Here is a 143,372-nt window from a genome sequence, read left to right on the forward strand (position 1 = left end):
TTTCAAAAACAAAAAAAGAATTGATTATCGAGTCGTAGTTGTTTTTAAACTTCCTAGCACAAGGGTCATGGTTTATGTTGTCTTCTGTGACTAGGTTTTTTCTTTTTAACTCTCCACAGACGAGTCTCGATTTTACCTGAATCAAGATTGACTCCGGGCACTTTGGCAGTGTCTGGAGACATTTTTGGCTGTCATAACTGGTGGAGAGGGTGCTGCGGCTCCAGATATGCTGCAAAACATCCCACAGTGCACAGACGGGCCCCATCACGAGGAGTGCTCTGGCCTCCAATGTCCATAGTCCCAAGAGATACGAAGACGCACGTCCACGTAAGAACTTATACACAAATGTGCATAGCAGCGTTATTCGCAATCGCCAAGAAGTGAAAACAGCCCGAATGTCAACCCACTGACGACTCCATAAACCACACAAGGTCTGTCCATGCAATGGAATATGACCAGCCACAAAACGGATTCAGCACTGACACACGCTGCAAAGTGGACGAACCTCGAAACATGATGCAGAGTGAAAGAAGCTAGACACAGAAGGCCACACAGTGTCCGGTCCCATTTCTATGGAAAGTCCAGACCAGGCAGACCCATAGAGCTGGACGGTAGATTGGTGTCTGCCAGGGGCCACGGAAGAAAGGAACAGAGGGTGATGGAACAGGGTTTCCTTTGTGCTTTATTTATTTATTTATTTATTTTGAGATGGTGTTTCACTCTTGTTGCCCAGGTTGGGGTACAGTGGCACAATATCGGCTCACTGCAACCTCCGCCTCCCGGATTCAAGCAATTCTCCTGCCTCAGCCCCCCAAGTAGTTGGGATTACAGGCACGCACCATCACACTCAGCTAATTATTTTTTTTTTTTTAGTAGAGACGGGGTTTCACCATGTTAGTCAGGTGGGTCTCGAACTCCTGACCTCAGGTGATCCACCCACCTTAGCCTCTTCAAACTGCTGGGATTACAGGAGTGCACCACTGCACCCAGCCCTTTTTTTTTTTTTTTTTTTTTTTGGATAGGGTTTCACTCCCACCACCCACCCTGGAGTGCAGTGGTGTGATCTCAGCTCACTGCAGCCTCCACCTCCTGGGCTCAGGTGATCCTCCTGCCTCAGCCTCCCGAGTGGCTGGGAGCACAGGCACACACCACCATGCCCAGCTAACTTTTGTATTTTTTGTATAGATGGGGTCTCGACATGTTGCCCCGGGCGGTCTTGAACTCCTAAGCTCAAGTGATCCTCCCGCCTAGGCCTCCCAAAATGCTGGGATTACAGGCTTGAGCCACCGTGCCTGCCTGGGTTTCCTGTTGAGGCTTGAAGATGCTGCCGCTGCACACATTCTTAGTCATGTCGCCTGGGGCACACGTTCGAGAGTTCTGCCTTGGCGCATATCGAAGAGAAAAATTACTGAGTCTTAAAGAACAGGAAAGCTCCACTTTACTGGAAAATGTTAGCATCATGTTGAGTACTTGCTACTTGCAGCAGGCACTGGGCTAAACAGCTGCCTATTTTCTCATGGAATTGTCCCCGCACTAGTATTCTTGGGTCCATTTTAGAGATGAGGAAACTGAGACTCAGAGAGGGGGATTAACTGGCCTGGCCCAGAAGTGGCAGAACAGCCTTAAGCTCTTGGCCACTCATCCTACAGCTCAGTCCCGTCACTCCCCTTGGAGCCTGAGAGACAGTTCCCCAAGCAGGCACAGTGCAGGCAGCGGGGCGGGAGGGGGCTTGGCAGAAGCCACGGACTTCCCCCCACCTCTATGGCCTTTGAATAATTCACCAGCCGCTTCCAGCCCAGCCCAGTGGTAAACACTTGTTTAGAAAATAACCAAGAGCCTCCAACAGGTTTCCCAGTGTGGCCTGCTGAACTTTCTGGAACCCCTGGCAAGCCTACATCACACATCCCAGCCACCTATGCCCTCAGGTACACAGAACCGTACAGCACCCCAATGCCTCCTGCCTGCCCTGTGTCCAAACTCCAAAAAATACCTGCACACCCAAGCAGAGAGGAATAGCACAGCCACAGCGCATGAGGGGTCTGCAAACCGAGCACAGCCACAGCGCATGCGGGTCTGCAAACCGCCAACCTGGTTCCCAATGCCAGTGTTACCGTGAACTTGCTGTGTCACTACAGGGCAGTGACCTGACCTCTCTGAGCTCCAGTCTCCTCACTTAATATAAGAGGGATATCAAGGCAACGGACATATGTGTCAGGCCGCAAATCTCAATCTACAAGATACGGCTGATTTTTATTTCTTTCCAATTGACTGGGGGCTGATTCCAAACCCCATCCTCGCAGGATGAAGGAAGATTCCGTCTCAGGATTGAGGCTCCTCCATGCTGGATCGGATCAAAGACCGAACGTCCATGAGGCCCCTCCAGTCACTGGTTCCCCTGGGCACCCTGGAGAGACCTGGGATGGGGAATGGGGACTGTGAAGTGGTCTTTCCTGGGGTGAAGGGGGCAGGCCTTGTCTGCCCTGGAACTCTTGGCTTAGGGTGCCCTCTTCCTGGTGCAGGACACAGCTCCCAGACCCCTCACCTCCAGAGCATTGCGGCGGAACCAGGTCACCAGGCCTGCCTCGCTACCCGCTCCCAGCATGCGAACATCTCGCTCTCTCTCTCTCCATCTCCCTCCAGAACCAGCAACAGCTTTCCTAGCAAGCTCAGGTGTGACCAACGTTCTGCAGGAATGAAACTGGTCAGGCACGCGGCCACAGAGTCTGAGACCTGGAGACCTCGCTCCTGCCTCCCTTGCCTTTGCTGGAATGTGAGTGGAAGTGTCCATATCTGCTTCACGGGCTTCTCCCTCTCCCCGGTTCTGAGAGCTGGAATGTGGGTCTGGTTTTAACACTGCTTCAACCACGCCATGAGGACCACATCCAAGGGGGATGGACAACAGGATGGAAGGGGCTGGGCCCCAGTTACTGTAAGGCAGAGCTCCTGGCCGTCCTGGCAGCCCGCCTCCATCAGCCCTCTTACAGTAGAGAGAAACAAGCTTCTCTCTTGCTTTAGCCAATGTTGCGTTGGGGTTTCTCTTCTCTCTCTCTCTTTCTCTCTCTCTCTCTCTCTCTCGTTTTGTTTTGTTTTGTTTGTTTTTGAGACAAGGTCTTGCTCTGTCACCCAGGCTGGAGGTCAATGGCTCTATCATAGCTCACTGCCACCTTGACCTCCTGCCTCAGCCTCCCAAGTAGCTGGGACTGCTGGTGTGTGCCACCATGCCCATGTCCAGCTAATTTTTTTGTATTTTTTGTAGAGACAGAGTCTCGCTATGGTGCCCAGACTGGTTTCAAATTCCTGGCCTCAAGTGATCCTCCTACCTCAACCTCCCAAAGCACTGAGATTACAGACATGAGCCACTGTGCCTGGCCTGGAGTTTCTTTGTTACAGCAACTGAATCTATACCCTGACTAATACATCGAGTTTTCACAAAAGGTCAATATAGATGGATGGTCTTCCAGAAGCTTCTCATCTCTGCCCAGAAAAACAAATATCAAGGAAAGGGCTGGATGTTGCCTTGGAACTGGGGGAGGGAAAGTCACAGGGTGAATAAACACAGATGAATACCTCAGTAAAGAACCTGCTCAGCACAGTACCTTCCTTGGGGAGTGGTTTGAAGGACCCCCGGGGACTGATGCACACAAGACAGCCGGCTCCTGAGGCCTGGGGCACAGCGAGTGCCAAGTGCCAGGAAACACCGTGGCTGTGGGGTGGCTGCCCTGAGCCTTGTCAATAGCGAGCACTTTGCTGTGAGCCCCGTCTGGCTTACAATCTGGCATGTGAGCTTGGGCAAGTCATTTCATAGTTGCAACAAATAATTACTGAGCACCTACTGTATGCCAGGCACCAAATAATTACTGAGCATCTACTGTATGCCAGGTACCAAATAATTACTGAGCATCTACTATATGCCAGTTCTGGAAGCTGGAGACAAAGTGGGGAGTGAGAAATACCCAGTCCCTGGCCTCTCTGACTCAGATTTGACTCTCTTGAGATTTGCCAGCCCAGGGGTTCTTTGAGTGCCAGGCTGACCAGCTCCAATGCCCTGCAGCAGGCACTCAAGTTCACAGCAGATGGAGTGACGTGGCGGAGGCACGAGGAGAATGATTAATTTGGCAGCGAAAAACAGAATGGATTCGGCTCAGATGATTACCAGCCCCAGGAGGGACAAGAAAAAAAAAAAACCCTGACTCTACAATGGCTCAGCAGAACTGCTCTCTCTAATAAATAATCATTCTCCAGCTTTCCTGCTAACAGTCACAGGCAGGATTTCTCATCTCTATGCCTGTCCCCCACCAGAAGTCAGGCATGGCCGTGTGGCTTGCCTGGGCCAATGAGATGTCAGCAGAAGTGATGTAAGTTGCATCTAAGAAGAAGCTCTAAGAAGCAGTGCACAACCTGCCTCAAGCCCGATGATGCTCCACATTGCAGAGGCCCCCTCTGCATCCCAGAGTGACAAGACATGGCACAGAGCCCCTCGCCAACACACAGCAGACGCATAGCACGGGTGAGAGACAAACATTGATTGTTAGAAAACCATGAGATTTTGGAGTTGTTCGTTACTGCAACACAACTGAGATGATACTGACTGATACATCTCCCTTTCCCAGGTGGGGAAACAAAGTCTGGAAGAGATCATATAGGTTACCCAAAGTCAAACCCAGAGTAGAGGCACAGACAAGACTCAAAGACAGGTCTGCCCTTTGCTGCAACCCTCCATTCTGAACAAACCCAGCCAAGCCCCTCACTGCTAACCACTTCAATTAGAGCCAGTGTCAAGGCCTCCTGGTTTCTAAATGAACAGCCCTGATCATGTTCGTTAAAGGCCCTGTCTGCTCAGACTGCTCATTTTATCAGAAACCGCCAACAAGATAAATGGCCCTGTAACTTATTGTTCTGCTGCAAAGCACCTCGCGGCAAGTGGCAGCACAGATGCCAGGAATAAATCACATCTGATCTTCCAAGAGCCAGGCAGCGCACTCATGAGGAGCGTCGGAGTCAGGGGAGGCTGGAGCAGCCCTGGACCTTGGGGAGCTTCACTAAGGATCAGAGAGCTGCAGGGGTCTTTATTAGGGCCCTGGAGCTCCAGAGTATGCATTGTTCTTTTTTATCAGCCCAGCACCTATTTCCCCTTCTTGGGGTTTAATAGCACCCCTTTTTCTTTGGAGAAACCATCTCTTCTCCACTCTCAGTCCGTCTGGTTCCGATGGGGTCATCCCTTCTCCCAGTTACAGGGAGGAGCATGAACACGTGACCTACCCTGGCCAATCAGAGCTTCACATCCTTTAGTAGCCATGACTAGCTCAGAGCGGGCAGGTGACCTACACCAGGCTGATGCGACCCAAACCTCAGACTTCTGCTTAAACTCTAGGAAAAGAGGAGTTCTCTCTTCTAACAGGTTGCTGACAGAAGGAACTTTTCCATTGAATTACCTCAGTTTCTAGCACAATTACAGGCACATGGTAGGTGCTTGGTAAAAATGGGCTGGATGAATGAACAATCCACCTGGAGTTAGCACAGCTGGCTTCTTGTGTGGGCGCAGCCACCTGTAACTTCAAGACAGCTTCTTCACCTCTGCAGGTCTCAGTTTTCTTGCCTATAAAAAGGCATTAATGACAGCACTCAGCAGTAGCTGATTGTATCAGTTAGCTCTTGCTGCCTATATGCTGCATAACAAAGGATTCCCACATGCAATCATTCATTATCATTTCCACGTCTGCGAGTTGGCTAGGGGTCACCTGATCCAGGCTGGGCTGGGCTACCCCACCTGTCTTTCTTCCTCCTTGGATCAGTGAGTTAACCCAGGACCTGTTTGTCTCACCCAGCGACAGAGGCACAGCATACATAGTACAAGGTCCCTGAAGGGATAGGGCCAGTACTGGCACAGCCTCATTTCCACTGCCTTCTTTTTTTTTTTTTTTTTTTTGAGACGGAGTTTTGCTCTTGTTGCCCAGGCTGGAGTGCAATAGCATGATCTCGGCTCACCGCAACCTCCACCTCCCAGGTTGAAGCGAATCTCCTGCCTCAGCCTCCCTAGTAGCTGGGATTACAGGCATGTGCCACCATGCCCAGCTAATTTTGTATTTTTAGTAGAGACAGGGTTTCTCCATGTTGGTCAGGCTGGTCTTGAACTCCCGACCTCAGGTGATCCGCCCGCCTTGGCCTCCCAAAGTGCTGGGGTTACAGGTGTGAGCTACCATGCCCGGCTCCACTGCCTTCTTACGGCCAGAGCAAGTCACATGGCCAGACCTAAAGTCAAGAGGTGGGGAAATGCACTACACTTCTTTGCCATCTGGTAAAGGGGCAGATGTGGGGGGTGGTGAGGCATTGAGGCTGGCTGTGCATCCCCACAATGCCATTGTCTGTGCCTTGATGTTGACTTGATCCGTGTCCACCTCCTTCTCCACTAGAATAAACCTCCGAGCACCTGGATCTCTGTCTGCTCTGTTCACGGCTGTGTCCCAGCATCTAGAACAGGGCCCAGGACAGAGTCGATGCACAGCAAATCCTTGTGGAAAGCCTGGCCAGCTGCCCCTGGCCTCCCTCTGCTGTGAGGATTGAGCCAGGTCAGGGACCCAGACACGGCATTGGAAGTTATGGAAGCCCCCCAAAGACTCATGGTGCAGACCCCTGCTCTGGCTTTTAAACATCCAGTGGGAATGAATGTCCCATCTCTGACCCTGATAATCAGCAGTGCCAGGGGTGTGGGTGAGTGTTGTCACATCTGGGGAGCGTCCTGCTGGCGCTGGCCATGTTTGCACTCCCTTCTCTCTTTCCTCTGGCCCAGCGGTCCTGGAGGGGCCCCTCACAGCTCACACCCATCCCGTTGGATCAGGTTTAACTCCATGCTGAGGCCACAGACCTCTCTGGGGTGTGCAGGAAGTGGCCTGAAAGGCCGTGGGGAGAGGAACAGCCTGCTGGGGCCCTGTGCATGGCCCAGGGCGCCCGAGGCCCAGCCCTGGCCGGGCCTCCCATCCCTGCTCTATGCGGTTTTCCTCTTGCCCTGCTTCCCAGCTCTGAGAAACAGCAAAGTCACCCTCCCCATCTGCCCTGCCCTGGGGGAGCGGCCCCCACCCCCACATCCATCTGGACCTCAGCGCGGCCATCCCTCCCCTGCACAAAGCTCCTCCCAGCCCCAGCACACAGGAAACCTCTCGAGCCTTCCCCCGTGGTGCACACTTCAGCACAAAAGCCTTCCCCCTTTCCAGGCCCAGCCTGAAAGAACCAAATGTTCCTCTATTATGCAAGCTCATTCCTCTCTTCCTGCCGCGGCCGAAATTGCAATCTGTGCGGAGGGGTGGAGGGGGAAGAGCAGGCCTCGGAAAGAGAGAGCTGAACAGCAGCAGAAGGAGCCTCCCTCCCACCCTGCTAAACGCCAACTTAGCACCAGCCCCAACCCCTCAGAGGCCCCAGCGGACACACCAGCAGACGGGATGTAGTGTCAGCACCTGTCACCAAACATGAACCCAGCCGTCCCTGTGGTTTGCCCAGAGGAGAGAAACTCTGGGTGTATCCCCACAGTGAAGAAGAACACTGCTGCCAGTCAGCCATCAACGACAGGGCTTTCATTCCAGGGGGCTAGGGCAGTGTCAAAGGCACTGATCACTGGAAAACAACACGTGGGTATTGTGTGTTGAGAGCTGGCTATGCATCAGGCACTGTTGTAAGCACCTTACCCATTTAATCCTCACACTCTACGGACAGGTCTTAGTATCATGCCCATTGCACAGAGGAGGAAACTGAGGCTCACAGTGTGTGGCTTCATGGAGGAAGCATAATCAGGAAGCAGAGGATCTGGGGTCCAAACCAGGCAACCCAACCCCAGATCTGCCACGTAAATAGCTGTTCTGTTAACACTCGGATCGGCATTTGTGTTCCATAGGCCTTTCCTGCAAGCCAAAAAGCCATACTATCTAAGATCTAGCAAACCCACTTCTGGTTTTTATTTATTTATTTGTTTGAGACAGGGTCACACTCTGTTGCCCAGGCTGGAGTGCAGCAGCACGATCATGGCTCACTGCAGCCTTGACCTCCTGGGCTCAAGTGATTCTCCCACCTCTGCGTCCCAAGTAGCTGGGACTGCAGGCATGTGCCACCACACCCAGCTAATTTTTAAGTTTTTATTGGAGACAAGGTCTCAAGATGTTGCCCAGGCGGGTCTCGAACTGCTGGGCTCAAGCGTTCCTTCCACATCTGCCTCCCAAAGTGCTGAGATTACAGGTGTGAGTCACCATGCCCAGCGTCCACCTCTGGGTTTATATCCGAAAGAACAGAAAGGAGGGTCTCAAAGAAATATATGCACACTGAAGTTTATAGCAGCCTGATGTGTTGATTCACAAGAGCTCAAAGGTGGAGGCAACCTAAGGGTTTGTGGGTAGGTGGATGGATGGAAGGATGGATGGATGGATGGATGAACAATCTATGGTCCATTCATACTATGGAATATTATTTAGCCAAGAAAAGGAAGGAAACTCTGTCATGTGCTAACCCAATAGATGAACCTTGAGGACATTATGCTAAGTGAAATAAGCCAGTCACAAAACGACAAATACACTTAGAGGAGGTAGCTAGAGTCATCAAATTCATAGAGACAGAAAGTAGAATGGCAATTGCCAGGGGCTAGGGAGAGAGGAATGGGGAGTTCTTGTTGAATGGGCACAGAGGGACAGAGTTTCAGTTCTGCAAGATGAGAAAGTTCTGGAGATCTGTTGCACAACAATGTGAACATACTCAATGCCCCTGAACTGTACACTTGAAAATGGTTAAGACGGTAAATGTTATGTTAGATGTATTTTGCCACAGTTTTAAAAAGCAGAACACCGTAATTGTTGTCACCATCAGAAGAGTTGCTATGCTTGGACGGGACCTTTTGGATGCCCACTGCACTGTTGTAAGGACTTGACTTAACCTCCCTGATAGATTGTGTTGATGGCCCCAAGTTTATACCTCACCCTATATGCATGCCCTTTGCTGTGTGGGTTTGCAATTCCTCTCACCAAAGAGGTAAAGTTACTCCCCCACCCCTTGAATCTGAAATGGCCTTGTGACTGGTGTCAGCTGATAAAAGTAACAATGTGCTAGTGCCAAGGTGGGCCTTGAGAAGCCTGGAGCAACTTCTTGTACTCTTCCACCTCTGCCATCATCTCAGATCCTGCCAAGGCTAGCCAGTTGGAGGAGAGATATGCAGAGCAAAGCAGAGCTGTCCCAGCAATCCCAGCTGAGGTCACCCTGGAGCAACCAACAGCCAGCCACCCCCAGACATGTGAGCCAGCCCAGCTGAGACGGAAGAACCACCCAGCCAAGACAGAGGAACCGCCCAGCCAAGCCCAGCCTCAATCACTGACCTGCAGATGCATGAGCCTAATAAATGCTTATTGTTTGAGGTCACTGATATTTGAGGTGATTTATTATGCAGCATTATTTTGTCAATAGATAACTGATACAAACTCATATAAAAGGCCTCATCTGTTTACTCGCGTATTCAGCCGTTCCAACACAAGCTCGTGAAACACCCACTCTGTATCCAGGGATAGAGCTTCAGGCAAAGCCTTCGTGGAGTCCACAGCTCAGAAGAGAGAGAAAGACTAAGACCCAAGTGCTCACTACAGCGTGATTAAGTGAAGAGCCCAGGCACAGCCTATGGCAAGAGCACACAGCCAAGGCTTGAGAGATCAAGGAAGTCTTCCTGGAGGAGGAGTGATCAAAATAGAGGCCTGAGGAAGAAGTGGGAGAAGACAGATTGGGGGTTGCATCCAGGCAGGAAAAGAAGAAGTCCCAGGTGGAAAAACAAGGATAAATGCTGTGGCTGGCTGGCGGGGAGCCAGTGGATGTCACAGCCTGGCTGCTTGGAAGCATTGCAAGGCCTTGGGGAAATTTGTGCTGGAGCCAGATCATGCAGGGCTCTGTGGCCCCCATTTCAGAGCTGGGACCTTATTCTGAGGGCCTGGGGGATTTTAGCCGGGAGCTACATGAGCAGATTTGCACTTGAGAAAGATCACTGAGGCAGCGGTGCGGAAGAGCTGTCAGCCGAGCATGCAATTAAACCGGGCGGTGAGAGGCGAGGTCCCTCCTCCACGCTGCAGTGCGGGTGCCCCCATCACCAGGAGTCGCCAGCAGGCGACTGGCTGTCTCCGCTGCCCTTTCCGAGGTTGGCTCCCTCTTGGGCAGCGATGCAGAAACGGAGGTTGACCAAGGGTACGCCGCTCCATCATTAGCCCGGCTCCCCAGGGACCCACACAGTGGCAGGAAGGAGGACTTCTGCCAACTGTCAGCCCTCTCCCTACCCAATCAGAGGGACCGCCAGCTGCAGAAGATGCCCTGCCCAACTGGAGCCACGACGCCCCTGGGGCCACCTTCAACGCATCAGTGGAAAACAAATTTGCTGATCCCAGCCCTGGCCGAGGGCGGCCAGAATCCTCCTGCCAACCCCATCAGCATGTCGCCACCTGGTCAGGCAGCCGGCACCCCTGCCCCAGCTGGCCTCCCTGCACCGGCGAGACCCCTCATCCGTCAAGCAGGATCATCCCTTGGCATCCATCACTCTGGAGAAGAGAAATAAAGACATTGCCATATCGTTGTCCCAGGATTGATGTCCCCGCTGTGAAAACAAACGTCGCGTCTTCCCGCCAACATTTATTTTTGATAAATGCTGTGACTTTGCCTTGACATTTCAGAAGCAGCAGGAGACCATTACCCGGTGACAATGTTCTATTCCACTGACATTATCTCTTAATTATAATATGCAAGTAATGCTGAAAAAAATGGCCCATAAATAGCTCATTTGGAGTTGCCGCATTCTGCCCTGTTGGGGGACGCTGAACGATTTCATTCAGCACTTGCAAATGAGGGGAGACAAATGGATATCTGGGGACCTTGTGTGTCCTGCCTCCTCAATGACAAAACTTGCAGGGTGGCAGAGAGGTGGCAGGGAGGTGAGGATTCAGGGCATCTGCTGGGCTTCCACCAGTCCCCAGGTTGCCCCTCCCCATCCCCAAAATCAGAGGGCGCTTCACTCCTACCACGAATCAGCAGCCTGCCAACTCCAGTCCTGCAAAAACAGTTTAATATTTAGTGCAGAGGGACAGGTATTGATTTTTTTTTAATCAGGAAATTAATTGCGTTAAGAGACACAGAGGTTGAGGGAAGGGCCACCTGGAGGAAATCCCATTTTGCAACTCATTTGGGTTCTTGAGGGCAGATGAAACAGTCCCCCAAGTTCAGAGAGAACAGGCTTCTAGAAGAGGGTCTGCAGGGACAAGGCAAACAGAGGCTTTGGGATGGCTCAAGAAAGGAACAAGGACATCCTGTGTGGAACAGCGGACGTGGCTTTTAGAGACTCAGCAGAGGACAGGCGCGGTGGCTCACGTCTATAATCCCAACACTTTGGAAGGCCAAGGTGGGAGGATCTCTTGAGGCCAGGAGTTCGAGACCAGCCTGGGCAACACAGTAAGGTTCTATCATCTCTATTTAAAGACAGAGAGAAAGAGAGAGAGCAAGAGGGAGACCCACAGTACAAACGAAAGTCAGCACTAACACTTATGGGAACCAACACTTCTAGGGACAACAAGGGGCAAGTGAATTTGTGCTTTAAAAATCATCATGGCTCCAAACACAGACCAATAAAAACAAAACCTCCAGGCCAGGGCTTCTCAACCCTGGGCAATTCTGGGGCACAGCTGGCAATGTCTGTAGACACTCTGAGTTGTCACAACTGGGAGTTGGGGTGACCTTGGCACCTTGTGGGCCAGGGATGCTGGTAAACACCCTAGAGCACACAAGGCAGCCCCACAGCCCTGGCGCCAGCAGAGCAGAGGCTAAGTAACCCTGGTCCAAACAGCCACACAGGGAAGTGGTTGATGGGTATTTGGAGAATGTAAGGTGCCTTGGCGTGGTTGAGAAAAGTCTAGAAACACCAGATAGCTGTCAGCTTTGGAAGAAGATGTTTAAATATGAGGCTTTAACATCTGAGGATAGCTGCTAAGGGGATGGAAGACAATCTATGCTTTCCAGACGGGCAGGGGAGGGGAGGAAGGGAGGAGGCCGGCCCCAGCTCCATTGGTTTCACACCAGCCGAAAGGCCAAGAGGAGGAAACGTCTTCCTATGAGCGCTTTGAAGAGGTTCTCCTTCTTCTTCGTTTCACAGATGAGGAAACTAAGGCTCCGGGAAGACCATGTGCCCAGTCGCCTTGGTGGTGAGGGCAACCGAGGGGTTCAGCCTTGGAGTCAGACGGCAGCCTGGGCTCACAGGCTGGTCACCTTGGGTGAACAGCCTGACTTCTCTGGGCCTTTGCTTCCTCACCTGTAAGTGAAGCTGATAAGCCCACCCTGGAGGCTGCTGCTGGGATGCGCTGGGCTCACAGCATGGAGAGAACACAAGTCAGATGGTTCGAGGCTATCATGAGGAGAACTACCGACCACACAGGCAGGAAGGTCAGGGAGGTGCTGGGACTCAGGGGCCGGAATGGTGGGGAGCTGCTGCCCCTACAGCCAGGAAGAGGTGGGGAAAGGAATTTCACCTGCAGGCAGGGGAGAGAGGGAGCCATGGAAGGGCCTCCCAGCAGGGGCTGAGATGTGGGAAGGGGACAGAGCTGGCCCCATGGCCACGGTCACTGCGCACCAGCCACAGCCAGACCCCCGGAAGCAGGGAGGGCTCTAGGGGCTGAATACTCCAGCCTCTCTGCTTCCCACCCAGCCCGATGCCAGAGGCGTATGGAATCCACAGGGTCCCCTTCCCCCTAGAGAGTGTGGAGCAGGCACCGCAGGGGCCTCTGGGAGAATAACCAGCAGCAGGACAATTACCGCACAGGCGCCAGGAAGGGGAAGGGCGCCAGCCTATGGCTGCAAGAAGCAGCAGGAGCAACGGAGCACAGACCAAAGTCCAGCTCCCCAGGTTCAAGTCCACATCGAGCCCTCCTGGCTCTGTGACCCATGCAAGTGGCTGACCCTCTCTGTGCGTCGGCTGCCTCGTCCGTATAATGGGGTAAGGCTGGCAATCACCTGTGTGGGCCACTGCGAGCGTGAAACGAGGGAACGCAGGTAGAATGCATAGCAGGGCCCAGCACACAGTAGGTCCTCAACCAGGCAAAAATCATCCAAACCTTCACTTGAGATCAGGAGTTCAAGACCATTCTGGCCAATATGGTGAAACTCTGTCTCTACTAACAATACAAAAATTAGCTGGGCATGATGGCACATGCCTATAATCCCGGTTCTTGGGAGGCTGAGGCAGGATAATCACTTGAACCTGGGAGGCAGAGGTTGCAGTAAGCCAAGATTGCACCACTGCACTCCAGGCTGGGTGACATAGCAAGACTCCATCTCAAAAAAATTAAAAAAAAAAACAAAACAAAACAAAAAAAAAACCTTCAAACCAGAAAGAAGAATAAAAGATGGCTCCAGTGGGGGTTGGGGGTGGTCTCTGGAAGGGAAGGGGGCTCAGGACGCCTCCAGTATTTTCTGTGTATTTTCCTCTCGTTCTCAAGAATGCGCCATGAGAGCTCAGCCAAGGAGACACTCACAGGCTGTGGGGGAGAGCTGGGTTGGGATCCAAGCAGCCTCATGACCTCACTGTGCAGCTTTCAACAACGCATTCAGCCTCTCTGAGGCTTGGTGTCCTCATCTGTGACACAGGGAGAACGCCTCCTTGAAGAATTTGTGTATAGAGGGAAAGACGCGACAGAAGGCAAGCGCCAAGCACATAAAAGGCACTTGGAAAATGTGAGCGCCCTTTTAGAAATTCCCAATGTTTTTTTTAACCACAGCCCTGGCTGTTGCATCAAAGAGTGGAGAGCTTGGCTGGAAAATGTTACACCTTTAGGTGTTCAGAGATGTGTGGCGACTTCCTCCCCCAGCTTCGTGCGTGTGCGTCTTGTACCAACTCTTTTCAACCCGCTCTGCAGGCAGTCCATGCTGGCCCGGTGCCGTCACTGACATCACTGTGGGCAGCCTGGGTTGACCTGGCCTGAAACCCCATAGTCCTCACAGTCTGTCTGCTGCCTTGTCCAAAGGGAGGGGCTCCCCACACCCTGGTTTGTCCGCCCCCAGTGGTATCTGCAGATCTGCCTTTCAAGGCACTGTGGCCCCAGAGCAAAGGGAACGGTTCCTTCTTCCTTGGGCATGCAGCTGAGGGCAGAGGATAGCTACTCTGTTGCTGGAAGGGATTTCTATGGCAGCAGAGATTTGGGTCTGTTTTGTTCAATCCTCTATCCCCAGTGCCTAGAACCAAGCCTGGCCAGGAACATGTGTTCCATAAATATCTGCTGAATGAATGAAGAGGAAGCTGCCATTTACCGAGTACTTAGTATGAGGCAGGCACCGTGCTAAGCCCATTCAATGCATTGTTTCTTTGACTCCTCCCTGCGCATGCAGAAGGTGTGTCAGTCAGGGAGGTCTAGGTCATGCTGCAGTAACAAATAGCCCCCTGGAGCTCCATAGCTTGAAGTTAAAAACGTCTGTCTCTTGCTCATGCTGCAGAAGCCGGCTTGGGCTCTGCTCCATGTAGCCCCCATTCTGGGACTCCAGGCGATACATCCACCAATGTCTCAGACATTGCCTGTCACCATGGTGGAAGGAAAGAACTCTGAAGGTTCTTGCACCAGCAACTAAATGCTGCAGCCCAAGAAGTGAGCTGAGTGATTCTTCACTGTCAGCTCATCAGCCAAAATGAGTCACACACCCCGCCCTCCCATCCACAGGCAGGCCAGGAAGTGCCATCCCCCCGTGTGCCCAGAAGGTAAAAGTTAGAACTCCTGGCCACCACAATGTTGTTTTTATTATCCTCATCTTTACTGATGAGGTAGTTGAGGCTCAGAGAAGTTACGTGACTTGCTCAAGGTCACACAGCTAGTGAATCATAGACGCAGGATTCCAACCCAGTTCTCTCTGACTCTAGAAGCTAGTGTCTTAGCTGTTATCATTTGAAGCCCCTCAGTAGGATCTGTTTAGCTCCGCTCATGCAAAAAAACACCACATTCAGTGGCTCAGGCTGATGAGGTATAGCCACCCACACACCTCCAGAAAGAGATGGATAGCCACAGACGTTTAGACTCAAGTTACACACCTAGAAGGCAGAGGCAAATACCACCCCACAACTGACAGACTGAGTCCTGGCCAAGACATGTTTCATTTGGCCCATACAATATATTTTTTCTTCTTGAGACATGGTCTAGCTTTGTTGCCCAGGCTGGAGTGCACTGGTGCAATCTCAGCTCACTGCAGCCTCGACCTCCTGGACTCAAGCCATCCTCCCACCTCAGCCTCCCAAGTAGCTGGGACCACAGGTGTGTACCACCATGCCCTGCTAATTTTTGTATTTTTTATAGAGACAGGGTTTTGCCATGTTGCCCAGGCTAGTCTCGAACTCCTGGGCTCAAGAAATTCACCTGCCTTAGCCTTCCCAAAGTGTTGGGATTACAAGCATGAGCCACTGCATTCGGCTGGTCCATACAGTATTATAATTGGAATTTGTTGCCAATAATTAAAACTCAGAAGATTTCACATTTTAAAAAACCACATTCTTTTGTAAAAAAAAAAAAAAAAAAAAAAAAAAAAAAATTGACGATCTGGCAACATTGGCCTGCATTCCATTGAGGCAGTAATCAGTTCTGCAATCACAGGAAGGCAGCCTGGGCTGGAGTGCAGAGGGAGAGGGTATCATTACCCCAGAACCCAACACACAAAATGCCACTCTCTTTAACCACAGGTCTAACAGCCTCACTTTCACACTTTAACATGTTTAACTTTTCATCATGGTCTTAACAATAATGGCGTTGGCCGGGTGCTGTGGCTCACACCTGTAATCCCAACACTTTGGGAGGCCAAAGTGGGTGGATTACTTGAGGCCAGGAGTTCAAGACCAGCCTGGCCAACATGGTGAAACCTCATCTCTACTAAAAATACAAAAAATTAGCCACGTGTGGTGGTGCACGCCATTAATCCTAGCTACTCGGGAGGCTGAGGCACAAGAAGAATAACTTGAACCTGGGAGGCAGAGGTTGCAGTAAGCCGAGATCACACCACTGCACTCCAGCCTGGGTGACAGAATGAGACTCTTTCTCAAAATAATAATAATAATAGTGGTGCCAACAGTGTACCTTTAAAAGTGATGAACAGGTGCCACTTTGGGGAGATAAGGCATTAGCTGTTCCCACACCCACCCCCTTGATCTCTAGCCACGCTTGTGGGCAGGGCATGCCTTTACCCTCTAGCCAGCCATACAAACTACCCTACCACTCAATGAACAAGCACCTGGTCTGTTGGGCCTATTTACACTGCCTGCCTGGTTCTGTAAGCATTTGAACTTGCCTCCACTGATCCACATGCATCCCTCCATTTACAAAAACTAGTTTTTTACAATGTACGATAACCACACTACTCCCACGTGCAAGAACGCTCATGATGTGTTTGACAGTGGCACCTGCTGGTGATGTGTGGTATTACAGCTCAGCTCCACTAAACCTTGTAAATACTTAGCTAAACTGGGTCATGGATGTTACGGTTTGTTCGAAGAGTACTTTATGACACATTTGAAAACCTTCCCAAACTATTTTCAACTGAAAGTGCATAAAATGTTTTTCTTAATGATCCTCATGAGAATCTGAAATTGATGGGGCAGGAATTAGAATTCCTGTTGGACAGAAGTGGACACAGGCACAGAGGGGTCAAAGTGACTTCCCTGAGGGACACAGTGAATCCAATCTTCTTCAGAACACAGCTCTAGCTTCCAAACCCTGCCATCTGCCTAATCTCCAAGGCTGACATCATGAAGGAAACTATGTCCTTCCCTCGAACAGCTGTTACTGCCACAGACTGAGAGACCACAAGGCCAAGCACACCACAGTGCATGACCAGAGATGCCAGTGTTTAATCTCAGAGTCCCTGTTCCCCGAAATGGAAGAAATTCCTGTGGCCCAGAAAAGAACAGATGAGGCTGGTCATAGAAGCAGAGGGAAAATCCCAGAGACCAGAAGGGTGTTGCACAGTTCTGAGAAACCACTGCAAACCTGACCACAAGCCTCAGGCTTAATGCCTTCCATGCCAAGTTGTTCCAATCCATCTGCAGAGATGTTTTCCCAAGGGAGTGGAAGTCCCATTTTGCAATGGAAGCTGAGGAGGTAAGTGAGATCTGGTTTGCAGAAACATGTGCATCATGGCCAGTGTTGCTTAAACATCTGTTCCTGAAAGAGGAGAAGAAAAAAAAAAAAAAAGCTCCCTCTTAAAAGCCTCCCTCTGCCTCAGTCGAGGACTTCTAAATGCTATCAAGTTTGCTAGGGCTAAGGCTTCATGCAAACGTGTTGTGAAATCTGGAAATATTCATGACTCCAGAGATATTTGGCCTTCACCCTCAGATCTCCAGCCAGCCTGGCTCCTAAGACTTCAGAGAGGAAAATCAGAGAAACAACCGCCACCAGGGCAGTGCACCTTATTCTTCCCTCAGCCAAACCTCCAGGCTTCTCCCTCCCAGTTCTCCTGCCCTCTCTTTCCTGTTTTGTTGTGGGTTTCAGAGATCCAAGCACTATTTTTAGACATGTTTATTCTTACTCCTCTTCTTTCCCTTCCATTCTCGACCTCTCTGGAATGAGCCTGGATGCTCCCCTGCCAGGGGCTTTTCTGGAGTGATTGGACATATGCTTGGTATGTGGGACCTTTTTCTAGATGGAGCTGGGATTGGATTTGGGGGAAATGGGCCTTGCAACCTCCTTTCCTCTCCCAGGCTCCTCAGAAGCTCCAGAGCCAGGACCTGTGTGCATTAATTGCCATTGCTTGGAGATGATGTTTCTTGAAGCTGGGTTCCCAAGTTCAGTTTCACTTGGGATAAGGAGTAAGATAAAGTGGGATACCTCAGCCAGCACCCACAGCAAGCTCTGGTTCCCCGTCAATGAGGAGGTATGCAAAGTAGCTGATAAGCATGCATGCCCCCCAACCAGCGGCCAATATTCATATCCAGACTCTGACCCTTTCCAGCCATAAGACCTTGGACAATGACCTCGCCTCTCTGTGCCTCAGTTTCCTCATCTGTAAAATGAAGATGATGATGATAACAGCACTCACCTGGGTTATGATGAAAACTAAGTGAGCATATGCCAAGGGTTTAAAATAGTGCATGGCACTTAGAAAGGTTCGATGAATGCTAGCAACAGTCTGTTCCAGGAGAGCAAGCCAGGATGCCAGAGCTGAGCTTGCCTGACTGGGCTGGGAGTGGCCAGCATTGAGATTTTTTTTTTCCCCTTTTTTTTTTTTTTTGAGACAGAGTCTCACTCTGTTGCCCAGGCTGGAGTATAGTGGCACAGTCTCAGCTCACTGCAACCTCCACCTCCCAGGTTCCAGTGATTCTCCTGCCTCAGCCTCCCCTGTATCTGGGATTACAGGTGCTCACCACCATGCCCAGCTAATTTTTGTATTTTTGGTAGAGACGAAGTTTCACCATGTTGGCCAGGCTGGTCTTGAACTCCTGGCCTCAGGTGATCCGCCCACCTCGGCCTCCCAAAGTGCCGGGATTAGGGGTGCGAGCCACCACGCCTGGCCCCGTGTTGAGATTTTATATCTTCTGGGCATCTGAGGTTTGGATCAGGATTGCCCATCCCTGGGAGACCACAATCAGCCATTTGGTCCGGACTGTGCGTTCACAAGAACACCACAAATCAGATTTTGGAGAAGATCTTGAATGTACTGTCCTAAGGCCCCACACCGCCAAGATTAAAAGAACTGTGATAATTTCTCCTTTTTAAATCTTGCCCTCTCTGGACAGGGTTCATTAAGAATTTTGCAAGCCCTGTAACTTAACAAAAATATATTGCAGGACTATTTCATGTACGGAAGCTGTTAAATTTTTACATGTAAACATACAAGAGAACATAGTTCTTGCAGCCCTAGTTCATTAGTTTGTCATTTTTTATCTTTGCTACGTACAGACCCTGAAACAACAGACGTTTCCCACCCCTGGGACCGCCAGAGAGACCCGGATTGCTGGGGCCTCTGCACCTGGATCGGGGCCGCCCTGCGAGGCTGGACCCACAGCGCCCCCTGGCGGCCATAGTCAGCACGTGCGGCCTCTGGCTGGCCCTGGGCAGGTCTGCAGGACTCCCCTCCCGCAACCACCTCCCCAATCTCGCTACACCCCAGATAATTTATTCTTTAACTCAGCAAAGACTGATTTGCATGCATGCCCCATGAACCACGAAGCCCACATAACTCCGGTGGCTGCCTTCAGCAGCGTAAAGTCTAAAGTGGGAGACAGCGCGACCAAATGCTCCCACACAAATAAAGATCCACCTTGCAAATATAGCCCCACCCCTCAGCCTCCGTCTTCCCATCTGTGAAATGGTCCCCTCAAGACTCCCTGCTGCACAGGCCATTGGAAGCTCCATGAAACATGTGCTCCCCTGAGCATCAAAGGGGCCTGCTGTTATTGGTGCTGTAGCTATGTTGGGATTCCTGGTGGTGCTTTCTCTCTCTGGCCTTTCACATTCCAGACGCCCTGGGGGTGGGTGGATTGGGATAGAGGACAAATCCGGTGTGGGTGACACAAGAAACTCAAGGTGCTGACTCCTCCCTCTGCAGCCCCCACAGGGAGTTCACAGTCATTCAATCCATGCTGAGCTAAGCCTGGGTCTGCACTGGGGGATGGCGACCCTACTAGCTCCCAGCCCCACCTTCTTGCCTCCTTCCTCAGTTAGTGGCACCTCCCTCTGGCTCACACCTGTAATCTCAGCACTTTGGGAGGCTAAGGTGGGCCGATCTCTTGAGGCCAGGAGTTTGAGACCAGCCTGGGCAACACAGTGGGACCCTCTTTCTAAAAATAATAATAATAATAATTAATTTTAAAATTAGCCAGGTGTCCTGGCATGTGCCTGTAGACCCAGCTACTCCGAAGGCTGAGGCAGGAGGATCACTTGAGCCCAGGAGTTCGAGGCTACAGTGAACTATGATCACACCGCTGCATTCCAGCCTGGGTGACAGAGACCCTGTCTCAAAAACAAATGAAAATGGCCAGGCGTGGTGGCTCACGCCTATAATCCCAAAACTTTGAGAGGCCGAGGCAGGCAGATCACAAGGTCAGGAGTTTGAGACCAGCCTGGCCAACAAGGCAAAACCCCATCTCAACTAAAACTACAAAAATTAGCTGGGCGTGGGTGGTAGGCACCTGTGATTCCAGCTACTTGGGAGGCTGAGGCAGGAGAATCGCTTGAACCCGGGAGGCGGAGGTTGCAGTGAACCGAGATCGCGCCACTGCACTCCAGCCTAGGCGACAGAGCAAGACTCTGTCTCAAAAAATAAAACAAACAACAAACAAACAAAAACAAATGAAAACTAACAAACAAAAAGCGGCCCCAGGCCGGGCGCGGTGGCTCAAGCCTGTAATCCCAGCACTTTGGGAGGCCGAGACGGGCGGATCACGAGGTCAGGAGATTGAGACCATCCTGGCTAACACGGTGAAACCCCGTCTCTACTAAAAAATACAAAAAAAAAACTAGCCGGGTGAGGTGGCGGGCGCCTGTAGTCCCAGCTACTCAGGAGGCTGAGGCAGGAGAATGGCGTGAACCCGGGAGGCGGAGCTTGCAGTGAGCTGAGATCCGGCCACTGCACTCCAGCCTGGGCGACAGAGCGAGACTCCGTCTCAAAAAAAAAAAAAAAAACAAAACAAAAAAAACAAAAAGCGGCCCCTCCCTCCCCTTGGCTGTCAGGCTCAGACACTGGAGAGTCTCACTGGGCGCCTCCTCGCCCCTCACTTCCCACATCCAGTTTAGCACCATGTTCTATGAGCTCCAGCCCCTAAAAATACACCCCGCATCTGTCCCCTCTTCATCCACTGCCCCACCCTGGCCCAGGCCACCACCACCACCTGTCACCAGGAGGAGGGCCACTGCCTCCAGCCGGACCTCCAGCGTCCACGCCTGCCCCCACAGCCTCTCCCACAGCAGAAACAGCAGCCCTCCCCGACTGAAAAATCTCCAGTGGTTTCCCACTGTACTTAAAATCCTAACTGCAGGACTCCCCGGCCCCCCACCTCCATCTCCCTCCAACCCCTCCCACTGTGACAGTGGAAAATATTTATTTGGTCTTCTGCCCCTAAAATCCTTGGAATCTCCAAAGTGATGTCCTTTTGTTTGCCAGTGACTCACTGGTGGCTGGCAACCCCTAGGCAGCTTCAGGATGGGGACTGGCCTCAGAAAAAACCAAGTCAGTGCTAGAGGGCTGGGACTTTCAGCCCCACCCCAACCTCCAGTGAGGGAAGAGAGGCTGAAGGTCAAACTGATCACCAAGGGCCTGTGGTTTAATCCATCACACCCACGTATACAAAAAACATACACAGAGAGAAAGAATGAATAAGACCTACTATTTGATCACACAACAGGGTGACTATAGTCAAGAAAAACTTGATTGCATATTTTTAAGTAACTGAAGGAGTGTAATTGGATTGTTTGTAACACAAAGGCTAAATCCTTGAAGGGGTGGATATGCCCTTCCCATAATGTGATTATGTCACATTGCATGCCAGTGTCAACACATCTCATGCACCCCACAAATGTATAACACTTACTATGAACCCACAAAAATTAAAAATTTAAAATAATTTTAAAAATTATGCCCACCTAATGAAACCTCCATAAAAACTGAAGAGGATAGAGTTTTTGAGCATGGGAAGGCTCCTGGAGGGTGGTGCCCTGGAGAGCATAGCAGCTCCACGCCCCTCCCCGTGCCCCTCCCCTGTGCCCCTCCCCCGTGCCGCTCCCTAGCATCTCTTCATCTGTCTCCTTGTGACATCCTTTATAATAAATAAGCTCAGTGCTTCCCTGAGCCCTGTGAGCTGCTCTAGCAAATTAATTGAACTCAAAGACAGGGTCATGGGAGCCTCCATTTACAGCTGGTCTGTCAGAAGCACAGGTGACGCAACCCAGGGCTTGAGACGGGCATTGGGAGTGAGGGGTCGCCCTGGGGTCTGAACCCTCGACCTGTTGGGTCTGACACTGCCTCCAGGTAGACAGCGGCAGAATTGAGTTGAATCAGAGGGCCCCTGGCTGGCGTCCACTGCAGAATTAGTTGTTCATTTCATCTGTGGTGGGGGAGGCCCCCATATTTGGTCACAGAAGTCTTCTGTGTTGATTGTTTCGGGGCAAACAGAGGAGGAAAAGCAGTTTGCGTTTCTCTCACCCAGGCCCACCCTCTGGGCTGCAGTCACAGCGCACTGTTTCTGTTCTGCATGTCACTACCCCAGGCCCTTTGCACATATACTTCCCGGTTCCTGGAGTGCTCTTCTCCAGATTCCCATGAAGCCTTCAGGAGTCGGCACTTCTCAGAGGAAACTTCTGGAAATGCGCTCTCATCTAAGTAGGCCCCCTGCACAGCACCTCTTCTCCAGCGCACCCCCTGCTTTTCTTTCTGTCCTGGCATTGTTGCTTCCCAGAGTGACCTTACTCATATGTGACCTTACTCATGAGTGACCTTACTCATGCATGACCTCACTCATGCGTTTACTTGCCAGCTGTCTCCCACTAGAAGGCAAGTTTGTGAGGGCAAGGAGCTTTCTGTCTTTGTCCAACTTTTTTGTTGTTGTTTTTCTTTCATTTTCTTTTTTTTTTTTTTTTTTTTTTTGAGATGGAGTCTCGCTCTGTCGCCCAGGCTGGAGTGCAGTGGTGAGATCTCGGCTCACTGCAACCTCCGCCTCCCAGGTTCAAGCGATTCTTGTGGCTCAGATTACATAGCTGGGATTACAGGCACACACCACCACACCTGGCTAATTTTTGTATTTTCAGTAGAGACGGGGTTTTGCTATGTTGCCCAGGCTGGTCTCAAACTCCTGACCTCAAGCAATCCACCCACCTTGGCCTCCCAAAGTGCTGGGATTACAGGGGTGAGCCACCGCACCCTGTCACCTCTGTAATTCTGAAGCGGATACCCTTGGTGTTTTAAGCAGATTCAAATGAATACTCTTTTAACTGTATTTGCACACCCCTGACTTTGGAGCATTTTTGCATCCAAAACCCAAGACCTGTTGGTCTGCCTTTGAGAGCTGTCCATGACCGTGGGCTGCTAGAGTCCCCTTTGCCCTCCTGGGACACTCCCTGGCCAGGAATCTTGGTCTCAGCGTCTGCTTCTGGGGAACGTAACTGAAGCTGATTCGCAATACATATGAGGGTGTGTGGCGCACAGTGAGCACCCAAACAACGTTTGCTGAATGAAGGAATGAATGAATTGACACAGACTTCTCAGAGTTTGACTCTCTCTCAGAGCCCTTGAGCAAGTGCTCTGCACACAGTAGGTGTCTAATAAATACTTGCTGGAGGTTCAGCATTTGAGAGCTTTCATAATCGTCCCAAACTCTGTACAGAATGCTCACACACCCATTTCTTTTCTTTTTTTTTTTTTTCTTCGAGATGGAGTCTCACTCTGTCACTCAGGCTGGAGTACAGTGGGATGATCTTGGCTCTCCGCAACCTCCACCTCCTGGGTTCAAGCGATTCTCGTGCCTCACCCTCCCGCGTAGCTAGGATTACATATGCCTGCCACTACATCCAGCTAATTTGTGTATTTTTAGTAGAGACGGTGTTTCACCATGCTGCCCAGGCTGGTCTCGAACTCCTGGCCTCCCACAGTACTGGGATTATAGGCGAGAGCCACCGCACCCAGCCTTCACACGTCCATTTCGAGTCCACCCTCACAGGGGTTCTCAGAGATTTGTGTAGCAGCAATCTTCACTCCCATCTCATGGGAGGCTCAGTGAGGTTATGAATTGCTTCAAGGCACCCAGCAACTTGAGCAGAGCAGGCAGTAGCACGCAGGTGCTGGGAGCAGGGAGTAGCATGCTAAGGAGAAGCAGATATCGTGTGACCCTGGTCACTCTGTTATAGAGGTGTCACTCTTGTTCCCAAGATCCCAGAGAGAAAGGGTTAAGATCCCTTTGAAAATCTGAAGACTATTGAGGAAATGCTTCCCAGAATAAAACGCCCAGACACACACGTAAAATACAATATCTGGGGGTCACGGGTTCCCGACGCCAGACTGTGGACCACAGCCTTCCCAGTCTAAAATCAATCCACTCCGTTCTAGGAACCGTCTCCTAGGCAGCAGCCTCTGGACCACCTGTGTGCACAGCTCGCCCCCCAGTGGCCGAGCTCGGAATCGTCCTGAAGTCTCGCGTCGGCAGCCAGATTGTGGGGGATCGCAGATGGAGAGACAAGTGGGGAGACTTTACCGCCAGGATGGGGAAAAGTCACCCACGATTCAAGCAAAGGTGACCTTTGTGACAGATTAACATTTCAGGGTCGCCGCCTGGAGAATGGACGGCTCAGGACACGCGTGGGAGCCGGGAGGCCAGTGGACCAGACTGGCAGAGCCTCAGTGGCTCAGACACAGGGTCCCTGGCCCTGGACCCACCCACGGTGCCGCCACCTCGAACCCCACGCTGACCCCAAGAGGCATTGTTTTCAGCTGAGGACCCCTGCCCCGGCCCACTCCATTCACACTATCCACTTCACCCATCTCTCCTGGCACATCCCTGCAAAGCAGGTCTGAGTCACCTGCTTTAAAGGGGAGAACACTGGGTCTCCAGACAGGCTGTGTGACTTGTCCAGGGTCCCACAGCTAGTGAGTGGCAGAATTGTCAAGTTGTTTGAGAGGAAGGGCCGCCTCTGCCTGGTCTACAGTTGCACCCCCCGCGCCTAGCACGTAGTGGGCAGTGGCTAAATATGTTGAAAGAATGGGTGTCTGCGTGAGCCAAGGAGTGCTAATGAATGTGAGTAACTACCCTGGGTAAGAATATTCGTTTCCAGCACAGGGGCAGGTACCGGGATTATGTCGCAGGTCCTTGGGGTTTGGGGTTACAGCAACTGGAATTAGGACTTCTTGTATTCTAGAACATTCTAGTATCAACTGAGATACAAAGTGCCCCAGGAGTCCTGAGACAGGGAAAAAGAGCAAGCAGGAGTGATGGGGGAGGGGTGCCTCCTGGAGGAGGGGGTACGGCTGGAATTGCACCTTCGATGATGGCGAAGACTAAGCGAGGCAGAGAAGTGGGGAAAGGCCATGCAGGGGCGACATAGGCCGAGCAGGACGAAGGGCGCATGGGAGACAATCATGGGATGGTACCGAGATCGCAGGTAGCAGGCCGCTTTGCGGTACAGGGAGGAACATCCTTAGTAGTTAGGTATTTATTTTAATGGAGACGGGAAAAATATTACTTGCCCAAAGGACCCATAATTTCACAGATATAACTGCCTTCCTTTTAAAATAAAATTCTTTAAGAAAAAAAGTAAGCCAAATTCAAGCAACATAGTAAGTAGTAGAGTCCCGTCACTGGCGGGGGCTGGGGCCTACAGTGAGAGCATGAAAAGAAAGTCTCGCAGAGTCAAAGATGCTCAGAGTCAGAGACACTGAAGCTGGACCGGGTGTCCCGAAGCACAGCCCTCCAGCTGTGGGGCAGGCGGTGCTTCCCTTCCCTGAGCCCTGGCTAAGGTCGTTGGCTGGGCTTAAGACCAAGGATGTGTCCAAACATACACCCTACAAAAAAAATCAAACCTCACTCAGAAGCAAGGTGTTCACCCAGTGAGACACACAGGAGGCTAAGTCCCTCAGGAACACACACACACACACACACACACACACACACACCCCACACACACAAGAATGACTTAAGGGCCAGGGCAGTGGCTCATGCCTGTTATCCCAGCACTTTGGGAGGCCGAGGTGGATGGATCGCTTGAGCCTGGGAGTTGGAGATCAGCCTGGGCAACATGGCAAAACCCCATCTCTACAAAAAAAATACAAAACATTAGCTGGGTGTAGTGGCACAGGCCTATAATCGCAGCTACTTGGGAGGCTGAGGTGAGAGGATCGCCTGAGGCTGGGAGGTCGAGGCTGTAGTGAGCAGTGATTGCGCCAGCCTAGGTGACCAAGTGAGACCCTGTCTCAAAAGAAAAAAAAAAGAATGCCTTCTGGGGACTGTCTTTTTTTCTGTTTTATGAGCTTATGAGCAGGTAGACCTGAATGCAAGGGTTAAAAGTGTCTGTGATGTGTCGCATGTGCAGGTTAAGTCAAAATCCTCATCGTGGCTATCAAATAACCAAAGCTGGGCTCAGCTTCCCAGAGGATCAGACACAGGGAATTTGAAGGGACCGTTCTCGGGGCCTGGACTCTCTCCTGAGCTTGTCACTTGCTTGCTAGTCCCCCAGGCAGGTCACAAGACCCCCGACCCCTCCACTCTACAGCCAACGGGCAAAGCCTGCCTGACCTCCAGCCCCAGTCAGAGGGAACTTCCCGGACACGGGTTTTCGAGAACCCGTCTAAAGATTGGGTAAGAAACGCTTTTGCAAGCCGGTGGTTTCCACTTTGCTGCTTTCTACAAATCTGAAGAAAGGTCAAACGGACCTGTCAGCTGGGAGATCAGTGAAAATCGCTTCCAATGACAGATGGCTGCGTGACATTCGCATACTAACCAGGAGTATAAGAATTCCACTCCCGGCGACTTCCTTATGAAAACAAGGCTTCTCTGCACTTGCAGCGACGAAGAATTGATGGTAAAAATTGGTTTCATTCTAGCAATACGTGACAGTCATTCACAGATACATGAATTAATCGGGGGTGGAGAGGAAGTCCCACTCATCTCAGGACAAGAAGTATTTCTAAGCAAATAAAAGCCACAGTGAGAAACCACTATGAAGGGCTGAAGGTTTTTAAAATTGAAAATACGAAGATGCTGGTGAGGATGCAGAGCTGCTGGGAAAGCAGGCTGGTACAGCGACTGTGAAACTGGCAGTCCCCCTTAAGTGAAATGCAGAGCTCCGGTTTGACTCGGCAGCCCCACTCCGAGGTGTACACCCGAGGGACATGAATGTATGCCTTCACACACAGATCTGTACATGAACGTTCACAGCAGCTTTGTTCATAGTGGCTGATACGGTCTGGCTGTGTCCCCGCCCAAATCTCATCTCGAATTGTAGTTCCCATAATTCCCATGTTGTGGGAGGGATCCAGTGGGAGATAATTGAATCCTAGGGGCGGTTTCCCCCATACTGTTCTCCTGGTAGTGAGTAAGTCTCACAAGATCTAATGGTCTGATCGGGGGTTTCCCCTTTCACTTGGCTGTCACTCTCTCTTGTCTGGTCCCATGTAAGACATGACTTTGCTTCTCCTTTGCCTTCCACCATGATTGTGAGGCCTCCCCAGCCATGTGAACTGTGAGTTCATTAAACCTTTTTTCTTTAAAAGTTACCCAGTCTTGGGTATGACTTTATCAGCGGCGTGAAAACCGACTACTACAATTGCCAAAGGCTGGAACCACTCTACATGTCCCTCAATAAGTGAACGGCTGAAAATCATTGGTGTGTGCACCCCATGGAGTTCTGCTCAGCAGCGAAAAGAAATGAACTATTGCTACACACGACAACACGCATGCATCTAGAGACGGTGCTGAGTGAAAGAAGCCAGGCTCAGAGGGTTACAGGTTGTAGATGTAATTTAGAACATTCTGGAAAGGTAAAAATAGCTAGTGGCCAAGGGCTAAGCATGGGGGCAAGGGACTTCCCTACAAAGTGGGAGGAAGGCAGCACAGGACACAGGCTGGGTGCAGTGGCTCACGCCTGTAATCCCAGCACTTTGGTAGGTTGAGGTGGGAGTAATGCTTGAAGCCAAAAGTTCAAGACCAGCCTGGGCGACACAGCCAGACCCCCATCTCTACAAAAAAAAATTAGCCAGGTGTGGTGGCACACATCTGTGGTCCCAGCTACTTGGGAGGCTAAGTCAGGAGGCTCTCTTGAGCCTGGGAGGTGCAATGAGTAGGCTGCAGTGAGTCAAGATTGAACCATTGCACTCCAGCCTGGGCAACAGAGCGAAACCCTGTTTCAAAAAAAAAAAAAAAAAATTATGGGAGCCCACTGTAAAACAAATAAACAAACAAAAAAGAGAAGGCACGAGGAAATCTTGGGGAATAATGAAATTGTTCTGTGTCTTGATTGTAGGGGTAATGACTCAACTCTATCCACGTGTCAAAATTCATGGAACTGTACACACACACAACTCTAATCTGTAAATGAAAAATATATATAAAATGCATACCAAAAGGACATGCATTCCTATAAAATTTTGCTTCGTTGATATGTAACATAAAACATAGTGATATAGTTTTGACCAATCGTGTCCTGAGAGTTGAAAGGCAATCCAGATGGTATAGGCTAAATGTTGTGTTGATCCAGAATTCCTATGTTGAAGCCCTGACCCCCAGTGTGGCTGTGTCTGGAGATGGGGCCTATAAGAAAATAATTAAATGAGGCCCTGATCCGATAGCATCAGTGTCCTTATAAAAGATACCACAGAGCTCTTGCTGTCCCTCTCTCTTCCCTGCTCCACACCGAGGAAAGGCCGTGTGAGGACACAGAAGGCGGCCGTCTGCAAGCCAGGAAGAGACGCCTCACCAGAACCCAACCCTGCTGGTACCCTGGTCTCAGCCTTCCAGCCTCCAGAGCTGTGAGAAATATAAATGGTTTAAGTGACCTACTGATGGTATTTTTTCTTTTGGAGACAGTGTCTTGCTCTGTCTCACAGGCTGGAGTGCAGTAGCATACTCACAGCTCACTGCAGCCTCAACCTCTTGGCTTCTAGCAGTCCTCCTACCTCAGCCTCCTGAGTAGTTGGGACCACAGGCGCCCACCACCATGCCTGGCTAATTTTTGTATGTTTTTGTAGAGATGAAGGTCTCACCATTTCACCCAGACTAGTCTTGAACTCCTGGCCTCAAGCAATCCTCCAGTCTTGGCCTCCCACAGGGCTGGGATTACAGGTGTGTGCCACCATGCCCGGCCTTGACGGTATTTTGTTATGGCAGTCCCAGACCTAAAAGAATTTACCCTTGATGGTCACAAGAAAAAAAAAAGCATCAAATATACATATCATTTAGATAACACTTTAGGAGGGAAGAAGAAAGGAAATACAAGTTTAAGGGGAAAAGGGGCATAACATTTCTGATCATAAAAGAGCTTGTTCGTGTATTCCTTGAAATGTTTGGCAGTGAATATCCTCTCCTGTCCTAGTTCGATCCAGAGTACACTTAAATACTGATGAACTGGTCTCATATTCAAACATCAATGATGATGACAATCCGAGAAAATTCCATCCTTTGCAATGATCTACACTTAAAATGAAAACTTTTAGATGCCTCCAAGCTGTTCTCTTACCCACTTCTCTTCTTCACCATTTATGTAACAAGCAAAAAGCAAAGGCCTAGAACAACACGGGGCATGTCCCACGGGCACCAGAATTTGTAGATAAAGGCACAGAAACACATCCAGGGGCCCCACGCAAAAGTGGCAAAGGCGTCTGCACTGGGGGCTGTGGGCATGGCCGGGGGAGGGGGGAAGACGGAACTCAGCCCTGCTGCTTCTAAACAAGGGCGTACTCATGCAGTATTTCTACGAAACTCAACATTGCACAAGGTTGACATTTAAAAACAACAGGAAGGTAAGCCAGCGGCCTAGCCCTGGGAGAGACGCTCTTGGCAGCCACCAGACAGGAGCTATTGACCAAGAGAAGAAGAGCCCAGGACTTCCCAGCGGCCCCCACTGCTCCCCCAACCCCAGCAAACAAGGCTGTCACAGAGGCCAGCATCAAATTTTTTTAAAGGTTTATTACTTCAATAGTGAATTATTTTTCAAAGATGATAAAACTCATTTCCAGTAGAAAAGGGTCACAGGCTGGCCCCAGGGTCCAGGAGCGCCCGGGAGGCAGGGCCCCAAGGCCTCTTCACCTCAGCCTGGGCACCTAAAATCTGAGGGGCCCTGTGAGGGGGTGGGGGCAGCTCGGGGGCACAGCCTGCTGCCACTTCGGCCAGGGAGTGGCCGGCTCAGTCCGTAGGATGATGTCAGTTTAGGCTGGAGGAAACGGGCAGCAGACACCCTGATGCAGTGCCTATGAAGACTTCGGGGAGATCAAGGTCCGGCCAGGGTGGGCGGGGAGCCTCGGGCAGCTGCACGGGGCATCTCGTGCTCACCCCGTTGTTTTCTGAGGCCTGTGTAAAGGCGCTTTGCCTGGCCTGGCAGCTATTTGGCACAGGAAGCCAGCACTCCCAGCCTGGCCAGTCCTGCCTGGGGAGTCACTATGCCGGGACTGCAGTGTTTCACCCTGAAGGGGAGGAAGCCTGGGCCCAATGGCTGAATGGGACAGGCCAGGCTCACCCAAGGAAGGGGACACAGTACCCACAGCCCCTGTGGTCAGGCCTGTGGGCCACGTGGAGAGAAGGTTCCAGAACAGTGCTTGTCGACGAGCCTCTCCCTGCAAGTCCCTTCAGCAGCAGCTCCGTCCCTGAGTGTCTGCACAGGCCTGCATGCATGTATGCAACAGGCACATGGCAGCTGGGAGGTTCAGGCTGTGGGGCTAGGGGGCTGTCCGCTGGGAGAGTCCGGGAGAAGTGGGGTGTAGGGGCTGGGGGGCCGGTCAGGCCCAGCGGCCAGGCCTGGCTGGCTCATGGTGTCCTCAGGACCCTGTGGAGAAAGGCAAAGCTGGGTGACCACCCACGCCCTGTCACCAAACCCCACCCTCATCCCCGCCCACCCAGGCCCTGTACCCACATCCCCAGCACAGACACCACCCCCGCCACCAGGCTGTCAGAGGTGAGAAGAGGCTGGAGTCGCCTACAGACTCCTGGAACGTCTCCCAGAGGGCCTCTTCATCTCACTCAACACCTGCCTGGCCTCCCCGACCTCCTTTAGGGATGGAGAAACTGAGGCCCAAAGAGGCTTAATACAGTGAGGGGCAGAGCAAGCTGGGGGGGGGCCTGTGTGCAGCACAGTCAACACGGAACAACCGGGGCAAGCTCCGTCCCTCAGGAAGAGAACATATGTTCACGTGTTGATTTATTTTTTATTTTTTAGAGACAGCGTCTCTCTCTGTCGCCCAGGCTGGAGTACGGTGGTGCCATCATGGCTCACCACAGCCTTCAATTCCTGGGCTCAAGTGATCCTCCCACCTTGGCCTGCCGAGTGGCTGGGACAATGACACGTGCCACCACCATGCCCGGCTCATTTTTTTATTTTTTGTAGAGACCAGGTCTCCCTATGTTGCCCAGGCTGGTCTCAAACTCCTGGGCTCAGGCGATCCTCTCACCTCAGCCTCCCAAAGTGCTGGGATTCCAGGCGTGAGCCACCGCGCCTGGCCTGCATTTTTAAACCAACGTCACAGGACGTATTCAGCTTGAACAGCACTCATGAACAGAAGACAGGGAGGAAAGCCGGCCACACAGCGACACACGCAGCAGGATGCAGCTTCGGCCACATTCAAAAAGTGACCTGTTGCTCATGGCTGGGCACATGCAGATTCAGAGTAAACAAACCCACAGGCCAAGTTCCTGGCAATGGCTACTCAGGGCGCGCAGGACATGGGGAGAGGGACGAGGGCCACACAGGGAACGAGTGAAACCAAGGGCACGAGATGCTGACCATCTTCAACACTGACAGCTGTTAGCAATGGCTGAGTCTGGGTGAGGAGAACTGGCTGCTGTCATTTGTCTAGTTTGACAGTTGTAGAAAATTTCTCAACTTAAAAATTAAAAATACAGATAATGCTAATGATAAGAGTGTGGGGTGAGCCTTTGTCCCGCTAAGTCCCCACCTCCCATGCCTTGAGCAACAGAGGTCTCCCTACCCCGGCAGCTGGGGCTGGAAACCCCTGCCCACCTCCGCACACCTGTGCTTGCTTCACCAAAGGGTAGGAAAATAAAACTCCTGCTCAGGGCAGAGAGCGGGCACAAGGGCCAGGGTGTGCTGTACTGAACCAGGCATGGGGGAGGTCAGCCCCGCCCCCCACGCCACCCACTGAGGCAGCATGAGACACCCACAGGTGGCTAGACCTTAGCCATGTGGGCCCAAAGAGCCGTGACTTGAGAGAGTCTCACTCAAAAGTAGAAAGGTGAAACCGCCCCCAGGCTGTATAGAACCCTGGTCTTTCCCAAGGAAGACACGTGGAACAACGCCCCCAGGTGCGGAGGGTGAAGCAGGTTCCTCCTCCTCCCTCTCCTCTTCCTCCTCCCTGACACTTGTTTGACTGAGGAACACAGACTTGGAGTGGGAGAAAGGTCAGTGAGAAGCTAAGAAAGGTCCAGGAACATATCCCTGGAGGGCCACCCGGACAGTTGTCCAGGCCGTTCACTGCACAAAAGGATCCAGCTGAAGGGTTGCAGACCCGTGGACACAGTTTGCCAAGCCCCCTGGCCTACAGCAGGCCTCATCTGCCCAGAGGGGCTGTCTTTTCCTTATTTATATAAAAATATCCTTTTTCCCCCTTCTCCCAAGCAAGGCTGCCCCTCAGGGCCATCCCCATACCCAGGTACAGGGCAAGGTGTGGGGCCTTCCCCAGGGACTCAGGCCTGAGACTCAGAACAGGACCCAAGAGGGGGCAGCAGTGGCCTGCAGGGGAACCACTGGCCACCACCCAGGTGCCCACTCCAAGCTGAAGCTGGCCACTGGAGGACACTGCATTCCCCGTTTCACATGCCGAGGGCATCCAGGGCGCTGGGCTGGGCTCCAGGACCTTCCAGAAGGCTGGGCAGGAGGGTCTTTTTAAGTCAAACACTTGTCTCATCACCTAAAAATTGGATTCTGTTGGCAAAATAAAGGGGAGACCCCAGTTTTGTTTGGGGGGCGGATGACAGGACATCCTGGTTATGTCCAGGGAGGTGCAGCCATGGGGCCCTGGCCACTCTATCTGTGCTAAAAGTGAAAAGCTCCCTGCTCTACACTGACCAGGCCCTGACCAGCCCCCACCCCTGTACCCTGGGAATCCCAGGCAAGTTTCTGCAGAAGGGAGCAGTGGCTGGAAGGAGCAGGGACACCGAGGGGGCCAAACAGTGCACAGCACAATAGTGTCCTGGGGGAATCCTGGGAGACAGGAAGGGAAGAGGGGCCCGGCCAGAAGGCCTTGTCTGCAAAGCCTGGGGACCCTGTCCCGGGGAGGTTCCTCTCCAAATATTAACACTCTACCCGAACACAGTCAGACTCTACCCCCTACTCCCAGATGGACAGGAAATCCCGTTAGGCAGATGAATAAAAGCTTAATATGTATATAATTGGAATTCAGTGGACCCTTTCAAACAGTGCTGAGATATTATCACAGTAATTTGAGTCACTAGCAATTTAATATATTTATCTAGTTGGTGTTCTGGGGGAATATGTGTCTCTATTTCATTGGTAGTTCAGTGGTTATGCAGTCCGTCCTTCCTTCCTTCTTTCCTTCCTTCCTTCCTTCCTTCCTTCCTTCCTTCCTTCCTTCCTTCCTCCCTCCCTCCCTCCCTCCCTCCCTTCTCTTTGTTTCTTTTTTTGAGATGGAGTCTTACTCTGTTGCCCAGCATGGAGTGCACCCCAGAGCTTGAGTGGGACATGGGGCTGGCAGCGCCTGCCAATGCCAACAGGCTCCTGCCCACCCCTTGGCATTTTCTTTTTCATTTCCTTGTCCAGCCCTGGCAAGTGAGATGAGCTAGAGACAGCCAAGTAGCCCCAAAGAGTGGGGCTGCTGCTTCACGTCCCCACAGTGTGGCTGCCTGAAAACCTATTTTCACCCAAGTAGGCCCAGCCTCAGAAGCTCTTGAGGGCAGCACATTTTTCAGAAACTAAAATAACAGCTATCGTCAGAGGCACCACTTTAGAGCGATTCATCCCTGCCCAACCCCAAGCTGTAGGGCCTGCAGCTCTGCCTGTCTCCTCCCCTGGCAAGGACACCATCCCTGGCCACGGCTCCCCCACGACCTCAGCCCTACAGAAACCTGGCCAAGGAAATGGAGAACCCCCAGGGGCATCAGCCTACTTCCCCGGCAGATAGGGTGGCCACATAAAATCAGGACGCCTAGTTAAATGTGAATTTCAGGTGAACAACAGATAGGTTTTCAGGATACGTGCGTCCTATCATTGCACGGACACAATAAAAATTACTTATTGCGTACCAAAAATTCATATTTACCAGGCACCCTTCTGTTTCTTGTGTTCCGTTTGTTCGTTTGTGCTCAATCTGGCAATCCTACCCTCAGATCCAGTCCTAGGTATCCAGCTGGTGTTCAATTGATGTCTACATTATTTGTTCTTGGTCAGTCATCCCAGATTTATTTATTTATTTATTTTAGTTTTATTTTTTTAAGACGGAGTCTTGCTCTGTCACCCAGGTTGGAGTGCAGTGGCATGATCTTGGCTCACCGCAACCTCCATCTCCCAGGTTCAAGCGATTCTCCTGCCTCAGCCTCCCGAGTAGCTGGGATTACAGGCATGCGCCACCATGCCCAGCTAATTTTTTTGTATTTTTAGTAGAGACAGGGTTTCACCATGTTGGCCAGGCTGGTCTCGAACTCCTGACCTCAAATGATCCACCCACTTCGGCCTCCCAAACTGCTGGATTACAGGTGTGAGCCACTGCACCTGGCCAGTCATCCCAGATTTAGATCAATGTTTCTCAAACATGTTTCTACATCAGAATCTCATTAGGGTCCATTAAAATACAGATTCCTGGGTCCCAACAAGATTCTATTTCAGAAGGCTAGAAGGCTGCCCAGGGATCTGCATTTCTAGCAGACTTCCCCAGGGGAGTCTATTGCACAAGAGATTCCAGAAGCAGCAGGCCTAAGCCTTGCTCCTGCCTTTCTAAAGTAACTTGCAAATAGGCACCAGCCCACAGAACACAATTTGCCCTCTGGGATCAAAAAAACTGCTATTCACTCAGAACATAGGAAGGGCAGTTTCTCTAAAAGCAAAATACACAAATATGCATCTTCAGACTGTAGACACTCCAGGTGAAGTTGAGGCTGAAGGAATGAGCCGGACCCCAAATGTTTTAAGCCGCCAGCATTCTGCTTGATATGGGAGGGGGCAGGGAGGCGCACGGTGTTACCTGGTACCCACCTACAGTTTTGCTTCCTGCAGCACAGAGCCCTTGGGAGCTGATGTCATCAGGGATTCAGAATAGGCCTGAATGGCCTCCTTATCCTTTGAGCCCTTTTTACTACTACTCCAAAATAAATAGCATTTCTCCTAGAAGATAACCAAGCTAATTTATAGTTGACGTTGAAGCCACATAAAAATGGTTTTACACGGTTCTTTGATTTGCAAAAGGCAAAGAGGAAACAGGAAAGCTACAGAAGTTTAGAGTCCAACAACCCTCAACAATTGCAGGTGGCTGAGACGTGGGGAGCTGCTGCTCTTAGACGGAAGTACAAGCATCTTCGGGAAACACACCTGGGAGGTGGACAAGTCAAGCTGAAAAGGGCTCGTCCACTTGAAAATTTAAACCAGCGAGGAAACAAAGTGGGGAGATGGGCCATGGAGACTGATGACCAGTATACTAGCTGGGGGGCTGTTGAAAATCAACCAGGAACAGACTGTTCTGTTAAAATACTTTTGATTTTTTTTTTTTTAAAGAATGACTTGAGAAGAAAAAAGCATTGCTTTTTAAAATTTTTGAGACAGGATCTCACTCTGTTGTCCAGGCTGGAGTGCAATGGCGCAATCATGGCTCACTGCAGCCTCCAACTCCTGGGCTCAAGTGATCCTCCCACCTCAGCCTCCCAAGTATCTCAGATTACAGGCAAGAGCCACCACACCTGGCTCAAGAAGAAAAATTTCTCTAAAGAGAAATTAAAATATGTTGAGTTTACCCACATGTGATTTTTTTTTTTTAATCAGGACAAATTACATAAAAACTGATAAGGCCAGTCAGGCACAGTGGCTCACACCTGTAATCCCAGAACTTTGGGAGGCCGAGGCGGGCAGATCACAAGGTCAGGAGTTCAAGACCAGCCTGGCCAACATGGTAAAACCCTGCATCTATTAAATATACAAAAATTAGCCAGCCAGGGTGGTGGGCTTTTGTAATCCCAGCTACTCGGGAGGCTGAGGCTGAGGCTCCCGCTTGAACCCAGGAAGCGAAGGTTGCAGTGAGCCAAGATTGCACCACTGCACTCCAGCCTGGGCAACAGAGCGAGACTCCATCTCAAAAAAAAAAAAAAAACCCAAAAAAACAAAAACAAACAAACAAAAATCTGGTAAGGCTCTGCTAAATCAGATAAATGGGATAGATTTCACTTATGTGGCCTCTAGTGAAACCTGCAGGGAGGGGAGCCACACTGCCAATCATAGCATTCTTACTGGATTTGAGGGTGGGATGCTGATTTGGGGGCTACAGCAGGGAAGGGGACCCTAGCCAGAGCCTAGACATTCTGTGCTTCCTGACCCTCCTTCCCTGTTCCCATTCTGATGGACAGAGAGACAGAAGGAGACAGAGGGTTAAGGCTGTCACGGCCTCCTCTGGCCCAGCCCCTCAGCCAGTCCTCAGGGACCCCCTCACATGGCTGTGCGTCCTCGCCTGTGGACACCCACAGTGATGCTCTGCCACAGGGAGGTATTCATGGTCTGGGAGTGTGGGTTCTGATTCCTTCTCTCCTCTCTACATAATTCAGTCTAATAACTAGAGGGAGTTCCCTTTTGCTTGCTGGAGTCACAGCCCTGCTGGGTCCTGGCTGCCCCGGGGCAGTAACAGAGAAGGGGGCTCCCAAAAGGGCTGGTTGGACCCAATGATCATTGATCATCGGGAGCTCAAACGCTACAGCAGCAACATGATGACAGCTGGTGTCCAGGCTACCACCTCACATTGTGGAAACCTTTTCCCCCGAGGACAGGAATTTTGAAAGGAAGTCGGGTTTCAGGTCTGAAAGCCAAGGTGAAGAACCAAGAAGCTTTATTCTCACCCAGCAGGCAAGCAAGGAAGCAGTCAAGCGTTCCCTGAGAGAGGGGAAGAGGAAGAAGCATTCACCAGTGCTAAAGGAAGCAGGTACTGCAGAGGAGTCAGGACCAGCAGAGCAGTGGGGCGGCCCCAAGGCCCCCAGAAGGCCTCGGCCTGTGGCCCTAGGAAGATGCAGGTGGGGGCCACCTCAGAGAGTGGCTTTCTGCTCCATGCATCCAAAAACAGCCTTTCCTGATGCCTGCCAGTGGGCAGCATCCCCTCCCCTGCCATGGCAGCTGCTCGCCCATCTCCACTGCCCCTTGAGCTCTGTGATCACAGCTCTCCTGTCCTTCGTGTGACTGTAGTAACTTGCCTAAAGGTCTGCCTTGCCCATCTCTGCTGCCGATCTCATGTTCTGGTCATTTCTGCATCCCCTGACCTGTGCAAAGGACCTTGCAGTGAATGCCATGAATGAATAAATAAATGACCCCGAAGCAAGGAGGTCTCCCCTCTTCTTGCTGCTTCTGGAGGTCTGAAGCCCAGGGCTGGAGCTCTTCCCCCCATTTCCATTCCCTCCTGATAGCAGCTGCCCCATCCTGTTCGAGCCACTGACTTCCTCACCTACTGGGGCCTCCCCGCTGGTCCCAGGCTTCCATCCCTCCCAGCCCAGGGCCCACTTGCCAGCCAACAGCTGACCTAGTGATTCCCCTCTTTAAAAGCCTCCAATGGCTCTGTCACTCCCAGAGTCAGTTCCAGACTGCTCACTCTGCGCCACAAGGCCCTGGGTGGCCTGCCCTGTCCACTCTCAGACACCACACCCTACCTATGTCCCTGCCCTCTCTCCCCTCCAGCCACCCTGGCCCTGCCTGACCCTCCGATGTGCCTTGCCTGTCCCTGCCGCAGGGCCTTTACAGTGGCCGCTCCAGGCAGCATTCCTCCTGTGGCTGTGTGCTGAACGCCTCCCTGGCCTCCACTTCAAAGCTCACTATCTACCTCTTCAGAGAGGCCTTTCTGGAGCTCCATCTGTCCTTGTCCCCACTTGCCCCAGACGTGCACTGTCCAGTCTGGGAGCTGCATTTGGCTGGTGAGCCCTTGAAACGGAGCCAGTCCAAATTGAGACCTGCTGCACATGTACCATACACACAGGATTTCAAAGACTTCATGCAAAAAAACTGCAAAAATATTGACATCCTTTATACTGATTACATGTTGAAGTGATAATATTTTGCATATATTTGGGTTAAATAAAATTAAAATTAATTCCACCTGTTCCCTTGGACTGTTAAACGGCTATTAGAAAATTTAATCTGAAAACTTCACACGTGGCTCACGCTGTATTTCTATTTGACACCATGGCTCTAGCCCCTCACATTTCCTATCATGGGTGTAATTATCTTTTTTGCTGATTTATTGGTTTTCATCTGTCTCCCTGGCTGGAATGCCAGCCCCCCTTAATCCCCCTGAGCAGGCTCCTCAGCTGTCTCCTCCACTGCTGTGCGTCCCCTTGCCCCTAACAGAACCTGGCATCCTGGGTGCTGACTTGATGAATGAACGATGCAAATACCAGGTCTCATTACTCAAAGCCCACCTGCACCCCCTCCAAGGGAGGGTCCCAGGCCTTCCAGAACAGGCAGAGTAGTGGCAACGCGGCATGCAAAAGACGCAAGCCTGCAGCGCAGCCCCCAGCGGTGACCGCTCCCACTCCAGCACAGAAGCAGGACTGCTGCTGGAGGTGGGCTCCAGGCTGCGGTTGGCCAGAGGGTCTGATCTGAGGCCCCCTTCCCCCAGCAGGCAAGCGAATAGCTGTCAGCCCGGGCCACACTCTGGCCAGCACCTACTTTGCTCCGGATTTGGCAGATGACAGGGACCAGCAGCAGGACGCAGCCCAGCGCCAGGAGGACGTACTGGGCATAGTGCATCACCTTGGGCATCAACACCAGCTGGGTGTAGAATGTGTGAAGCGTCTCCCCCTCCATGGCCCCGCTCTGAGGAGGCAGAATGACAAACACATGAGCTGGAGCCACAGGCTGTGGGCTACAGCGCAGATGCCACCCAACACCCTCCTCTGTGCCCGCCTCAGCGTTTCCCCATCTCAAGCTCCATAGCTAAAGCATGTGTCGGAGCCTGCCAGGGACCGCCTCCCTCCAGGACACAAGGTGAGACTACAATTTCCAGAATCCCTTGCAGTTGGGCAGGGCCATTTGATCGTGTTCTGACCAATGGGAGGTGGGCCTGTCCTCACGTGACTCCCCATCGCTTTGCCTGCCACTGAAAGGAGGATCTACAGGAGGGCGGGGCCCCCGGGGACCTGGAACCCTAAATTACTGGAGGGAGCAGAGCTCTGCTTCCCCATCAACCCACTTCAGACTGGGCTGTGAGCAGGAAGTGAACTTGACATTCGGAGGCTTGTTTGTCCTGGCCATTAGCTAGCCCTGATTTAAAACGAGGTAGGCAAGAAATAATAAAGTTTAAAAAAAGATAAAATAAAAAAATAAAATAAAATAGGCCAGAATGAATTCTAAAAAGATGCGAGAGAAGTAAGTTTAAGTAAAAAGCTGACACCTTGGAAACCAACTTCCCCACTTTCAGGAGAAGAGGTTATATGCCTCAACAAAATCATTTTACACCCAGGGCCAGGGACTTGACCGCTTCATGCAGCTTCTGTCTTCCCCATCTCAAGGGATCCCTTTCAACTTGGTGGGATAACTGACATAGGGTGCTTGGACAGTGTGAAATTTCTGATACACTGGTCCATGTCACAGTCCGGTTACCCTGGCCCAGCCCTCTCCCTTTCTACAAGCCGCTCCCCACCCCCTGCCTCAAATGCCCACATTGGCTCTTAACAAAAGCCCCTGACACTGTGCTCAACGCACCCTTACCTCTGCAAACCAAAGCAGCGGCAGGACCACCGGCTCAATCTTCCCAGTTTGTCTGGAAATAAGCAAGGCATAGCTGTGTGAAACAAAGTCTTACACCCAAACCTTGATATAATTCTGCTTGAATACAACATCTAAACGGGTTTAGTATAATTTTGCACACACTAAACCCTCACCACCAAATATAAACAATGAGCTGAAACACTTTAGGAGCCATGTGACAAAACTGTCCCCAGGCTGAAGGTCTAAGTCTACAGCCCTCAATACTACTTGTAAATAAGACTTTAATTCTTTTTATTTTTTATTTTATTATACTTTATGTTCTAGGGTACATGTGCACAATGTGCAGGTTTGTTACATATGTATACATGTGCTATGTTGGTGTGCTGCCCATCTTTAATTGTTTAAAAGGCATTTTTTTGGTTGTTTTTTGTTTTGTTTTGTTTTCTTTAGTTGACAAGATGAGATGTTTTCCCAAAGGGCTGTTTGTCATCACACAGCTTTGAACCTGTGATCATAAGTTCTGGGGCCAGGAGGGACTTGATTCTGCAGTCTCAGTCATCCCTCCTTATCCATGGTTTTGATTTCTGCCATTTCTTACCCTCAGTACAGTACAATAAGATATTTTGAGAGAGAGACCACATTCACATAACTTTTATTATAGTATTTGTTATAATTACTCTATTCTTAGTTATTGTTAAGTGCGGCTATACCTAATTTATAAATTAACTTTATCATAGATGTGTGTGTATAGGAAGCAGCAGAGTATATGCTATACAGGGTTCAGTACTATCCCCAGCTTCAGGCATCCACTGGGGGTCTTGGAATATACCCCCGGGGATGAGGGGGCCACGGTACTTGACTGGTGCAGGCTTAGGGAACCAGTGTTTTGATGTGCTGCTAGAAGGAATCTCCCCTGGCAAAGAGCTTGATAATTTGACAATAATCTTTTTATATTAAAAACTCACATCTCCTGCAGGGCAAAGCCCACCAGTGACCCAGCCAAAATCCATTGGTCCCTTTTAGAAACAGAACCCAAATTTTACTCAGGATGGCAATGCACCCAGTGAAACACTCCACCTCAGCCTCTCTTGTGGCAAGTGAGGCTCTGTAACCAAGTTCTGGTTAATGAGATGTTTGCAGAAGCGTTATGTGGGATGGCCGGGAAGGCTGCTTAAAAAGAAGCTTTCACAGCTGGGACGTGAACCTTTTTTCCCTCCTCCCTTTCAGATGCCTGGAATGCAGATGCAAGGGCTGGAACTCTGCAGCCAGTGGGACCAGAGGTGACCTTGAGGATGGAAGCCATGTGTTGGGAAAATGGAATAGAAAGATGAGTGGAACTTGAACCATGAATGTCTCTTGCCATACTCTGACTGTCTGCCTCCAGACATCCTCTAAAAGAAGATTTTTTAAATAACAATATATCTTTGTCCCATTTGGGCAACAACTGTTGAGTTTTCTGATCTATACTGCCAAACCTAATTCCACCAATATACCTCACGACCCAGCAATTAAGCTCTTCAGAAACTGCCCTAGAGATGCTCACACATGCACACAGAGGCACAAAGATGTTCAGTGTTGCTTGGACTAGCAAAGACAAACAAACAGACAAATGACAACCTGTATCTTCTCTATGGTGACATATATATGAATGTAAAGAAGTAGGAAAAGGCCTGGAAGGAAGCACAGCAAATTAATGATGGTGGGTACGGCTGGGGATGGCGGGGAGTCACAGGAAACTCTCTTTATTCTTCCCCTCAAGAAGATATGTTCATATTACCTGTGACATTAAAACTTACACGCCAAGTTAAAAAGATAATAAAATCCGAAGGGAGAATAAAAGTTAACTCGATGCTGGAGAAACGTGACAGGCATGACCTCGTCCAGGCTATCAAGGTCAACATCAACAGTGATACAGTATGTTGACGGAATGTACCCTAGATGCTCTGAAACTGGAACTTTCTCTCTGTGGTCTTCCTCCTCCCAAAACCCATCACCCCAGTCTAATCATGAGAAAAGCACCAGACCAATCCCAGGAGAGGGGCATCCTACAAAATATCTGACCAGTGCTTCTCAAAAGTGTCACTGTCATCAAAACGAAGGAGAAATGAGAGACTGTCACAGCCAAGAGCTGCCTAAGGAGACCAGAAGACCAATGCGACACCTGGGATACGGTGACCTGCCACGACAAAGGGGGACCATGCAGCTGTGACTACATCAAGGCTCTGAGATGGGGAGAGTGTCCTGGAATATCTAGGCGGGTCCATGCAGATATGGGTACATCAAGGTTCTGAGATGGGGAGACTGTCCTGATATCTAGGTAGGTCCCAGGGAATCACAAAAGTCCTTAAAGAGAAAAGTGGGAAGTCCTCGCCAGAGCAATCAGGCAAGAGAAAGAAAAAAGAAAAAACAAAAACAAATTGTAAAACACCTAAAAAAAGAAAAAAAAATTTTTTTTTTTTTTTTTTTTTGAGAAGGAGTCTGGCTCTGTCACCCAGGCTGGAGTACAGTGGTGCGATCTCGGCTGACTGCAAGCTCCACCTCCCGGGTTCATGCCATTCTCCTGCCTCCGCCTCCTGAGTAGCTGCGACTACAGGCGCCCGCCACCACGCCCGGCTAATTTTTTTGTATTTTTAGTAGAGACGGGGTTTCACCGTGTTAGCCAGGATGGTCTCGATCTCCTGACCTTGTGATCCACCCGCCTCAGCCTCCCAAAGTGCTGGGATTACAGGCGTGAGCCCCTGCGCCCGGCCAGAAAAATTAATTTTTAAAAAGAGGGTCTGGGGCATGGTGGCTCGCGCCTGTAATCCCAGCACTTTGGGAGGCCAAGGCAGGCGGATCACAAGGTCAGGAAATCAAAGCCATCCTGGCCAACATGGTGAAACCTCTCATCTCTACTAAAAATATAAAAATTATCCAGGCATGGTGGCACATGCCTGTAATCCCAGCTTCTCAGGAGGCTGAGGCAGGAGACTTGCTTGAACCAGGGAGGCGGAGGTTGCAGTCGGAGGGGAGATCGCACCACTGCACTCCAGCCTGGCGACAGAGTGAGACTCCATCTCAAAAAAAAAAAAGGCTCAAATCCCCCAATCACAATTATTGGAGGTCTCTCGGGCCACTTAAATAGGGTATTGCACAGTGAAATGGGCTCACACTATCACCCTACAGAGGACGAAACACAATGGAAAGACAACAGATGGTACCATTCACTTTGGCTGCTTTTCTCCGAAAGACTTTGTAAGAACCAGTGGGAACTGTATGCAAGTAACATGCAACCCCACTGCCTTTACCTAGTGAGCAAGGAGCACAGAAGCTCCCCCAACAGGTCACGAGACAGCTCTGCTTCCGGCAGCTGTGTCTCTAGACTTTTCCCACGCCATCCCTCGTGGCCCTCAATATCTGCTGTTGAGGCCACTTTCCTGGAGTGCCTTGTTCCCAGTCTGCAGGGAGGTCAGCAGCTGTGCGGCCCAGAGAGGTTGGGTGAGTCCCCAGAGAGGTTGGGTGAGTGGCCCACAGCAACCGGTCCACAGGTCACTGGCAGGCACAATCCAGCTGCCCGCGTGAACTGTTTGTCAAGAATGTGAATTAGGCCCCGTGCGGTGGCTCATGCCTGTAATCCCAGCACTCTGGGAGGCGAATCATCTGAGGTCACAAGTTCAAGAACAGCCTGGCCAACATGGTGAAATCCTGTCTCCACTAAAAATACAAAAATTAGCTGGGTGTAGTGGTGAGTGCCTGTAATCCCAGCTACTTGAGAGGCTGAGGCAGGAGAATCGCTGGAACCTGGGAGGCAGAGGTTGCACTCTAGTCTGGGCAACACAGCAAGACTTTGTCTCAAAAAAAAAAAAAAAAAGAATGTGAATTACCTCCCAAGAAGTAAAACTTGACAGAGCTCCTGTTAAAATTCAGATTTGGAGGTCCTTTTGAAAAATGCAGAGGATGTGGCCACAGTGAGCCCACACTTCCATGGGGCCACAGTCAGCTGGTGCTGGGAAGGGGCTGTATCCTCGGCCCCAGGTCTCCTCTTCTATCTGGGTCACCCACTTGGCCCCAGTTGCATCCCAGTTAGCAGCCCAGGTGCCACGCGGTGGAACCAGAGTGAGGACTTAGGCTGCAATCGCCTCTTCCATGCCTGGTGCTGTTTCCCCACCCACAAATCCATCAAGAACAAATTCCCTAAGTGGCCTCAAAATATAAAAATAAAATGCAAGGGGGGCAGTGAAGGAAGCGAGCTGACAGTTATTACTCGCTGCCGTGCTCTGACAAAGTGTTATTCTTTCCAGCCGAGAGGCATTTGACAAAGCTGAAAAGATGCTTACATTCCTGCAACCCAGGGATTTTTCTAAGAGAATTTTTTTTAACGAAACTATTTCAGATATGCTAAGAAGTACAGACACTGACATAGCAACAAATCAGTGTAATCCCTCACCAAGTCCTAGCAACGTGGAATGCTACAGCAAGTGCTGGTGCGCGTGGGGAGGAACTGGAACCCTGCTGCGCTGCTGCTAAGAATGGGGACAGGGTAGAGGCTGTGCAAAAGTCTGACAGTTCCTCAAACAGTTAAACAAAGAGCTAACATAGGACCCAGCGATTCCACCCCTTGGTACTACCTAAGGAAAATGAGAACAGATGTCCACACTGGGACTGACACAGGAACATTTACAGCTACATTACGCATAATGGCCAAGGCGTGGAAACAACTCAGACATCCATCAACCGATAAATAAATGTGGTCTATCCAGACAATGGGATATTATCCAGCCATAAAATATACTGATCCATGCTACGACATGGATGAACCTTGAAAACATGATGCTAAATGAAAGAAGCCAGTCGCAAAAGACCAAAGACCACATAGTATGTGATTCCATTTATATGAAATGCCCAGAATAGGCAAGTCCACAGAGACAGGAAGAGGAAGAGCGGTTGCCTGGGGCTGAGCGGACAGGGAAGTAAGTGTTAAGGAGTGTGGGGTTTCTTTTGGGGGTGATGAAAATGTTCCAAAATTGATTGTGGTCATAGATGCACAATTCTGTGAATACAGTACAAGTCACTGAATTCTGCATTTTATTTGAGGGGGGGATTGTTGTTTTTTATTTTTTTATTTTGAATTGTGCATTTTAAAGGGGTGAGTTTTATGGTACATGAATTGTATTTCCATAAAGCTGTTTTATTTTAAAAATCAAAAAGAGGAAATCAGTGGTCGAAAAATTCTTGTAAAATGAATAGTGAAACTAAAGAATGCTGTTTGGTAAGTTTCCATTTTCAAACATTTGGTTTTGCCAGGCTTTAATTTTTGTCACTCTGTCATGTAGGAAACAGCTTGTATTGAAGCTCTGGCTAATTGGCAGGGAGGGGGTGAATGTTAAGAAAGAAAAGTGGAGGCCGGGCGCGGTGGCTCATGCCTGTAATCCCAGCACTTTGGGAGGCCCAGGTGGGCGGATCACTTGAGGCCAGGAGTTTGAGACCAGCCTGATCAACATGGTGAAACCTCGTCTCTACTAAAAATACAAAATTAGCCAGGCGTGGTGGTGCATGCCTGTAATCCCAGCTACTCAGGAGGCTGAGTTAGGAGAATCGCTTGAACCTGGGAGGCGGAGGTTGTGGTGAGCCAATATCCCACCCTTGCACTCCAGCCTGGGCAACAAGAGCAAGACTCCATCTAAAAAGAAAAAAAACAAAAACAAAAAAGGGAAAGAAAAGTGGCCTTCTGGGGAAGGAATATCAGGATGCAGGTCAGGACTTGGCTCAAAACCAAGACCCCTCAGGGAGAAGATCAGCAGGGAGTGGATTCATCCTCAATAGGACCCTCTCCCCTCCCCATGCCTGGTTCCTGGGGTATGTCACTGGAGTCTGGGACCACTGGAGCACTGAGCCCCTCATCTCTCAATGAGCAATGCAGCCCCAGCTCCCAGTCCGCACTCACCCAATGCCTGCGATAGATTTCATGTAGAGGCTCAGCTGCAGTTTCACAGAGCAGTTCATGGGGATTCCTGTGACCTGCGGCAACAAACACAGTGAGGAGACTGGCCACCCCCAGCTCCAGGGACACCACCAAGCCCTCCTCTCCCTGGTCTCAGTCAAGAAGGTGGGCGTCCCAGCTAACTGCCCAGTGGAGCTTGCTTGTATCTGACCTGAAACAAGCCACAGGCTGGGGGAGGGTCCATGGTTCTAGAAATGCTGGGCAGGTGCATTGGGATCTCCTCTCCTGGTTCTAACCCCTTATAGGGAAACAAGTGCTTCCCACACGGTTATGTTACAGCCTCAAGAGGTCCCTTCTATAAAGCAAGCATGTCCCAGGGTGGAAAAAACCTAATCACTTTCACCTGTCCTCCTAAGATGGTGTTTCCCCAAGTGCAGAATGGTAATTTGTCGATGCTCCCTCTCAACCTCCACATTCAATAAAACAGACAAGAATCCCTTCTCAATTCACTCCCAACTCCTCCGGATCATTTTCAAGAGCAGTCTCAACCAGGTGTTTGCATGGTCTTTAATGCCCCTGTAATACACCTACACAAAATCTCCACTTTTAACACTGGCGCAGAGAGTTGGCCCCAGGTTCACCCCTGCTGGCAGACAACAATATTTGACATAGAGCCTAATATTTTTTTCCTTGTTCATTTTTATGGTTGTCTTCTTTCTTTGGAGAATTTTGTAATTTCCTATTTGAGGTAGTAATAAAAACCTTCCCTTGTGCAGAAATTTATTTTTATTTTTGTTTGTTTTTGAGACAGAGTCTCAGTCATCTAGGCTGGAGTGCAGGCAACCTCTGCCTCCTGAGTTCAAGCCATTGCCCTGCCTCAGCCTCCCCAGTAGCTGGGACTACAGGTGTGCGCCATCACATTTGGCTAATTTTTGTATTTTTAGTAAAGACAGGTTTCACCATGTTGACCAGGCTGGTCTCAAACTCCTGACCGCAAGCGATCTGCCCACCTTGGCCGCCCAAGGCGGGATTATAGGCGTGAGCCACCGCGCCCAGCCTATTTATCATTATTATTATTGTAGAGACAGAGTTTTACTAGGTTGCCCAGGCTGGTCTCAAACTAGCCTTAAGTGATCTTCCTGCCTCAGCCTCCCACAGCACTGGAATTACAGCCATGAGCCACTACACTCAGCTCTTTTTTTATGAGACTTTTTTTTAAGTAAATAACAGAAGTGACACACATGTGTCATCAAAAACAACAGGAGGGTGGTTCCAGAATGAAGTCAGGAAATGATAGTGGAAATAAAACTAGATTTGAGGTCAGAGAACTGTATTTGGTTCTTCTTTACTGAGAGTTGCTTCCTCATCTGTAAAACAGAGGGAACTCTCCCCACCTGACAGAATATTTGCAAGGGCAAAAGTCAGGTATGCAAGATAGCCACACTCGGGGCCATAAATGCCTGGGTTATTATCACATACACTGTAAGGAAAGGATGTTTTCTTCATTATGGCCCAGGATGCTGAGGCCCTTCCAGGCCCCTGTGGTAAAAAAGAGCTCATCAAAGACCTCACTTATGCTCACAACTGGGGAGCACTTGCCCTTGAGAGCCTGGTGGGATGGGCGTGAGTTCACCCATGAGTAGAACAGAGTTCACATCGCAGGCCTGAAGCTGCTCTGCTTAGGAATTCTGCTGGCATCTGGGAGCCCAGATTTCAGGGGGGTTCCCACCATCCCCTGACTGATGAGAGTAGTTCACTGGGCCGAAATTATCTGTACAAACAGTATGGTTCTTGCTCAGCACCTGCTTTCCTTCCCAGAGTCTAGAATTTTGGTACCTGCCAGGCAGAGGTGCCCATGTGACTGGCCCCTAGCAAAACACGGTGGGCACTGAATTTCTAACGAGCTTCCCTGCTAGACAACATCTCCTACGTGTTGTCATAACTCATTGCTGAAGACATTAAGTGCATCCTGTAGGACTCCCCTGGAAGAGGACTCTGGAAGCCCCAGCCTGACCTCCCCCGACTTCACCCAAGGTGCTTTTTCCCTTTGCTAATTTTGCTTTGAATTCTGTCGTTATAATAAGTCTCAGCTGTGATCCCACCATAGCGGCGTCCTGTTGCGTCCCCTGTCCCCATGCCCTCCCCCAGTTTCAGGAGCAGAAAAGTGGCCACATGGAAGCAGCTTCCAACATGCATTTGGTTTTTCAAGGCTAATGGCCAACAGGCAGCAAGCTGATCTCATGATCCCCTCCCCAACGTGCCCAGCTCAAAAAACAAAGAAATAAAGGCCACTTCCTCTCCCTTCGGCCTCAAGCTGATCTGGAGGTAGAATTGGACGCAGCAGCTAAAGTGGCTGCGGCAAAACAGCTCTGTGCCTCTCTCTGGGCTCCCAAAGTTAACCCCCTCTTTCTTGATGTGAGGGGGAGAAAAGAAAATCCCTGCCCTGAAAGGAAAGCGATCAGTGAGAGCACACAGGAGACGGTGTGCATGGCGGAATTCTCCGGAAGCCAGCAGAGCAAGAGAGGCCGGAGGAGAAATTAACTAAAAGACGGAAGGCAGAGACCAGGCCTGCGGCCGGGGCCGAGAGGGTCTAGTCAGTGGCTAAGGAGGCCTGGGAGGACAAAGGAAAATGGTGCAGAACAGCGTCTGCCGCAGAGCTTCCGGAAGGGCCTGAGATGCGCAGCACTGTGGCAAACGCATGGAGCTTCCTCAGACAACGAAAACCAGAACTACCATCGGATCGGTGATCCACTGCCGGGCATCTGCCCAGAGGAAATGAAATCAGTGTGTCAAAGAGACAGGGGCACTCCCATGTACACTGCAGCCAAGACACAGAATCAAGCGAAGTGTCTCAGTGAATGAATGGGCACCACAAACATGGTGCACACACAGTGGGATACTGTTCAGCGTTTAAAAAGAGGGAAATCTGGCCGGGTGCGGTGGCTCACACCTGTAATCCCAGCACTGTGGGAGGCCGAGGTAGGCGGATCACTTGAGGCCAGGAGTTCGAGACCAGCTTGGCCAAGATGGTGAAATCCCATCTCTACTAAAAATACAAAAATTAGCTAGGCATGGTGGTGTGTGCCTTTAATCCCAGCTACTCTGCAGGCTGAGGCAGGAGACTCACTTGAACCCAGGAGGCGGAGGTTGCAGAGAGCCGAGATCATGCCACTGCACTCCAGCCTGGGTGACAGAGCAAGACTCTGCCTCAAAAAAATAAATAAATACATAAAAACAGGGAAATCCTGTCATTTGTGACAACATGATGAACTTGGGGGACACTGTGCTAAGTAAAATAGGCCGGGCACAGAAAGGCAAATACTGCATGACCTCACTTGTATGTGGAATCTTAAAAAGTTGAATTCAGGCCAAGCGCAGTGGCTCACGCCTATATTCCCAGCAATCTGGGAGTCCGAGGCGGGTGGATCACCTGAGGTCACGAGTTCAAGACCAGCCTGGCCAACGTGGCAAAACCCTGTCTCTACTAAAAATACAAAAATTAGCCAGGTGTGGTGGTGTGTGCCTATAATCCCAGCTACTCGAGAGGCTGAGGCAAGAGAATTGCTTGAACCCAGAAGGCGGAGGTTGCAGCGAGCCGAGATTGTGCCACTGCACTCCAGCCTGGGTAACCAGAGTGAAACTCCATCTCAAAAAAAAAAAAAAGTTGAATTCATGGAAGCAGAGGGTAGAATACTGGCTAGCAGGGGCTGGGAAGGCAGGGAGGGGGAAGTCAGTCAAAGGATACAAAATTTCAGTTAGACAGGAGGAATAACTTTAGGAGATCTGCTGGACAATACAGCAACAGTCAGTGTATTGTATTATACAATACAACACAGTGACTATAGTGAATAGCAATGTATTGTATACTTGAAAGTTGCTGACCGTAGATTTTAAATGTTCTCACCACTAATACATAATCAGTATGTGAGGTAATACATATGTTAATTGGCTTGATTTAGGCATTCCGCAAGGTATATGCATATATCATAACATCATGTTGTACACCTCAAAAATAGACAGCTTTTCTTTTTCAAGTTAGAAAACTAATTTTGGCTGGGCATGGTGGCTCATGCCTGTAATCCCAGTACTTTGGGTGGCCGAGACAGGAGGATTGCTTGAGCCCAAGAGTTCAAGACCAGACTGGGCAACATGGCGAAACTGCATCTCCACAAAAAATACAAAAATTAGCCAGGCATGGTGGCACATGTCTGTAGTCTGGGCTACTAGGGAGGCTGAGGTGGGAGGATCACCTGAACCCAGGGAGGTCGAGGCTGCAGTGAGCCATGATCATGCCACTACACTCCAGCCTGGGCAACAGAGTGAGACCCTGTCTCAAAAATAATAATAATAATTTTGTTAAAGGCCCATAGGAGAGACCACAAGTGCCCACTCAGGAAACAGAAAACCACAGATTTCTGAATCAATGGTAGCAGCCACCAAGCCCAACTGGGCATATTTTACAGAGAACAGAGGCGCCAAGAGAAGAGGCTACAGGCTGAAGGCATGTCCTTGGGAGGGCCACATGTCCAGCTCTCTGCTTGTAGACAGAACTTCACACGGGACAAATTCTCTGTGTGATTTATCTGCAAGATATTCCAGGCTTTTCTTGGTACCTGATCTTTATGGTATCTTGACACATCCAGAGGGCTGCCTCCAGCTCACATGTAGGAGACACCCCAGCTGATAAGTTCTAATTAATTTACTGTCTTAGGGCCCATTTATAGAACCCGGTACAGGGATCATAAAACCCGTGAACTATGGGGTCGGGGTGAAGGAAGGAACTTCGGTGGCTCGAGATTCTAGAAGCCAGGCTTCCACCACCCCAGCCCACAGCAGCTCTGTGCTTGGGAAGAGAGGAGGCAGCCAGGTGTGCTCCGACCAGGAATCGCCCACCCCCCACAGAGGATGGCAGGGGCTCACCGGGTGGATGTCCAGGAACAAGGAGTGTGCCTCCTGGTTAGGGTGCAGGCCAGTCACCGCTTCTGCCAGGACCGGGTCGGCGTTGAGGAAGTGAGGATGGGAGAGAAACAAGGGGGCACCTAGAAGACAGAGGGGTGGGGAAGGGACATCAGACAAGGACAGTGCATTGGCAGGTCCTGCCAGGCCGTAGGTCTGCACAGAGCTGCGGTCTGCAGAGCACCCCCGTGGCAATGACAAGATAACCAGACAGAGAGGATCCCTTTCTCCATTCTGTAAAAAGCCCCAGGCCCTACCATGAGGGACAAGCTCTGTGCCAGAGAAGGGGTGAGGCAGGAGCCGCTGATTCTGACAGGAGAGACCAAAAGAAGGAAGAGGCTCTTAACAGGAGCCAGGTGAAGGAGGCCCAGGAAGCACATTGCAGATGGAAGGGAAGGCGGAAGCAAGTGCGGGGAGGGGGAAATGCATGGTGCACGAGGGTGCTAGGGAGGCAGGGATGGACAAGGCATTGCCAGATTTGAACTTGGGTGTAGGGAGGGGAGTCTCGAGCACAAGTCAAGGAACCCACACTGGCCCTTGCAGGCCACGCAGCAACAATCAGAGCTCAGGTGGTCAGGTCTCCCTGCAGCCACAGGAGTGTGTCCTGTAGACACACCTGCTACAAACATGAGCTCAACCTCACCACTGACCAACCAAACCAGGCAAACACTAGCTCACCCTCCGGACAATGGACAACAGGCCTGAAGGACAAGTTAACGAGGAACAGCGAGCGGGCCTCTCTCAAAAGCTCACAAGGGCCAGGCGCCATGGCTTATGCCTGTAATCCCAACGCTTTGGGAGGCCTCAGCAGGCAGATCACTTGCACCCAGGAATTGGAGACTAGCCTGGGCAATATGGCAAGACCCCATCTCTACAAAAAAAAAAAACACAAAAATTAGCTGGGCATGGTGGCACATGCATGTAGTCCCAGCTACTCAGGAGGCTGAGGCAGGAGGATCGCTTCAGCCTCGGAGGCTGAGGATGCAGTGAGCCATGACCGTGCCACTGCACTCCAGCCTGGGCAGCAGAGCAAGATCCTGTCTCAAAAGAAAAAAAAATTTTTTTTTTAAAAGCTCACGAGGATCCAGATGGTACTAATCCACTGACAGAGCCGACAGGTGACCAGGGGCTGGGGAGGGGGCGGGGAGTAACTTCTGATGAGTCTGGGTCTCCTTTTGGGGTGATAGAAATGTTCTGGAACGAGATACAGGTGATGGCTGCACAACCTTGTGACCCTGCTAAATGCCACTGAATCATTCACTTTAAAATGGTTAATTTTATGTTACAAGAATTTTGCCTCAATAAGAAAGGAAAACAAGACAAAACAAAAAACCCAAATCAGAGGCCAGGCATGGTGGCTCACGCCTGTAATCCCGGCACTTTGGGAGGCTGAGGTGGGTGGATCACCTGAGGTCAGAAGTTCAAGACCAGCCTGGTCAACATGGTGAAACCCCATCTCTACTAAATATACAAAAATTAACCAGGCGTGGTGGTGGGTGCCTGAAATCTCAGCTACTTGGAAGGCTGAGGCAGGAGAATCGCTTGAACGCAGGAGGCAGAGGCTGCAGTGAGCCGAGATCGCGCCTTGCGCACCAGCCTGGGCAACAAGAGCGAAACTTCATTCCAAAAAAAAGACCAGGCGCAGTGGCTCATGTCTGTAATCCCAACACTTTGGGAGGCTGAGGCGGGCCGATCATGAGGTCAGGAGTTTGAGACCAGCCTGGCCAACATGGTGAAACCCCATCTCTACTATCTCTGCTTTTCTTAGCAAAGCCAGGCACTGGTTTGAAATAAAAGCTGGGATTATCGATGTCGGGCTTCCTCTTTCTCAGTCCTTGTGCATCCCTGCCCTTCAGGTTTCTCAAGCATCATTCATCCCAGTACCTTTTCAATTTCATCACATCTGAATGCCCCCTGCACTGTTATATAATGTGCTGCTCTGAAACAACTGCCAGTGCCTTCCTTAAATCTCTGTATTTTAAAGGGAAGCTTTACAGCTGTGCAAACACTTGCCGCAATTAGAAAGTACATATTTGGGCCAGGCACTGTGGCTCACACCTATAATCCCAGCACTTTGGGAGGCCAAGGCAGGCAGATCATTTGAGGTCAGAAGTTCAAGACCAGCCTGGGCAACATGGTGAGACCCCCCATCTCTACTAAAAATACAAAAATTAGCCGAGCATGGTATGGGCCTATAATACCAGCTACTCGGGAGGCTGAGGCAGGAGAATTGCTTGAACCCGGGAGGCAGGGGTTGTGGAGGCTGCAGTGAGCTGAGATCACATCACTGCACTCCAGCCTGGACGATAGTTTCCAGAGGTTGCAGTAAGCCAAGACTGCACCAATGCAATCCAGCCTCAGTGACAGAGCAAGACTGTGTCTCAAAAAAAAAAAAAAAAAAGGACATATTTGAATAAACACTGTGAAAAATATTGATGTTGTAAGTTCTAACTAGAACCTGTTACTGCACGAGGCTTTAACTGGGAGCCCTGCTCTTTTTCTGTTCAAAGAAAAAATAAAAAAGGTTGATGAGTGTAGAAGGCTCTTCAAGTCCTCAGCATCAACAGAGACCTTCTCTTGCACGTGATGGCAAGGAGGAAAAGAGGATGGACCCAGAAGCTCTCTCTCACCTCCTTGGACCTTCTGAAGCCATCCCAAGCACCCGCAGGGACAGTGTCTTCCACAATTTGGAAAACGCTGCTTCTCATGCCTCCTCCGTGGAAGAGGCAGCCACGGAGCCGGACTCTGGAGGAATCTCAAGCAAGCCCTGGCCTACCCGCAGCCCCAGGTGGAGACTGAGGTGGGATGAGGCAACTTGTCAGCCCCCGCCCTTACTTCAGAGGCTGAGCCTGCATGGACCCATGCACGTGTTTCTTCCAATTTTATTACCAAACACACCGAGAGAGATCTTCCCAGCAATAAGTGGTAATTAATTTATAGCTTTATGGCATACCTAGCCAGATATAATTGCCCAGGATTACCACGGATGATAATTAGTTGGCTCTATGAGGCAAGTCGGACGCCCTCACGCAACAGGGAGGTTTGAGATGAGGGAGTTGTCTGAGTCCAACAGATTTCAAGGCCCAGAAAGGCAAAGCCATGGGTACCTTTACTCTTTAGATAACATGCCACAGAAACACAGACATAGGTGACCAAATGACACGTGCGCACCCACGAATGCCCACGATGGAACACCACGCAGCAATGAAGACGAGGAGCTGCAACCACTCACGTCACAGACAAATCGCACCAGGGTGCTAAGGGGTGCACAGGCCAGAAAAGGAGGGAAAGGAATCCAGGTTTATGGGCTATTCACATGAAGATGCAAACCAGCTGAGCTCTGGGGCTGGATGCCAGGGCGGTGGGAGGACCGCGAGGGCATCCAGGGCCTGTCATGTCTGTTTCTCGGTCAGGGTGCTGGCCAAGAAATGGTGCATTCACTTTGTGAAGTTTCAAACCGCACACGTCAGCCAGGCGCAGCAGTTCATGCCTGTAATCCCAGCACTTTGGGCGGGAGGATCGCCTCAGCCCAGGACTTCAAGACTAGCCTGGGCAATATGGTGAGACCCCATCTCTAAGGAAAATTTAAAAATCAGCTGGGCATGGTAGCAACCACCTGTAGTCCCAGCTACTCGGGAGGCTGAGGTAAGAGGATCATTTGAGTGATGGAAGTCAGGCTGCTGTGAGCTGTGATGGCACCACTGCACTCCAGCCTGGGTGACAGTGATACCCTGTCTCAAAAAAAAACAAAGCAAAAAACCCCCAAAACTGCATGAGTCATCTGGGAACTTATTTGTATCTATGTATATTTTATTTAGAAGCAAAAACTAAGCCCAGGCAAGACGGCACAACACCATCTCTACAAAAAAATTTTAAAATAAGATAAAATAAATTAGCCAGGTGTGGTGGTGTGTACCTGTGCTCCCAGCTACCTGGGAGGCTGAGGTCAGAGAATCATTTGTGCCCAGGAGGTCAAGGCTGCTGTGAGCTGTGATTGCACTACTGCACTTGAGCCTGGGCAACAGAGTGAAACCCTATCTCAAACACGTAAATAAAGAAAAGAAAAAACTTTATTGAAGTAAGTATTGTAAAATTCCCTTGTGCTTTTGAAATTCTTTTGGCAGATGTGCTAAGAGAAGGCAGGGCACACCTCGTCCCAAGCCCTTGGAGGGGATGGGCATGTCATTTATCTCCCTTCTCCTGGTACCTACACCCCTACTTACTACACCTTACCTACTTTCAGCCTTGTGCTTCGAGTGGGGCCAGCTCACCCAGGAGCCAGCTGATCACGTGACACATGCCTGGCCAATCAGCATAGTCCACCTCAGCTACCGTGATTGGTTTACAGCTGGGCATGGGTGCCAGGCAGACCAATTAGAGCAAACCCTGGAACTTCTGCTGGAGCGAAGGAAACATAGGTGGCCCCTTTCTGCAGGACTCGGAGCTGGGCAGAGGTGAGCCTGGAGCCTCCACAGGCAGCCAGGAGGGAGAGCCTGCTTGGCAGCAAAGCCAGTCCGGCAGAAAACTGAGCTGGGACTTGGCAGAGGCAGCTTCCAGGCAACATCTAAGTTCTGGATTTGTGCCTAATACAGGGATCTGCCCTGGAATTTTTCATTACGCAAACCAAGAAGTGCCCTTTTGGCCTAAATCAAGTGGAGTCCAGCATCTGCCACTGCGACAGTTGCTGTAGCACACCTACTGGGTGTGTAACATACTCAACCTTACTAGCAGAAATCCCCACTGATACCAGCAAAGAATGAAGCAGAGGCCATTGCCCAGGTGGGCCAGACAGGACCAGCAGACAGCAGCGGGCGACCCAGGCCCCAGCTCCAAACCGTTTGCTCACAGGTTGCTCCATTCTGCCTGAAATGGGGGAAAGCATCCAATCTGTTTACAGTCCCTCCTCCTGACCCCCGCTGCAGACCAGTCCTTTCGAGTCGCTGTCTCCAGCTGGAGGACGGGGCTTCAACCAAAAAGGCTCCCAGAAGGCAAGACACAGTCAAATAGAGGGCCGCTTCCAGTCCTACCAACCCTGTGACCTTGGTCGCATCCAGCCTCAGGCCTCGATTTCCTAAGTACAGAACACACTCACCATCCCTATATTCAAATACTGTATGAGTATCCATTACATGCGGGGCACAGTTCTAGAAGCTAAGAATAAAACCAAGAAGAGGAGCTTGGGGCCCTGACTACAGGGATGACAGTGAATGGAAAGGGCAATGAGTAAGAAGATAAAATCCACAGTCCATGATTTCAGGGAGCAATGAGCACCAAGAAGACAAGAGGAAGCCATAGGGAGCAGCAGGCAGGAGAGGGGGCAACTTTAGAACAGGAAATCAGAGGAGGCCTCCTGGAGGAGGTGGCATTTGCATGCAGACCAAAAGAAGGTGAGGGAGGATCCACTCAGAAGTCCAGATAAAGAGCTCTCCAAGCAGGGGAAGCAGCCCACGCAAAGGCCCTGAGGCAGCACTGACCTTGGTATATTTTAGAAAAAGGGTGAAGCCATCAGGGCTGGAGAATAATGAACAGGGGACGTGTCAGGAGAAATGAAGTCAGAGAGGCCGGTAGGGGCTGGATCCTGCAGGGCCCAGGGCCATGGTAGGAGTTTGGACTTCACTCTGAATACAGACAGAGCTGCCAGACATTTTGAGAGTACAGTGGCAATCTCCATATTTTTTGAGATGGGTCTTGCTCTGTTGCCCAGGCTGGAATGCAGTGGGGTGATCACAGCTCACTGCAGCCTCGACCTCTGGGCTTAGGCCATCCTTCCACCCCAGCCTTCCACGTAGCTAGGACTACAGGCGTGCACCACTATGCTTAATTTTTTTTTTTTTTTCTAGAAAGAGGTCTTGCTGTATTGCCCAGGCTGGTCTTGAACTCTTGGCCTGAAGTGATCCTCCCACCTTGGCCTCTCACAGGGTTGTGATTACGGATGTGAGCCACCATACCCGGCCGGCATTGTTAAAAGATCCCTTGGCTGCTGTCGGGAGTGCTACAGAACTTCCTATGATGATGGAAATGTTCTCTATGTGTGCTATCCAAGACACTAGCTGCTAGACACACATAGCATATGAGCATTTAACTTCCGGCCACTGCAACCAAGGAACTGCCTTTTAATTTGATTTTGTTTAAATCAATTTCAATTTAAACAGCCGCAAGAGGCCAGCAGTGACCGCACTGGATGGTCTAGGGGATGGATGGTACAGCGGCAATGCTGCGTTGAGGGATGGGCTGCTGAAAGGACTGGATCACCAGGAAGGACGTGTCCGTGGGCTGGACAATGAGGCGGGGGGTTGGAGTGGGTGGCAAGAGAGAGGAAGGAGTGAGGACTCAACCTGGAGGTCAAGCCATCTGGGCTTGTTGACACACTGGAAGAGCCGGGTGAGAACAGGGAATCAAACTGACACCCGAGGGTCCAAATTGAGCAACTTGAGGCGGGGGTGCCTCAGGGACTGGCACATAATTGAGACACACCAACAATGTCAGGGGACACAACTCTAGCAGCAATCATCACATCTGCCTAGCCGCCCACACCGCAGAACAAGAGGATGTTATGTAACACACAGACCCTCACCAGCCTCTTTTCATCTCAGAATGGGTGAAGGGTCCTTCCCACCAAGCCTCACTCTCAAGTTCCAAATCACGGTGTGGGAGGGCAGAGGAACAGCCCCCTAGACACGTCCATGCCCTAAGCCCCAGAACCCATGGCTATGCCAGGTCACAGGGCAAAGGGGCACTGGGCCTGCTCAGCAGCTGCCTTGAAGGTTCAGAAATTGGGCCAGACACAGTGGCTCATACCTGTAATCCCACTGCTTTAACAGGCAGAGGCAGGTGGATCACTTGAGGCCAGGTGTTTGAAACCAGCCTGGGCAGCATGGTGAGACAACATCACTACAAAGAGTTTACAAAAATAAAATGAGCTAGGTATCGTGGCCCACACCTGCGATCCCAGTTACTCAGGAGGCTGAGGCAGGAGGATCGCTTGAGCCCATGAGGCCGAGGCTGCAGTGAGCTATAATTGCACCACCGTACTCCAGCTCTAGGCTACAGAGTGATACCTTGTCTCAAAAAATAAAAATAGGCCAGGAGCAGTGGCTCACACCTGCAATCCCAGCACCTTGGGAGGCCGAGGCAGGCGGATCACTTGAGGTCAGGAGTTCAAAACCAGCCTGGACAACATGGTGAATCCCCATCTCTACCAAAAATACAAAAAAGTAGCCAGGTATGGTGGCGCACACCTGTGGTCCCAGATACTCGGGAGGCTGAGGTGGGAGGATCACTTGAGCCTGGGAGGAGGAGGTTGCAGTGAACTGAAATGGCACCACTGCATCCAACCTGGGTGACAGAGTGAGAGTCTGTCTCAAAAATAAATAAATAAATATACAAGATGGGGAGATTGTCCTGGGGTATCCAGGAGAGCATGATGTGGTCTTAGAACTGGAAGAGGGGCAGAAGAGGGAGCAGAGGAAGAGATGTGAGGACACAGTGGATCAGAAGGATGCTGTGTTGCTGGCCTCAAAGGTGGAAGAAGGGCCCAGGAGCCAAGACACACAGAGAGGCCTCTAGAAGCCAGAAAAGGCTGATGCAGATTCTCCGAGAGCCTCCAGAAGGAACACAGCCTCCTTGATCTGAGTGCAGTGAGACCCACGCGGACTTCTGAACTACAGAACTGCAAGATAACCAGTGCGTGTTGTTCTAAGCCATGAAGTTCATGGCAATTTATTGTGGTAGCAACTAATAGACCTGGCATTTCTTCCTTTTCAAATCATCTTCCTGCGGCCTCGTTATCTTCAGCCTAATGGGATTATCAAGAGTACAGAGGCCAGAGATTCAGCAGACAGCACGGGGCAGATAAACCCTCAGCTGGCCCCACCCTCGCGCCCTCCCGCCATCCCAGCACAGGGGACAGCACGTACTGAACCTGCAGGTGCTGACGTTCTGAATTCCAGACTCCAGGCAGGGGCAGAAGCCTTCGTTGGGTGGGTAGATGGACCCATTGGCAAACAGGGTTTTGGGAGCCACGAAGCGATAGGTGGGGATGCCTTCAAACACCCCTGGCTCCTTGTACATTAGCTTCATGGACCTGCAGGGGACAGACACGGTGAGAGGGGACACTCAAACCCGGCAGCCAGAGCCAGGCCCTGCCGAAGGCTGCCAAGATCCAGTCACTTCTCCCCACGGGCGCTACCACCTCCCAGGTCCAAACCGCCCCCATCTCTCACCCAGGTAGCTGCAGCGACCTCCTAACGGGCCTCTCTGCTCCGACTCTGCCTCCCTACCCACACCAATGTATTAGCCACAGCCAGAAGGAGTTTTACAAAAGAACAGAGACCAGGCATTATGGCTCACACCTGTAATCCCAGCACTTTGGGAGGCCAAGGTGGGAGGATCACCTGAGCCCAGGAGTTCGAGACCAGCCTGGGGAACATGGTGAGACCCAGTCTCTAAAAAACAAAAATTGTTTTTGAAAGTTATGAAATCAAAAAAAAAGAACAGAATCTATCATGCCCCTGCTGAAAATCTGTGGCCCTTTCTAGTCTAACCTACCGTTAGGATTCATTGTCCTTATCTAGCCCCCGCAGCTGCTCTACTCAGCCCTGCCTCACCTTCCTGTGCCCAGGGCCTCCCTGCAGTTCCTAAGCACACTCACTCCTGCCCCAGGCCCTTTGCATCGCTGCTCCCTCTGCCTAAGACCAGTCTCCTCTCGCATCTTCATCCACCAGACTTCAGCCCTTCAGTCAGATCTCAGTTCAGCTGTCACTTCCTCGGGTGGCAGCACCGTCCCCCACACCCACTCCATCCATCCTCCACCCGTTTATGCTCTTGCACTTTCTCAAAAGCACTTCTGAACTAGAACATGCACTGTGCCACCCACTCTGTCCACGGCAGCCACTCAGCACACGTGGCTGTCCATCCCACCCTTGACATGGGGCGAGTCCAAATTGGGATGCAAGTGTAGAACACATTCCAGATTTCTAACACTTGCTAGCAAAAAAAAAAAAAAACTCATCAATAACACTTGAAATTATCCTATTTTTGATGTATGAGGTCAAATAAAATACATTATTAAAAATAATTTCACCAATTTCTTGTTACTTGTATTAATGTAGCCACTAAAAAATTTTAAATTGCATGTGTGCCTTGCATATTTTGATTTATAGGAAAGTGCCAGCTTAGATAATAGTATTATGTCAATGTCAAATTTCCTCATTTCAATAACAGCATTGTGGTTATGTAAGAAAATGTCCTCATTTCTGGAAAACACCCACTAAGTATTTGGATGTAAGGGGGCACACAGCCTCCAACCTACTCTCAGATGGTTCAGGAAAACGACACTCAGCGAGAGGAGGGGACGGGGGGCTTGACACAGCTAGTGAACCTGGGTGAAGGGGACATGGGGGCCACTTGTATTTCTCATGCAACTTTTCTTTAAGTTTAAAATTCAGCTTTTAAAAAGTCAGTTGGGTCCGGTGGCTCACACCTGCAATCCCAGCACTTTGGGAGGCTGAAGCAGGAGGATCCCTTGAGGCCAGGAGTTCAAGACTAGCCTGGGCAACACAGCGAGACCCTCATCTCTAAAAAATAAAATAAATAAATAATAACTTAAAACAGTAAAAAGTGGCCACACAGAGCAAAAGCACTGTCACTCTCTGACACTCTAGTGTTTGTGCATTTGCCTGAGTTGCCCTGATGGGACACAACCTCCTGGGGAACAGAGACTTGGCCCACCCTCTCACTGCCAGGCACCTGGCACACAGGGTTTGCTGGGAGGGCAGATAAGTCAAGATCCACATGAGTGAATTCCCAAGTACAGGACTTTTCCAGAGTGACCAGAATGGAACAAGACATAGCAAGGCCTCCAGAAAAGGGCTGCAGGAGCCACCCACTGTCTACTCTTACCTCACAACAGGGACCACGGGACACAGAGCTGAGCCTGAAGGGGCCAAGCAGAGCCAGCTATGTCTCAGCACCCAGATGGTCACGGGGGCCACCAGCCAGACGCCAGGGGGAGCCCACCTCTCGCCTCCATTTCATGGCCCCCTGTGACCTTGACATGTCCTGCCCCCTCCTCCCAGCCCAGCACCACCTGGCTCCAAACCACCAGCAGCAGCCTGTCTTTGGGCCGTGCAGAGGCACTGGCAGCTGGAGTTTGGCTCTTGGCGGTGTGGCCAAAGAGAATTCAAGCTGGTACCAAGGGCTACTGAGTCAAATTCACGATGAGTCAAATGCTTTCCAAGTGCACAGCCAGCACCACAGAATTTGCCCATGAGCTGCCCAGGAAACCCAGGAGGCCCCGCGTCCCAGTGATTACCGGCAGGCCTCAGGGCTGTAGAACTCCAGCGAGGACTCAGGAGTCATGAAGGGCGGCCACATTTGCCCAGCAGTTCCATTGATCATGTTGCACTGATCGGAATGCCAGAAGTCAACCTGGGGGGAAGCATCCAGACCAGACCCCTCAGTGGGGCCAAGGCCCCTTAATAAGGCCTCTCAGGTGCCGCACACCTAACCCACCCTGGTGCACACACAGCCACTCAATTCGCAATACCGGCACGGTGGGAAGCTGGCAGGCTGTGTAGACAGACAGACAGAATGCCTCCCACAGCTTCCCACTCCCACACCTCTGAATGTGTCACTTTGCTGGGGACTCAATTCTTTCATCTGCAAAATAGGCCTATCACCCACATCTCCAGCCTCAATCTGGAAAGAAGTGCAGTGAGCAGGTGGGGTGAGAGGTGGGGCGCGGCTGTGCTCAGCCCTCAGAGCGGAAGTCAACAGGCCCCTCCTAAAAAAAAACAATCGGCACACAGGCAAACTACTTAAAATCATAATGGTGGCCACCACCGGGCAACCCCGAAACAGAACCCATCAGGTTAACTGCCTCTGGGGAGCGAGACCCAGACTCGACAAGTCCAACTGCTCACTTTCCAATCTTCCGCAGGATGAGGAGGTTTCAAATCACGTGCACATGTACAGTATATTGGAATATACAAGCCACAATGAAGGTGAACTCCATCTATCATGAATGGCTACTGCTGGTTGCAGATGGTGATTCTGGCCACTCTGGGCACTGGTTGGGGTACGATTTGTCCCCAGCCCTCAGGGTCTTTGCAGTAACTACCACGGGGAGCAGGTAGTGGGAAATCGCACAATCATTTTCACACATATTGAGAAAAGGTCACGAAGGTGAAAAAAGCAAGTTGCAAAACAATGCACGTAGTATGATTTCTTGATGTTTAAAGAAGAAACAATTCCATATTTCTCTGTGTACATACAGACGTGCACATGGGTAAAAACAGGAAGAATATATCCCAAACTGGTAACTGTGGGTTTCCTCTGGGGCGAGGGGTAGGGATGGGAGGTGATACTGAGGGCACTTGTCTCTCTCTCGTATTATTTTGAAATGTGAATCTCCTTTCTTTTCTTTTTTTTTTTTTTTGGAGACTTAGTTTCACTCTTCTCACCGAGGCTGAAGTGCAATGGCACAATCTCGGCTCACTGCAACCTTCACCTCCCGGCTTCGAGCGATTCTCCTGCCTCAGCTCATGAGTAGCAGCTGAGATTACAGTCATGCACCACCAAGCCCGGCTAATTTTTTGTATTTTAGTAGAGACAGGGTTTGTCATGTTGGTCAGGCTGGTCTCGAACTCCTGACCTCAGGTGATCCGCCCGCCTTGGCCTCCCAAAGTGCTGGGATTACAGGCATGAGCCATGGCGCCCGGCTTTCAAAACATTTTTGTAAGTAAAGAACCGAAAAGAAGAAAGCACTCCATTCCCAGCAGACACCAGGTGCTCAGTAAGAAGTCACTAACCCCGCCTGCCCCTCTGGCTGGTCAAGATTTAACCAGAGGTAAAATCCCTTCTCCAACTTTGAGAGTGTTCATCCTCCCAGCACCCTCTTCATGACAAAGGAAGAAGAAGCCCTGTGGTCCCTGCCATTCCCGAGCAGCCACAGCCTGGCCCACCCTCCCCTCTCCAGGGGCCCTCGCCTCTCACCCCTCACCTTGCTCAGCCCGTTCCACTTGTCCACGAGGTGGATCCTGCTGATGTTCTGGACCCCCGTGAACACCGTGAAGAGCCCAGAGTCGGAGTTGTTGAGCTGCAGACACAGCAGGGAACAGCATCGTTAAGGCTCGGGCCTACCATTGAGCTCGCCTGGTCTGAACATTCTGGGCTGAGCCCTCCTCCCCCTCCACCAGAAGGAAAGGGCTCCCGGCATCTGGTTCACTGCCACATGCCCAGTGTCTGGGGACTGAGAGGAGGCTTGGGAGCTTTCTAGGAGGAACGGTCCCAGGTTCTATGGCTGTAGTGTTCCACCTTCCCTTCCTAACTCCAGGAGAGCCTAGCTTTCCTCCCAGGTGAATGGCAGATCACCCCCACCATACCCTACTCCAGCATAAAATAAAACGGGGCCAGGTCAGCTCCCTGAGCAATGAAAAAGCAGAAGTGGCATGTCACTTGGGGGGACGCTTTAAGGACTGTGCACACGCCTTTCACCAGGCCCTCTGCCACCGCTATAGCAGCCAAGGAGGTGTGTGTCAAGGCAGCCTCCCTTGGCCTGGGTCCCCAAGTGACTACCACAAGCGAGGGTGCCCCAGTCACCCACACTGGACGTGGAGTGCAAGCAAAGGAGTAAGTCCTGGTTGCTCTAAGTCATGGAGATTCTGGGACTGCCTATCACAGCAGCACAACCTGGCCTGTCCTGACCGTCACGGTTTGTGGAACATTTCTTGATGGGGGCCCAGGCTTTGGTGCTTCGAGAGCATTTCCCAGAAGCTGGTTTCTAATCCCAAAGACATGCAAAGCACAAAATGGTCTGAGTGACTAAAGGAAATATCTGGAAGTGCTTTGCAGGGTGAAGCACACTGAGGAGCTCCAAGGTTGTCCAGCCAAGTGGCTGCACCCATCACAGACCTCCAGGGCAGGACCCAGCACAAGTCCCTGGCCCAGCCTCCCATGTGTGTCTGTCACCTGCTCATGTGGAGCCAAGAATAACCAGAGCCACTACATAGGGGAGAATTAAAGGGGCTCATGTGCAAAAAGGGCCAGGTACGGTGCCCCAGGCACAGTAAGAGCTCAAAATGCTGGTCTTTATTTCCATTATTATTGTTATTATTAATAAATCATCACTCAACAGGATCCCTAAATGATCATGATAATGGACAGAGAGCATCAGAAACTGCGAGTTACTACCCAAAGCCCACTCTCTCCTTACTCCTTCATAACAAAACCTAAACCATACTCAGAGTATCAGCACACCCAGCTAAAAGGCTACCTTTCCAGCTTCCCCTGGAGCTAGGTGTGGCCACGTGACTCAGTTCTGGCCAATAGAAAGGAAGTGGACGTTGGTTTTCTTCCTCCCTAAGAGGGAGGCAACTGGGACATGCTGTTTTACCCCCGATTCCTCCATCTGCTCCCCAAAGCCCCACCAATTCTTCCTTCCCGCTGTGCTACCTGGAATGTGATGTGATCGCTGACACTCTAGCAGCCAAGTTGGACGATGAGGTTATCTTGAGGATGAAAACCACATGCCAAGGATGGCAGAGCAGAGGAGTAGAAGGCTTCCAGATCACTTAAGACCATGAAGCCACCACACCAACACTGAATAGCCTACCACTAGACTGTTCTTGTGAGGTTTTCATTATATGTGGTCAAACGTAGATTATACTAAACTAGGGACTTTGTAATAACTTTCATTTGCAAAGCACTTCAGGATTTACAAGATGCTTTTACAGAATCATGCCACTTAGCCCAAACTTGCTAATTTACCCACACAACAGGAGCCCGTCACCCTTGACAAAAACATACTATCTATCACATGTAGCACCACAATATCCCCCCCAGCACTCTACTCTGATCAACAGAGACCAGAGAGATGGCTGAGGCTGGAGCAGTCCCAAGAACTCATTGAAACCTGCAGTGAGGGAGCCAAGGTCAGGGTCAGACCCTCCACGGACGAGATGTTGGCTCCAAAGCCCAATCAGTGACCCTACCAGGTTGCCAGGAGTCAAGATTAAGAGTCAGCTTGTGATCTTACTCCCAAGCAGCCATGCCCCCTTCTTCCGGCAAAGCCTCCAATTTGCTAAGCTAAGGCCCAATCACATCATTTGAACCTGGATCAAGCTGTACCTGAATCCAATCCTAGCATTTTCAGTTCCATGAGCCCCAACATTCCCCATTTCACTTAAGCCGGTTTGAGTCAGGTTCTCGGCCACTTACAACCCACAGCTGCTAGACCCCCAGCCAGCTACAAAGTAAGCTGGTGACCAGTGTCCAGGCTGTGTGAGGGGAAGACAGGACACAGGCCTGAATCTTTGGCTTCTCACCAGGCCACACGTACCTCAGCAAATAATCCGAACTTGTCCTTGAAGGGGAACATGCCTGGAAAGTACTTGTTGATGAGGTTCACAAGGGGGTCCTGGTAGCCCCACATGATCTCCCCCACAGTGCGGTTCATGAAGGCACGTTCGCCGAGGGTGGTGAATGCCAAGGTCATGATGAGCTTCAGGGTCATGGGCTTATTCTCCATCATCACCGCCGCACCCTGCAAGGCGAAGGGACACTAGTGTCAGAGGCTGGAGGTGGCTGGCCCATCCTCCCTCGGCCCCAGCTGGGCCTCACGGCAAAGAGCCCATGAAACAAAATGCTGGGGTGCAGGAGGCCCCTGGAGTGGCCACGTGGGGCGTCCGAGACACCAGAACCACCCTCTGCTCCTCCAGTGCCAAGGCCACATGTGCTCCCAAGGACCCCTTCTCCCCCTTGCACCCCACTGGACTCAGGCTGAGTGAACTCCAGCCCCAGTCCCAGAGGTGGGCCTGTGGCTGAGCCCCCAACAAGACAGCCCCTTTTGGAGATCTCAGAAATGTAAATTGAAAAGGAAAAAAAAATACTTTGGCCAGGACTTCCAAACCAAGACAGGTGGACCCACCTGGGAAACTGAGAACCCACAGAGGGTGGTGGAGATAGCACAGGGCTGAGAGCCACCCACCAGGCGTGAGTCCTCACGCTCCGACCACCTCAGGGACTGCTCTCTGCACAAGGGGCAGGCGGGAGGAGAGACAGGGGACGAGGCCAGGGTGCGAGGTGGCGGGGGCCACAGGGCAGCCTCACCAAGACCAGGATGTTGGGCATGACGATGTAGTCACTCTCCGAGCCTTGGGACTTGGAGGGCTCGAACTGGAAGGTGCGGTACTCGAGGAAGGACACGGTGTCATTGTTGTTGAAGGTGATGTTGGTCTTGTGCCTGAACTCCCTGTGGGGGAAGCCGGTGGGTCAGACGCCTCGCCCTGCTATGTGGGATGTTTCCCTTGTACTCGCCTGCAGTGCCTGCCTGGGAAGCAGGGGCCCTGGATGTCTGTGCACACCTCCAGCCCCACAGCCAAAGCTGAGCTCGGCCCCTCGGCCAAATCTGTCCCTCCCTGCGCCTGCCCACTGCAGGACATGGTGTTGCCACCCAGCCGGCCTCGTTCTGCTCTCCCTCACCCAACACGGCCATTGCCTCTCCACATACAGAGGGAAGTAATCACAAGCCCTACTTCATGGGGCAGCTGTGGGGATTAAACAATCCCCACAGTAAAGCAATCAGATACCCGGAAAGCAATCAACACAGCCGCCGGGTGCAGAGAAAGCATGAGGTAAACATTGACTGTCGTGACTGTTGCCGCTGCTGTCATTATGATCTCTCATCTCTCCAAGCCATTCTCCACCATCCAGAAGAATCTTTGAAAAATGGAAATCAGGTCAGGAGTGGTGGCTCATGCCTAAAATCCCAGCACTTTGGGAGGCCGAGGTGGGCGGATCACCTGATGTCAGGAGTTCAAGACCAGCCTGGCCAACATGGTGAAACCCTGTCTCTACTAAAAATACAAAAATGGCGGGGCGCAGTGGCTCAAGCCTGTAATCCCAGCACTTTGGGAGGCTGAGACGGTCAGGAGATCAAGACCATCCTGGCTAACACAGTGAAACCCCGTCTCTACTAAAAAATACAAAAAACTAGCCGGGCGAAGTGGCGGGCGCCTGTAGTCCCAGCTACTCGGGAGGCTGAGGCAGGAGAATGGTGTAAACCCGGGAGGCGGAGCTTGCAGTGAGCTGAGATCGGGCCACTGCACTCCAGCCTGGGCGACAGAGCAAGACTCCGTCTCAAAAAAAAAAAAGTACAAAAATTAGCTGGGCATGGTGGCAGATGCCTGTAATCCCAGTTACTCGGGAGGCTAAGGCAGGAGAATCACTTGAACCTGGGGGGCGGAGGTTGCAGTGAGCCGAGACCGCGCCACTGCACTCCAACCTGGGTGAGAGAGACTCCATCTCAAAAAAAAAAAAAAAAAGTGGAAATCAGATCGTGCCACGCTCTGGACCACAACCCCACTTTGCATGCAGGTTAAAATCAGGCTCCTAACGAGACCTCTGAGGACCTCAGCAAGGCTCAGGCCTCGTCTCTCCACTGTCTCCCTCCCTCGTAACCCCAGCCGCACAGGCTCTGTTTCCAGCCTTCAGACCTCTGGACATGCTCTGGCTGGGACTCTCTCTCCCCGGGGCTTCTTCCCACCATGCGGGTCCAGTGAGTGTCCCTTTGCAGAGGTGCTCCAGTCAGACCGAGTCCCACGGCCGCCCTCCCTCCTGCACTCCGGCTTCACACTGTTTTGTCTGCACAACACTGATGGATGCCTGATTTCCCCTTATTTGTCCACTTCTTTACTCTCTCCCCATCAGAATGTCAGCTTGGTGAGGCAGGGCCTTGGTCTGCCTGCACCCCCAGCACACAGAAGGTGCTCAATCAGTGCTCACAGAATGAAGGAGTATAGAGAGCTTTGGCATTTTTACCCATTCTGTCCGCTGCTGGGTCCCCTGTGCTTAGAATGGCAGCCAACACCTAGTAGGTGCTCAATAAACATTTGTTAAATGAAAGAGCAAATGAGTGAATGAGTGAACGGAATGCAGGAGCTGACTCATGTTTCCTACTCCCAAACCTCACGCACATTTGCTAGGTTTTCATCTTGGCTTTCCTAGAACCAAACTGTGGGTCTCCAACAGCGGGAACACCCTCTGCCCACCCCATCCCTGGAACACCGTGCGCCGGGAGCAAGTCAGCTCTCCTCTCGGAGCCCCTACTCCTCCGCCTGTGAACTGGGAAGCGGGGGTGTGGAGGAGGGGAGGTGCTGTGAAGACTCCAAGAGGTAAGGGCGTTGTAACAGACACATCCCCCAGCCGTCTCAGAGCTCCACGTGCATCCTGAGTGTCCCGATGACCCCATGAAGGGGCTCTTGTGTCTCTCCAGCCTGCAGACGGGCAAGCTGAGGTTCAGAGGGTTAAGTCACTTCCCCTAGGCCACAGCCAGGGATAGGGCAAGCAGAAAGCAAAGGCACCACTCTGTGGTCCCTGGGCCAGCATGTTCCACAAACAGCCGACCCCTTCCCGTGCTGACTTACCCGGTCCTCTGGTCCAGACAGGGTGCGGGGGGTAGGTGTGCTCCTGGTTGTGCGTGTGTGTGTGTGCACGTGTGTGTGTGTGTATGTACGTATGTATGTGTGTATATGTATGTGTGTGCACGTGTGTGTGTATGTACGTATGTATGTGTGTATATGTATGTGTATGTATGTATGTGTGTATGTGTGTGTATGTGTATGCATGTATGTATGTGTGTATATGTATGTGTATGTATGTATGTGTCTATGTGTGCGTCTCTGTCTCTCACATATGCACCCTCCAGCCAGACCCGCACCATTGGTCCCTCCCTGCTCCATAAAGAACCTCTCTAGGTAAGGTCTGGTGACTCACACCTGTAATCCCAGCACTTTGAGAGGCTGAGGCAGAGGATCACTTGAGCCCAGGACTTAAAACCAGCCTAGGCAACATAGCAAGATCCCATCTCTACAAAAAAAAAAAAAAAAAAACGAAAACAAAAACTTCTCTGGGACTAGCACTTCCCCCGAGTATGCCTTGCCTGCTTCCGGAAAAATCTCTGGGGCTCAGTCAGCACCCTCCCCATCCCGTCCACTCTGAGACCCCTCCCCTGCCCAGCCTCAGCCGGCCCCTCCACCCTCACCTGGACACAGCCTCACCTGTACACGTAGGGCCCGCGCTCCTGCACCTGCGGCTTCTCGCCCTTCAGGATCTCGCTGGGGTTCATGACGTCAAAGAAGTAGACGGAGAGATAGAAGGGGATTGGGATCTCCTTCCACATGTTAAAGGACAGGCTGCTGGGGTCGATGCGCACGTTCTGCAGGGGAAGGGACAAGCATGCCTATGAGGAGAGTGACGAGGGCCCCACGCCCCACCACGAGGCTCCAGAACAGCTGCCTGAGCCCGGCCAGGGAAGGGGCTCCTCTGCGGTGGCTCGGGGTAGGAGGTGTGGGAAAGGCCTTCGCACATGAGGCTGTCGCACCTGGAGCTTATGGAATTAAACAGGCAACCTATCCATGCTGTCATAATGCTTCTTAAAATACGTCGTGACAGCAATATTTGACACCAGTCAAGGGACTGTGGTAAACAGGGGCCTATGCACCATCTAAAGGGGGTGCCGGAGCTGAGGGTAGCGGATGGGCTCAGGGCAGGGATAGTCCGCTGCAGGAACATGGGCTCCATGTGGCCAGGTGAATCATTCATTCATTCAACAAGCACGCACTGAGCACTACCACGTGCCAGGCAGGTTCTAAGAGCTGGGGATGGGAGAGCGACCAGGACAGACCAAAAGCCCAGCTCTGTAGCAGGGGAAAGGGAGGCACCAAACAACTCAGGTAAAACGCATGCTACGTGACAGAGCACAGAGAAAACACAGCAGGGACTGGGGAGACGTCGGGATTTGAGACAGAGTCATCACGTAAGTGAAATGTAGGCCAGGTGCCGTGGCTCATGCCTGTAATCCCAGAACTTTGGAAGGTCGAGGTAGGAGGATCTCTGGAGTCCAGGAGTTTGAGACCAGCCTGGGCAACATAGCAAGACCCTATCTCTATAAAGAATAATTTTATTTATTTATTTATTTTTATTTCTTTTTTTTTTGAGATGGAGTCTCACTCTGTTGCTAAGGCTGGAGTGCAGTGGCATGATCTTGGCTCACTGCAACCTCCGCCTCTGGGTTCAAGTGATTCTCCTGCCTCAGCCTCCTGGGTAGCTGGGACTACAGGTCCCCACCACCATGCCTGGCTAATTTTTGTATTTTTATTTGTTTTTATTTTATTTTATTTTTTGAGAGGGAGTCTCACTCTGTTGCCCAGGTTGGAGTGCAGTGGTACAATCTCGGCTCACTGCAACCTTCACCTCCCAGGTTCAAGCAATTCTCCTCCCTTGGCCTCCCAAGTAGCTGGGTTTACAAGTTCCCACCACCACACCTGGCTAATTTTTTTTTTTTTTCAATAGAGGTGAGGTTTCACCACGTTAGCCAGGATGGTCTCCTGACCTCAAGTGATCCGCCTGCCTCGGCTTCTCAAAGTGCTGGGATTAAAGGCATGAGCCACCTTGCCCAGCCTATAAAAAATAATTGTTTAAAAATTAGCTGGGCGTGGTGCTGCACACCTGTAGTCCCAGCTACTTGGGAGGCTGAGGTGGGAGGGTCACTTGAGCCAAGGAGGTCGAGGTTGCAGTGAGCTGTGATGGCAGGACTGTACTCCAGCCTGGGTGTCCAAGAAATACCCTGTCTCAAAAAAGGAGAAGGAGAAGGAAAAGGAGAAGAAGGAGGAGGAGGAGGAGGAGGAGAAGAAGAGGAGGAGGAGGAGGAGGAGAGGAGGAGGAGAAGGAGAAGGAGGAGGAGGAGGAGGAAAAGGAAGGAAGGAAGGAAGGAAGGAAGGAAGGAAGGAAGGAAGGAAGGAAGGAAGGAAGGAAGGAAGGAAGGGGAACACACGCAAACACAACCTACACCCAACAGAAGGTAGTGAGGAAGGGAGCTCACGAGTCTAGAAGGTGGGGGTTGGGGGGCATTCCACAGCAGCCACAGCCTGTGCAAATGCCCTGTGGTAGGGAGATGCTGGGAGAGAGCCTGCCTGTGCGGCTGAGTGAGCCATTCAGGGAGGAGTCAGAGGAAGATGAGAACACAGAAGTTTTCCATGAAAACCAGAAATACAGAAATATATACGAAATCTCCTGATTTAAAAACTTTGCAAAAACATGATTTTCTTAAAGGGACTATAGGAAACATGCCTGGGGTCCGTTTGGACTCCTCTCCCAGCTTTGCTCCTCTAGATCTATAATTCGCTGCCCCAGTGTCACAGGGAGGTCCCCCTCAGTCCACCTGACCCCCACCCTCAACCCAGCCAGGATCTCGGGCCCCTCAGTGCCCACACCATGTCAGAGCCCAGGAGGAGTGACCCAGCCCATCAGATTAGAGCTGATGTTGCAAAGCCAGGCAGCCAGGCGGCTGCATCACCTTCCACCCTCTTTTGAACATGGTCTTCTAAGACAAGGACAGCCGCCCCCATTGTCCCCAGACAGCCAGAAGCAATACGCAGAGTCTTTATAGGAGGCAGACAGCTGAGCTGGCCAGTAGAGCCAGCCCCACGTCCCCTGGAAGGAGCAGATTTGGAGGCAGCCAGACCCTGGGTCGCACTCCATGGGGCCACTTGGGCAAGTCAGCCCCTGTGAACCTCAAGTTTCTCATCTGTATGATGGAGCTGGTGACACTGTGTCTAGTTTGACCTACGTGGCGTGTAAATGAAGAAGCTGAATTCATTGTCAAGAAGCTGGAAGATGTAATGTAATACCTGGATTTCAGAGTTCTCTTGGAAAAACCAGGAGATCAGAGACTTGCCTTCAAGTGCCATAACTGTTTATTGATAAACGCGTCTTCCTACCCAGCTGTGAGCACCAGAAGGAGCATCTTATGACCTGAGCACCCCATAGGTGCAAACGAAGGCGCATAAACTCAATATTAAAGAGGTAACAGAAGCAAGCATTTCCGGGGTACGCCACGCGCCTGGTGATGCTGTTCACTGTGTTCTCATCCTCTTAACAGCACCATGACTCTGTGAGGCAGCCACCTCCACTATTATTACTCCCATGTTACAGATTAGGAAACTGAGGCACAACTAAGGCTGGAGAGAGATACAACCAATAGTTGGAGGGCACTGAGGAGTCCAGGAGGTCTTCCTGGAGGAAGTGGTATGTGAGCTGGGTCAAAGAGCAGTCCTGCCCCCTCAGTAACACCCTCCCCACCCCATGGCAGCTCCCACCACCCCATGCGACCACAGCTCACAGGCACCAGCTCCAGCCCCTCCCAACTCTCAGGCCCCGATCACCCAGCCCTTCCTTCAGTCCTGGCCTTCACCCAGCCTCCAAGCCCGTGCACTGCAGGTCCCTCTGTCTGGGACAGACCCTGCAGCCCTGGGGACCCTGCTCACCACAGGCCAGGCCCCTTCTCCAGCCTGGGGGACACATCCAGCTGCTGGTGCTCCCTCCATAGAAAACACAGCATCAAAACCCAGAACCCTGGAAAATGTGTTCAGGGAGTAGAGCGCGAACTGTATGTTCTCGCCACAGAAAACAGTGGGGGGCAGGAGGGAACCGTAGCGGTGACAGGTGTGTTCAGCACCTGCATCTCAGGGGCGGGTTTCCCGGTGTGCACACACCAGCCCATCAAACTGCATACATTAAACATGTGCCATTGTTTTATATCAATCACACCTTAATAAAACTGCTTTTTTAAAAAAGCAAAACAAGGCCCAGTGCGGTGGCTCACACCTGTAATCCCAGCACTTCGAGGGGCCAAGGCAGGCAGATCACTTGAGCCCAGGAGTTCAAGACCAGCCTGAGCATGGAGACCCCATCTCTACAAAAAACACAAAAATCAGTCATCCATGATGGCAGGTGCCTATAGTCCCAGCTGCTTGGGAGGCTGAGGTGGGAGGATGACTTGAGCCCAGGAAGCAGAGCTTGCAGTGATCTGTGATCACACCACTGCAGTCCAGCCTGGGCGACAGAGCAAGACTCCATCACACACACAGCCTCAATTTCCCTTTGCGGCCTTCCTCTCCCACCCGGTTTCTCAGCAGAGTCTGCTGGGCTGGAGATGCCTTTCTCCTTTGGAATCTCACCATGCTTTCCTCCTCCCCTGGCCTGCTCGGCCTGGTTCTGAAGATGAATCAGGGCTAAACCACGAATTCCTGGGATCCGGCCGCGTGTCCATGTTTCTCTCTCTCTCTCTCTCTCTCTCTCTCTCTCTGTCTCCAACAGGAGAGGCTTTCGGGCCCTGGGTTTCAGTCCATTCATTCAACATTACCCAAAGGGAATCTTCAGAGACCCAGCGCAGCCCCGTCCAACTGGGTGACCAGGGGAGGGTCGCTGACCTTCTCCCAGCCTCAGTTTCCTCAACCATACAACGGGCATAAGGAGAGTGTCGCCTTGTGGGCTGCTGTGAGGTTTGAACGAGTCCATGGAGGTAAAGTGCTTAGAACAAGGTCTGAAGACCCCGGGCACCGGAGGGTCAGCCCTGCAGTCACTAAGTGACCCTCCCTTCTCTGCCCCACCTCTACCTGGGTTAAGGGATGGACTCTGCCCTGCTTTTGATCAGCAGGATGACTTTTTTCCACCACACTAGACCAGGCAGCTGATTAGATAACAGTGGTGGGGACACTGTGGCCTTTTGCCTAACATGGCTGATTCTGTGATTCTGTCCCCACCACCCCCAAGGTCAAAGACCATGGCCCTGGAACACAAAGTTGGGACAGAATGCCAAGATGAGCCTTTGTTGGACACCACTCCCTCCCATCTGGCGAAATAGACCCTTTGAGCCCAGGAAGGCTGCCTGGAGGAGGGGACATCTGAGCTGGGAATTTTAAAATGAGCTGGGCTTTGCTAGGAAAAGAAGACAGTGGAGGAGTGCCTGGCAGAAGACACAGCCTGTGCAAAGGCTGGCAAGGCTTTAAGAGCGTGACTTGCCTGAATGTTCACCAAAAACAAACATGGAATGATATGTCCATATTTGATCGATGGAAACTCAAATATTCATCAACAGATAAATGAATTGCCACACACATCCACACAATGGAATGCTACTTGGCAATCAAAAAGAACCGACCATGGATAAACGCCACAACAACGGGTGAGCTTCAGAAGCACTACCCCAAGTAAAAAAAAGAAAAGAAGAATCATAAGAATCATACTACACAACACCATTTCCGCGACATCAGGGAAAGGGAAAACTCTAGAGAGAGAAGCCAGACCAGTGGCTGCCGCGGACCAGGATGGAGGACTGATATGAACTGGCCCAGCTATCTTGATTTTGGTTGACATATAGGTGAAGTATATATATCCAATACAACCCATCAAATTAGGCCAGTCATAGTGGCTCATGCCTGTAATCCGAGGACTTTGGGAGGCAAAGCCAGGAGAATTTCTTGAGGCCAGGAGTTCAAGACCAACCTGGGCAACATGGTGAAACCCTGTCTCCACTAAAAATACAAAAAATATTAGCCAGGCATGGTGGCGTGCACCTGTGGTCCCAGCTACTCAGGAGACTGAGCTGGGAGGATCGCTTGAGCCCAGGAGTTCAAGGCTACAGTGAGCTGTGATCATGCCCCCTGCACTCCAGTCTGGGTCACAAAGCAAGACCCTGTCTGAAAAAAAAAACAACAGCAACAAGAACACCCATGACATGCTGTATTTACCACTATGGAACAACCTCCAGTATATTTTAAGTAAAAATAAATAAATAAATGAATACTATTACTACCTTTAAAATATAATGCAATCATGTTGATCAAAAGGCAGATATGTGCATACACATATAATCCCATTTATGTGACGTTCTAGAACAGGCAAGACTGACATATCAATAGAAGCCAGAACGGGGTCACCTGGGAGGATGGGGGATAAGGGGGTGAAAATTCTGTTTCCTGATCTGGTTGCTGGTTACCCATGACTGTGTTTACTGAAAAATGTATGGTGTTGTTCCCTTTATATGTGGGCTTTTCTATACGTATGCTACACTTCACTAAAACCCTTTTGAAACTATAATGTGAAATTAAAAAAAATAAAAGGTTAACTGCAAATGGTCAAAGGACTTGAAAAGACCTTTCTCCGAAGAAAATACACAAATGGCCAACAAGCTCATGAAAAGGTGCTTGACATCATCAGGGAAATGCAAATCAAAATCACAATGGGCCACCACTTCTCACCCTAGGATGGCTAGAATTTTTTTTCATGGAAAATAACAAGTGTTGGCAAGGGTGTGGGAACTGAAACCTTTGTGCATTGCCGGTGGAAGTGTAATGTGGAACAGCCACTGTGGACACCAGTCTCGCTGTTCTTCAAACAGTCAAACACAAAGTTACCGTATGACCCTGCAACTCCACTCCCCAGAACAGACCCAAAAAGAACTGAAAATGGGTGTTCAAACAACACGTACAAGAATGTGCACAGCAGCACTGCTCGCAATGGGCGAAAACGACCCAAGTGTCTGTCGACAGATGAGTGGCTGAACGCAGGCTGATCTGTCCAGACGCGGCATCTGACTCATTCGAAAAGGACTGCATGCGTTGGTTGTTTACTATTGTGTAAAAAAGAAATGTATTTAAAGAGCCAAAAATATAATTTTAGAGAAAGGAATGTGGCCGGGCGTGGTGGCTCACACCTGTAATCCCAGCACTTTGGGAGGCTGAGGCAGGTGGATGACCTGAGGTCAGGAGTTCAAGACCAGCCTGGCCAACATGGTGAAACCCCACCTCTACTAAAAAAAAAAAAAAAAAAAAATTAAATAAGCGGCAGCCATTCATAATCCCAGCCACCTGGAGGCTGAGGCAGGAGAATCACTTGAACCTGGGAGGACAGAGGCTGGCGGAGAGCCACACCCGCGCCACTGCACTACAGCCTGGGTAACAGACCGAGATTCCATCTCAAAAAACAGAAAGAAAGGAATGCGACACTGACACATGCCACCACATGGACAAACCTCAAAAACATGACACAGAGTGAAAGAAGCCAGTCGAAAGGCCACGCATAGTGTCTGACCACACTTAGTGAAATACCCAGAATAGGCAAATCCAGAGACAGCAGATTGGTGGTTGCCAGGGGCTAGGGGAGAAAGGAATGGCGGGTGACTGCTTAATGGGTGCACGGTATGAGAATGCTTTGGAATTAGGTCGTGGTCATGGCTGCGCAACCTTGCAAATGCACTAAATGTCACTGAACTGTACATCTGTAAATGGTTTTGGTGAATTTTATGTTAGCTGGATCTTAATCACAACTTCAAAAAGAAAGATTAACTCCAAATTAAAATGAGATATCATTTCCCAGTAGATGAGAAAAAATTAGGACATCCAAGAAAACAACTACAGGCAAAACTGTTTGGAAACAGGACAACTGTGCACAGTGGGGGTCTGGCCACCAGGGAGTTGCGGACAGTTTCTAACTGGGTCAGGTGTGAGCAAAGTCCCATAGTCTGTGGGTTCCCTGTTCAGACATAGCGCAGAGCACCAGCTTCCCAGCTCCTGCCACGCTAGGCCCATGACCTGCACACCCACCAGAAGCTTCACGAAGGAACACTCACCTTCCCAGCATGATGCAACTTGAGTTGCGGCTCCATTATTCACCCCTCTGATATTCTATCTTATTCCATTCTGTTTTCAAAATGCTGATCCCAGGCCAGGCGCGGTGGCTCATGCCTGTAATCCCAGCACTTTGGGAGGCCGGGGAGGGCGAATTGTGAGGTCAGGAGATCGAGACCATCCTGGCTAACACAGTGAAACCCTGTCTCTACTAAAAATATAAAAAATTAGCTGGGCATGGTGGCATGTGCCTGTAGTCCCAGCTACTTGGGCGGCTGAGGCAGGAGAATTGCTTGAACCCAGGAGGCGGAGGTTGCAGCTAGCCAAAATTGCGCCACTGCACTCCAGCCTACAGAGACAGAGCAAGATTCCGTCTCAAAAAAAAAAAAAAAAAAAAAAAAAGCTGATCCCTACCCACTCCACTTATTTCACAACCCACAATCTGATCACATCTGACAGTTTGAAAACTCTGCCCTAGAAAGATTCTCATATGTGTGCAAGAGAGCGCCAGAAGAATTGTCAGACCTCAAAAAAAGAACAGAGGGCCAGGCACATGGCTCACGCCTGTGATCTCAGGCCTTGGGAGGCCGAGGCGGGTGGATCACTTGAGGTCAGGAGTTCCAGACCAGCCTGGCCAACATGGTGAAACCCCGTCTCTACTAAAACTACAAAAATTACCCAAGCACAGTGACATGCAACTGTAGTCCCAGCTACTCGGGAGGCTGAGGTGGGAGAATTGCTTGAGCCCAGGAGGCGGAGGTTGCAGTGAGCCGAGATCACACCATTGCACTCCAGCCTGGGTGACAGAGCGAGATCCTGCCTTGAAAAACTACAGGGAGCCCAGCCAGGTTCTCAGTCAAAGATAAGCTGGGCTTCTGCACACACGGTGGCTGCACGGTGAGTAAATGTCATCAACTTGGAGATACCTCAACGGCAGAATCTTGACAGAAAGACAAATACTGCAGGACAAATACTTTTAGATTTGTCTTTTAGAGATTAGGAACCTGAAGGCATTGAACACACAGAGAGTTGAATGGTGCTTCCAGCGCGGAGGCTGGGGAAGGTGGGGAGATGCAGGTCACAGGGCACAAAGCTGCAGTCACATGGGACGGGTGGTCTGGAGGTTGGATGCACAGCACGAGGACTGTAATTAATACTGTACTGTATACTGGAAGTAGATTTCAGGTGCTCTCACCACTAAAAACAAAGAGGTGGCCGGGCCTCATGCCTGTAATCCCAGCACTTTGGGAGGCCGAGGTGGGAGGATGGCTTGAGGTCAGGAGTTTGAGAACCACCTGGGCAACATAGGCAGCCCGTCTCTATAAAAAATACAAAAACGGCCAGGCGCGGTGGCTCACGCCTGTAATCCCAGCACTTTAAGACAGGCAGATCACGAGGTCAGGAAATCGAGACCATCCTGGCTAACACGGTGAAACCCCGTCTCTACTAAAAATACAAAAAAAAATAGCCAGGTGTAGTGGCAGGCACCTGTAGTCCCAGCTACTTGGGAGGCTGAGGCAGGAGAATGGCGTGAACCCGGGAGGCGGGGCTTGCAGTGAGCCGAGATCGCACCACTGCACTCCAGCCTGGGCGACTGAGCAAGACTCCATCTCAACAAAAAGAAGAAAAAAATAATAATTCAAAAACTAGCCAGGCACAGTGGCACGCACCTGTGGTCCCAGCTACTCAGGAGGCTGAAGTGGGAGGATCACTTGAGCCTGAGAGTTCAAGGCTACAGTGAGCCGTGATCACCCCACTGCACTCCAGCCTGGGTGACAGAGCAAGACTCTGTCTCAAAAAAGAAAAAACAACAAAAAGAGGTAACTATATGAGGAGATACATATGTTAATCTGCTTAACTGTAGTAATCATTTCACTATGTGTATATATATAGCAAAACAGCATGTTGGATGCCTTAAATATATATAATTTTTATTATTTATTTAATTTGAGACAGAGTCTCGCTCAGTTGTCCAGGCTGGAGAGCCTTGACCTCCCGATCTCCCCAGATCAAGCGATCCTCTCACCTCAGCCTCCTGAGTAGCTGAGACTACAAGGCACGCACCACCACATCCGGCTATTTTTTTCTATTCTTTATTTTTTTGTTTTTAGTAGAGACAAGGTCTCACTATGTTGCCCAGGCTGGTCTTGAACTCCTGAGCTCAAGCGATCCACTCGCTTCAGCCTCCCAAAGTCCTGGGATTACAGGCATCAGCCACTGCACCTGGCCTCAATTTTTATTTTAAAAGAAAAAAAAAAATCGAGTGAAGAAAAGGCTAAAGAAAGAAACAATTGACATTGGCCTCTTGATGTGAATTTTCCAAACACGTGAAATAATACTCGATATTTTTTCTGAAGACAAACCCACGTGGAAATGTAGAAAACCATTCAGGGAAATGGAACCTGCAAACAATCTCAGGAGAGGGCCGGGGGCTGGGGATGTGGGAAGCTTTAACTGTCATTGTGAACATGTTATTTCTTGAAAATAACATACGAGCCACCGTCTGAACATTGGCGTACAAGTCCCTCTGCCTGATCTGGCCCCTGTGTTCTCTCTGGCCCCACATCCAGCCACTGTCTGCTACTCAGCTCAGCCCCACTGCCTCCTTGCTGTCCTGTCTAAGCAGCCATGCTTCTGCCCCAGGGCCTCTGCACCTGCTGCTCCCTCCTAACCACGTGGTCAAATCCCTTACACCTTTGAATCTCTATTCACATGCCCCCTTCTCAGAAGGCTCATCCGACCTGCCCCTAAAACTCCTGATCTCCCGACCCGCTGTGTTGTTTCCATGCTGAGTGTGGCCATCAAGCGCGTGGTACAACTAGCTTATCAGGTTTATCGTCCATCTGTCTCCCCTGCCAGGCCATAAACCCACAAGGGCAAGATCCTCAGCTGCTTTGTTTGGTGATGTGTCCTCAGGGCCTGGGACAGTGCTTGGCACCTTGCAGGAGCTCTGTAAATATTTTCTGAGTGAATGAGCAAAAGTGAGACCAGAAACCATATAATCAACATGGAAATGTCTACCAGGTGGTAATGCTAGTCCTCCTTTGTGTGTTTTAAATTTAAGAAGGGATTATCTTTTTTTAAATACAGAGAGTACCTCCTGTTTAGGCCGAGGCAACAGCTCGGTAAATGTGTGATGGATGAGATGAAGATTTCATAGACATTAATTTTTAGCTCTCTCTTCCCACCACCCACAGCACTTTCCCCTGTACCTGGAGAGGCCCCTGACCTCCAAACCTAAAACCCCACTCGCCCAGGTGCCGCCTCCTCCATGAAGCCCGCTGGAATGACCTTGGCCTACAGTGAGCCTGCTCTGACCTCATTGGGATTGCAGTTCATCCCCTGCACAATCACCCGCCCAGGCTAGATGCTATGCTAGGAATTTAAAGACACAAGGATGAACACGATGGGGCCCCTGCCCTGAGGAGCCCCTGCCCTGAGACACCAGGGGAGCAGAATTGTATGGACAATCTGTCCAGCACTGTTCAGGTAGCAAAACACTTCCACCTACTTCACCTCTTAAATCCTCAATGACTCATCTCACAGAAGCAGACACTGAGGCTCCAAAGCCAAATGCCTGACCAAGGTCACAGGAGCAGGGACAGACAGAGCCCCAGGCTCCATATCCACGTCTAGGCCTGTGCCCTCACACTTCTCTCCTAGGCCATCCCCGCTGGGCTCCTTGCACGGGAGCTTCATAAATGAATCATTAACTTGACCTGGCCACTGAATTGCAGGCCTAATTCCTCCTGTGAGAAGAGAAAACAGGCTTCCAAGAAAGACACCTCTGACCAAATGAGCCAAGAAGCCAATTTGCCGAGACGAAGTCTAGTTCTGGGGCAAGGCCAGGCCCTGCCCACTCTGGACCAGCCAGTCAGTCACTGACTACACCCTGAATCCCAGGGCCCCTGGCATCCCCAGCCCCGTGGGGCCTATAAATGCAGGAATGATGACGACACAGGCTAATCCAATCTGGGACTTGGGAACACCACACCCTTGGCTCACGTTCCAACTTCTTTTGATTTTTAAAGGACTAAGGTAAGAAGAGTAAAATAAAGGGTTTTTACAAGAAACCCACGCGTGTGAGTCGCTTAAGCAAAGAGGTTGAGTCATTCCTGAGTCCTCCATTTCCCTCCCACCTAGCACCCATCCAGCAGCAAGGCTGGGCTGCTCTCGCTTTAAAGCATGCCTCAAATCCATCCACTTCTCTCCAGCACCATCCTGGCTTGTGCGGACAGGTGCCGTAGTCTCCTCACTGTTGTCCTGCTTCTGCTCTTGCCCCCCGCCCCATTCTTCCCACAGAATCCGAGTTATCCTTTTAAGATTAAAGTCAGAGTATGTCATTCTTCTGCTCAAACCTCCCCTATGCCTTCCTATTTATCTCAGAAGAGAATCTAAATTCCTGACAGTGACCGATGAGGTCTTGCACAACCCAGCTCCCTGTAGTCACTCCAGTCTCCTCCCCTGTTCCTATCTGCCTCGCTCACTCTGCTCCAGCCACACTGGCCTTGCTGTGCACCTGAGCCACCAGGCAAGTTTCTGCTACAGGACCTTTGCACTGACTCTTCGCTCCTCCAGGGCCAATCCTTCCCCTGATGCCCACAAAAGTGAGCCCCTCACTTCTCAAGTCTAAAGTCACCTTCTCAGTGAGACCTTCCCTGAGCACTCTTCAATTCCTCAACCGTCTCTTTTGAGCCCTCACTGTATGGCAGGCTCTGCTCTAGGCCTGGGCACTTCAATAGTGAACAAAATGGACGAAAAGACCATTCGTCCTAAAGCAGCCCTTCCCCCATCACATTGTATTCACCACCCTCTTTTATCTCCCTGACATTATCTATATCTGAAATTCCTATGTATTTGTTGGTAAGTCCCCCTTCCTGCTGCCTGGAATTCAGTCACAATGGAGGGAGCTAGAGCAGCCATTTTGAATCGTGAGACCCCCCCTTAAGAATAGAAGCCACACATGAAGAAGGGTGGAGCAGAATAGGAGATAGAAGAAAGGATCCCTGTGATTTCCTGGACCCACACACCAGCCCTGGGTGACTTAGTCATTAGAGAAATGTCCACTGGACTCACAGTGAGATCCCATGCCATACACCAGAACGGCTAAAATGAAAAAGACTGACAATAACAAGTGTTGACGAGGATGTGGAGCAGCCAGAGTGCTCACACATTGCTGGCAGAAGTGTGCATTGGTGCAATCACTCTGGAATATACTTTTTCTACCAAAGCTGGACATTCACCCTACAATATAGCAATCCCACCCCCAGTATTTATCGCAGAGAAATGAAAGCATGCAACCACACAAAGATTATCCACAAATGCTCATAGCAGCCATACCCATAACAGCCCCAAACTGGAAACAACACAAATGTCTACAAGCAAGTGAATGCATAACAAATGGGGACACACTCATACCATGGAATGCTACCCAGCAACAAAAGGGAATGACCAATTGAGACACACAATGACAGGGTAAATCCTACACAGGGACCACGTGCATGAGTCCATGTATGTGATGTCCCAGGGGATGGCAAAACCAACCCATGGGGATAGAGGTGGGGGCAGCAGGACCTCAGGGGTGGATACTGACAGGGAGGGGTGCGGGGAAGCCGTTTACACTCCGTACAGGGGGTCATTATAAGCATGCATACCTAGGTAAAAATCCATCAACCTCTAACCGAAATTGTGCACTTTTCTTTTTTTTTTTTTTTTTTTTTTTTTTGAGACGGAGTCTCGCTCTGCCACCCAGGCTGGAGTGCAGTGGCCGGATCTCAGCTCACTGCAAGCTCCACCTCCCGGGTTCACGCCATTCTCCTGCCTCAGCCTCCCGAGTAGCTGGGACTACAGACGCCCGCCATCTCGCCCGGCTAGTTTTTTGTATTTTTTAGTAGAGACGGGGTTTCACCGTGTTCGCCAGGATGGTCTTGATCTCCTGACCTCGTGATCCACCCGTCTCGGCCTCCCAAAGTGCTGGGATTACAGGCTTGAGCCACCGCGCCCGGCCTGCACTTTTCTTTATGTATTTGATACTTCCATTTTTTTAAGGAAAAAAATTAAAGCAAAAAAAAATTTTTTTTTTTCAGACAGTCTCACTCTGTCACTCAGGCTGGAGTGCAGTGGTGTGATCTCAGCTAACTGCAACCTCTGTCTGCCAGGTTCAAGTAATTCTCCTGCCTCAGCATCCCGAATAGCTGGGACTACAGGCACGTGCCGCCATACCCAGCTGATGTTTTTTTTGTTGCTGTTGTTGTTGTTGTTCTTGTTGTTGTTGTTTTTAGACAGAGTTTTGCTCTGTCGCCCAGGCTGGAGTGCAGTGGTGCGATCTCGGCTCACTGCAACCTCCACCTCCCGGGTTCAACCAATTCTCCTGCCCCAGCCTCCCAAGTAGCTGGGATTACAGGTGCCTGCCACCACACCCAGCTAATTTTTGTATTTTTTTTTTAGTAGAGACGGGGTTTCGCCATGTTGGCCAGGGTGGTCTCAAACTTCTGACCTCAGGTGATCCACCCACCTCGGCCTCCCAAAGTGCTAGGATTACAGGCGTGAGCCACCGCGCCTGGCCTGATTTTTGTACTTTTGACAGAGATGGGGTTTTACCATGTTGGCCAGGCTGAGATCTCCAACTCCTGACCTCAGGTGATCAGCCCACCTCGGCCTCCCAAAGTGCTGGGATTACAGGCGTGAGCCACCATGCCTGACCTAAAGCAAAAAATTCTTGATCCAGAGATGGGTACTCTTCAGATGTTCCATACATCCTCAAGTGGTGTCTCTAATAAGACAGCACCTGCAGCCACCAAGGCCTAATCAGGGTCGCAGTCCCCCGTCAAGTCTGATTTCTGAAGCAGAGCAGCAAGGCCAGCCAGGAGACCGCCAGGGGCCCTGGAGAGATGTGAGAGGTCTGGGGTCCCCTCCTTACTAGCAAAGGGACTCTGACCACTCCCTGTCCCCTCAACCCCCTGCCCATCCTCCACCTACCAGCAGGCGCCTGATACAACTTCCTGTGCCTCAGTTTCTTTACCTGTAACAAGGAATAAAGAATAGGACCCATGTAGCAGGGACAGGTCATGTGGACATAATGTGCTGAGAACGGCCCTTCGCTGCTGCGATCTTCCTTCCAAAACCCGGAACTAGGGTCTAATCAATAGAAGAACAACGGACAAATCCCGGCAGAGGGGCGTCCCGCCAAATCCCTAGCCGGTGCTCATCAACGCAATCCAGGCCATCCAAAGCCAGGAAAGTCTGAGCACCTGCAGGGACCAGAAGAGCCTAAGGCAACGTGAGGGACAAACGTGATTTGGGGCCCTGGGTGGGGTCCTGAGACAGAAAAGGATACGAAGGAAACCCGAATCCCGTCTGGATGTTAGTTATTACTGATGTATCAACACTGGTTCATTCATAGCAATAAATGTATCCCATTCCATTAAGATGTTAATAGCAGGGGACACTGGCTGTGGGATATGTGGGAACTCAGCACTATCTTACCAATTTTTCTGAAAGTCAAACTGTTCTAGGCCGAGCGCAGTGGCTCACGCCTGTGGAATCCCAGCACTTTGGGAGGCCAAGGCAGGTGGATCACTGAAGGTCAGGAGTTGGAGACCAGCCTGGCCAACATAGTGAAATCTCGTCTCTACTAAAAATACAAAAATTAGCCAGGTGCGGTGTCAGGCACCTGTGGTCCCAGCTACTTGGGAGTCTGAGGAAGGAGAATCACTTGAACCTGGGAGGCGGAGGTTGTAGTGAGCCGAGATTGTGCCACCGCACTCCAACCTGGGCGACAGAGTGGGACTTCGTCTCAAAAAAAAAAAGTTCTAAAATAGAAAGTTATTTTAAAACAAGCAGGCTCTGTCGCAGCAATACAGGGAGGGCCAAATCAGTGCCTCACCGAATCATATTACAGCTTCAAGCAAAAGGAAAAATGTGCACTTCATATTTATATTTTTCCAAGACATTAAAGTCTTTTTTTAAAAACATTGAAAATTTCAAAAGTTCATATATTAAAACTTACAACATTATTTTAAGCTTAAATATTTTATTTAAGCCCACCCAAACCAGACTATACTATCATGTTAATGGCCTGGCTTTAATGGAAGCATTTCCATTGTATTAGCTTCCCACTGCTGCTGTAAGAATTGACAATTGACACTGGCTCAGATCAATACAAAGTTATTATCTTACTATCTTACAGTTCTGCGGGGGAGAAGTCCAAACTGGGACTCCCCCTGAGATGGGATGAAAGTCATGGTGCAGACACGGTGCTTCCTTCCAGAGGCTCAGGGAGGAATCCATTTCCTTCCCTTTCCCAGCTTCTAAGAGGCCTCCACATTCCTTGTCTCCTGTCCCCTCATCACTCCAACCCCTGCTTCTGCAGTCACATCTCCTACTCTGACCCTCCTGCCTCCCTCTGACAAAGATCCTTGTGAAAGCATCGTGGCCCCTTGGACAATCCAGGTTCATCTCCCATCTCAAGATCCTTAACTTTTTTTTTTTTTTTTTTTTGAGACAGGGTCTCACTCTGTTGCCTAGGCTGGGATGCAGTGGCGTAATCACGGCTTACTGCAGCCTCAAACTCCCAGGCTCAAGCAGTCCTCCTTCCTCAGCCTCCCACATAACTGGGACCACAGGCACACACCACCACGCCTGGCTAATTTGTAAATTTTTTGTAGAGATGGAGTCTCACTATGTTGCCCGAGCTGGTCTTAAACTCCTGGGCTCAAGAAATCTCCCACCTTGGCCTCCCAAAGTGCTGGGATTACAGGTGTGAGCCATCATGCCTGGTGTGAGATCCTCAACTTAATCACACCTACAAAGCCACTTTTGCCGAGGAAGGTCACATATTCACAGGTCCTGGGGATTAAGATGCCAGCATCTTTTGGGGACATTGTTCAGCCTGCTACATCCACCCAGAGACCCCAGAGCATTTTCCCACACAGCCACACCTACAGGGAACACCCCTGCACCAGGGAGTGTGACATTTGCCCCGTGCACCCTTTCCTCCCCCCGCAGCCCTATCTCGGCCAGAAGGCAGGCTTCGCTACAGACAAGGTGGGCCCGGCAGGAAACCCAGTGTCCTCTTCAATGAGAAGCTCCACGCCCAGGATGCTCACACATCGCCCCCGCTGTTGCACCCTGCTGTGTTTCGGCCTGAGCTGTCCTAAGAGAAACCCGGGCCAGGGATGATCCGTGGAGCAGGACACTCTCCTGTGGCTGCTTTCAAGCAGCTCAATGGGGCGCTTTGTTCTTGCAGCTGAGATCTGAAAACCAAGCCCTTCGGGGCTGCGGACATGCCCACACTGCCTGCACTGCCTCCTTGTGACTTCTGAAGCCGCCTACCAGTGACACGAGGGTGTCCAGAAACATGAACTGAGGCTCGCCCTGAAAAGGGGGAAGCCAGCTTCATCCTCAGCCACACGGGAGGGAGAATGCAGGCAACAGCCAGCAGGGGCCTGAGGGGCCCTGCAAAGCCAGAGCCCCCTCCCCTGCGCTACATCAGAGCCAGAGGGCTTGTCAAAAGCAGGCCTTCAAAGCCAGTGAGCTCCCACGGGACGCACAGGGGGACAGGGAGGCAGCCAGAGGTCAGAGCCACTCCAGGGTCCTCAGGTTCCCAGACACTTCCAGGCGGGGCTGGGACCAGAAACAGACGTCACCGGTGCTGATCCCTTTTGCTGGTCCCTGAGCCACACCTCCTGAGGCCCCAAAAGGGGCCCAACCAACAAGGGGCTGAGGGTCCAGGCAGAGCCTCCCGCTCCAGGCATGAGGCCTTGGGCAATTTCCGAACATTCGAGCAGGTCCACCTTTCAAAGCTCATTACTGCCCTACAGAATGACTTCTGGTGTGAGCATAGTACTGTGGTCATGTTCAGTACTATGAAAAAAATTTTCTTTTGCTTTGTCGTAGTGGTGGTGTTTACCAGGTACCCATTCAGGCAGCGGTTCTTGAAGTGTGGTCCCTGGCTGAGCATGGTGGCTCACGCCTGTAATCCCAGCACTTTGGAAGGCCAAGATGGGAGGATCACTTGAGCCCAGCAGTTCAACAGCCTGAGCAACATAGCAAGATCTCATCTCTACAACAAAATTTTTTTACAATAGCCAGGCATGGGGGCATGTACTTGTAGTCCCAGCTACTTGGGAGGCTGAGGCAGGAGGATTGCTTGGGCCCAGGAGGTCGAGGCTGCAGTGAGCTGTGATCACACCACTACACTCCAGGCTGCACAACAGAGCAAGACCCTATCCCCCCCAGAAACAAAAGGTGGTCCCTGAACCAGCAGCATCAGCATCACCTGGGAACTCGATAAAAAAACAGGTTCCCAGGCTCCATGCCAGGTCTGCCGACTCGGACACTCAGGGGGCCTGGTGATCTGTGTTTTAGCGAGCCCTCCAGCGTCCGGACTCCAATGCACCATGAAGAGCCATGGCTGTATTAGAGACACTGATGGATGAGGCAATGTCTGGCATGAGCCCCGGAACAATGTGGAAAAGGGGGAACTGTATGGAGGCACATGCAGAAGTCAGGACTTGGTATCTCCTCAGCAAGTTACAGGGCGCATGACCATCACACCGGTCTATTTTTATGTATGTTTTAATTTTTTTTTTTATAAAAGACGGTCTCGCTCTGTCACCCTGGCTGGAGTGCACTGGTGCAGTCCTAGCTCACTGTAGCCTTGAACTCCTGGGCTCAAACCATCCTCCTGCCTCAGCCTCCTTGTAGCTGGGACCACAGCAGCTTCCGTCACTACACTCAGCTAATTTTTTTATTTTTTGTAGGGGTCTCACTATGTTGCCCAGGCTGATCTGAAACTCCTGGCCTCAAGCAATTCTCCTACTTCAACCTCCCAAAGAGCTGGGATTACGAACGTGAGACACTGCACCCAGCCCTTGAAATTTTTCATAAGTTTTTTTTAATTCACTCAAAATTTCTTATACACCCCATCCTCCCCACCCCCACTAAAAAAAACACAGACTAGGTCTTATCTCTTCTTGAACCAGATGCCACAAACTGGGCCCATGGGCCAGATTTGACCAGTAGATGGGTTTTGGATCACAAGATATTTCAAAATATTTGAATCTGTCGACAGTATCTTAAACCAGCAGGTAAATTTCAGCCTTTTGGCTTCTTTTGGGAACCTGCGTGATGTCCAGCTCCAGACCTGCATGCCACGTGGCCCAGCCTGCTGGAGCAGAGCAGCAGCCGCTTCACAGATGGGGTATGCCCTCCAGCTTGCAACAGACCCCACCACTCCCTATGACCTCATGCCAGGGCCCTTCCCCTATGTATGTTCCTGCAGAGTTTGCAATCCCTGTCCTATAGTAACACATGATGAGAACGCGGCATTCCTTCATTCATTCACTCAATCATTCATTCATTCCAATCCTGCCTGAGCACCTAAAGCGGGCAATCAGTGCTACAGGGGTAAAGTTAATCCAACAGGATTCCTGCCCTTGTGGACTGAGCAGCAAGTGGGGAAAAGGACATGCAATTCACAAGTGACTCAGGTACACAGTAGGAAGAGCTCAGGGACATCATACATATTCACTGGCACGCACTGACAAGCACCAGAGTTCTCGCGCGTGCGTCACTGGCCAGAGTGTCCGTCAATACACCCACCTTGGAGAGCCACTGGGCAAACTCTACTGAGGCAGGGCACGATGTCCTGAACTGCTGAAGGCGTCTGGAAACCACCACCTCCCGTCTCTCAGGAAGCACAACAGTAAACATCTGCATTAGAGAAGCCACTGGAGGCAAGTTTTATGCTGTTTCTAGCTCAAAGCATCCCATCTAAAGCAACGCGTTCATTTATTTAAACCTAACAATTAGGCCGGGTGTGGTGGCTCACACCTGTAATCCCAGGACTTTGGAAGGCCAAGGCAGGAGGATCGCTTGAGCCCAGGAGGTCGAGTGAGCCCCATCTCTACAAAATATTTTTTAAAATTTGCCAAATGTGGGCCTGGCGTGGTGGCTCACACCTGTAATCCCAGCACTTTGGGAGGCCGAGGCGGGCAGATCACAAGGTCAGGAGATCAAGACCATGCTGGCTAACACGGTGAAACCCCGTCTCTACTAAAAATACCAAAAAAATTAGCTGGGTTTGGTGATGGGCGCCTGTAGTTCCAGTTACTCGGGAGGCTAAGGCAGGAGAATGGCGTGAACCTGGGAGGCGGAGCTTGCAGTGAGCCGAGATCACACCACTGCACTCCAGCCTGGGCGACAGAGTGAGACTCTGTCTCAAAAAAAAAAAATATGCCAAGTGTGGTAGTGTATGCCTGTAGACCCAGGTACGTGGAAGGCTGAGGCAGGAGGATCCCTTGAGCCCAGGAGATGGAGGCTGCAGTGAGCCATGATCGTGCCACTGTACTCCAGCCTGGGTGACAGAGCAAGACCCTGTCTCAAAATAAAATGAAATAAAATAAAATAGAATAAAGCTAACAATTCATCTGTGAGGCAGGTAGTTATTCTCCATTTTACTGATGAAGAAGGTGAAGTACAGGGAGATTAAACCACTTGCTTACCCAAGAGCACAAACCTGATAGTGGCACAGTCTCGACCTCGGGTCTGACACCAAAGCCTGGGCACTGCCTTGGTAAAGGCCCAGCGCAGGCGTGGCAATAAGGAGCTTGGAACAGCGAAGAGAATGCTGGAAGGCGCACACAGTCCTGGTCCCCGGGCACAGAGACGAATCAAGCACAACCTCTCCTTCCTCACCAAATCAGGGCCTCGTCCTGCTCCCCAGTTGCACCTCCGTGATGGGAACTCCAGGCAGCCCACCTCTACTTGCTTTTTCGGACAAGAACAGTTTCCACCAGGGCTGATCCCAGCCCCACTGTTTCCACACAAGTCAGATAGCGAATATGCCTTCTTTCAAACACCCCAACCTCAATAAAGCTGGCTGTTTTCAAGCAAAAGCATTATTCCTGTCTATTCTTCAAGGTTTCAACAAGCTACGGCCTGTGGACCAAAGCCAGCCTGATGTCTATTTCTACTCACCCCACAAGCTAACAATCGTTTTACCTTTTGAAATTGAAAGAAGGGAAAGAAAGGAAAGAAAGAAAAGAAAGAAAGAAAGTTACTACTGGCAGAAAATGCAACAACAATCTGTAATCCCAGCACTTTGGGAGACCAAGGAGGACTCACTCTGAGGCCAGGAGTTCAAGACCAGCCTGGCAATGCAAGTGAGGGCCCCCCACACCCTGGCACCAATCTAAAAAAATTAGCCAGGGTGGCATGCCTGTCCCAGCTACTCAGGAGAGTAAGGTGGGAGGATAACAAGCCCTGGAGGTCTAGGCTGCAGTGAGCCATGATGATGCCCTTGCACCCCAGCCTGGGTGACACAGTGAGACCCTGTCTCCAAAAAATATATTAAAAATAAAGAAATAAATAATTGAAAGAAAAATGCCATTTCATGACATGTGAAAGTTATATGAAATTCACATTTCAGTGTTCATAAACGCAGTGGCACTGGCCCACAGCAGCCACTTTGACTTGTATCTGTATCATCAATGGCCGCCTCAGCAATATAGCAGCAGGGCTGAGCAGCTGAGACACAACCCGTGCAGCCTGCAGAGCTGAACATATTGACTATCTGTCTCTGTACAGAAAAGCACGCCAACCCCAGCCTAGACCACACAGAAATCCAGGAAGGGCCGTCCCTTGCCAGGCCAGCTTCATGGGTGAAGTCAGATCTGGCCATCAGGGAGAGGGCCAGGGCTGCAGACCTAGTTCTGGCCTCTGCTCTGTCAGCCCCTCCCACCTGGTCCCCTGATGTGCCACACGGAGACGTGAGTGCCTCCCCATCCTCCCCGGTAACAGTGCAGAGAGAATGAGATGACCTAGGACATGTGCCTGTTGTAAAGAGGGCACCCGGGTGTAAACATGCCTCAGTGAACTATTGTTACAGGAGCCTCCCTGAGCTCACCACTGGCTCCAGTTCAAGAACACATCATGAAGCCAGCCAAGGTCGTGTAAAATAGGGCAACGGTGGTTTGGGCCTGGAGGAATCAGAATCTCAGAGCTGCCTGCTTCAAAGGCTAAGTCTCTTGCAACAGGCTCAGCATGTTGGAATTCCACCCTGGCCAACAAGCTGGTGGGCTGTCTGGTCTACCATCTACAAACCAATAGCCCAATCCATTCAAGGAGGAGGGGCCGGTACCATTTCTCCCTCCAGGTTAAACCTTGCCACAGTTCTTTTTTAATTTTAATTGGGGTAAACATAAAATTTACCAGCTTAGCCTTTTTTTTTTTTTTTTTTGAGATGGAGTCTCACTCTGCCGCCCAGGCTGGAATGCGGTGGTGCGATCTCGGCTCACTGCAACCTCTGCCTCCCAGGTTCAAGCAATTCTCTGCCTCAGCCTCCCGAGTAGCTGGGATTACAGGCATCCACCACCATGCCAGGCTAATTTTTGTATTTTTAGTAGAGATGGGGTTTCACCATCTTGGCCAGGCTGGTCTTGAACTCCTGACCTCATGATACACCCACCTCGGGCTCCAAAAGTGCTGGGATTACAGGCTTGAGCCACCGCACGCCTAGCCCAACTTAGCCATTTTTAAGCGTACAGTTCAGTGGTATTAAGGACATTTGCAACGTTGTGCAATCATCAACAACATCCATCCAAAGAACTCTTTCATCTTGCAAAACTGAAACCCTGTACCCACTGAATAAGAGCTCCCCACCCCCTCTCCCCCCAGCCCCTGGCACCCACCATTCTCCTTCCTATCTCTGTGAATCTGGCTACTCTAGGGAGCTCATGCAAATGTAATCGGACGGTATTTGTCCTGTCGTGGCTGGTTTATTTCATTCGCATAACTTCCTCAAGGCCCATGCATGTTGCAGCATGCATCAGAACATCCTTCCTTTTGCAGGCTGAATCCTATTCCAACGTGTGGATGGGCCCCAGCTCATTACACCCACCAGTGGACACTCGGGTTGCTCCCACCATTTGGTCATCGTGAACAGCACTGCAATCAACACGGTGGCCAGATTCCTCTTCAAGTTCCCACTTTCCATTTCTTTAATACACAGAAGTGGGGTTGCCCCACCATATGGTAATTCTATGTTAAATTTTGGGGGGCCTCCACACAGCAGCTGCACCATTCTACATCCCCGCCAGCAGCACACATGGGCCCTGATTTCTCCGCACCCTCACCAATACGTGAGATTTTCTGTTTTCTCAAGTGGCCATCCTAACGGGTATGAGTGTGTCTCACTGATTCTCATTTCCCCAACGATGAGCAAGTGCCGCCGAGCACAATTCCATGTCCCCGTTGGCTATCTGCGTATCTTTTTTTTTTTTTTTTTTTTTTTTTTGAGACGGAGTCTCGCTGTCTCCCCCAGGCTAGGGTGCAGTGGCACGATCTTGGCTCACTGCAACCTCCGCCTCCCGGGTCCAAATAATTCTCCTGCCTCAGCCTCCTGAGTAGCTGGGACTACAGGTGTCCGCCACCACACCTGGCTAATTTTTGTATTTTTAGCAGAAACAGGGTTTCACCATCTTGGTCAGGCTTGTCTCGAACTCCTGACCTTGTGATCCACCCACCTCGGCCTCCCACAGTGCTGGGATTACAGGTGTGAGCCACGTGCCCAGCCGCCTGCATGTCTTCTTTGCAAGTGCTTGGCCGGTGTTTTAATGGGGTTGTCTGGCTTTTGTTGTTGAGTTGTCCTAGCATGATTTTAGGACCAGAGTTAAGGCCCAAACTCCATCTGCTCTCAACCTCCCTCCCCCAATCTTCTGATCTTAGAAAACTGCTCTACCATCTACCACGCTCCTCAAAAGGGAAGTCTAAGAACCACCCTTGATTCCTCTCCTTCCCTCGCACCCCAGTCCACTGACCAAACTTGTTGACTCTCCCTGAAAAAAGAAGAAAAACTCGAATCTGTTCCCTTCTTTCCATTTTGAAAACTATCCCCACCCTGGCTCAAATCACCATCCTCTCTGCCTCCCCACTTCCAGCCTGGCCCCCAACACCCCCTTCTCCCGAGAGCAGCCAGAGGGCTCTTCAAGACTGAGTCAGGCCAGGTATGGTGGTTCACACCTGTAATCCCAGCCCTTTGGGAGGCCGGGGCAGGTGCATCACCTGAGGTCAGGAGTTCAAGACCAGCCTGCCCTACATGGTGAAACCCTATCTCTACTAAAAATACAAAAATTAGCCGGGTATGGTGGCACGCACCTGTAATCCCAACTACTCGGGAGGCTGAGGCAGGAGAACTGCTTGAACTCGGGAGGTGGAAGTTGCAGTGAGCTGAGACAGTGCCACTGCACTCCAGCTTGGGCGACAGAGCAAGACTCTGTCTCCAAAAAAAAAAAGACTGAGTCAGATCATGGCTCTTCCCTGCTTAGAACCCTCCAAAGAATTGAAAACCAAATCTGAACTCCTCCAGGTGTCCTACAAGGCCCCGCATGCCTGTCCCCTCTCACCCCCTCCACTCACTTCTCCCAACCCCACTGGCCTGCTCCCTCTTCCTCCAACACAGCGGGCTCCTTCCCACCTCCGGTCTTTACACCTGCATGCTCTCTGCTGGCTGCTCTCCAGCTCATATAGCCCCTCCTCTGAGAGGCCCTCCTGACCCCCACGTCAGAAGGAGTCCCCTCCCCTGCCATTGCTCCATGTCAGCTCACCTGCCTTGTCCCCTTCCTAGCTCTTCTCGCCACCCTAGCTCTTCCATGTGCTTCTCCGTGGCCCGTCCCTCCTGCTAAAGCGTAGCTGCTGCGAGCAGGACCAGGTCTCTTTTGTCCACGGCTGTAGCTCCAACAGTTGGCACAAGGCCTGGCCTACAATTCACAAGCAGTAAACATGGGCCGAAAGGATGAGTACCCTGCCCTGCCACGTCAGCCCTGTGGGTCCCTCCTCATCCTCCCGCAGTCCTATGTGTCCCATTCGGCTGGTTCATAAACAGCTGCCCGGAGCGGATTCTCCACTGGGTTTTGTCCCATCTGTAAAATGAGGGTTGTAAATGTGTCCAAACAGCCGGGGATGAATGCAAAGCGCTCCATGCCCCGTGTCACTCCCGGCCAGGAGCAAAAGGGCACCATGCCAGTGTTGCATCTGGCCCAGGCAGTCACCTGTCCAGGGGAAACAGGCCTCTAAGGCTCCAATGGCCTCATGCACTGGGGTTCATCATCAACACAAGCTGAGAAAGCCCCAGGAAAGCTGGAGACGCTGCTGGAAATGCAAAGCTGCTCATTCTTCCATCTGTCCCAGCTAAGGGGGTTCAAGGAAGCTCTTCCCCACACACCTCCCAGGGTGGAAGGGGACCTCCTGTCTCAGCGGGGCTCTGTCCCTGGCCCCTGTCTCTTCTCCCTGCCCCCACCAAGGACACTGATGCCCAGGCCTGCTGGCAGCTCCATCACACTTATCTGCACTCCCAGGCCACAGATCACAGCTGTCAAGGCCAGAGGGAGCATGGAGGTCACATCAACCCTGACTCTGGTGTCTTGCAGGAGAAGGGGGAGAGGGTTGTCTGCCCCAAGGACAGACTCTGCCCCACAGCCACGGCTCCCACCAGCATCGCCTGCCCGTCCCAGCACAGCCGCCTCCTGCCCCCCGCCTCCCCAGGTCAGCATGGGATCGTCCCCGCTGGTTCAAGGCTCCCTTGGCACACCACACACCACCATCATCACCACCACAAACGCTGCATGGCTCTCTCTACCAGCACCACTCCCTGAACCCTCATGACAGCTCAGCAAAGTAGATGTTAATGCTATCCCACCTTACAGATGGGGAAACTGAGGCTCGGGAAGGCTAGGGCACTGCCCGAACCCACAACAATCTGGGAGGTCGACACTAACATCATCAACATTACAGATGGAGAAATTGAGGCTCAGAGAAGAGCCTCAATTTCTTGAAATCTGAACCCCTTGAAGATGCCCTCCTGATAACCCTATCCAAAGGGTTCCCTCACCAGCAGTCCCTTGATATCAACTCCGGCCAGCATCACAGTGGCTTAATAGGTAAGCTATTGTCTGGGGTCATGAAAATCTGTGAACACTAATCCTGCCTTACAGATGGGGAAACTGAGGCTCAATGTGGTTAGGGTACTGCCAGAAACAATGGCTAGAATCTGGACCTGTTTTCTTTTTTTTTGAGGCAGAGTCTCGCTCTGTCACCCAGGCTGGAATGCAGTGGCCCGATCTCAGCTCACTACAACCTCTGCCTCTCAGGTTCAAGCAATTCTCCTGCCTCAGCTTCCCAAGTAGCTGGGATTACAGGTGAGTGCCAAATGTAATCGCCCAGCTGGTTTTTGTATTTTTAGCAGAGACAGGGTTTCACCACATTGGCCAGGCTGGTCTCAAACTCCTGACCTCAAGCAATCCAACTGCCTCAGCTTCCCAAGTAGCTGGGATTACAGGTGAGTGCCACATGTAATCGTCCAGCTGATTTTTGTATTTTTAGCAGAGACACGGTTTCACCACATTGGCCAGGCTGGTCTCAAACTCCTGACCTCAAGCAATCCACCTGTCTCAGCCTCCCAAAGTACTGGGATTACAGGTGTGAGCCACCACGCCCAGACCGGGTCTGTTTTCTTAGCCCCCACTCTATATTGCCGTGTACACTGAGATAATAATCACAGTAATAAGTGGTATTTTTCATTCTTGTCATTATTACCTCACTTGACAAGGTAGAAAGCCCAAGTGCTGTGACAGGTGAGGAAACTGAAGCAAGAGGTTTATAACAGGCCTAAGGCCTTAAGTGGCCTCTGAACGCCACGGGACACCTGATGGCCCAGATTCCCTCTGTGAACTCCTCCATCACCCAGGACCTCAGATGGCCTCTAGGAACTTACTCCAAATTTACACACACACAAAGGCTGGCAATGAACGTCACCGATATTCCTAACATGGCCACCTCACCACCCATGATGGCAGCTGAGTCGGCCTCAGGCGGCATCGACGCACGTCCCATCCACCAACCCACCTGCCCCTGCAGCAGCAGCTCTTGAAGCAAGGGCCCCCGCTAGCTCCATTTTACAAGGAGGGAGCCAAGGCACAGAGAAGCCCACTCACTTGCCCACAACCACACAGCCGGAGAGCACCATGCAGAGGAGGACGAGCTCAGCTCAGGGACGGCACCACCGACAGCTGCCACACAGCTCTCCCAACCGTCACCAGAGCCTCAACATCTAGATTTGGATGTAAAATCCGCCCCTCTGGTTTTTTGGGGGGTTTTTTGTTTGTTTGTTTGTTTTGTTTTTGTCGCCCAGGCTGGAGTGCAGTGGCATGATCTTGGCTCACCGTAACCTCCGCCTACCAGGTTCAAGCGATTCTCCTGCCTCAGTCTCCCGAGTAGCTGCGATTACAGGTGCCCACCACCATCCCCGGCTAATTTTTGTATTTTTTAGGAGAGATGGGGTTTCACCATGTTGGCCAGGCTGGTCTTGAACTCCCGACCTCAAGTAATCCACCCACCTCAGCCTCCCAAAGTGCTGGGACTACAGGCGTGAGCCACCGTGCTTGGCCAAAATCTGCCGATCTTTAATGCTGGCAAACAATTTAGGTTTTCTTAGCAGCGGCATGGGGCAAACAAAACACATTGCCAGCCAGGCCTGGGCCCATGGGCAGCCAGGGTACAGTGCCCGGATGGTAGCAGGGAACACAGATTCTGATGGAGATATGGCTTCCCTCCATCACCTGCTGTGTGACCTCCGGCAGGTATCTTAACCTCTCTGAGCCTGTGTGGTGTCTGGCACACAGCGAGTACTTGATCAATGCCAGCTATTGTTAACACCATCCTTCCTGTAACGGGTTGAATGGTGGTCCCCAAAGATATGGCCACTTGGAATCTGTGAATGTAACCAAAAAAGGGGCTTTTCTGCAGATGTTATAATTAAGTTAAAGGTCTAGAGATCAGGCTGTCCTGGATTAGTGTAGGTCCTAAATCCAATGACAAAAATGTCCTTATAAGAGATGACACACAGTTACTCAGGAGGCTGAAGTACGAGGATCACTTGAGCCCAGGGGGTCGAGGCTGAAGTACGAGGCTCACTTGAGCCCAGGGGGTCGAGGCTGCAGTGAGCTGTGATCACGCCACTGCACTCCAGCCTGGGCAACAGAGCGAGATTCCCCTCTCTAAAAATATAAAACAAAAGAGAGAGAGAGAAAGAAGACACAGAGGAGAAGGCCAGGTGATGATGGAGGCAGAGTTTGGAGTGATACAGCCACAAACCACAAAACAGCTAGAGTCACAGAAGCTGGAGGAGACAAGGAGAGAGCCTCCCCTACACCCTCTGGAGGCAGTGTGTTCCCAGTGACGCCTTGATTCCAGACTGCTGGCCTCCAGGACTGCAGGAGAATCCATGCCTGATATCTGAAGCCACCACATCAGCGGTCATCTGTTACAGCAGCCCAGGAAGCTCATCCACCCCGAGAAAGCCCTGAACCACATGAAGGTGTTTCCAGCACAGCAAGGTCTTACTGGAAAGGACCCCCGGACCCCAATGTTCTAGAGGTGTGCCCCACAACCCCACGTGCCCCTCTTCACTGCTCTGGCCTTTGGGAAACACAGCCCTGTCCTTTGCAGGCTCCTATTTGCAAAGCCCGCTGGGAGACAGAGGCCCAGGGCTGGGATGAGGATGGGTTCTGTGTGGGAACGAGAGATGCCAAGATCCACCTAGGTGCCCCAGCCAAGAAGCAGAAAAGCATGGGAATCGTGCGCCCATGTGGGGCGTGTGCCAGGGACGGGAAGGATACGGGTGTGGGTCCCCCTCTGTGGACGCAAACACGTTTATGGCAGGAAGGAAAAACAAGGAACTGTTAACCCAAGTCACCTCTGGAGCAAAGACCAGCTGGGCCCAGGGGAGCAGTGGCGTGCTGTGATCTTTCCAGAAGGCTGACTCTTTTTCGTACACTTTCAATTTGTTTGATCATATCCCTATTTTACCTTCCTTATTTTTAATGCCAGCCAGGGCTTTCTGGGTAAGAGCTGGGCACACCCAGTGAGAGGCAACGTGACCATCCACAGCTGCTGTCCTTGGCCTCCAGTTTGTTTTGTTTGTGTCTTACTTTCTGTGGAGATGGGGGGTCTTGAACTCCTGGCCTCAGGCGATCCTCCCACCTCTGCCTCACTGAGTGCTGGGATTACAGGCATGAGCCCCTGCACCTGGCCTCGACCTCTGGTTTGTGAGATGGAAGAAGTTGGCCCCATGTGCAGAGGTGGAAATCAGCTTTCAGGAGAAAAGTGAGTTGCCACAGGACCCAAGTAGTAGGACCTGGATTTGAGCCCAGAGTTCTGCAGATCTGAGGACTGGGCACCCGCACACACAGTGCTGGCCAGAAGCAGGTACCCCCCCAAATTCATTCCCACGTAGAGCCTCAGAATGTGGCCTTATTTAAAAATAGGGTCTCTGCAGATGTTACCAAGTTAAGATCGCAAGATGCGGTCATCCCGGATTGAGGAAGGGCCCTACATCCATGCTGTAGGCCCTCCAAGCCCAAGCTGGGGGGTCTAGCCCCAGTGTGCTCTGTGACCCTCCAACAAGGCCCTCAAAATCTCTGAGCCTCAGACCTCCACCTGAGGACTTACGAAAGGAAGAAGACCCAAATTCACACCTAAAAAAAGCACATGAGAACAATGCTGCACCATGTACACCCACCGGGACCCCAGACATTCCCGAAGGCTAAAGCGTCTCGGGTGCTGGAGAAGATGTGAGAGCTGGGAGGGTGAACAGCAGTGGCCCTTCTGGAAGGCATGTTGGGTGAAACTATCTCCCCCTCTGCCCTACAGCAATTCCACTCCTGCGCGTCCCCAGGAAATTCTGCAGAAGCACAAGGCAGCAGGGTCCAGCATATTTGCCATTTGTGGAGGCAGGAGTCAGACGTAACCAAGGTACCCCCGTCACTAAGGGAATAAACACAAGGGGATGAATATTAATTGGGGGTCCAGGCAGCAGCGGGAAGCAATACATGCACAGGAACACGGACAGATTTTAAACAGGGCAGCACAAGGAATGTTGGCACGAGTTACCGTGCGTGGCATGGAGAAGCCACCCTCTCCTCAGACATGAATGGCTATGTGAGGGGGGCCTCCCTGTGCCACCTGCAGCTCAAAGCACTTCCACCTTTAGCTCCCTCAGTCCTCACTGAATCCTATAGGAAGGCATGGTTTTAGCCCATTTTATAGGTACCCTACTATTATGAGCTGAACTGTGTTCCCCCAAAATTCCCACGTCGCAGCCCTAACCCTCGGTGCATCAGAATGTGACTGTATTGTGGGGGGCAGGGCCTTTAAATCGGTGATTACGTTAAAATGAGGCCAGTGGGGTGAGCCCTAATCCAATCTGACTGACGCCCTTAGAAGAGGAGATTAGGACACGTAGAGAGCCGTTAGGGATGTGCGCACACAGGGAGAAGGTGGTGTCTACGAGGCTGGGAGAGGGGTCTCCAGAGAAGCCAGCCCTACCGACATGTTGATCTTGGACTTCCAACCTCAGAACTGCACAGGAATACACGGTCTTTCACACATACACCTGTTATGGACCTTTCTTCCTTCCTTCCTTCCTTCCTCCCTCCCTCTCTCTTTTTCTTTTCTTTCTTTCTTTTCTTTCTCTCTTTTCTTCCTTTCTTTTCTTTCTTTCTTTTTTTTTTTTTGAGACAGAGTCCTACTCTGTCACCCAGACTGGAGTGCAGTGGCACAATCTCGGCTCACTGCAACCTCCACCTCCCATGCAGACTCAGACACCCACCAGAGACCAGAGACTTGAGGAGCCTGTCCATGGTCACACAGCAGCAGGAGGCAGGGCCGGAATCTGGACCCACCCCTGGAGGCTCTGGAATCTGTGCTATCGCCCAGGACAGCACGAGGTCCAAGGACACGCTCAGGTTTACAGACGCAGCAACACAGAGGGCAGGCACAGGGGCAGGGAGGACCGAAGAGCGAGAGGGGTGAGGGGAAGGAGGGGATAAAAGGAGACCACTGAAAGCAGAGGCCAAGCGAGTTCCTAAAATGTGCGCTCCCAGCAGTACCGCTCCCAGCAGCCACCAGCCCAGACGCCCATCCACAGAGGTGCGGAAAAGCAACATGCAGTCCATTCGCACCGTGGAGCCCTGCTCAGCCACAAAAAGGAACGCAGCACTCCACATGCCACACCACGATGAACCCCAAAAACGTGACGCTAAGCAGAAGAAGTCGGGCACTTAAGGCCACACATCACATGATTTCATTTATAAAAAATGTCCAGGGCTGGGCACGGCGGCTCAGGCCTGTAATCCCAACACTTTGGGACTGTGGCGGGTAGATCACCTGAGGTCAGGAGTTCGAGACCAGCCTGGCCAACATGATAAAACCCCTGTCTCTACTAAAAATACAAAAAAAAGTTAGCCAGGTGTGGTGGCGGGCACCTGTAATCCCAGCTACGCGGGAGGCTGAGGCAGGAGAATCACTTGAACCCGGGAGGCCGGAGGTTGCAGTGAGCCGAGATTGCGCCACTGCACTCCAGCCTGGGCAACAGAGCAGGACTCTGTTGAAAGAAAGAGAGAAAGAGAGAGAGAGAGAGAGAGAGAGAGAGAAAGAGAAGAAAGAGAGAGAGAGAAAGAGAGAAAGAGAAGAAAGAGAGAGAGAGAAGAAAGAAAGAAAGAAAGAAAGAAAGAAAGAAAGAAAGAAAGAAAGAAAGAAAGAAAGAAAGAAAGAAAGAAAGAAAGAGAAAGAGAGAAAGAGAGAAAAGAAAGATCCATAACAGGTGCATCTATAGAGACAGAAAGAAAATGAGTGGTTGCCAGGGGCTGGGGAGCTGCAAGGAGCGGAGAATGGGCAATTCTACTTGGGAGGGATGGAAATGTTTTGAAACTAGGTAGAAGTGGTGGTTTCACTGAATTGTTCAATTTACAAGGATTAATTATATGTTATGTGAATTTCACCTCAATAAATTGTTAAAGGAAAAACAAGTGATGGGATTGGAAACTGCTGCAACCACTTTGGACAACAGCTTGGCCCTTCTCCATGCAGGTGAAGACATGCACGCCATGACCAGCCCCTCTACTCCGAACGTTGGGCCCTAGAGAGATTCAGGCACATGTCCCGTGCAGGCAGGGACACGAGTGTCATAACCCAGAAGTGGACACAGTCACCGGCATCAGGGTTAAAACAGATGAACTGGCTGGGTATGGTGGCTCACGCCTGTAATCCCAGCACTTTGGGAGGCCGAGGCAGGCAGATCATGAGGTGAAGAGGTTGAGACCATCCTGGCCAATGTGAAACCCTATCTCTACTAAAAACACAAAAATTAGCTGGGCGTGGTGGTGCATGCCTATAATCCTAGGTACTTGGGAGGCTGAGGCAGGAGAATTGCTTGAACCTGGGAGGCAGAGGTGGGAGTGAGCAGAGATCACGCCACTGCACTCCAGCCTGGCCACAGAGCAAGATTCCATCTCAAAAAAAAAAAAAAAAACAGACAGATGAACTGTGACACTGGCTTCTTCCGATTAGCATCATGAACTGTGATATGACATGGCCACGAAAATGGAGTGCAGCTTATCACAACAATGTGGATGGATCCCACAAATACAGTATGAAGTAACACCAGCAAGACTCAATCAAACAAAAATACAGAGAGTATGCTTGCATTCAAGTAAAGTCCAAAACCAGACCAAACTAATCCCGGTGTTTAGGGATGGGTATGAGGGAGTGACACTATCAAAAGCAAAGCAAGCCGGGACCAAACACAGTTTCTTCTGCAGGGGCTTCAGGGCAGATGAGCTTTCACTCTTTTTCACGTGGGGTGATCGCACGCATGTTCACCTTAGTTACGTATTTGATTGCATGTGTCTTACACTTTCCTCAAAGTGAGCAATATTTCACAAAAAAACAGAAATCAAAGACTCTGGGTGGAAAGTGCAAAGCGAGGGTTGCAGCAGGTGGAGTCCAGGAGCCTGGGAACAGATAGTAAAGGAAATCCCAAGGACAGGGCAGACTTGCCTGTTCCCAGAGCTGCCAAGGGATCCTGGCTGCAATGGGCTCTCAGCCAAGTAAGGTCAGCATGATCTCCACCTGCCTGCAGGAGGCCAGACAGGCCCAAGATGATCCGGCACAAGAATTTCCACAGGGCTCTGAGGCCTGGGCATCTGGGCTGGTGGCTGCCGGGAGGCCCAGGGAGGGAAAGGCAAAAGAGGAAAAGCCTCCACCTGCCACTCCATCCAGCCTCCCGTTTCCACCTGACCAGCCGTAAGACCCCAGGGTTTCCACAGTCTTTCTGGCCCAGGGGAAGAGGCAGGGATCAGATCCGCCATCCCTTCCCGTGTGACGGCACCGGGGTGGGCATAGGCTGGCCGAAGGCCGCTGAAGGATGGACGCATCACTGCTCAAAGGCAAGGAATGAGAGCCAGGAATTTTAGAAAGCAGGTGGAGGAAGGGGCCGGGGGGAATCGCAGGCTTCTTCAACCCAGGAGGTTCAAACTCGCACTGTAACTGCCAGGCTGGGAGCTGGCGGAGAGTCCAGGCACCCACCCCAGCTCATCAGAAACACTCTGCTCCAAACTGATTCACACAATGAGGCTTCTGTGTGGGAGACTGTGGGAAGAACACGTGCGCGCCTGAGAAAGCAATCAGACAAATCCAAATCAAGAGCCGTCCTGCCAAAAGCACCCGCCTGGCCCCTTTACAGATGCCAGTGTCCCGAAAGACCGAGCAAAAAGAAAAGGGCTGGAGAGCAGGTCTGGATCAAAGAGGAAAAACACATAAGGCAACCAGATGCAGGATGCAACCTTGGATTCAAAATTATTATTATTATTTTTTGAGACGGAGACTCACTCTGTTGCCCAGGCTGGAGTGCCGTGGTGTGATCTTGGCTCGCTGCAACCTCCCGCCTCCTGGGTTCAAGCAATTCTCCTGCCTCAGCCTCCCAAGTAGCTGGGACTACAGGTGCGCACCACTATGCCCAGCTAATTTTTGTATTTTTAGTAGAGACAGGGTTTCACCATGTTGGCCAGGATGGTCTCAATCTCTTGACCTCGTGATCCGCCCGCCTCGGCCTCCCAAAGTGTTATGATTACAGGCATGAGCCACCATGCCCGGCCAATTCAAAATTTTTTCATGAACAACTACCACAAAAAGTGTTATTGGGACCGTAAGGGAATCTGAACGCAGACTGAGTGTCAGATTAAAGGTGTGGATCCTCGTGGCCTTCCTGAGTGGGGTCATGGTCTGCGGTCATGGAGAAGGAAGTCCTTGTCCTCAGAATGCACCCAAAAGGCTCAGAAACGAGAGAGAGAGAGAGAGAGAGAGAGAGAGAACGTACATGCAGCAACTTGTACTTTTCTTGCCATTTTTACAAAATAAAATTTTTGAAAATAGAACCTCGGGTGATGGGGTGGTGGAAAAACACACTGGGCTGCTTTATTTTAAAAGCTGGTGCCTCCCTCATGAGAACGGCAGAACGAGCCGGGGTACATCCGCACCGTGGAACGTTTCCAGGCATCTAGAGAATCAGAGCGTGATCATCACCAGAAAATCCCGGCTGACTGAGGAAAACATGGACAAGCGATGACAGCGTGAGAAACCCACGGCACAGCAAAGCGTGCAGAGTATGGTCCCATTTCAGCAAACTGCTGACAGATGGATCCCTCTCTATGTCTGTGTCTATCAGGTTAAGATGTGGGAAACAGCAAGCCCTTACGTGACACTTGCCAAGCTGCTATTCGAAGTGTCTGACATGAGCCAATTCTGCCACCTTAAAAGCCCTATGTAGGACATGCTTTTATTAACTTCATTTTACAGAAAAGTAAAAAAGGCACAGAGAGGGTGAGTCACTTGGCTGAGGCACCCAACTGGGAAGTGGCCAAGCCAGGATTTGAACCTGGGCTGCCTGCCTCCAAAGTCCATACACTGGGGTCCACCTGAGCTGCTGGAAGCTGAAGCCCTGCCAAAGGCTGGAGAGAAGCCTGGGACTGATGCTGGGACACACTGCAGGGTACACCTGGTGGCTAGGATTCCAGATCCACTCCTCCGCAGCTGCATCTGGGCAGCTCATCCCTCCCACCCCTACCGCATCCTCTCTCTGCCCACGGCACACCCCTGCAGCCTCTCACCTCGGGTGGACAAAGCCTGAACTTTGGCACACCAGCCCTGACATCTCTCCCACTTTTTAAAAAACGCCTCGTCCCAGTCCTGCCGCCAGGATGTGAACAGGCAGGGGTATCAATGGCACCCTGGGAACTTCCTGTCTGAAGGACATTCGTTCATGACTTCCTCCTGCACCCACCCAGGCCCCTTCCACCCCTGCTGCCCGGGCCCTCCTGGCCTCCATCCAGCTAGCCTGGGACAGTCAGCCCCACCCAGCACTTGCTGCTAACTATCTCCGTGGCCTTGAGTATCCTACAGAATTTGGTTCCCAAAAGAAAAATAAAAGTTGGAACTGAGCTTCGGAACCCAAGTCAGTCCAGATCTAACACTCTGACAGCTGATGAAACTTTCCCCGTTAAAGCGATTAGGCCAGGTACAGTGACTCATGAGTGTAATCCCGGCACTTTGTAAGACCAAGGTGGGAGGATTGCTTAAGGCCAGGAGTTCAAGGCCAGCCTGGGCAACATAGCAAGACTCCTGTCTCTACAAAAAATTTAAAAATTAGCTGGGCATGGTGCACACCTGTAGTCCCAGTTACTCAGGAGGCCAAGGTAGGAGGATCGATTGAGCCTGAGTAGTTGAAGCTGCAATGAGCTGTAATCATATCACTGCATTCCAGCTTGGGTGACAGAGTGAGACCCTGTCTCAAAAAATCTAAATAAATAAATAATAAAGGCCGGGCACTGTGGCATATGCCTATAATTCCAGCACTTTGGGAGGCCAAAGTGGGTGGATCATTTGAGGTCAAGAGTTCCAGACTAGCCTGGCCAACCTGGCAAAACCCCGCCTCTACTAAAAATACAAAAATTAGCCAGGCGTGGTGGAGGGCACCTCTAATCCCAACTACTCAGGAGGATGAGGCAGGAGAATCTCTTAAACCCGGGAGGTGGAGGTTGCTGTGAACCAAGATCATGCCACTACACTCCAGCCCAGGTGACAGACCGAGACCATGTCTCAAAAAAATAAATAAGTAGGCCGGGCGTGGTGGCTCACACCTGTGATCCCAGCACTTTGGGAAGTCAAGGCGGGTGGATCACCTGAGGTCAGGAGTTCGAGACCGGCATGGCCAACATGGAGAAACCCCGTCTCTACTAAAAATACAAAATTAGCTGGGCATAGTGGTGCATGCCTGTAATCCCAGCTACTTGGGAGGCTGAGGCAGGAGAATCGCTTGAACCTGGGAGGCAAAGGTTGCAGTGAGCTGAGATCGCACCATTGCACTCCAGCCTGGGCAACAAGAGAGAAACTCCGTCTCAAAATAAACAAATAAATAAATAATAAATAAACAGCTAGTAAGCTACTACCTCCTCAAGAGGCCTTGGTAAACAAAATAATCAGCCAAACAAAATAATCTCTAATACTGTAACAGCCAAAGACAGTGAAAGGCAATGCGGGGATGAAGTGGGAAGCTACTTGGGGGCAAAGGAGCCCAGCCCCATTTTTGCTGCCTATGGCTCTCTCATCTCCCTGCCAACGGCCCCTCCTTTCTACCTTTAGGGAACCACCCCACTCCTACATGAGTCTGTATGGACAAGAACAACTTCCCTCCCTGGCTCCAAATGGCCAGGCGACCCAAGGCTGACCAATCACAGCAGTCCATTACTCGAGCCACAGCAATTGGTCCAAGGATGCACATGTGATCCCAGCCCAGCCAATCACAGCCAATGAGCATTGACAGCATAACCTGTCCCAGTCACTGAGAAAATTATTTAATTCTCCTTCAATATCCCTCAGGAAGGTTCCCTTCCAGGAGCTTCTGGGAATTCCAAAGCAGTCAGTTTCTCCGTGACGTGGTGCAGATGCCATTTATTTTCTAAGTATCCGAGGAAGCCACTGGCAAGTGAGACTGAGACGTACATACAAAAACATAGGAATCTAATTTCAGAATCGCATCCAGCCTGTCCGGATGCCCTGTCACGGGACTCAGGAGGAACAGCAGGGTCACAAGAAACTCACTCCCTACATTGACACTAACCAAGTCTACTTACGAGGGTCACTGCTGTTTTCCTTTTTTTAAATTGAGTGCATGTAGATGATTTTGCATAAATGGCATGCTTATGGGCCACACCTCCACATTCCTGCACAGAGCGAAATCACCAGCATGATGGACCTCGGTCTCCTGACTCAGCCTCGCACAGTCCTGCTAATGAGAACAAAGTGAAACATAAAGGACTCCATTCCTTTTTTTTTTTTTTTTTTTTGAGATGGAATCTCACTGTCACCCAGGCTAGAGTGCAGTGGCGCAATCTCAGCTCACTGCAACCTCCACCTCCCGAGTTCAAGCAGTCCTCTGCCTCAGCCTCCCAAGTAGCTGGGACTACAGGTGTGTGCCACCATGCCCAGCTAATTTTTGTGTTTTTAGTAGAGATGAGGTTTCACCATGTTGGCCAGGCTGGTCTCGAACTCCTGATCTCAAGTGATCCACCCACCTCAGCCTCCTAGAGTGCTGGGATTACAGGCATGACACCGCGCCTGGCCCATAAATGGTTCCATTCTAAATAATGAACCTCGGTTTAAATGCTCAGGGAGAGAAACACTCCCAACCCCAGCCCCATCCAAGAGACTTGATGGGACCAAGATGCCAACAGGAGGATCCCTGCTTCCTCTTGGAGGCAGGAGGTGGCCCCAGAAACAGCCTCCACGCTTCCTGTGGCCCCTCCACCAGGACAGGTGCTGTCTCTTTATCCACCATCCACAGACAGCCTTGATGACATCTTTATACCCCCGTATCCCTTCCTTCTGGCCACTCCACCTTCATGCTGGGGCAGGAAAGGGCCAACCAAGCCACCAAAAGCCTCAGATAGGAACACTCCAGCACCTGGAAACCAGGCAGAAGTCACCAAATCCAGATGGAGGTGGCAGACTCAGGCCTAGGCCAGGCTGTGGCTCAAGCCTGCAATCCCCCAGCACTGGGAGGCCAGGATGGGCTGGATCACGAGGGTCAGGAGATCGACCATCCTGGCTAACACGGTGAAACCCCTGGCCTCTACTAAAAAATACAAAACTAGCCGGGCGCTGCATGGGCGCTCTGTAGTCCCAAGCCACTGGGAGGCTGAGGAGACCATGCGGAACCCGGAAGGCGGAGCTTGCAGGAGCTGAGATCCCGCCACTGCACTCCAGCCCTGGCAGCAGAGCGCAGACTCCGGCCCCAGCACTAGGGGCCTACATCTGTGGAGGCATCCCAGCGATCCAGGCTTCGGGATGCTCGCCAGGGCATATGACCTCCTCGCTTACCCCTGGCTACAGCCCGAGGAGGGAGGCCCGGGGAAACAAACGGCAGGGTTAGGCAACTCACCCACAGCCCCAGAGATAGGCAGTGCAAGAGCCACTGCTAAACTCAGGGAACCTGGCTCCAAAGTCCACGCTGTGGAGGACCCCCACTGGGGCCTCTCTCTGCCTTAGCCAAGGTCCTACCCTAAGCAGTCCTCTGACATGGACAAAGGTCTCCAACTATGGAATGCAGCCATGAACGAGACAGATATAGTCTCTGTCCTCATGGAACTCACACAAGTGGATGAGATACTTTCAGAGACTGTTAAGGGCTCAGAAGGGAATAGCATGGAGTGGTTATAACACAGATGGCACAAGCCAGGCACGGTGGCTCACGCCTGTAATCCCAGCACTTTGGGAAGCTGAGACAGATGGATCACCTGAAGTCAGGAGTTCGAGACCAGCTTGACTAACACGGTGAGACCCCATCTCTACTAAAAATACAATATTAGCTGGGCATGGTGGCGCATGCCTGTAATCCCAGCTACTCAAGAGGCAAAGCTGGAGAGTCGCTTGAACCAGGGAGGAGGAGGTTGCAGTGAGCCAAGATGGGGCCATTGCCCTCCAGCTTAAAAACCACACAGATGGCAAGGCCGGGCGCGGTGGCTCAAGCCTGTAATCCCAGCACTTTGGGAGGCCGAGGCGGGCGGATCACGAGGTCAGGAGATCGAGACCATCCTGGCTAACATGGTGAAACCCCGTCTCTACTAAAAATACAAAAAACTAGCCGGGCGTGGTGGCGGGCGCCTGTAGTCCCAGCTACTCGGAGGCTGAGGCAGGAGAATGGCCTGAACCTGGGAGGCGGAGCTTGCAGTGAGCCGAGATCGCGCCACTGCACTCCAGCCTGGGTGACACAGCGCGAGACTCCGTCTCAAAAAAAAAAAAAAAAAAAATCAATCAAAAAACCACACAGATGGCACAGACAGTGGACGTGGGGGGCAACTGTCCATTGAGTGTGGTGGGCAGTCAGGGGGTGTCTTCTTCAAAAGGTTACATTTAAGCTTCAAAAGTTTACGTTTAAACATAAAAGAGGAACCAAGCATAAGAGCCAGGGGGACAAAAAGATGGTCCAGGCAAAAGGAAAAGCAAGTCCAAAAGCCCTGAGCCAGGACAGCGCGTGACATGTTGGAGGAAAAGGAAGGCCTGTGAGGTTGCAGTGGGGTGAGAATGCTGAGTTGAGATGGGCAGGGCCCGTGAAAATGAGGCCTACAGCTTTGATACCAAATGCAGGAAGATTTTATTCAGCTTTGTGAAATGATCCGATTTGCATAGGGTTTGTTTTGTTTTGTTTTGTTTTGTTTTGTTTTGTTTTGTTTTGGAGATGGAGTCTTGCTCTGTCTCCCAGGCTGGAGTGCAATGGTGCAATCTCGGCTCACTGCAACCCCTGCGTAGCTGGAATTACAGGCACATGCCACCATGCCTGGCTAATTTTTGTATTTTTAGTAGAGACGAGGTTTCACCATGTTGGCCAGGCTGATCTTGAACTCCTGACCTCAGGTGATCCACCCACTTCGGCCTCCCTAAGTTCTGGGATTACAGGCATGAGCCACTGTGCCTGGCCCAATTTGCATGTTTTAAAGAGCATCCTGGCTTTGATGGGGAGAAGTGACAACAGTGTGGTATGAATCAGCAGAGCAAACAGCCCCATGAGGACACTCCAGCACCCACTGGGAAATGATGGTGGCAGCTCAGTCTGGGGCGATGGCTGTGGCAGGTGGAGGAGTAGGTCCCATCCCCCTGCACAGGACCACAACCTGCGACTGGTCACGAACCATCCTTTGAAACAACCCTTGTCTTTTAAACATCCTTTCAATAAATATTTGAGAACCTGAGATTATGTGCTAGGCATCGTTCCAGGGGCTTCAGTCATGGCAACAAACAACACAAAGCTCCCTGCTCTCATGGTCCGACATTCTCATGGGGGGAAATAGACAATAAACAATCAACATGAGACACAGGGAAGTTCCAGAGGGTATCTCAGTGGCTGACAGGGCCACAGAGAAGCAGAGCGAGTAAGAAGGGCTGGGAGCACAGGGGGATGAGGGGGAATCTGCATGATGCACAAACAGAGTTGGGGGGGTCTCCATGAGCAAGTCAGAGCTGAACAGAGACCTACAGGAGATGAGAGGGCTTGTGTCACGAGAGAGCTAAGGCGATTGGACCTGTGGGGCTGAGGAATGGCCAGGAGGCCACTGTGCAAGGGAAAAGGGAATGGGGACGTTGCCAGAAAAGTGGCAGGGGTGGATTGCACAGCTCCTGGGCTAGGTTAGGACCTGGCTGTGACTCCTAGGGGATGGGTCTGGCCATGTCAGGGCTTTGAGCGGAGGAGGTAAGTTAAGTGCAGTTTTGATGGGCTCCTGTGGCTGTTTATTGAGAAACCCCACTGGGGAGCAACGGTGAACACAGAGAGGCCAGTGAGGAGGCGGATGCAGGAATCCAGGGGAAAGGTGATGGTGCCTTGGACCAGAGGTGATGGCGCCTCGGGCGTGGTAAGAAGTGGTTGGAATCTGGGTATATTTAGATGAAGCCATAAAACTTTCTGACGCGTTCGTTGAAGGAAGTGGAGAGAACAGTCAAGGCTGAGTGCAAGATGTTGGCCCAGGCAACTGGAAGATGAGGGGGGAGGCTCCTGATGGAGTGGGAAGCTGGTGGGAGCCACAGGTGTGGCCGGGGGTGATGAGGAGCCAGCCGGGGCAAGCGTGAGCTGCCTTTGACCCCAAGTTGAGATATGGATGCCATTGGATGCTCAGGGGTGGGATTCAGGGGAAAGGTCTGGGCCCAGGGATACCAATTTGGGAGTAGTCAGGACAGAGATGCCATTCAGACGCGAGGCTGGAGGAGCTCACCCCAAGGATGAGGGATGAGGACGCACAGAAAGGATGCCCAGGGCTCCACCAGTAGGAGGCAGGAGGCCAAGGAAATGAGGAGGCATCAGCAGGCAAGATGAGAGCAGCCAGGAAGGCAGGAGGAAAACCCAGATAATGGAGATTTAAAGAGCCTCAAGGGTCCTTCTAGAAGCTTCCAGAGAAGGTGGAAGGAACTTCACGCAAAATGTCAGGAAGCGAACAAGGTCAGGCCCCTCCTGTTCCTTCCCCCTCCCCAGCACAGGCAATCAGTGAACAGGAAGAAACAATGGAGTGGAGGGAAAGAAAACAAGAAAATTAAGATGGCCATGCCTTGGGCCACGAGGCTTCCTGGAACCCTGGGCCTGGGGAGCTTCTGAGCAGGCAGAGTGGCTCCATATCTCACCCAGGCTTTGGGAGGAAAATCGCCGGACACCTGCAGGGAGCCAGCCCCTGGGCCGTTTAAGGGGGCCAGCGGAGCCCAAAGTCACATTCAAACAGGGGGAGGGAGACGAGGTGAATAAAAGGGATTCTCTTTTTGTTTTGTGTTTTTGATTTTTGACCAAGCCCTAGTGTTGAATTCTCCGCACAATTAATGTGTTTGTGGTATCAGAGCTGCCAGCACCTCCCGGAGCAGAAGGCCTGCACAGAACACTCCTCCACAGACTCCTCCAGGCCCAAGATGTAAACCACAAACTCTCTGGGCTCAGCCTCGGGGGGAGTGGCTATGGCCTCGGGGCCTCTCTTCTGCTGACCACAGGCATGGAATCACCCTCTGGACACTAAGGAACCTCCATGCAGGACCCACGGATGACAGTGCCAACGAGCCCGCAGCAAATTGCCACTGGGACCAAGACTCATCCAGGAAAAGCACCTTCATGGAGCAAGCCCTCCACGCGGGGGGACTCACTTCCATCGCATTTGCTAGAAACCGAAAGCCAGGGTAAGGCGATTCCAGGTGGCTGAGCTTCACCACGTTCTAATTAATCAGGGTGCGTCTCCCGGTGGAGGTACAGCAAGTACCGGCCATTCCAGGAAGGGACAGGGAATATTTCCTGGAAACCCCGGGTGCCAGGCCTGGCCCTGGAAAGGCCAGACAACAGCAGGACACATCAACATGTATGTGCAGACATCAACACACACGGACATGCATAAACACGTGTGTTCATGTGTGTCCGTGTGCGTGTACAGACACGCCATGTGCACCTGCGTCAACACATGTGGGCACATACCAACACAGGTGTCTGCACACACATCATGTGGTCACACATCAAGGCAGGTGTGTGCATGCCTACACAGGTGTGTGTCACTGTTTTCACCATTAACACGTACGTACACGCACCAACACACGTGTGTGCAAACACACACTCATGAAGACAGGGAGAGGCCAATCTACCACGAGCAAATAAACTAGACTCAGGCAAACTAAAAATAGCCCCCGTTTTTCAGCCGTCGCCAGGGAGTAAGTTGAAGTTGTCTCTCACATGCCAGGAGTAGGAAGTTCAATGGCAGGAAAGAGGAAGAAAAACAAAACAGAACTGGCACACACCTGTGATCCGAGCTCTCCTCTGAGGAGCCACCTCCCCACCCGTGACCAGTGATCAGTTCGAGGGCTTTGTCCCATGCGTCCAGACATGGGGGTCCTACAGGAAACGCCCGGTAGCTAGAGACACTGGACCTCCCTCCCCGGTTCCACTGGGGGGCTGATAAAGGCGCAGAGCGGACCGCCCCTGCAGGACGGGTGGGAGTCCAGCCCCCAGGGTCACTGGGAGCCCTGGGCTAGGAAGAGATGGCCTCCCTGGGAGCCTCACTTGGTGCCTGTGATTGAAGAACACGTCCCTGGTCTCAGACTCCCCCCAGAAGGGAGAGGCCAGGGTGCACTCTGCACCAGCAATGTTTGGCGGGGTGATTATCAGGACAAAGGCCTCGAAGGGACCCTGCTGTTCCCTGGTGATACACAGAAAAGGAAGGGGCAGCCCAGGAAGACATTATAAGAAGGGCCCCCCCCACCGCCCACATTAAGCATGCAGTCGACCTGCTCAGACACGCGGAGAACCGGGAGGACGCAGTCTGCAGAGGCCGCCAGGACCGGCTGTGGAGTCGAGCCCCCCAACTTGAAATCCTGATTCAACCACTTGGAGCTGTGTGACATGGCGCAAGTTACTTTCCGGCTCTTTGCATCCATTTCCCTCAATAAAACAAGACACAATAGTACCTATTTTAGATACTAAAAGAAATAATGTACATAAACGCTTAGAACAGTGTCCAGCCACAGCGAGTGCCCATTGACCGTTATCTCTCACGAACCCCCACCTTTTAACTGATTGACAAAGATTTCCCAAAAGGCACAAACTCAGGGACAGTCGGTGCCCTCCCTGGCTGGCCCTGGTGCCTGGGCTCCCTGAGGCTCACTGTGTGGCTCTGGCTGAGGGAGGCAGGGGTGAGACAAAGAGCCTGAGGCCAGGGCTGGGGGGTCGCACACGCCTCATTCATTCTGTAACCTGACTGGTGAAGGGTTGGCAAGGAGCTCAGGTGCTGCTATGGCCCTCGGGGACGCTGCAGTGACAGTGATGGGAAAGCCCCTGTCTCCACAGATACAGGGGTATCAGAAAAAAAGCATGCAGGCAAAGATGACCTAAGGTTTTTGCCTCTACCCCTGGGGAAACAAATGGGGGTGCCGTTTATTGAGACAGGGACCATAGGCGGGGGCAGCCCAGCAGCGGGATAAGGCAACTGAGGTTGAGTCCAACTAGAAAACCAACTTAAAGACAGCAGAGGGGACCCAGGTTCTCTCCTGGACATGGAAGAAGGCCATGAGGCCTATCATTGAAGATGGTGGCCTTGGAAGAAGGCCCACGTCCACCAGCTGGGCCTTCCTTGGAGGACCAGAGACACACGGGAACTTGGATGTGTGCCCCCCAGGACCTGAAATGGGCCTTCATTACTCACCCACATACTTGAGCACAGCTGCACGCCAGGCTCAGATCCAGGGAATGAGAGCAAGAGTCCCCGTTCTCATGGCATCTGCCTCTGGGACAAAGACAGACACCTTTTCACACACACACACACACACACACACACACACACACACCAGTGAGGTCACTTGGGGCAAATTACTCCCTTCATCTTGTCTCCTTAATGGACACTGATGACAATAAGTCGTATGTCATGGCCCTCTGCAGGGACTAAACGAGACGATTTTCACAAAGGTGCTTTGAACCCTGCCTGGTGCACAGTAAGCCGCCTGTGAGTGGATGCCATGAAGTTCACAATCGCGGCCCTTAATGTGTCCGTCCAAACACCTGTCTCCAATCCTCCCCACTGGTGGAAGGGAGAAGAAATGAGTCGCACTTCCCCAAAGCCTCTCCAAGCAACCTCGACCACGGGGCCCCTTTGCAGTGTGCCTCCTCGGTCCGTGTGGCGCATTCATCTGGCCAGTCTTTGGGGAAAGCTATGTGTCTATTCATTTGTAATTTCTTTTTAAGAGATGGGATTTCACTCTGTTGCCCAGGTTGGAGTACAGTGGCACAAACACAGCTCACTGCAGCCTCGAGCTCCTGGGCTCAAGAGATCCTCCCACCTCAGCCTCTCGAGTAGCTAGGACTACAGGTGCATGCCACCATGTGCCAGCTTAGTTTTTTTATTATTATTATTTTTGTAGAGATGGGGTCTCACTATGTTGCCCAGGATAGTCTTGAACTCATGGTTTCAAGTGACCCTTCCACCTCAGCCCCATAAAGTGCTGGGATTGCAAGCGTGAGCCACCATGCTTGGCCTTGTAATTTTTAATCAAATATGTAGCATGTGGATACATTTTCTTTGTTAAAACAAAAAATAGGAGCATTACAGATAAAGTATTAGGTTTCCTTTGTCCACACCCCCAGTGTCCTGCCTTCTCTCATGAGAGTATCCACTTCTGTTAGTCTCACCTTTCCCAAACTTCAACATTTACATATTCTAATATTAAGCCACTGAAAATAATGGCAGGGCACTGTGGCTCACACCTACAATCCCAGTGCTTTGGAAGGCCAAGGCAGGAGGATCACTTAAGGCCAGGAGTACAAGACCAGCCTGGGTAACACAGTGAGACCTTGTCTCTACAAAAATAAAAATAAAAACTGAAAGAAAATATAGAATATTGTTTGGTGGGGTTTTTTTTTTTTAACATAAATAGTACCAGAGCTTTTTTCAATTAGTAATTAGTAAAAAAGTAATTACTTTTTTTGATTAGTAATTAGCTTTTTTCAATTATGGCCTACCCATGCTGAGACATATATCTAAGTTTCTTCTTTTTTTTTTTTTTTTGAGACAGAGTCTCACTCCATCACCCAGACTGGAAGGCAGTGGTGCAATCTTGGTTCACTGCAACCTCAGCCTTCCAGATTCAAGCTATTCTCCTGCTTCAGCCTCCCGAGTAGCTGGGATTACAGGCATGCACCACCATGTCCAGCTAATTTTTGTATTTTTTAGTAGAGACGCGGTTTAGCCATGTTGGCCAGGCTGGTCTCAAACTCCTGACCTCGGGTGATCTGGTGAATAACGAAGACATGGTTCAGATCCCTGGGGGCACACATCCAAGTTCTGTGACAAGGACGAAGACATAAAATGTAGACAAGAAGTCATTCTTAAGAAATTCAGTCTAAAGAAGCAGGCCAAGGGGGAAAAGATGTCAACTAGTGTGACAATATCCACATCTTCACTCCAGCTCATCATTGAAGATGGAGGCCTTGGAAGATGACCATCCCTTTTTTGCAACCCAGTGAGGGGCCTCTCCCCATGTCCACCAGCTGGGCCTTCCTTGGAGGACCAGAGACACACGGGAACTTGGCTACCAAAAAATGGTAATGATAAATCAGTAATCACCAGTGATGGCAGAGATAGGGGAAGTGGCACCGTCCCATACCTTGTAGGTGGATGTAGCAACAGAGCTGTGCAGAGGGCAATTTGGCCATAATCTTCAAAACTCAAACTGAGCACACCTGCTCCCAAGGCCCCACTTCTAGAAATCCACCCTATGGAAATGTTCATGAACCACACGAAGAGGGATGGGTCGGGATATCGCTGTCATTTGTGACAGAGAAAATGATCAGTCAGGCCGGGCGCGGTGGCTCAAGCCTGTAATCCCAGCACTTTGGGAGGCCGAGACGGGCGGATCACGAGGTCAGGAGATCGAGACCATCCTGGCTAACACGGTGAAACCCCGTCTCTACTAAAAAATACAAAAAACTAGCCGGGCGACGTGGTGGGTGCCTGTAGTCCCACCTACTCGGGAGGCTGAGGCAGGAGAATGGCGTGAACCCGAGAGGAGGAGCTTGCAGTGAGCTGAGATCCGGCCACTGCACTCCAGCCTGGGTGACAGAGCAAGACTCCGTCTCAAAAAAAAAAAAAAAAAAGAAAATGATCAGTCAGTGGAGAAACAGGTAAACAAGTCTATAACCATTCAAAGGAAAACCAGCAGTGATGAAGGAAAACGCGGGGTACATTTATTGCTGAGACATGGAAAATTTTTCAGATAATATCTTTGAATTGAAAAGCAAATTGCAAGATAATTACACATGTTCAAGTTCATTTGCACTTAGTTCAAGTTATGTAAAATATATGTATTGATATGTATACATACAGGCTCTTGGTACACAGAAAAGGGTCTAGAAAGATCCACACCAATGATGGTGATAATAGCTGAGGAGGGGAATAAAATGGGGGAAACTTTCTCTTTTTCCTCCATTTGAACTTTTTTTACGAGCAAGTATTCATATATTTTATATAAAGTCGTCCCTCAGTGTCAGAGGGGAATTGGTTCCAGGACCCCCATAGATACCGAGACCTGCAGATGCTCAAGTCTCTGACATAAAATGCTGTGATATTTGCATATCACCTATGCACATCCTCCCGTATTCTTTAAATCATCTCTAGGTTACTTATAATACCTAATACGATGTAAATGCTATGTCAATAGTTGTTATACAGTATTGTTTTTATGTCTATTTTTTTGTTGTATCGTTATTTTGGGGGGATTTTTTCTGAATACTTTCAATCTGCAGTTGATTGAATCCATGGATGCAGAACCTGCAGACACAGAGGGCCAACTGTAGGGACTCCTGTCACTAACCAAAAAGCATATTAAAAAAAATCAAAGCACAAGGCCTCCCATTCAAGTTGCACACAGACTCATGCAGCCAAAGAAAACACCAGCGGGCAATCTCTGCTTATGCGCGTGTCTCTCCCGCCCTGTCCCCTGAACACAGGCTCTCTTCTTCCATGCTAAGGCACTTGGCCGCTGCTCCAGCCTGGGCGGTTCCAGAAGTGGCCGTCTTGGGCTGGGCGTGTCTTCCTGCCTTCACGCCACTCAGCCCCAGACCAATAGCCTTTGGGATATCTACAGAAGGATGCTGGGAGGCTCCTGCTCAACTGTAAGCCAGATGCTCCTAGCTCCAGGACAATTGAGGACAATGTGGTTTTCCTCTTTAGAAGCCCGGGAGAGGAGTGGGGAAATTTGGTGGTGCATGCGTGGGTGGTACACGCACACACATCCTACTGGCATCCTTAACCTGATGACATCCTGAGAAAGAAAACACCTTGAAATCAGCCCCCGAATAACTGAGTTGGCGAGACTCTTTACCTGGCATAAATCCCACCACCCCCACACTCCCAAAGCAAGAGACTAGGTGCTCACTCACAGCACAAGGTCACATGCTCGCACTGCCTGAGTGACAGCCCCTCCAGGGACCCTGCATACACACTGTGGGGTCCTGGCACTGCAGCAGCCACAAGGCTGTCACTGACACACACGTTTCAGTATGAGTAGGCCACAGAAATAAAACTCCCAAAGTGTAACAGAGAAAGACTCTGAGCTGTCATGGGGAGGAAGAGGCCATTCTGTTGCTTTTCCTGCCATCCCCAGAGACAGTGTCACCCTCCACCGGGACCTCTGTGCAATCAGACTACAGGCTTGACAGGATAAGATTTGAAAAATCAAAAATAGACACAACATGGCCAAGATGCTCTAGACAACTGCTCACCCAGAGACCTTGAGAGAGGCCACATGTTGCTCCGTATTTAAAGCCAGCTAGCTGGGTCCCAAGAAGTGGCAGCCAGATCTAAGCAGACGTATGCTTCATTCATTCACTCATTCATTCGCTCTGTAAATGAGGGAACAGACATGAAATGTGGACAACGAGCCGTTCTTAAGAAACTCAGTCTAAAGAGGCAGGCCAAGGGGAAAAGATGTCCATTAGCGTGACAATGTCCACATCTTCACCCCAGCTCAGCATCTGGCTGGAACTTTGATAACAGTGAGCCCCAGTTTCCCCTTCCCTCCACTGCAGGTGCTGGCTCCAGGGCTTCAAAACTCTAAATGACTTTTAGCTCAAATGTGATACTCTGCAGTCTCCAAGTCCTTCCCCAACTCCAGGCTCATTCAAACATTGGCACCCAGGGCAGAGTCTGTCCATCTGCAGACCAGCTGACCGCCTAATCTGTCTCCCTGGTTGAAAGGGCAATAGTGTGCATCAGAGGAAAGACCTCAGGCTGCGTGCACTCAGAGGACCTTGGGCTGGTGCCTGTCTCTGCATGAATCTGGGGAGAAAAGCGGCTTATAGTTTCCAGACTGAATCATGAAGGCAGTGAGCAGCGAGAACAGGGTCCCGCATTCTACCTCCTGGAAAGGGTTCTTATGGGGGGATTCTGGGCAGCGGAGGATGCTCAGCTGAGCACCTACCATGTGAGCTGGGCACCCACGTGGGCCTCACAGAAGGTTCCTGTCCTCCCGGGCTCACAGGATACAAGCAAAGTGCAGCTCTAATTTTACCGGACCCTGCTACTGGCTTCTGTGAAAGCAGGCGTCGCACTCCTGGGCTCCTTCGGGAGGCACCACGGAAGCAACCCGTCCACACTCCTGATTTGTCGTGGGCGCCCAGACCCTCTGGGGGGGGTCAGGCCTCCGGGTGGGCTCCCATCCAGGGCTCCCCAACCCTGGCCTGCGCCTCCAGCAAAGCCCCTGGGTTCCCCTTTTGCCCTCCAGCCTCAGTCTGGGGCGATGAGGGTGGTGGAGAGGCGGGCAGCGGCCCCCTCCCGATGCACCTGGCCTCCCTCGTGCTCTGCGGAGCCGGTGGGCGCCGATCCCGCTGCGGTCGCCCACCCACCGCAATGCTTATGCGCGTGTCTCTCCCCCGCGGCCCCTGAACACAGGCTCTCTTCTTCCATGCTAAGGCACTTGGCCGCAATGCGCGGGTCCTCCTCGGCGCCCAGAGCTCAACAGCCCGGGTCCGTGCGCGGACACCCCCGGGGGTCCCTCACCCACCTTGAGGACCTGCTGCTTGATGAGCGAGGGCACCATCACGATCATGACAGCGCCCAGCACCGCGCACAGCAGCCCCGCGACGCCCAGCGCCGCGGCAGCCCAGCGCGCTTTGGTGGGGCCGCCCATGTCTGCGCGCCTGGGGCCCACCAGCGGCTCGCAGGGCTCCGCGCCTGGCAGGAGACGGGGACGGCGACAGAAACGACACAGGCGGGGACTCCGGGCACTCGGGCCGCAGAGGCACGGTGGATCCGGGACGGCAGCGCACGCAGGAGCAGCCCAGCAGGTGGCCAGTGGTTTTATGCCCCATCGCCGGCGCCGCCAGACCGCCCCCGGGCCTCCTTGGGCTCCAGAATTCCGGCGGCAGGGGCGGGGCCTGAGCGGTCCGGGGGCGGGGAGAGGCGGGGAGAGGCGGGGACGGGGCGGGGCGCTGATCGGACGGGCAGGGGGCGGGGCCATGGCCGCCAAGACACGCCCCGCTATGCTGCGGCTGACCCCACGGCCTCGCTTCCGTTTTGGGGCGGGAGCTGAGGAAGCCTCGTGGCCGCTGTGCCAAAATGTCTATGGGGCCTGAGTCCCTCACCCTCTTGCTCCCTTCCCCTTCCTCCTCCCCTTCCCCCACCTATGTCTCCCTTCCTCCCAGCTCTCCCCTCTGAGCCTCTCACCCTTCCCTTTCCCTCCTCCTCCCCCTCCTGTATCGGGACCATCATGAAGGTTGGTCACAGTGATTAGGACTTAGCCAGCCCACCCTTACAACGATCCACATGCCCCGCCACCACCCCATGGACCCTCATCTCCCCAGTCCATCTCCAGCCTCACTGTCCCTGGAAGAAGCCCCGCAGGCTTCAACCCCAGGGCCTTCATACACCCTGCACAGGCAATTCTGTTCTCCCAGGTATCCGCCTGGCCCTATCCTTCATAACGTTGGTGCCACCATCACCCTATGACTGAGCACCCCCTGGCAGGTTCACATTCATTTGCATCCTTGCATTCTGACCATGTGCTCCAACTGGGATGCCAGCCCCTGAGGTAGGGCCCCCCACTCGTCCTCAACTCTAGAACGTGGCCTGGCAGGGAATGCCTGCCCACAGTAAATATTCTAGAATGAATGACTGAGGAGTCTTCTAGGTGCTGGCCCCTTCCTTAGTGCTTTGCACACAATGGCCCCATTTTACAGATAAGAAAACTGGGTGGTGGCTCACGCCTGTAATCCCAGCATTTTGGGAGGCTGAGGCGGGTGGATCACCTGAGGTTGGGAGTTGGAGACTAGCCTGACCAACATGAAGAAACCCCGTCTCTACTAAAAATACGAAATTAGCCAGGCGTAGTGACGCGTGCCTGTAATCCCAGCTATTCGGGAGGCTGAGGCAGGAGAATCGCTTGAACCCGGGAGGCAGAGGTTGCGGTGAGCCGAGATAGCACCATTGCACTCCAGCCTGGGCAACAAGAGCGAAACTCCACCTCAAAAAAAAAAAAAAAAGAAAAGAAAACTGACGCACAGGGAAGCTTAGTTAACCCAAACCGAGTTCCCCGGTTTCTAATGAAGAGGGAAATCAATGATAAGCACGTGAGCAAATGAGTGAAGGATAATTGCAGGCAATTGCTCCAAGAAAACAGAATAGGCCCGGTGCATGGTGGCCCACAACTGTAATCCCAGCACTTTGGAAGGTCCAGGTGAGGGATCGCTTGAGGCCACTAGTTGGAGACCAGCCTGGGCAACATAGTGAGACCAGTCTCTACAGAAAATTAAAAGATTAGCCAGGCATAGTGGCATGCGCCTGTGGTCCCAGCTACTCAGGAGGCTGAAGCAGAAGGATCCCTTGAGTCCCGAAGTTCAAGGCTGCAGTGAGCCCTGATCTTACCAACACACTCCAGCCTGGGTGACAAGAAGACCCTGGGAAAAAGAAAAGAAAAAAAGAAAGGAGAGAGAGGGAGGAAAAGAAAACAGAAGAAGATGCACAGCAGCGGGCTGGCACTAAGTGGCAGTTGCCCTTAGATGGGTGAGTGTGTCCCTGAAGCCCTCCACAACCCCCTGAAGTCCTTCCCCACACCCCACCTGGCCTGCCTTCTGGTCCTGCAACACTGACCCCACCTTGAGTTTTGGGCCCCTCACGTAGGCCAGTCCCCTCATTTTCTGAATGAAGTTATTGAGAGGACAAGAGACTTCTGGGTTACACAGGGACAGGAGGGTGGTGTCCCAGCACCTGGGTAAGGCAGGCTCAGTCCTTGAATGCTCTAAACCTCTTACTTAACCCCAGAAGAAAGCAGCCTTCTCCCAGGGCCATCCTTAAGCAACATGTCTTGGCCTGAAGCAATATTTACGGAGCATCTGCTATGTTCTGGTTAGACAGCTTTGCCTGGCACTGCCTTCCTCTAAGGAGGCCGAATATGGTCCAGTGCCCCAAGGGGGAGGGCCCAACTCCTGAGGGAGGTCAGAGTGGCTAGGGTGAGGCTATGGTGGCCCAGGGGGACAGGTTCAGAGAAATCCAGGCTCTGGGGTTTCCCACATTGGAGTCCTAGGGCAAGTGGTGTGGACCTTTCTGTGCCTCAGTCTCCTCATCTATGAAACAGGGATTAGAAGAGCCGCTTTCCAAGGGTTACCGTGAGGATTAAACAAGTCAAAAAACGTGCCAGTGCTTAGAACGGTGCCTGAAATGTGTCAGTGCAACTGAGCTGGGGGCTGTCATTGTTATTTCCAGGACCTACATGACCTGGCTCCTGCCCATCTCTCTGCCTCCATCTCCTGCCATCTCCCCCATTGCTTCTGTTCATTGAGCGTCCCCAGCTTTTTCTTGTGTCAGGACCTTTGCACTTACAGTTCCTCTGTCTAGGATACACTTTCCCTAGATCCTTCCACGGCTCCCCACTCTCCTCTTCCGGGCTCAGCTGAAACCTACTCCTCAGAGAAGCCTTTTCCGTTGCATCTGTCGAAAACAGGAGTCCTAGCCCACTGTGAGGCCACCTTGTTTTGTGTGAAATGGTCTCATCTGTTTGCTTGTTCATCTCCTCCAACTCCTGAGAGACAGAAGCTGACCCTGTTTCGCTTATCGATGTATCTCCAGCACCTGGAAAAATGCCTGGCACATAGCAGGTACTTAATAAATACTTTACTCAATCAGCTAATTAACTCATTTATTAATCAAGTAACTGATCAATTGATTAATTAATATCACTTCATTGAATTCCTTAAGGCCTTAACAGCCTTCAGCTGTGCAGTTGCCTTTTCTTAAATGACTTTTGTAGTTCTCAGAAATTAGCCAGTTAACTAAAATCTGTGGTCTGCCTGGCCCTGACACCCTCCCCCACTTCCTTGATACTGACCTGCCTTGACCATCTCACTCAGTCTAACTCTGATTCATGACCAAGTCTTCAAGGTCCAAACGTACGTGGTGCTTACCCAAGAAGGCTGCAAGGCCATGGTTGGAGAGCCCTCATGTCACGCCATGCTGTCACTCAACGAGAGAGAAGGGCAGAGATGACAGGGTGCTGAGACACGTGAGCCGCCTTGGCCTTGCTGAGGGGAGTCACTTCCGGCAGCAGGGAGGGCAGCTGAAGGAGGGAAAAAAAGACTTCGTCATGTTTGAGGGAGAGGTCCTGCCCTGGGGAAAGTCAAAGATACAGAAGAAAAGAAAGAGTACTGATAACAAAACATGATCAACATGGTGTCACGGGGCTCCTGGAAAATCAAGTCAGATGCTTTTCCTCCTCTGCTCAGCATCCTCTCGTGATCAAAGATGGAGAATGAGTGTAGGCAAAGACCTGGAGGGGTTGGAAGCTTCATGAGGTGCTCGTGGGATTGTAAAATGGTGCAGCCTCAAAAGGTAAACATAGGGGTCCCCTAAGACCCAGCAGTTCCACTCCTGGGTGTGTGCCCAGGAGAGAGGAAAGCGCGTGTCCACATGGAAGCCTGGATGCAAATGTTCACAGCAGCCAAGCAGCGAAAACAACCGCCACCCCTATCAGCTGGTGAACAGGCAAATAAAATGTGGCATAACCACACACTGGACTATGACTCAGCATGAAAGGGAATGAAGTGCTGACGCATGCTACACCATGGATGAACCTTGAAAACACTGATAAGTGAAAAAAGCCAGACACAAAGGCCACATATATGATTCCGCTTATATAAAAATGTCCACAGTAGGTAGATCTATGCAGACAAAAAGTAGACCAGTGGTTGCCAGGGGCTGGGGAAAATGAGGAGTGACTGTTACAGGTTTGGGTTTCATTTTGGAGTGGTGAAAATGTTCCAAAAGTGATGGTAAACGTGGTGGTAATGATGGTTGCACAACTCTGTGAATATACAAAAAGCCATTAAATTGCACACTTTATTTACTTTTATTTTTTAAGAGACAGGGTCGGCCGGGCGCAGTGGCTCAAGCCTGTAATCCCAGCACTTTGGGAGGCCGAGACGGGCGGATCACGAGGTCAGGAGATCGAGACCATCCTGGCTAACATGGTGAAACCCTGTCTCTACTAAAAAATACGAAAAAACTATCCGGGCGAGGTGGCGGGCGCCTATAGTCCCAGCTACTCGGGAGGCTGAGGCAGGAGAATGGCCTGAATCCGGGAGGCAGAACTTGCAGTGAGCTGAGATCCGGCCACTGCACTCCAGCCTGGGCGACAGAGCAAGACTCCGTCTCAAAAAAAAAAAAAAAGAGACAGGGTCTTGCTCTGTCACCCAGGCTGGAGTGCAGTGGTGTAATCTCCCTAAAGCCTTGAAACCATCCTCCCGCCTCAGCCTCCTGACTAGCTTGGATGACAAGTATATGCCACCATGCACACCTGTTTTCATTTTTGTTGGGACAGGGTCTCGCTTTGTTGCCCAGGCTGCTCTCAAAATCCTGGTCATCCTCCCACCCTGGCCTCCCAAAGTGCTGGGATTACAAGTGTGAGCCATCATGCCTGGCCAAATTATATACTCTAAATGGGTGAATGTATGATATGCAAATTATATCTCAATAAAAACTGTTATTTTAAAGAAATGGCCAAGCATGGTGGCTCATGCCTATAATCCCAGTGATTTTGGAGGCTGAGGCAGGAGGATCCCTTGAGGCCAGGAGTTCCAGACCAGCCTGGGCAACATAGCCAGACCCCATCTATATAAAAAAATAAAAAATTAGACAGGTAAGGTGGCACGTACCTCTAGTTTCAGCTACTGAGGAGGCTGAGGTGGGAGAATCATGTGAGCCCAGGAAGTCGAGGCTGCGGTGAGTGAGTTATGATTGTGCCACTGCACTCCAGCCTGGGCAACACAGTGAGATCCTGTCTCTCAAGAAAACAAAAAGAAAGAAACCTTTCTGTGGCTTCCACCTCATTCACCGTAAAAGTCAAAGCCCTCACCATGGCCCACAAGATCACCACATCTCATGCTAGAGAGACAAAGTCAAAACACACCCAGATCGGCACATCTCCCTGACCTCATCCCCCTCCCTCCCGTTGCCCACTCTGCTTCAGCCACACCCTCCTCCCTGGAGCTCCTCCACCTGCCGCCCAGCTCGTGCCCCAGAACCTTTGCACTCCCTGGTCCCCTCCTGGAATGCTCCTCTCCCTAACACCCAGGAGGCTTACCCTCCCTTCCTTCAGGTCCATGCTCCAATGTCATCTTCTCAGCAATGACTGCCCTCCTGCCCACCCTTGGAAAGTTACAAACCACCCACAGGACCCTCCCTATCCCCCTTGGCTGCTGCATTTCTCTCTGTGCACCGACCGCCCTCCAGGGCAGGTGTTTGCTTGTTTGATTGGCTTCCTTCCTCTTCTAGGATGAAAAAAGCTCCATTGGGCAGGAATCTGCCTGTTTCACCCCTTGCTGTGCCCCCAGCTCCTGAACATCACGTGGCCCACAGTAGGCCCTTGGTCAGTGTGTGTGGATGAATCACATCTACCAGAGTCCAAGGTAAAAGCTTGCCTCTGCTGCCGGGCCATGCGGCTGCCTGGCGTGGTGGCCTGGGGCAAGTTGCTCAGCCTCTCTGTGCCCCGGCTCCCTTATCAGTGGCTCGGGCATGGTCTGAGTCATGCCTGCACCCTAGGGTGGTCATGAGGATTACATGGACTCATCCTAATAAGGCTCCTGAGGTGACTGTGTGAGGCGGAGCCAACACCCCCTGCAGGCAGCCGCATGCCCTCTGCCCCACCCCAGCCTGGAAGAATCTTCACTCCGTCCCTAGGGCCAGGAACATTGAGCCTGTAGGGGGGTTGGGATGTGGTCAGCCTGATCCCAGCACTTTGGGAGGCCGAGAGGGATCACGAGGTCAGGAGATCAGACCATCCTGGCTGACACTGTGAAACCCCTGCCTCCCCACTAAAAATACAAAAATCTTAACAAGAGGCATGTAGTCCTGCCACGGGAGGCTGGTGCAGGAGGTTCATGAAACCCAGGAGGCATGAGCCAGGTGAGCTGAGATCTGGCCACTGCACTCCAGCCCGGCGACACAGCAGACTCCATCTCAAAAAAAAAAAAAAAAAGAACACACTGGGCAGGGGAAGTTTCAGCAGCCTCCTTTAAGGAGGCAGACAGCTGTTCTGGTGCATAGGAGAGTGAGATGTGGAACCTGGGAGTGATCTGGCACCTAATTACTTCACCACTACGCTGTTTGCTGAGGGAAAGGAAAAAGAGGAAGAAAGTAAAGGAAAGTGAAGAGACGGGGGTGAGAAAGGACAAAGTAAGCGGAAGAGGAAACCTTTTTTTTTTTTTTCTTTTGAGATGGAGACTCGCTCTGTGGCCCAGGCTGGAATGCAGTGGTGTGATTTCAGCTCACTGCAACCTCTGCCTCCCGGATTCAAGCAATAATTCTCCCTGTCTCAGCCTCCCGAGAAGATGGAATTACAGGTGCATGCCACACGCCCGGCTAATTTTTTTTTTTTTTTTTTTTTTTCTGAGGAGGAGTCTTACTTTGTTCCCCAGGGTAGAGTGCAATGGTGTGATGTTGGCTCACTGCAATCTTCTCCTTCCAGGTTCAAGCAATTCTCCCGCCTCAGCCTCCCAAGTAGCTGGGATTACAGGCACCTGCCATCATGCCTGGATAAGTTTTGTATTTTTGTGGAGACAGGATTTCACCATGTTGGCCAGGCTGGTCTTGAACTCCTGACCTCAGGCGGTCTGCCCACCTCGGTCCCCCAAAGTTCTGGGATTACAGGTGTGAGCCACTGCACCCAGCCAATTTTTGTATTTTTAATGGAGATTCGGTTTTACTATGTTGGCCAGGCTGGTCTCAAACTCCTGGGCTCAAGTGATCCACCTGCCGCAGCCTTCCTAAGTGCTGGGATTACAGGCGTGAGCCACCGCACCTGGCCAGGAAAGCATTTTAGCCACATTTGCCACCTGGATCGCTGCTGGTGAGGGAGGAAAGAGAGCTCACGTGTGCCTGCTGGATTCATTCAGTTCACACTGAGCTCCTACTCTGTGCTGGGCACTGTGTTGGGGGCTTGGGGACCCAGCAGGGACCATAAGCAAGCCCCTGGCCTCGCAAGTCCTACATGTTAATAGACAAGCAATAACAATGAGTGATAAACATCATCATTGGTGACTTTATAAAACGTTAGAGCTGTGGGCCCGGCATAGTGGCTCATACCTGTAATCCTAGCGCTTTAGGAGGCCGAGGCAGGTGCTTTGCTTGAGCTCAGGAGTTCGAGGCCAGCCTGGCCAACATAGCAAACCCTGTCACTACAATAAATACACACACACACACACAAAGTAGCTGGGCATGGTGGCACGCACCTGTAGTCCCAGACACTCAGGAGGCTAAGGTGGGAGGATCACTTAAGCTCAGGAGGCAGGGGTTGCAGTGATCCAAGATGGCACCACTGCACTCCAGCCTGGACGACAGAGCAAGACCTCATCTGAAAAAACAAAGCAAAACGATATTAGAGCTGTGCAATCCAATATAGTAGCCACCAGCCTTATGTGGCTATGGGCCACTTAACACGGGGCTAGTCTGACATGAGATATGCCGTGTCATATTCATCCCAGATTTCAAAGGCTTTGTATGAAAACAGCATAAAATATCTCAACATTCTTATATTGATCACACATTGAAATGACACTATCTGGTATCAAGGGTTGAATAATAGATACAAGTTAAATTAATTTCACCTGTTTCTTTTTACTTTTAAAATGAGGCCCCTAAAATTCTTTTATATTTTTCTTCTTTCAGAACAGGTTCCTCTGTCATAAAATGTTTCAAATTGTGTGTGTGGTTTGTGCACGCTGCGTTTCCATGGGACAGGCAGTTAGAGGACGATGCATGCTTTAGGAGGAGAAACTCAATAGTGTAAATGCTACTGGGGGAGAGGGGTTGCTATTTAAATGGGGCGTTTGGAGACAGCCTCAGTGAGAAGGTGACATTTGGGCAAAGACCTGCAGGAAGTGCAGGAACATGTTGAGATCCAGGGAAGACCATTCCAGGCAGACGGAATAGCCAGGGCAACGGCTCTGAGGCCGGAGGTGCCTGCATAGATTTTCATCAGAATGTGAATCTCTCATGTTGCTGCAAGTGACTTTAGGAACTGTTTCTCTTCAGTAAGTCAAAATGCACCCTGCAATATTGTGAATATCAGAGAAGGTCTCCAGCGCCCCCAAACAGCCCCCTCCAGAAACTTAGCCTCTGCCCCTGGACTTTAGCCCCTGTGCTAGAGTCTGAACGTGTCCCCTGAAATTTGTACATTGAAACCGAATTACCATGTGATGGTATTAGGAGGTGGGGCTTTTGGGAAGTGATGAGGTCATGGGGGAAGAGGCCTCACTGATGGGATTAGGGCCCTTACACACGAGGCTCCAGAGAGCTGCCTCTCCCCTTCCACCAGGCAAGGACGCAGAGAGAAGTTGCCATCCGTGAACCAGGACGCAGGGCCTCACTACCACCAAATCTGCTGGCACCTTGATCTTGGACTTCCCAGCCTCCAGAACTGTGAGAAATAGGTGTCCATTGTCTATGAGCTACCCCAGTCTATGGTACTCTGTTTTAGAAGCCTGAACAGACTGAGAGAGGCCCTGTAAATCCTGTCTTCCTTCAAAATCACACCTCTCTGAGTCCCCGACCACTGACTTCCCTCAGGAGCCTTTCCTTTCTGACTCAGGGATAGCAATCAATCGTCACCTTTGTCCCTGGCCTTTGGGGACTCTGATATGTCCTCTCTGACAAAGACTAACCCTCCGACACAGACATGCTTTCCAGGACAAAGGTGCAAGTGTGTGGGGAGGACCCAGCTGGCAGCTGTGAGCTAATAGGCCGCTCCATGGGCCAGGTCACCAGAGAAGAGAAGTTTCTATCAGCTCCCACTCTCAACAGCAGCTGGAGGAAGAGGATGACTCCTACCCAGGACCCAGTAGGTTCCTCTGAGACCACCTGGTCCTATCCTAACTACCAGAGAAGGGATGGACATGCTCAATCATTCATTCATTCATGTGGCAAATACTTGCTGAGCACTCACTATGCATCAGGCCTACTGTGTGCTAGGGCCTGGGGGCAGATGGGGAAGAAGGCAGGCAGGTCCTCTCTGCCCTGGCCTTACTTTTTTTGAGACAGGGTCTGGTTCTGACACCCAAGCTGGAGCACAAAGCTCACTGCAGCCTCCATCGCCTGGGCTCAAGCCAACCCCTACCCTCAACCTCCTACAGGCATGTGCCACTACACCAGCCTTTTTTTTTTTTTTTTTTAAGACAAGAGTCTTGCTCTGTCGCCCAGGCTGGAGTGCAGTGGCGTGATCTCAGCTCACTGCAACCTCCGCCTCCTGGGTTCAAGCGATTCTCTTGCCTCAGCCTCCCTCCCAAGTAGCTGGGACTACAGGCGCCCGCCACCACTCCCAGCTAATTTTTGTATTTTTTAGTAGAAATGGGGTTTCACCATGTTGGCCAGGCTGATCTCAAACTCCTGACCTCAAATGATCCACCCACCTCAGCCTCCCAAAGTGCTGGGATTACAGGTGTCAGCCACCACACCCAGCCAAGCTATTTTTTTTTATTTTTATCTTTTTAAATAGAGAATGCGGGGGGGTCCCACTATGTTGCCCAGGCTGGTTTCGAACTTCTGGACTCAGGCGATCCTCCCTCCTAGACCTCCCAAAGTGCTGGGATTATAGGTGTGAACCACCACATCTGGTCTGCCCAGGCCTTTTTAGTAAGGGGGAGAGAGAGAGAGAGAGCAAGAGAGAGAGATTTATAAATATATTTATAAGCATATTTAAAGGAAATAAATAGATAATGATTATAGATGGTGCTAAGTGCTAATGAGAGAAATAAACAGGTAATGCCACAGGGAGATGGGGGCTGGAGTGGGGAGACCGGAAGGGTGAGAGCTGGGGAGGACATTTCTGGCAAATGAACCGCCAAGTGCAAAGGTGCTGTGTCAGGGAAGTGCCCACTCTGCCCAAGGAACAGATCATCAGGGACCACTGCGCCTTAGACGGTGCAGTCACCCCAGTTTATACCTCTTGCCCCAGTAGTATCATTAACAGCACCTCCAAGTCACTGCATGTTGGGGTGGCCTGTGACACCCCAACTGCAGTGAACTGAAACACACAGGCTGGCTGCAGCTCTCGAGCAAAGGTCACGGTCCCTGGAAGGCAGCCCTCTCTCGACTCCTCTCTCCTCCCGGGTTCCAGGCGACACTCCCTGCCCTCCTCCCCTCAGCCCCAGGGGTGGGAGCAGCTTCACTCTTCGTTTTGTTTTCCCTGCACCTTTGTATACATCCTCGAAGTCTCCAATTTCGAGTGTTCTCTCCACTTCCTGCTCAGACCACTGCAGGAACTGATTCTGTGGTGGGAAAGGAATTAGAGGAGAGAAAGAGAGGCTTAGAGGCAGCGTCCAACTGTTGGGGTAGAAGCCTGGAGGTAACAGCTGGCACAGTGGCTCATGCGTGTAATCCCAGCACTTTGGGAGGCCAACGCGGGAGGATGGCTTGAGGCCAGGAGTTCAAGACCAGTCTGAGCAACATGGTGAAATCCCCTCTCTACTAAAAATACACAAAATTAGCCGGGCTTGGTGGCATGTGCCTGTAGTCCCAGCTACTCGGGAGGCTGAGGCAGGAGAATCGCTTGAGCCCAGGAAGTAGAGGCTGCGGTAAGACATGATCGTGCCACTGCACTCCAGCCTGGGCAACAAGAGTGAAACCCTGACTCAAAAATAAAGAAAAAAAAAAGTAGGCTGTCTTTAGAAAAAAAAAAGAAGGTTGACTAGGCCGGGCGCGGTGGCTCAAGCCTGTAATCCCAGCACTTGGGAGGCCGAGACAGGCGGATCACGAGGTCAGGAGATCGAGACCAGCCTTGCCAACATGGTGAAACCCTGTCTCTACTAAAAATACAAAAATTAGCTGGGCGTGGTGGCAAATGCTGGTCAAAAACATGGGCGATCCCAGCACTTTGGGAGGCCGAGACAGGCGGATCATGAGGTCAGGAGATCGAGACCATCCTGGCTAACCCGGTGAAACCCCGTCTCTACTAAAAAATACAAAAAATTAGCCAGGCCAGGTGGCAGGCGCCTGTAGTCCCAGCTACTTGGGAGGCTGAGGCAGGAGAATGGCGTAAACCCAGGAGCCGGAGCCTGCAGTGAGCTGAGATCTGGCCACTGCACTCCAGTCTGGGCGACAGAGCGAGACTCCGTCTCAAAAAAAAACAAAACAAACAAACAAACAAAAAACACGAGCACAGGTGAGCTAGGGGAATTCTTGGAAAGGTTTCATTGCTGATAAAAATGGACGAAGGAAGAGATGCTGCCTGTACGTGTCCTGTTGGATGAGATGCCCAGACAGAGGCAGCCACTGTGCCCTGCAGAAAATGCCAGAGCAGAGAGATGCAGAGAACCTGGCTCTTCTGGGATCCCCTTGACTACTGAAACTGAGAGCCGGTCGGGCATGGTGGCTCACGCATGTAATCCCAGCACTTTGGGAGGCCGTGGCGGAAGGATTGCTTGAGGCCAGTCATTCAAGACCAACCTGGCCAACATAGTGAGACCCTGTCTGTATTTTTTAAATAAAAATATAAATAAATAAAATTTAAAAAGAAATTGAGAACCCCAGGCCCAGTGGCTCATGCAAGTAATCCCAGCACTTTGGGAGGCCAAGGTGGAAGTATTGCTTGAGGCCAGTAGTAGTTCAAATCCAGTCTGGCCAATATAGTGAGACCCTGTCTCTATTTTAAAACTAAAAAGGCTGGGCACAGTGTCTTATGCCTGTAATCCTAGCACTTTGGGAGGCCAAGACAGGTGAGTTCAGGAGTTCGAGACCAGCCTAGCCAACATGGCTAAACCCCATCTCTACTAAAAATACAAAAATTAGCCAGGTGTGGTGGCACATGCCTGTAATCCCAGCTACTCAGGAGGCTGAGACAGGAGAATGGCTTGAAGCAGGGAGGTGGAGGTTGCAGTGAGCCAAGATCGCACCATTGCACTGCAGCCTGGGCGACAGAGTGAGACCCCGTCTCAAAAAAAATGAAACCGAGAGCCCCAAAGCTGCCCTGCCTCAGGACTTCCCCTTATATGGAAATAATAAATATCTCTATTGTGAAACCACCTGGGTGCTTTCTAGGACTTTCAGCCAAAAGCAGTCTCAATGGCTACAGGTATAAACCCAGCGGAAAAATAGCCAGCAGCCACAATCAACAGCTTGATTGACTGTGTCCTTCAGTGAGTATTCACGGACTGCGCCCAGTGCAGCAGCACCGGGGACTGCAGCTCATGAAAAGGGGTTTCTTTCCTAGAGGCACACTCCAGGGGCTGCAGACAGACACCAAAGCAAGTCCAGGAATAAGCCACCAAAACAGCTTCAGCTAATGTTCAATGCTGGCAAGAAACAAAACCTAGCGGTTTGAGAGAGAGCGAGTGAGGGTTTGGGTTCTCTGGGAAGGTGACATTTAACGGAGAACTGGATAAAGACCCAACCATGGGAAGACCCAGAGAGAGTATTCCAGGCGGAGGGCATAGCACGCGCAAAGGCCCTGAGGTAGGAGTGAACTTTGTGCGTCGGAGGAACCGAACCAGGGAATGTGAGAGCATCACGATTGTGGCAGCAGCTTTCAAGAAAGTATCTAAAAACAAACAAAAGGTCCACAATCCGAATTTCTTGCCTCCTTTTTTTTTTAGATGCAGCCTCAAACTCCTGGGCTCAGGTAATCCTCCCTAGTAGCTGAGACAACAGGCACCCGCCACCATACCTGGCTCTGTCAGACTGTGACTGACTGAGCACCTCTTATGGGCAAGGGGGCACGTTAATCACCTTCTCATAAAGATCACACACCGGTGGGACAAAGAGATTCCTCTCACACCAATGAGTCTGCCGTGACACCTGAGAAAACGCTCTCAGGGAGAGGAATCCGCCTCGGTCAGGGTGCATTCCAGGGGCACAGAGTGGACCTTTTTCAAAGCGAGTAGGATTGTGTTACTTCCTGCTTGAGCTCCGTTGGTTTCCTGTTGCATAAACTCTAGGTCCTCCCCAGGCCGCCTTCCTCTGCCTCCCTCTCCACTCTCTGGAATGCAGCCACCCTCACTTCCTTCAGTTCTTCCTATGGAGTCAGCCCGTGCCCACCGCAGGACCCAGCACAGGCTCTGAGCCCCGCTTCAAACGCTCTTCTTGTTTAAAAGGGCACCATGGAGGCTTTTTCGACAGGCAGCTCCAGCGTCACCTCCTCATAGAGGCCTTCCTCAACCAGCCCTTCTAAAGTAACACTCTTCTCTGGCGCAGTGGCTCACACCTGTAATCCCAGCACTTTGGGAGGCTGAGGCGGGCAGATCACTTAAGTTCAGGAGTTTGAGACCCGCCTGGCCAATATGGTGAAACCCCATCTCTACTAAAAATACAAAAATTAGCCAGCTGCGGTGTGCACCTGTAATCCCAGCTACTCGGGAGGCTGAGGCAGGAGAATCACTTGAACCCAGGAGGCAGAGGTTGCAGTGAGGCGAGGTCGCACCACTGTACTCCAGCCTGGGCGACAGAGTGGGACTCTGTCTCAAAAAAAAAAAAAGAAAGAAAGAAAGAAAAAATTAACTGGGCATGATAGGTGTGTCTGTAGTTCCAGCTGCTCTGGAGGCTGAGGCGGGAGGATTGCTTGAGCCTGGGAGTTCAAGGCTGCAGTGAACCATGATTGTGCCACTGTACTCCAGCCTGGCCAACAGAGTGGCCCTGTTAATTAATTAGAGACCCTGTCTCTCCAGGCGGAGGGCATAGCACGCACAAAGGCCCTGAGGTAGGAGTGAACTTTGTGCATCGGAGGAACCGAACCATGGAATGTGAGAGCATCACGATTGTGGCAGCAGCTTTCAAGAAAGTATCTAAAAACAAACAAAAGGTCCACAATCCGAATTTCTTGCCTCCTTTTTTTTTTAGATGCAGCCTCAAACTCCTGGGCTCAGGTAATCCTCCCTAGTAGCTGAGACAACAGGCACCCGCCACCATACCTGGATCTGTCAGACTGTGACTGTCAGACCCTGTCTCTAATTAATTAATGCTCTTTAGTCCTGTTTTATTTTCATCGTCGTTCTGTTTTATTTTCGTCACACCCTGACATCGTCTGTCCTGACTTTTCACCACTTGTTTCCTCCATGTTTCTGCAGAGAAACACCACGAGGGCAAAAACCTTACCTGGCCTCACATCTGAATCCCCAGCACCAGCACAGGGCCCGGTGCATGCAAGGGGCATGATAGTTTGTGGAATGAATGAATGAACGAATGAATGAATGAGGGACCTACCCCCACTGGAGGAAGTCAGGAAAGGCTTGCTGAGGAAGTGGTATCTGAAGTGGCATTGATGGGTGAGAAGGAGTTCGGCTGTTCACCCCGACTTTGGCCAATGATTAGAACTCCCTGGGGGCCAGCGCTTGTGGCCCGCACTCAGCGGTCTCCCAGGGTCTGGGTCGGGCACAGGGGTTGGTGTGTGTTGAAACTCCCTGTGTGATTCTCATATGCACACTAGGCTGAGAGCCGTTCATCGGGGGTCTTGGTTCTCCTCCAGGTGTTCTCCAGGGGAGCAGCACCAGGCCACCTGGGAATGTGATAGAAATGCAGGTTTTCAGGCCAGTCGTGGTGGCTCATGCCTGTAATCCCAGCACTGTGGGAGGCCAAGGCTGGAGGATAACTTGAGCCCAGGAGTTTGAGACCAGCCTGGGTAACATAGTTTGATACCATCTCTACAAAAAAACATTGTTTTAATTAGCCAGTCATGGTGGCAAGTGCCTGTAGCCCCAGCTACTCAGGAGGCTGAGGTGGGAGGATCTCTTGAGCCTGGGAGGTCAAGGCTGCAGTGAGCCATGTCCACACCACTGCACTCCAGCCTGAGCAATAGAGCAATAGCCTCTCTCAAAAAAAAAAAGAAAAGAAAAGAAATAAAGGAAGAAAGAAAGAGAAAGAGAAAGGAAGGAAGGAAGGATGGAAGGAAGGAAGAAAGGGAGGGAGGGAGGGAAGGGAAGGAAAGAAGGAAGGAAGGAAGGAAGGAAGGAAGGAAGGAAGGAAGGAAGGAAGGAAGGAAGGAAGGAAGGAAGGGAAGGAAAGAGAGAAAAGAAAAGGGAAAAGAAAAGAAAGAGAAAGAGAAGGAAAGAAATAAAAGAAAGGAAAGAAGGGAGGGAGGGAGGAAGGAAGGAAAGAAGGAAAGAAAGAAAGAAAAGAAAGGAAAGAAGGAAGGAAGGAAGGAAGTCAGGCAAGCAGATTCTGAGTCCTCACCCCAGACCTGTGACTCAGACACTGGGGAGTAAGGCCCAGGAATCTGCATTTTCACAAACCCTTCAGGGGCTTCTGACTCACTCTGGAGTGATGGGTGGAACAGAATCTTCCAGAAGGACAAATGCTTTCAGCCATGCCTGGTGTCAGAGGCAGGAGCTCCCACACTTACGGGCTACCTGGCTCCTCACCAAGACAGGTCCTAGACTGTCTCTGAGACTATCTTTTCCCTTGAGACAGCTGAGAGCTGGAGCAGCTTCAGATGCCTCTGGATCCTGGGACCTTGAACTTCAACTCGAACTTGGCTCTAAGGTGTCGCCCTCAGTGAGAGTTAGCGCAGTTGTACCCTGGCTCCATGAGTGGGTGGACAGGGGGCCTTGCTCACTCCTTCCTCCCCAACCCGCCCCACAGGGAAGAGAGAGAGGTTGTCAGGTGAGAAGGAGTTTGTTTCAACAGTGTATTTATGGTTCCCAAGAACTGAGGATAAAGTTTCTGAAATACTAGCCGGAGGATGTCCCTCTTCGAGAAAAAGAGAAAAAGAACACCGCAGTTACCCCAGCTTTGTTATTTATGTAACAATAGCAGGGCATTTGAGTTCTTTCTCTTTTCATCCTACTTCCACTCCCCACACTAACATTTCTAATCACTAACATTTCTCTTGTTTTGATGTTTTTTGCATCCTTTCATTCTCCCCATCTGAGGTGGGTAGAATTGTGTCCCTCCAAAAAATGATATGCCCAAGTCCTAGGCCCCTGGTCCCTGTGATTGCAGCCTTATTTGGAAACAGGGTCTTTGCAGATGCAATTAAATCAAGAGGAGGGCCTGCAGGATTCGGGCGGGCCCTGATCCAATAGGAAAGGGGTCCTTATAAGAAGAGGGACATCGGGCTGGACGCGGTGGCTCACGCCTGTAATCCCACACTTTGAGAGGCCGAGTCGGGCGGATCACCTGAGGTCAGGAGTTCGAGACCAGCCTGCCCAACATGGCGAAACCCCGTCTCTACTAAAAATACAACAAATTAGCTGGGCATGGTGGCAGGTGCCTGTAATCGCAGCTACTCAGGAGGCTGAGGCAGGAGAATCATTAGAACCCGGGAGGCGGAGGTTGCAGTGAGCCAAGATTGCGCCATTGCACTCCAGCCTGGGCAACAAGAGCGAAACGGCGTCTCAAAAAAAAGAAGAAGAAGAAGAAGATCTTGTCACAGAGGCACATACAAAATGTCATGTGCCATCGAGGCAGAGATTGCAGTGCTGTATCTACAAGCCAAGAAATACCGGGGGCTGCTGGCCCTCAGAGGTTGAAGGAGGCAGCAAGGCTCCTCCCCACCCCAGGCTTCAGAGGGCTCTACTGACACCTTCGTTTCTGATTTCTGCCCTCCAGAAAGGTAAGAAATGCATTTCTGTTGTTCTAAGCCACCCAGTTGGTGGCACTTTGTCCCGCAGCCCCACAGGACTGACGTACCCTCTCCACCCTCTTCCTTTAGCCCAGCGAGAGTTCTTGCGCTTGGGCAAACAGCAGAGCCACCTGGAGGTTTAGTGGAACCCAGAGGGCTGGCCCCACCCCTGGAGCGCCTGATTCAGTAGGTCTGGGTGGGCCTGATAACTGCATTTTCAGCAAGTTTCCTGAGCTCGCTGGTGCTGCTGGTCTGCGGACCACACTTTGAGAACTGCTGATCCAGATCACACCATCTCCTGCCTGGATGACAGCTCCAGTCCCCTAACTGGCCAGAACCCTCTCCCCTCCCCCCTTCCCCCTCCACCGGCAGGCAGGCTGAGCTTCCTAAAACACCTAGGAAATAGTCACTCCCCAATGTACAACCTCCAGGGGCCTCTCACGGTCTGCAGGACAAAGTCCAAACACCTTCGCAGGCCACTGCAGTTGCCTGGTCTCAGCTGGGGTGCTCAACACAGACTCCCCACCCACCCCCAGGCACAGGAAGGAGGGAGAAAGAGATGCTTTCAAGAATTGTTTTTGTTTTAATTTATCAAACAATTGTGAATAGATATAGTGTTAGTTTGCTAGGGTTGCCATACAAAGCACCACAAACCCGGTAGCTTAAAGCAACAGAAAGCCGGGCACAGTAGCTCATACCTGCAATCCCAGGTCTTGGGGAGGCCGAGGTGGGAGGATCACTTGAGTCCAGGAGTTCAAGAGCAGCCTGGACAACATGGCCAAACCCCATCTCTACAAAAAATGCAAAAATTACCCAGGTGTGGTGGTGCATGGCTGTACTCCCAGCTCCTTGGGAGGCTGAGGTGGGAGGATTACCTGAACCCAGGGAAGTTGAGGCCGCAGTGAGCTGAGATTGTGCCACTGCATTCTAGCCTGGGTGACAGAGTGAGACTGTCTCAAAAAAATAAAAATATATAAATAAACAGAAAGTTTACTCTCTGGAAGTTCTGGAGGCTGGAAGTCTGAGATGGGGATGTCTGCAGGGCCACGCTCCCTCTGAAGGCTCCGAGGCTCCTTCCTCGCTCTTCCAGCTTCCAGGGGGCTGGCTGGCAATCCTCGGGGCTCCTTGGCTTGCAGACGCCTCTGAGGTCATGGGGCCATCATCCCTGAGTCTGACACCATCCTTCCCGTGTACATCTGTGTTCACAAGATGGCTCTGCTCTTACAAGGACGCCAGTCCTGTTGGATTAGGGGCCCAACCTGCTCCAGCAGGATGTCACTCATCTGCAATGACCCTACTTCCAAATGAAGTCACATTCTCAGGTATCAAAGGACAGGGCTTCAGCCTATCTTTTTGGGAACACAATTCAACCCATGACAGATTTTATTTTTCTTTTGAGACAGGGTCTGGTTCTGTCGCCCAGGCTGGAGTGCAGTGGCACAATCGCAGCTCACTGCAGCCTTGACCTCCTGGGCTCCAGCAATCCTCCCGCCTCAGCTTCCCGAGTAGCTGGGACCACAGAGATGCACACCATGCCCAGTTTTTTTGCTTTTTTTTTTTTAGATAGAGTTTCACTCTTGCTGCCTAGGCTGGAGTGCAGTGGCGCCATCTCAGCTCACTGCAACCTCCGCCTCCTGGGTTCAAGTGATTCTCCTGCCTCAGCCTCCCAAGTAGCTGGGATTACAGGCACCCACCACTACACCTGGCTAATTTTTGGTATTTTTAGTAGAGACGGGGTTTCACCCTGTCGGCCAGGCTGGTCTCAAACTCCTGACCTCAGGTGATCTGCCCGCCTCGGTCTCCCAAAGTGCTGGGATTACATGAACCGCTGTGCCTGGCCTGTTTTTTTATTATTGTTTGTAGAGACAGGGTCTTCCTATGTTGCCCAGGCTGGTCTCCAGCTCCTGGGCTCAAGTGAACCTCCCACCTCTGCCTCCCAAAATGCTGGGATTATAGGTATGTGCCCCTGCACCTTGTCCCATGGCAGATATTGATCATAATAATAGCTAATATTCATCAAGACTGAACTTCATGCATGGCAGTGTTCTAACTGTTTTACATTTTAATTCATTGAATCCCCACATTCACCTCTGGAGTTAGAACCAATATTATGTCTACTTTTCAGATGAGGAAACTGAGGCACAGAGAAATAAAGTAACTTGTTCAAGGTCACACAGGGACACAGGGAGGGAGTAACCAGGCCCGAATTTGAACCTGAGTTGTCAGATGCTGGAGTCTGAGCTTCACAAAATCCAAGAGAAACAGAACGAACAGAAAGGCCTATTAGATGAAAGCGAGGCCCTCCCTCACCCCTGACACCTGTTCTCCTCTTGCAAAATTTGGAAAACATTTGGTGATTAATGTTCTGCAAAAGCAAAGAGTAGAGAGTACGAGATCATCAAAGCACTGTCAGACTGGCTTTTACCCACCTCACTGTGGAGTGGGCGGATTATTTTGAATTCCAGCGGAGCGGTGGGGTCCTTCCTTATCTTCAGGGGATACGTTCCAAGATCCCTAGTGGACGCCTGAGACCTGAGATAGCACTGAACCCAGTATAGACTGTTTTTCCCCATGATAAAATTTAATTTATAATTTAGGCACAGTAAGAGATTAACAACAATAACTAATAATAAAATAGGCCATGCGCAGTAGCTCACGCCTGTAATCCCAACACTTTGGGAGGCCGAGGCAGGCAGATCACTTGAGGCCAGGAGTTCAAGACCAGTCTGGCCAACATAGCAAAACCCTGTCTCTACTAAAAATACAAAAATTAGCTGGACTTAGTGACACATGCCTATAATCCCAGCTACTCAGGAGGCTGAGGCAGGAGAATAGCTTGAACCCAGGAGGCAGAGATTACAGTGAGCTGAGATCATGCCACTGCACTCCAGCCTGGGCAACAGAGTGAGACTCTGTCTCAAAATAAATAAATACATAAATAAAACCAGGTAAAACATTGAAATATATATATACACTATGTGTGTGTATATATATATACACACACACACAATATATATAATTATATAGATATACATAATTATTTTTAGAGATGGGGCCTCGCTCTGTCACCCAGGCTGGAGTGCAATGATGCGATCATAGCTCACTGTAGCCTCTACATCCTGGGCTCAAGCGATCCTCTCAGTTCAGCCCTCAGAGTAGCTAGGACGGGACTACAGGTGCACGCCTCCATGCCTGGCTGATTTTTTTTTTTTTTAAACAGAGTCTTGCTCTGTCACCCAGGCTGGAATGCAGTGGAGCGATCTCTGTTCACTGCAACCTCCACCTCCTGGGTTCAAGTGATCCTCGTGCCTCAATCTCCCAAGTAGCTGGGATTGTAGGCGCCTGCTACCACACCAGCTGACATTTCTTTATATTTGTAGTAGAGACAGGGTTTTGCCATGTTGGCCAGGCTGGTCTCAAACCCCTGGCCTCAAGTGATCTACCTACCTTGGCCTCCCAAAGCACTGAGATTACAGGCATGAGCTGTCATGCCTGGTCTGATTTTTTTTTTTTTTTAATTTTGTTGAGATGGGGTCTTGCTGTGTTTACCAGGGTGGTCTCGAATTCCTGGCCTCAAGCAATCCTCCCACCTCAGCCTGCCAAAATGCTGGGATTACTGGCATGAGCCACAGTGCCTGACCCCCTCGTTATTTTTTATTTCTAAAATTTTCCTGGCAATTTTCCATTATTCACATCTTTTGGTGAACTTGGGCACCATTTTCTCAAACCTCCCAAAATGTTGTGTTGGTATTTTAATGGGGATTGCATGGATTTCTAGTTAAATTTAGCAAGCTCTTGGCATCTTTCCAAAGCTGATTCTTCCTCTCTAAGAAGAAAGATTGTATTCCCATGAATGTAGGTCTCTTTTTATATTTCAACAATAGTATAATTTTTTTAAAGGTTTTTACGTTTGTATCCTCTACACTCCTTGGGAAGTTTGTTGTTAAATATTTTATCATTACAGTTGCGATTGTAAACAAGATCTTTTCTTTCATTAGAAGTAAAGTGGCTGGGCGCGGTGGCTCACGCCTGTAATCCTAGCACTTTGGAAGGCTGAGGCGAGCGGATCACAAGGTCAAGAGATTGAGACCATCCTGGCCAATACGGCAAAACCCCGTCTCTACTAAAAATACAAAAATTAGCCGGGTGCAGTGCTGCACACCTGTAATCTCAGCTACTTGGGAGGCTGAGACAGGAGAATCACTTGAACCCAGGAGGCAGAGGAGGTTGCAGTGAGCTGAGATTGTGCCCCTGCACTGCAGCCTAGGCAACAGAGCGAGACTCAGTCTCAAAAAAAAAAAAAAAAAAAAGTAAAAATCAAAGTTGTATAAAAAGGGCCAGGTACAGTGGCTCACACCTGTAATCCCAGCACTTCAAGAGGCCGAGGTGGGCAAATCACCTGAGGTCAGGAGTTTGAGACCAGCCTGGCCAACATGGTGAAACCCTGTCTCTACTAAAAATACAAAAATTAGCTGGGCATGGTGGCGGGCACCTGTAGTCCCAGCTACTTGGGAGGCTGAGACAGGAGAATCACTTGAACCTGGGAGGCGGAGGTTGCAGTGAGCCAAGATCACACCACTATACTCCACCTGGGTGACAGAGCAAGACTCTGTCTCAAAAAATAAAAAGTTGTCTAAAAAGGTGAAAGCCACCTGTATTAGGGTATATGTTGAGCTCCTAAGAGACCCCAAATACAGTGGCTCTAACAAATTAGAAACGTATTCCTCTCTCCCTTAACATTGCAGAGGTGGCTACTAGTCTAAGAAGGCAGGAGATTCACCTCCATGTGGTCACCCAGGGACCCAGGGACCCAGCATCCAGCTGCTCCACCATCCCCAGGGACAGAGCTGGCTTCTCGAACCCTGTCCATGTTCCAGCTCAAAGAGAGTGGGAAAGGTTAGAAGGTTAGGAGCTTCCCTTCTAACCATGTGGCCTGGAAGTATTCCCATCACATCATCTACCTGTATCTTATAGGCCAGAACATAATCTCGAGGTCACACCTAGCTTCAGTGGAAGCTGGAAAACATCACCTCTAGCTGGGTGACGTATGCCCCTCTGGAACTTTAGGGACTCTAAAACTAAAAAGAAAAGAGAAATATGAGCCAGGCGTCGCGCCTGTAATTCCAGCACTTTGGGAAGGAGTCAGCCTGGCCAAGATGGTGAAACCCCGTTTCTACTAAAAATACAAAAATTAGCCAGGCGTGGTGGCGGGCGCCTGTAATCCCAGCTACTCGGGAGGCTGAGGCAGAAAATTGCTTGAACCCAGGAGGCGGAGGTTGCAGTGAGCCAAGATCACGCCGCTGCACTCTAGCCTGGGCAACAGAGCGAGATTCTGTCTCAAAAAAAAAAAAGAAAAGAAAAAAGGAATATGGTAATTGGGGAGCAATTAAAAAATCTTCCCCACACTGTCCCACTTTCGGCCTCACCCTTATCAATAACTGGCACACTGTAGACACAAACTGCAGATAGAAATTTTATGATGGGTTCTGGATTCTTCCTGTGGTCTCATTTCCATGTTCTTTGGAGTTTCTGAAAAATAAAGAACTGAACTTAGAGTTTTTCCCAGCATCGAGCTGACAGGAGGAACTGAGTTCTTATTAAGTGGAACAAAACAAGAACTCTTGTATTCCCACAGAACAGACGCTAATGCTGTTCAGAGAAAATGGCTTTCTCCTTTAAAAAATAACCTCTTTGGGGCCAGGTTATGGTGGCACATGCCTGTAATCCCAGCACTTTGGGAGGTTGAGACAGGAGGATCACTTGAGCCCGGGAGTTTGAGACCAGCCTGGGCAGCACAGTGAGACCCCTTCTGTACAAAAAATACAAAATACAAAAATAAGCCGGGTGTGGTGGTGCATGCCTGTGGTCCCAGCTACTCAGGAGGCTGAGGTGGGAGGATCACTTGAGCCCGGGAGGTAGAGGTTGCAGCAAGCTATGATCACACCACTGCAATCCAGCCTGGGCGACAGAGCAAGACCCTCTATCAAAAGAACAACAACAACAAAAAGAAATAACCTCTCAAATCAAGACAGAGCTGGCTGGGCACGGTGGCTCACACCTGTAATCCCAGCACTTTGGGAGGCCAAGGCGGGAGGATTACCTGAGGTCGGGAATTTGAGACCAGCCTGGTTAACATGGTGAAACTCCATCTCTACTAAAAATACAAAATTAACCGGGCGTGGTGGCGCATGCCTGTAATCCCAGCTATTCAGGAGGCTGAGGCAGGAGAATCACCTGAACCCGGGAGGCAGAGGTTGCGGTGAGCTGAGATCGTGCCATTGCACTCCAGCCTGGGCAATAAAGAGTGAAACTCCGTCTTAAAAAAAAAAAAATCAAGACAGAGCCTTCATAAACCTTCATGAAAGGAGGGCCGAGGAGCATGGCTGGGATCTTTCCCAGCATGCGGGCTGTGTTCCTCCCAGCAGTCTTTAGGAATTATCCACTCCAACTCCCTTGTCTTACCAATGGGGATACTGAGGCCCCCAGAGACCACTCATAGCCAAGGTTCATTTTGCATAAAAACAAATTGCACAATTGTCTGTGGAAATGTTACATTAGAAAACTCAAAGAAAATCACCGGAAAGCTATACAGCAAACTGGTAATAGAGGTTGCCTCTGGGGAGGGAAGTCAAGGCAGGGCAAGACTTACTTTTTGCCAAAACCCCTTTTATACGTAGTGATGGCTTTCTTTTCTCTCTCTGTCTCCCTGTCTCTCTCTCTCTTTCTCTCTCTCTCCCTCTTTTTATTTTTATTTTTATTTTATTTTTATTGTATTTTTATTTTTATTTTTGAGATGGAGTCTCGCACTGTCGCCTGGGCTGGTGTACAGTGGTGCGATCTCAGCTCACTACAACCTCTGCGCCTCCCAGGTTCAAACAATTCTCCTGCCTCAGCCTCCTGAGTAGCTGAGACTACAGGCATATGCCACCATGCCCGGCTAATTTTTTGTATTTTTAGTAGAGACGGGGTTTCACGCCGGGCGCGGTGGCTCAAGCCTGTAATCCCAGCACTTTGGGAGGCTGAGACGGGCGGATCACAAGGTCAGGAGATCGAGACTATCCTGGCTAACACGGTGAAACCCCGTCTCTACTAAAAAATACAAAAAACTAGCCGAGCGAGGTGGCGGGCGCCTGTGGTCCCAGCTACTCCGGAGGCTGAGGCAGGAGAATGGCGTAAACCCGGGAGGCGGAGCTTGCAGTGAGCTGAGATCCGGCCACTGCACTCCAGCCTGGGCGACAGAGCCAGACTCAGTCTCAAAAAAAAAAAAAAAAAAAAAAAGAGACGGGGTTTCACTATGTTGGCCAGGCTGGTCTCAAACTCCTGATCTCGTGCCATTTAAAATGGCAAGAAGTTTATTGTGATGGCTCATGCCTACAATCCCAGCATTTTGGGAGGCCAAGGTAGATATAGCACTTGATATGAGTTCAAGACCAGCCTGGGCAACATAGTAAGACTCTTCCTCGGGAAGACCCACCTCGGCCTCCCAAAGTGCTGAGATTACAGGCGTGAGCCACTGTGCCCGGCCCTCTCTGCCTCTCTTGAGATAGGGTCTGGCTGTGTCGCACAGGCTGGAGTGCAGTGGTGTGATCTGGGGCGTCAATGCAACCTCTGCCTCCCGGGTTCAAGAGATCCACCTCAGCCTCCCAGGTAGCTGGGACAACAGGTGTTCGCCACCACACCTGGCTAATTTTTTTAAAACTTTTTATAGAGACAGGGTCTTGCCATGTTGCCCAGACTAGATTCACACTCCTGGACTCAAGTGATCCTCCTGCTTTGGCCTCCCAAAGTACCGGGATTACAGGCATTAGCCACCATGCCTGGTCAGGGATGGTTTTAAAGCATTTATGAATTCTGTAATCCTACCACTTTGGGAAACTGAGGGGGGTGGATCACTGAGGTCAGGAGTTCGAGACCAGCCTGGCCAACATGGCAAAACCCTGTCTCTACCAAAACTACAAAAAATCAGCCGGGGGTGGTGGCACACACCTGTAGTCTCAGCTACTTGGGAGGCTGAGGCAGGAAAATTGCTTAAACCTGGGAGGTGGAGGCTGCAGTGAGCAAGATCACACCACTGCCCTCCAGTCTGGGCAACAGAGCAAGACTCCGGTTCAAAAAAAAAAACACTTGTGAATTCTTTAACATTTCTTCATAAAAAGGCAGAGCCTACTATGCATCAAAGGACACAATCAACAGAATTCCTTCTTCGGAATGGGAGAAATTATTTGCAAATCATATATCTAACAAAGGATGAATATGCTAAAACTCATCAACAAATAACCTAATTTTTAAAATGGCAAAAAGTTTATTGTGATGGCTCATGCCTACAATCCCAGCACTTTGGGAGGCCAAGGTAGATAGAGCACTTGATATGAGTTCAAGACCAGCCTGGGCAACATAGCAAGAATCCATCTTTCCAAAAAATGAAAAAATTAGCCAGGTGTGATGGTGAGTGCTGTAGTCCCAGCTACAGGCTGAGGCAGGAGGATCACTTGAGCCTGGGAGACTGAAGCTGCAGTGAGCCGTGAGCAGCCACTGCACCCCAGCCTGGATGACAAAGCAAGGCCCTATCTCAAAAACAAACAAACAAACAAAAAGCAACATGGCGGGGGCAGGTGTGGTGGCTCATGCCTCTCATCCCAGCACTTTGGGAGGCTGATGTGGGAGGATCGCTTGAACTCAGGAGTTTGAGACCAGCCTGGCCAACATAGTGAAAGCCCCATCTCTATAAAAATACAAAGAAAATTAGCTGGGTGTGGTGGTGTGTGCCTGTGGTCCCAGCTACCCAGGAGGCTGAGGTGGAGGTTGCAGTGAGCCAAGATCACACCACTGTACTCTAGCCTGGGCGACAGAGCGAGAACCTGACTCACAAAAAAAAAAAAAGAAAGAAAGAAAAAGCAGGAGGGGGCAAAATACTTGAATAGTCTTGTCTCCAAAGATGATATACAAATGGCCAATAAGCAAATGAAAAGATGAACATCACTCATAACCAGAAAAATACGA

At 51.0% G+C, this 143,372-nt stretch overlaps 1 protein-coding gene across 6 annotated transcripts; it reads right to left on the bottom strand.

The window, feature by feature from the left end:
- Positions 1 to 29,591: 29,591 nt before the first annotated feature.
- SCARB1 (scavenger receptor class B member 1) lies at positions 29,592 to 117,718 on the bottom strand. Of its 6 annotated transcripts, XM_017946341.2 has the most exons (14): positions 117,345 to 117,646; positions 116,065 to 116,184; positions 68,487 to 68,644; positions 65,539 to 65,680; positions 64,769 to 64,972; positions 62,432 to 62,527; positions 60,743 to 60,858; positions 58,347 to 58,513; positions 50,395 to 50,513; positions 45,478 to 45,551; positions 39,555 to 39,606; positions 38,514 to 38,660; positions 34,860 to 34,988; positions 29,592 to 30,464 (listed from the first exon to the last, which is right to left on the bottom strand). In XM_017946341.2, the coding sequence occupies exons 3-13, from the start codon at positions 68,606 to 68,608 to the stop codon at positions 34,860 to 34,862; spliced, it is 1,368 nt and encodes a 455-aa protein (XP_017801830.1). In that variant the 5' UTR covers positions 68,609 to 68,644; positions 116,065 to 116,184; positions 117,345 to 117,646; the 3' UTR covers positions 29,592 to 30,464. The 6 variants fall into 6 exon arrangements, with proteins under 6 accessions (XP_017801830.1, XP_003907408.1, XP_009180294.1 ...); XM_003907359.3 differs by lacking the exon at positions 116,065 to 116,184 and having other exon boundaries at positions 117,345 to 117,718; XM_009182030.3 differs by lacking the exons at positions 34,860 to 34,988; positions 116,065 to 116,184 and having other exon boundaries at positions 117,345 to 117,718.
- Between the last annotated feature and the right edge of the window lie 25,654 nt (positions 117,719 to 143,372).

This window comes from Papio anubis, chromosome 9 (genome assembly GCF_008728515.1).
Source record: "Papio anubis isolate 15944 chromosome 9, Panubis1.0, whole genome shotgun sequence".
NCBI lineage: Eukaryota > Metazoa > Chordata > Mammalia > Primates > Cercopithecidae > Papio > Papio anubis.

Coding starts and splice junctions, on each gene's coding strand:
- SCARB1 (XM_031650918.1), bottom strand. CDS start 111,230: ATGGATGCAAAGAGCCGGAAAGTAACTTGCGCCATGTCACACAGCTCC. Junction 62,528..64,768: donor AGTTCGGATTATTTGCTGAG/GTACGTGTGGCC, acceptor CTGTGTCTGCAG/CTCAACAACTCCGACTCTGG. Junction 38,661..39,554: donor CGCTGCTTTGGTTTGCAGAG/GTAAGGGTGCGT, acceptor CTGCCTCCTCAG/AGCGGGGCCATGGAGGGGGA.